General features: G+C 42.2%; 3 protein-coding genes across 6 annotated transcripts; 2 read left to right on the forward strand and 1 right to left on the reverse strand.

Moving 5' to 3' along the window:
* Nucleotides 1-10,939: 10,939 nt before the first annotated feature.
* Nucleotides 10,940-22,828, reverse strand: LOC137279195 (uncharacterized). Of its 2 annotated transcripts, XM_067811728.1 has the most exons (8): nt 22,739-22,828; nt 17,139-17,459; nt 16,204-16,332; nt 15,021-15,048; nt 14,438-14,472; nt 14,106-14,189; nt 13,463-13,546; nt 10,940-12,275 (listed from the first exon to the last, which is right to left on the reverse strand). In XM_067811728.1, exons 1-8 carry the CDS (start codon nt 22,809-22,811, stop codon nt 12,202-12,204), a joined length of 828 nt encoding a protein of 275 aa, XP_067667829.1. In that variant the 5' UTR covers nt 22,812-22,828; the 3' UTR covers nt 10,940-12,201. The 2 variants fall into 2 exon arrangements, with proteins under 2 accessions (XP_067667829.1, XP_067667905.1); XM_067811804.1 differs by lacking the exon at nt 13,463-13,546 and having other exon boundaries at nt 10,946-12,275; nt 22,739-22,820.
* Nucleotides 22,829-25,827: 2,999 nt separating this feature from the next.
* Nucleotides 25,828-48,093, forward strand: LOC137286546 (integrator complex subunit 10-like). Its single transcript, XM_067818472.1, has 17 exons — nt 25,828-26,081; nt 27,287-27,354; nt 27,687-27,790; nt 28,497-28,636; nt 30,776-30,857; nt 31,183-31,329; nt 31,525-31,693; nt 32,078-32,232; nt 33,264-33,342; nt 35,990-36,141; nt 36,504-36,586; nt 37,546-37,611; nt 38,989-39,042; nt 39,464-39,658; nt 45,202-45,361; nt 46,041-46,137; nt 47,888-48,093. The coding sequence occupies exons 1-17, from the start codon at nt 25,935-25,937 to the stop codon at nt 48,039-48,041; spliced, it is 2,052 nt and encodes a 683-aa protein (XP_067674573.1). The 5' UTR covers nt 25,828-25,934; the 3' UTR covers nt 48,042-48,093.
* Nucleotides 48,094-69,453: 21,360 nt separating this feature from the next.
* Nucleotides 69,454-116,119, forward strand: LOC137279396 (methyltransferase-like protein 27). 3 transcript variants are annotated; one of them, XM_067811830.1, is made up of 9 exons: nt 69,551-69,684; nt 70,078-70,142; nt 70,332-70,560; nt 96,446-96,590; nt 110,525-110,639; nt 112,565-112,696; nt 113,278-113,416; nt 113,834-113,926; nt 114,616-116,119. In XM_067811830.1, exons 5-9 carry the CDS (start codon nt 110,532-110,534, stop codon nt 114,852-114,854), a joined length of 711 nt encoding a protein of 236 aa, XP_067667931.1. In that variant the 5' UTR covers nt 69,551-69,684; nt 70,078-70,142; nt 70,332-70,560; nt 96,446-96,590; nt 110,525-110,531; the 3' UTR covers nt 114,855-116,119. The 3 variants fall into 3 exon arrangements, with proteins under 3 accessions (XP_067667914.1, XP_067667923.1, XP_067667931.1); XM_067811813.1 differs by lacking the exon at nt 96,446-96,590 and having other exon boundaries at nt 69,454-69,684; XM_067811822.1 differs by lacking the exons at nt 70,078-70,142; nt 70,332-70,560; nt 96,446-96,590 and having other exon boundaries at nt 69,531-69,684.
* The last annotated feature ends 28,060 nt before the right edge of the window (nt 116,120-144,179 follow it).

A 144,179-nucleotide genomic window follows, 5' to 3' on the forward strand; every position in this document is an offset into this window, starting at 1 on the left:
CCCAAAGACATTTATAGCCAGATTATTCTGTTTTTCTACTTTAGTGATCTGGGATATGGGGGTGGGTTCATCTATACCATCCCAGTTGAGCCCATCTTCCTGAGGATAATTAGAAGACCTGTTCGGATTAGTGTCAGCTGGAAATAAGGCTGACCTGATAGCTAACCTCAGGCAATCGTTTCCTCTATTCTTAACGTTTACTATGGCATGTTTGTTCTTATAGTAGGGGGGCAAGGCTAGGTATGACTCACCTCTGAATGGCACGTAGTTAGCTATGTCTAGATAGACATTATCGATTTTATCTACAGCCCACCCGGACCCCAAGTGTGTGTAGCGTTCTAGGTATTCTCGTATCTGCTGAAAACTGGTATCGATTGATGCGTCAATGGTCTCTGTATGTGTGACAACCTCTTGTTTACCTCGGAAGTAAGGCTGAACATATTCAGTGGTACTCCCAACCTGCTTATCAAGCGACATTTTCACTGTGATCTGAAACTTGATACTTCCTAGGTTATTTAGTTCCTGGTTGACCTTATCAGCTTATAACCTCTCAAATAGTTGCCTACAGCGCGCTCAGTGCGCACGAACTGTAGGTCAATAGCTCTATTCTGTCGTAATAATTCTACAAGCTGTGGTTTTCTCATACGGGAATACCCGCCTAAACCCAAATCGTGTGCCTCGCCTTTCAGTTGTTTTACAGTGGGAACGGGGGCATGTGATAACAATGCGGTTAACCCGGCTCTCCCCAGGTTTGAATAACCCGTGTATCCAAGCTGTTTTGCTTGAGCTTTTAATTGTTTTACTGTAGGAGGGGCTTCTAAACCTAGTAATCTCAACAATGCTGACTTCCGCATTCGAGAATACCCGATCACACCTCTCTGTTTTGCGACCCGCTTAAGCTCGCGTACAGTAGTCATAGTGTTTACACCTAACATAACCAATGTCTAATTGGAGTCTATCTTGAGCAGTCGCCTACGTTCTTTTATGTAGCCCTTTTTATTCTCGTAGATGAGTTGATGTCTGACTACGTTCGCTCCGTGAGCTTTACATAGACAGTAGTGCCCTTTAACCCCGATACCACACACAGAACACGTGTAGTTAGGACTTCCCATATGGAAACAACAGAACCCCTGATTCCTGCATTTCCTACCACAGGCCTCGGTCTTCCCCATAAGTATGTATTCGCATTGGTATGGAGCGGGTCTCATGTTTACTTATATAGGTATTTAATTTAATTGCTTCGCAACCAACGCAGTAGCTGCTATACCCAACACTATGAAGCCCAGTTCACGATTCATTTGTCCCTTGGATGGTGTGTAGTACTGAGCGAGTGTGGGTTTATTGAGCGGTTCCAATCGTTTACCAGTTAGTAGGTAGTATTCTTTCATTGCTTCATCGACATCGTTGAATGTTTGAACGGCATGGTTTTCACGCTGGAGTTGTTCGTTAATAAAATCGATCCTCTGGAGGCGTTTTTTAGCGTACTCGGTCTGTGCCTTTTGTAAGTTCTCAGTAGCGAGATCGTGCCGCTTCCTTTCTTCCTGTATTTCAGCCGCGTGATCATCTTGTAGTTTCGAGAAGAGGAAATTACTCCCGGAAAATGCCAGGGCATTCACTAACGCCCCACCGACCATCATAGCTATCGTGGCCATCCTATATTTATTTCATTATATTATCAGGTATTATCCCTTGTTTTACTAGGATGTCTTTTGTGGCCATCGCCATACCAAGGTTCATTATGAGCATACCCATATCCTGCAGGTTGAAATCTAGCTTGATAGTTGGTTGTTTAAGCACCATTTTAGTCAACCGAGCGTACCCTACTGCTAGACTGGCGACCACTGTGGCGTGGTATGCGTCGTTGACGAACGTTTTCCCCTCAGACATTATGTATATATAAAAATATTTTAAATTATAACATGATATGCGGGTCGACAGTGGGGGTTACCACCTCACTGTTGGGGGGTACCACCTCACTGTGGGAGGGTACTCCCACGTATAACCATGTTATAACCACGGCAGCACCTACAGCCAACAACAGTCGGGGGTTGATAATTTTATGTTGGTTACACCACCGTTTTTTACCGGCAGCTACTCTCTTAGGATTCTTCTGCCTGGTTACTGTTTCCCTGGTCTCCACCGTCACCTCGGGAGGGGTTTCCCTCACTGGTTCCTGTGTCACTTCCATCACCTCGGGAGCAGCATCCATCTATACTATTATTATTATTTTTCCTCTCAAATTGACAATGCTTTGCCGTGATAATCGCCGCCGTCACTGGAGCCAACAACATACCATATTTGTGGTACAGCCCGCAGCTGATAGAACTCACGGTGTGTTCGATAAAAGGGTCTTTCTCGAGGTCCTCCCACAGGTAAAGTCGGCGCTCTGGTGGAATGGGAAGGAAGTATGATACAATACCGGTGTATATCTGGGTCATAGCCGATCCTATTGTCTTTGTCATTTCTGCTCCGAGCCGGGACTCGTATCTAGCGTACAGCTTATCGATTTCTTCGGCTGACATTTTGTGAATTTTATCCGGAGTGTAGTCTCCAAAGTAATGTTTGGCTTTGCCGCCAACAGCCAACGCCACCAGTTTCTCTCGTTTATCATCAGTGGGGGATCCCTCCACCAACAATTGTTCGAGCAATTCCTCACACTCCATCTTTTAATATAACAAGTAAGATTTACAAGACAAAACACAGAGAAATGAAGGTTAAGTTGCACACGACAAACACTTCAAATATCATAGCTATACTTAGCATTTGCTTAGCTTTAGCTTAGCTTTGCTTAGCTTTGCTTAGCTTTGCTTAGCTTTGCTTAGCTTTGCTTAGCTTTAGCACACCCTATATGCTACTGGTTGGTCGGTCTTGAGCACGAGCTTAGCGTGTTTAGTTTCAGCGAGCTGTTTCTTCACCCGTTCCCGTTCTAATTTGCTCATCACATCGTTCTCTCTCAAACACTCCTCGAACGAATCCCTGTCCTTGCAGTGAAATAAGGCCACCCATCACGTCTGCTCCCTGAGGTCTTTCAACACCGAGTTGAACTTCTGCGTTAGCACCCAGACGCTGTGATTTGCATGCCGGCCGGAGAAGGCCAGGTACGATAGCATGTCTCTCTTTTTTGTTATCTCGCGATTAGCGCTGCAGTCGTCCAGTATAAACAGCGTCGGTTCCCCTTTAAATTTCTCGTGAAGAGCTTTCAACCAGTCCTGCAGGCGTGTTCCAGGGTCGATTTTGTGTACGTCCGGGTCCGTCATCACCCAAGGTCGCGCGTACGTTTTATTCATGCTCAGAGTAGGGCACATGATAACGATGTTATCGAACACATCCTTGTAGTAACCCTCCAACATATCCAACACGAAAACGGTCTTCCCACAGCCAGTCTGCCCGCACACTATCGTGCAGTGTGGGTCAGTGGGGAGGTCAATAGATGGCTTGCACGAATCTCCCATTGTCTATATTAAGTTGCGCGTCCATAATAACGTACAGATATAATTTCAACTTACCAGCGGGTTGAGCCTTCTTAGTAATCTGGATGGTTATCCCTTCGCTGCCGTTATCTATACGGCGCCCGCTACCGTGCAGTTTATCATCATCCGTGGATCGCATGTCCAACCATAGGGCGTACTTGGTGGTCAGGTATTCACCGATCTGCACGGAGCCTAGGTCCAGGTCCTTTGTTATGTAATCCCCCACTGGTAGCTTTTTTATCTCATCCCACTGCTGGTGTGGTCTCATACCATGACTGAACAGCTGGTTGGGCACGCCCTCGATGGTCACTTCCACCTTTTCAATCTCGGGGTTGAAAAACTTCTCGCTGTCCCTCCGGAATGGCTTGTAATCCTCCACGGGGACGACCAGGATACCTTTCATCGATCGCGCCGGCACGTTCAGGTTGATATTCCACACAGTGTCGCTCTTATCTCGCACGACTGATCTATGCCTCAGTACGCGATCGTACAGGATAGCCATCTTCCCAGAGTACTGGCTTCGAACCTGCCTGGCCAGCTGCGGGCTAGTGACCATGTCGAACTCCAGAGAGATGTTGTCTATGGCATAACTGGCCTCATCACCGTTCGGCGTACGCACTACTTTGCTATAGTCGTTAAACGTGAGCTCGTATTCGAGCCTATCACCCAGCGCGGCCTGGTAAAACGGCGCGTGTCCCGTGAGCAACTCGAAGTCGAGCGGCACGCAGAATCGATTCCCGTATGCTCGAGCGATGGCCTTTTCACCGTCCGATAGCTTGTCTAGCTGGTCTGTCGTGAAGGCATACCCTATGCGCGACCGGGTTGATTTGCTGATACCCTGGTACACATCATTGACTCGTTCTCCCTCGCTTTTCCAGAGATCCCCGTAGCAGTGAAACACGTCGCTGTCGTCGATGCTCAGCACCTCGTTACCGCTGATCTTGACGGTCGTTTTCTTGATGATAGCTCGACCCACGTTCCGCACTAGCTCGCGTTTGTCGTTGTCGGAGGTCAACGTGATATTGAACGCCAGTCGAACAGTGCCTGGTACAATGAGGTCATTCTCACCAAGGTTTGGAAATCTAACCAGCAGAGTTTGATTCTGGTCTATCTTGCTGGGATTGTTGGTGATGGTCACCGACTGGCGCACGGCTCTGGCGCCTAATGGCTCTCTCAATCTTCTGAAAGGATCTAATTTTCTGCCGTACATTGTTATATAAAGGAAATATGTTTTTAATACTAATGGATGAAGACATACCTATGGATGATATGTGGGACGATAGTGCCCAGGCATTCAATGATGACCAGGAGACCTCATTCTCGCAAGGTGGCTCACTCATGGAGGGCGCCGTCGACGATTATTACAACGCAGTTGAAAATAAATCCAAACTCAAGCCGTTGGGAAGGAACTATTCCAGGTTTACCCTCGATAGCAATGGCACGCTGCGTTTGAAGGCTCACCCGGAGATCGATCTCGTGAATAAACGCACGAGAGAACCGCTTGCTTTATCAACACTGAGCAGTCGACATGGGAGTAACTTTGTCCGCGATGAACTAGGCTTCATAGATTACGGTGGCGCGCGACCTAAGCAGTATCCTCCGAAGTTAGTTCAAAGTCTGGAAGGCATCAGGGACGCCACATCGGATCAAAACATGACTTATGATATTGAAAAGGTGTTGGCCGACTACAAGAACAAGCCCTTCCCGGGTCTCGAAATTACCTTTCGGGAACTGAAGGGGTTGGACCTGTTGATGCAAACCATTCGTGGTCAGCTCTGGAAAAGCACGGCCAAAATGAGTGAGATAGACGACCACATCGCCTATGAAAAGGAAAAACTCGGTGAAACTGAGGACGAGTCTATGAAAGCCACCATCGAGGAACGAATACGTAATTTGGAAGATGAAAGGCAGACCTGGTTGGAGACAGCGTCCGGCTACAAAGAAAAGCTTAGATCCCAGACCAACCGTGTGCGGGAAACCATCAATCAAGTCCTCCACCGAGACACCACGTTAGCAGACAGGATTCGGATATTGTTCCGGGAGCAAGGGATCACCATCGCCAGCATTCTGACTGCATTGGGTTTCATCATATCAACCCTGGTGGTGTCACTGACAGGGCCTGCCGGCGGCGGTGGGGTTAAAGACTGGATAAAAAAACTCGGGGAACGCCTAGCTAAACTAGCTGGTAAAGCCGCCGAAGCCCTTCCCGGCATCCTGGGTAGCATCGTCTCGTGGTTGTTGGGCGCTCTGGCTAAAACTGCCACGTGGCTCAGTCAAAACCTGTGGGCAGCCATTGTCGCCGTGGCGGGTCTGGTGTACGTAGCGGCTAAGAAATTTTTAACCAAATAAGTCCCAAAGCTACCCCACCAACCACCAGGGCCGTTTTATTATCAATATGATTGGAGGCCTGAATATGGGGGTGTGTGGGGGGTACCCCCACATGAACTTTAGACTCCGGGGGTGGCGCCACTATACCCGTTTCACGTGGTGGGATGTGTGGGATATAGGGGGTGTTAATATCGGGGTTGATACCCAACTTTTGATCCGCCGTGGCTATGACTATTTTGTTGTTATAACCCACCACTTTTTTTACTCTCAGTTGCATATCACTCGGAGCCATGTACAGCCCCACGCCGAACACGTAATTGACTTTCGATCTGGCGTATTGTAACACGTTTTGGTAACGGTCGATGGCCCGCGGGAGATCAACTGGAGAATTGATAGCATCCTCAACGTTGGCAACGAACTGTTTCTGAGCGTCGTAAGCAGTTCCCTTACCGAGGATGTTGGAATGCGTCATCGACTGCGCACCCAACAGCGCCCACACGTACGTTCGAATCGAGTCGTTCAAGCGTATTGTACCAGCACGAGTGAATTCTTTCGATGTTTTTGAGATCATTTTAGTCCAGGCTGTGGCTGCATGAGGATTGGTTTGCTTTATACAGCTGACATGGATCTTTTCATTCGTTGTGGGGCCTGTAAATGTATGACGGTTTGGGTTGTATGAACCATCTGCAGAACCGCCCATATATGTTCTGGACCTGTAGAAGTACATGAGAACTATACCGAGACCATGGTTCACACCAGGAAGGCGAAAGTCTTTATTCGTTGGAATCTCAAACTCCCCACAAACACGTTCATAAGCGCGTTTATCATAGGGGTTATTCGTCATACTCCACGCTTTATCTTGGGGAAGAGGAGCACTTATTTCCTTCAATATTCGTCTCGTTTGATAATAAATATGAAACAAAATGACTGCCTTACTCAGTTCGTCTATACCGTAGTCTAGTGTCACACCTGACCCTGTCGTCGCACACCACACAGCAAAGTTGAGTTGGTTCTGCCAAAACTGCATTGGGTTTTGATTCCAGTTTACCACCGCCTGCGCGTTATTAACGGTCACGATATAGTTTTCAAAGATATTAATAAAGGTTGCTTTAAACCCCGTACTACCTACCACCACGATTTTCAAGTGTGCTAAGTCCATATTATAATATATAATTTATATATTATAATATGTACATAACACTTCCAGGAATAACGAGCGGTGAGGCCGTTCAGCTGACGCACGCGATCGATAATACGTCAGGCCAACTCGAAGTCGCACTCTGCGATATCACCTACCTACCGCAATGGACTAACATCAACGCCAGCAACAATAAGCTGTTCGTCAGTGGAACTCGCAGTCAGATAACTGACGGCTACTACAGCGTGTGCTCTCTAAACGACGAGGTCTTCAAACCCCTGGGAGCCGAACTCAAGATGAACGACTCAAACGGCACAGTGGTGTTAATCAACAACGGAAGAACCTCCTTGAGGCTCGGCCGACCATTAGCGAGGATACTCGGTATGTCTCCTGACGAGATAAAACCAACAACAACCGTCACAGGCACGAAGTTACCCGACCTAGTACCGTACCGAGAGCTGTACATTCATCTCGGTCAGGTGAGCACAACGTACAACATTCAAGGAGGTCACCCTTCCACTATACTGAGAGCAGTGCCGGTGAAAACTGAGAAATACAACGACGGTAGAACCGAGTCGTTTTCACCACGGCAGTATAAGAGATTAACCCAGGGCAACATACCTGAGCTGATAATATCGGTGTTAGATATAAATCATAATCCTGTAAATATAGGATACCTCAGCTTAACGCTTCATGTAAAATGACCAGCGCACAAGGGCCCGGAGTGAAAAAATGCGTCAATATCGGGATCTCCGACCTCGGAGACACACGCGGTTTCGACGCTCCCGGAGTAGATGGTAAATCGTACGCCTTGCAACTGAAAAACAACATTTACAAACGCGTTGAAGTCCCCTCCGGTAGAACCCTAAGTGATATAGTAGATACCACAAGAGCAAAAATCAACACTAAGTACGCCCTTGTCAACACCGGTAATAACTGGATAATATACCCATCGTTCGGGGGTAAACTGTTCGACTTAGACGATGTTGAGAGCACTACCGTCGCCCGAAACAAGCCATATATGCTCGTCTTCACCGAAGATGATAAGTGGGTGTTGTTACCCGATAATGACTGGTTTCTCAATATTAGGCTCGGCTCCCCCTACGTGTTTACTGATAACAAAGACAACCACCTAAACAAAGTCGTGAACAATGGAACCCTGCTCGTGGCTTACGTCCCAACTCAGAGACGTAGCGTAGTCGTCAGCCCACTCAACACTATGGCAGCCCACATGCTATCGAGTAAACCGGCCATACAAAACGTGACATTACAGTTGGTGTCTGAATTCGAAGGCGTGGTCAGTATACTAGAGAGTCTAACGGCAAACTCAACACTGATCATCAAAGTCTACCTAGGGGAACCATCGGGGAATGATATCGAGATCGTGAAGGGGATCAAACTTGGGTGGGGGAAACGACACCAGTATCAAGTTTGCAACGTTTACGTGCGGGTGGGTGTCGGCTCCAACACCAGTCTGCAGGGGGTCAACGTGATCATGGAAAACAAGATATCACTAACCAAGATCTTCCTGCCTGACAACATACACTTCATGGGTATGAAGTTCACCCCTGAATTATTATCAGAAAACCAGTTGGAAATTATATCGTAATAGTATAATAATGACCAGTCATCATCCCAACACTACGCTTAACGACCTAGGAGATACGGAGGGATTCGATCAGCCTGGTGAGGAAGACACCTTATATATCCTGCACTTCAAAGACAACGTGTACAGACGGGTGTCGTTATCAGATTTTAAAGAGCCCAAATGGCTGATCAACTTAACATTCGCCTCACCTTATATCACATTAAAAGAGGGGGTGGGAGGATTGGAGTTGGTCTCTAAGATTAGGAATAACGGTATCTGGCCCGGGGATTTCATTCCGGAGAGTGAATTATACATGATAACTATTGGTATCGAAAAAAATAGGTTAAAGTCTGTAAAAAAAAATAAATTAACATTTAGCAATAGTACTTATAGCAGATATCTTGATAGAATATTAGTCCCTTTCACACTCATCATAGAAGTCTTCTTTTCCTATTTAGACAATGAAAACACCTCAAGAGTACACCAAATTTTACCCGGGGTGTCAATACACTGGTTTGACGAACACCTAGACCAATATTGTCGTATTGTTATACAACAGGATACCCACGCGGACCCTATAAACCGCTTAATAAGCCTCAGTGGGGTTTTTATTACAACAGGAAATTCTATTAGACTCTCACCTATTACCCTGACTAATAATCTAGATCTTGTAGACTTCAAATTCATTAATAGACTTTTAACTGAAACCCAATTAAAATATCTTTCATAATATATATTATAGGATGGGTCTGTACCCAGTCGTAGAGGAAGTAGCGAAGACGCTGGAAACCGTAGATGGGTTCCGCTTGAGGCAGTTATGTGATGTGAAACGCCAACTAGAACAAGACCGTGACACGCGGAAAGCACTATGTAAAAAGTACCATAGAGCTTTCAATATCGTGGACGGGGCTGACACTACCCTTATGGCAACCAGCATGGGAGTAGGGGCGGCAGGTGTTGGGTTGTTGGCTACCATCGTGGCTGCACCTATAGTGCTAGGTATTGAAATAACAGCTGGGGTGGCAGGGGTGTTAGGGTTGGCGCTTAAGTTAGTATCACGCAGACTGCATCGTAAGGCATTGAAACACGACGAGATCAGGGTTCTGGCCGAAGCAAAGCTCAACACAGTAAGTGGGCGTATTTCCACGGCACTCTCTGATAGTAAGATCTCAGAAGAGGAGTTTCGTTCAATCCTCTCTGAACTCACAAAATATAACGGAATGAAACAAGATATTCGGTCCAAATCTCGTAAGTCTGCTATCAGTGAGGACGAGAAAAAAAAGTACATAGAACAGGGGATACAAAAAGCCCAACAAGCCTTTATTATGAACACCAAAGAGATCATAGGCGGTTCACGTTAAACTGTTTCATTGATATAAACGTGACATAGGCACAGTGTTACCTCCAACACACGTTAAGTAGTAGAGGTAATAGTAGCAAGAGCTAAGGACCCAACCAAAGCCTTATTTAGTAAATAAGGCTTTGTAGAGACTTTTCTTGAAAGTGTTTTAAAACCCCCATTGTATATACTACTGTTGTTATTAAGATAATGCTTGGGTGAGAGAGATTAAGAGAACTCCCCGAGGAGGCGAGATTGTTTCAGATTTGACGGATATAATGGAAGAATGTGTACGACAGAAAAAAACAATCGAGTGACGTCAGTGTCGGTTTATAAGCCCATTTCTAGTGTTCTCTGCCATGCTATTGCTGGAATCCTGCTAAATACTGAAAAAGCCAAAAACCTACTCGCCTACATCCAGCAAAATTCCAGTATGTACAAAATGTGTACAACATCAAGTCAGTCTCAAAATCCAGTGATCGATATAATGATCCACGCAAGTGTTAAACAAAACAGTTCATCGATTCAACCTCCCCAGTCTTGAAAATATATCATATATACTATAGATACCTTGGACAAGACCATCGAAGATCGTTCGTACTGCGTGCGTAAGGGTATTTGTAACCTCAACTTTAATGCTTGGCTGGTGCTGTTTCTGGGTTGTTTAAAGCGAATGAGCATTTGACCAAAGGTATTTTTAAATCTGTCTAGCCATGTATATTTTGCCTAAACTTGGTTATCTTCACAACGCTGTCACATACACAATTTTATCTGGTACAAAACAAACGCTCATAAAGATTACGGCAGCATGAAAATCATAGTACCATCCACGTTTAAAAACCAGCAATAGCGTACAGTGCCCATTTATGACAACGTCGTACAGCTGTTATACTGCTGAAACCGATGCTGGCGTAATCTCATGATACATGTACAGTCACAATTGTATTAAACTCTTTTAGCACGGATTTCTGGAGGATGTGGGGGGAGCTTTGCTGCTTCTATCTAACGATTATCCCCTATGGTATACATGCCATAAATCTGACACTCAATATGACTAAACAATTACAAGGCAATTATGTTTTATTTATTTTATTCATAACCAAATGTTCATACAATTATCCTATTCGAATTGGCAATTCGGAAAGCGCGGTTTTAATACGTAATCGTACACATCAAACGAAATATTGCCACTCTGTTCTAACAGTGAAGAAAAATTCACGATGTCAAGGATATGTGATATTCTCTGCTCTAGTGTACATAGATGTCAAGTAAGGAGCTTGTATGAATGATTACGATATATTGGTTGGACAATGGCATTTTATCAAACCAGTGCTTCACATTTGGAGAAAGGAGAAGTACAATTTATATTTCTTTTTCACACCGATCCGTGTAGATCCGGGTTAGAATTTGGTCTTCAGCAAATTGTTCAGCAAATATGGGAGTTCACTTGTGATTATATTCCATTTGCCTAAATCGATGCTCATGTCGTGAATCACTGGACTGACTCGCCCAAACTCGAATAAAAATATATTGATATATCGCTGTCACATAGCTGGAGAGTGCGACAATGTTGCTAAGTATATGTTTCTTTGTATCACTTTTCATCATACATAATATTTTCCAAACATCCATGGTGGACAGGGATCTTTTTTTATTTTCTAGATTAGTTCAATTAAAACATATCTTATTTAAAAAATATCACATGTATGGAAGACGCGATGGTTGAGAGAATAAGACGAATGACAGTGCTGTTCGGTGTGAACAGTGAATGGATCTCAACCCTAAAGGGTTCCAGCATCTACACTTTAATGGACCGTTTAATGCCGATTAAACAGGTGACGATGATGACGATGGCGATTATAAACATGACGACGATGATGATCATGAAATTCGTACCTTGTAACTGGCACGTGAAACTAACATGTACCTAAACAGGCCCAGCACCTACACGTTAGTGGACCGTTTAATGCCAAATACAGCATATGTAATGTACAGGTGACGATGATACTCTCTCGTGTTCTTGTTAAACAGGGAGCACAGAGTTACACAGACAGGCCCAGCGTCAAGAGGAGGATGCACAAACACAGCCACCAAACACACTGCTCAACACGCCTGTGTCTTCTCCAGCGATGAACGAGAGATCACTGCACTATCGATGTGACTGAGGGGTATTTTTGCGCTGACATTCTATTTCACATGGACGGGGAAATTAAACCTTCCGCTATCGTGTATAAAACAGAACATGTTTAGAGTATCCAATGATCCAATGCTCGTTATGTTAGCGATCTGAACATTATTATATATCTTTAATAGGAAGGAGCCAAAGTCTTGATTTGGTTTAGAATCGCCCCATTCTTCCCACGCTGTACTGGTAGTCGTTGTACCTCGGCTTGATCACCTGATTGTATACGTCTAAAACAAAACAACAATTGCTGGGTTAGACGTTGGAAATCTGCTTTGGTATTACAAAGTTTAACCAAACTTAACCTAAAAAGAAACTGTTAAAAACGTCGAATTACTGCTTGGCAAGTGTTAGATGAGCCACGACCTGACAAATGGCCCAAATTTGCCTATATGGGAACGACCTTCAGAACATTGACCAACCACTTGAAACAAGAGGGAAACAGGTTGTCGTCTAGATATTGAAAAGATCAGTTTCCTCGTGCAAATCGTGTCGTGATGGTGTCTTGCTGAACTAAATCGTACAACGAGACACGTGTTAAACAGGAGCGGTATTGATTTCACGCCAAGGTCAGCATGTATTGCACGTTCTTGTACGTACTTGTATCAACCAAGTGTATTCGTCCAGATTACTTGCTCCGCCTGCTTGTCACATACGCGTTCACTGCGCTGGCTCATCTAATACTTGTCCAGCAGTAGTATAATATACTAACTGAATATATATATAGTAATTGAAGTAAAACTACAATGCAACTGATGTTGCGTAATCCCTGACCATATCGACCTACTGCAAGTGTATGCCATAGCTCCAATTATATAAGTTTAGGACGAGGAATTATTGAAAAGCTGAACTTGGGTTATTCCATAATTCCATAAATTTGCCATGGCTTAAAGTGATGATATATCACAAAAAATTCCAAACATGTTTAGGCAACATTTAGAACAAACATCGACTCTTGTGCTCGCGAATTTGACCGTCTACGTATGCGCATATTCCCTTCGCCTGGGGACATGCTAGACTCTGTTGACACATGCCATCTTATCTCAGTCGTGTAGATCGATATTCATGCTATTGATCACTGGATTGTCTGGTCCAGACTCTATTATTGAGAGACCGCAGCCATTTAGCTGAGATATTGCTGGATGTGGTGTTAAACAACCAGCCAAACAGAACAAAAACCATGCATTCACTCACTCGAGGCGTACATATGACACACACAAATATGCATAGTAAGAATTTTGACAAATGGCGGCATGACCCGCACTCGATCCCCACATGGAAGTGAGTCAGCTTAGTGTTACGCCGCACTAAGCACTATTCCAACCATGTGGCGGCGATCCCCACATGGGTACAATGTGGAATATTGCTGAAGGGGGTGTAAAACTATATTCATTCATTCACATATTGGTGTACTGACCAACAAAATTATCTTGCCATACTCGTGTTGCCGGTGTTGCTCTGTGGCCGAGGTAGGACCTGTACATATCGTTGTCCACCATGTCTGAGGTGAAACAAAACAAGAACACATTACTATGCATCTTCGGTAAATATTCAAAATGCCGGCGAAGTTTAACAGACAACATAAATAGTTTGTGGGATGCAAGATGAAATAGTTACCTCCCGTACCTTGTCGCCCTGCTGTGAGTTTGTTCACTGACAATATCCAGCAAACGGTAGGTACAAAACTTTAGGACAGCAGGGTTGTATGAACACTGACATGGGTATAATTGATGTTATTTAGTAAAATAAAACTTATAAACATTTTCGATACAACAATACATGCAAACAATATATATATATATTTAAAAAAGCAGCATGCGCAAGCTCTTTCGTACGCGCACACGTGCTAAATCGTGTCAACTTTAAGCACGCCTAAACACACTAAATATGCCATATCAATGTCTGCCTGACGTCATCATTAAAGCTTACTTTCACTAATGTGCTATAGATGATTGTGCCGATAATCCATTCATTGGTTCAAGTATTCATTCATATATGGGACGCACCCAAACATGTATGGACTAGGACTTTGAAGGACGATCACATGTTGGGATACTGACCGACAAAATTGTTGTGCCATCCTCGTGTTGTTGGTGTCACCCTGTGGCCTAAGTAGGGCCTGTACGTATCGTGGTGGACCATATCTCAGATGAAATAAAATAAAACCATGTTATTAAGTATCCTTCATACCTTAAACCTTTATCAACAGATACTTCTTAATCAGCACAACCCATCTAATTAAGATGGGTTTTAAGATGTACACATTTCTAGCAAACAAGAATGCTCGTGATTCGACATATAGTCTGAGACTGCATAAACGATTCAGGATGTTTGCAATATTTCGTTCTTCTTCCCATCAAGAGACTTAAAATTCACAGGTTGCTATAGTTACCTATAGATCGTCTGTCACTGACAAAGCTGCTGGCGCTGAAAATGTACGTGAAGAATGTTGTGGAGAAATGTTTGTATCAATATTTATGTCATACCGAATCTGACATCTAACTACATGACATACAGATGTGTAGCTTCATGTGTTTCTTTCTTTCTTTGCCGCAGCATACTGCTATATTTAGTCTAGCTGAAGCTGAGTCCTGTGAATAAGGGACCCTGAACCAGCCAGTCTGGTGATAATATTGTAACCGAAGATCCACATCGTATATTTAAAAGCACCAAACAAATCTAATCTGTCTGACCAGAAGGACAGTGAGTGAGTAACTTCTGCTTTCACGGTTTCCCAGATACTTCACTGGGTGTCAGCTTGATGGAGGACGGCCGAACGTCAGCTTACTAAACAGCAGTGTGCATGGAGACCACTCAAACAATATATTCCATATGATTCATGGAAACGTCATCCCCTTCTGCGGATCAAGCTACCCTAGCGCCACTAAGGGACTAAGCTGTTGCATCTTGTCTGTTTCTGCTTTCAGAACGGTAAATAGCTCCATCAAAGTGTTGCACTTCAATTAATGTTTTACCTTGATCGCCTACTTCGCTGTCTCTGATCTGAAAAAGTCAAATGTGCCAGTTAATCTGACACTGCTCCTGATAAGCTGTGTCACAGAACAGATAGATGACCATGAAACAACATCTTTTATTTTAGTGAGGGCTTACTTTACAACTGAATATAGTTTAAGACATGAACGCTATTTCCTTATTTTACTAATTGTACTTCCATAACTCGCCAAGTCTTGGTAAGGATTTTAGGGGTGGAAGAAGGTTAATTTCCCATTTTAGTTCTTTTTTCATACACTCACCCACTCTTAGCACACACACACACCCAGTCACTCTAGTCACACGCTACAAGTAGTATAGACGATGGCGGTATGGGACCACATAGGTGCACATGGCCTAAGAGCCTACAAACGGATACCTTGGCTCTCACAGCCAAGACTAGAGTTTTGTGCACATCTAGTTGAAAGAGCGTCACTACACATTCTCCTGGTGGAAGTGCAGTCCAGTTAGAGGTATTGCGGATGTGTAAATATGAAAAAAATGTCAGGAACCAAGTCTTCACGGAAGCCTATCTGATCAGGCCGTTTGTCCCTTTGGGAAGCGAAGAGGAACCACATGTTGCAAGACAGATACTTGTAGCCAGGCAATGGCAAACGAAATCGACAAACTTGCCATCTAAGAAGAAACTTGCCAAAGCACAAATAGAATTCGAGAAATTAGTGAGGAATCTGGTATCACTCATTGAAGGTGTGGCCCGCTCGCTCCAGGATTTGGTTCACTATTCAGAAAGCAAGATGCCGGAGCACTTCTCCAGCCTGGTCTCAAAGACTTCTGCCAAGTTGGAAGTTGTCTTTGTGGTTTGGGGTCTTTACTGCGTTAGATTATTCTCTTATATCTACCTTGCTATATGTGATATTTCCACTTGGCTTCCCGAAGACACAAATGACCTGATCAGATATTAACCTTGGCTTCATGCGGTAACTTCGTTCCTGACTTACTTTGTATATCCAATTGGATCTCTAATTGGAGTGCACTTCCACCAGTGGAATTTGTAGAGCCACACTTTGTCTTCCGGAACTAGATTTGCACAAAAGTCTGTTCTTTTTCATGGCTGTGGAAGCCAAGGTGGTCGTTTGGCGGTTCCGAAGCCCTGGTGCACCCATGCGATTCCCTTACCATCATTGTGTATACTACTCTACACATTACCCTTCTGGGCGCTCCTGCACGCAGCGATAATGACGATGAAGATGGTGACGAGGATAACTGCTACTCCGATGCCGGCGAGGGTGTAGATGGGTGACAGATCAGTTGTGGCTGTAGCGCTGGCCGCTGTAGCTACAGACAAACATCAGCACCATTCCTTATGCAACATATGTATACATAAATAAATAAAGCAAATGAAATCGAAATCGCAAACCAGTTTCTCCGTCTTTCTCAAACCAATGGAATGAATGGATCATTGAGTTTAGCTTAACGTCGTACATCTGGAGTTCCCGTAGTGACGTAGCTGGAATATTGCTAGACACCGGATAAAACCATACTCACTCACGACGTATAACAGTGAGTGAGTATGGTTCTACCCTGTGTCTAATAGGTTTCTCAGTACCGTCTGCCTGGGTCATCAGATTACAATGTGTATGTGCGCACGCATGTGTGAGTGGCAATTTGGACATTTTGTGCGTGTGCAGCATGGATATATTAATAAACAACAGGTTTCTTAGTATGCCTGGGTTTCAGCACAATGGTGTTGGCTTTACATCAAAGTTTTTACCCACAATGACTTACGAAAGGGACGCAACTCAGCGCATCAAATTAGAGTACTGTGACATTGGGTGATGGAAAGATTTGGCTAACACTGCTATATTCAGCAAGTGAGGTGTTGTCTATTCCAGGTTCTATTATTTACAGACCACCAAACAAAACTAAAACCATTCATTTATTCATTCATACATATGGCACACACAAATTTCCATTATGAGGACAATGACACATGGTTATATGAACGGTCGGATAGTCCAGTGGTTTATGCGCTCGCGTTCATCCCCAAGTGGATACAATATGTAAAGTCTGTTTCTGATATCCCTCGCTATGATACTGCTGGAATCTTGCTAAAGGCGATGATAGAATTTGGCTGTACTCACGCTCATTTTGAGTAATAGCTGTCGACACTGTGACGGTGTTGCTTGATTCGCCTCTGTGTTGGCACCTCCATTGAACATTTCTCTCCTGACTTATCAGGAAAAAGAAGGTCAGGTTGAATTGGTTGCTACTGACGGTGACGTTCAGGTCTTTTACGACGTTGCCGAAGATAATGGTTTTTGAAGTGGGACGGACATTCTTATCTGTGCCGTTTCTGTACCAAACGACCAGGTTTGGATCCAACCCTCCGTTCTCTGTGCATGTGAAGGTGAACGGTTTCCCATCTATCGGAGGGTCGGGAAAACTTGTGAGAACTGGAACCCCTGAAGAGAAGGTCGAGTACATTAGTAATTTCTGGACAAATCCAGTCTGTGTTATTCAATTCATGTCACAAACCTTCTAAATTATCGAGTTGGACGTAGTGATTTAAGCATGACGACCAACGTTCTGGTATACGGTGAGAGTAATATATTTGCTTGATGCAACTAGACGACATGATGTGCTATATGCCGTCCGAGGTGGTCATGTGCTTGTGTGTGTGGCTGTTTGATCTACCGCACAGATTATAATGTGCTGGCCTTCTGATGTCATATGGGGCGCTGGGGTTGTAGCCTAGTGGTTCGATTCCCACATGGGTAAAATGTGTGAAGCCCATTTCCCGTGTCCGTCGCCGTGATGCTATATAGATAGAATCAGGGTAGAACCATACTCACTCTGCTATGTCGTGAGTGAGTGTGGTTCTCCCTGCTTCTAACTACATTCCAGCAATGTCACTCTGAGGACACCAAATATGTGGTGGATTTGTCCATGCCCCACCTTTTTCAGCAGTGCGTGTGCGAAGTTATTGAGGCGTTGTGGGTGTTGCCGATGTGATCGTACCAGTAGACGTTATCAACAGCATCACGTAGTGGTTTAGATCTTGAGACCCCGGGGACCATTGAGGTTCATGGACGTTGCATTTTGTCAACAAAGAGTCGGCGTTAGTGTTACCGAGTACACAGTGCTGTGTTGTGAAATGGAGGTTGCATGTTACGTAAAGGGTAATGTCTATGTAACTTCCTATTGTTTTGAGGGTTACGAGGGTTTTGTTTTGAGAGTTACGAGGGTATTGCATCCTACTTAAATTGCATGCAAAGAATTTGTAATTTAATAAGCCACCCACGAACTAACAAGATTTCATATCTGAAACTGGTAACCATCGCTCCATTCCTGAAGAAATAATGGAGCGAGCAAGTGAATGACGTCACCAATGTGATTTATATAATGGTAATGGGAGTCTGAAGAATGTCATCTGTGTTACGATATGTCGTTACATTTCCCACACTATTGCATTACCGAAATCAAAACTGCATGTGAACACGAAGTCTTCCGTCTGTATAGAGATACAGAGAAGCGAAAAGTGTCCTTGACCCCACTGACGTGGAAGCTGGTGATAGTGAAATACTACGCAATTCTAGTACAGCTGTATCTGGCTCTGCGGCTGGTCGCTGTGTCAGACAACTGTTCTGTTGTCTTGCAATGGCAAAAAAATACTGGCTACGTTTGATGCAGTGAAGCCTGACTGCAGTCGGCCGACCTGCACTATCCACATGGTCCAGCCCCCGTACACCACGAGGTTCCCGCTACCCATATTGTTTATTGTCGAGTACACACTGAGTTTTGAGAGGTCCCCACTACACATATAGTCTATCATCGAGTACACTTCAACTCACGGGATGTCCCACTACCCATATGGTCTATCATCGAGTACACCCCATGTTAGGAAAGGCCCACACTACCCATACGGTCTATCACTGAGTACACCCCATGTTAGGAAAGGCCCACACTACCCATATGGTCTATCATCGAGTACACCCCATGTTAGGAAAGGCCCACACTACCCATATGGTCTATCATCGAGTACACCCCATGTTAGGAAAGGCCCACACTACCCATATGGTCTATCATCGAGTACACCCCATGTTAGGAAAGGCCCACACTACCCATATGGTCTATCATCGAGTACACCCCATGTTAGGAAAGGCCCACACTACCCTTGCTGTCTATCACTGACTACTCTTCGACTCACGGGAGGTTCCCACTCCCTATATGGTCTGTCAGTACACGTTCCCTACATCTATTGGGACGGCCCGGATCATGTGATTCCTCTTTTACCTATATAATGCACACTGTACAACCTGGGTGCTGGTAGTGGCTCTGACGTTAAGCAATAACTAGAAGATCAATGGATATGAAGCAATGATATTTCTCTGTGCAGTCGTGCAATGCTTAAAGTACTGTCGGAAACAGAAAACGCCTTGTTCTTTAGGCTGTTACACAACATCCCTAAATATTTCACAACTGCAAATAGCATGTGTCAAAATAACCCATATCGTCATAACAGGGCCTTCTGTGGGATGCGTTATCGTACATCCAGATAAACATGTCTACTCGCATCCTCGATATGTCCAGGGAATACGTTCCGATAAGTCTCCACACTACCCTGGATGCATCTATGGCTCAGCCCGATAAATGTATTACCTCCTTTGGCTGGCTTTTCATCCAGTCAGGTGTGTACGCTGGAAGATGAACGAACCAATCACAACTCACTTTCACTTATTAAAGTTGGCAAAACAAACCATGCAGACGTTCTCTGAAAGAGGTAGCAGCAGTTCTTGCGTATATTTTTTAAAGGTTTCGGACCTAGAAATTTGTCTGTATGATTTCCCAAAATCTATAGATAGCTGCATCCAGGGTATAGTGAAGACTTATCGGAACGTATTCCCTGGAGATATCGAGAATGGTCGACACGTAAAATGGAACAAAACTTAGAAAAATTAGCATCACTGTTAGGTCGCTCAGTAATGTATGACGACGGACTTCCGGCTCACCTGGCAAGAAATGCACGTGTTGTCTACAGGCATAAGGGGCCATCTAAAAAATGTTATGCTTTTTCCCGTGGATTGAATGTGCCTCGTCTGCTAATTAACATCTTACGTGTCTTTCTTTCGCAAAGGCTCTGCTGAGATATATAGAAGAGCATGGCACCTACAGAAGAACTTAATTCAGCCATCTTATTAAACGTCTCAAAATATGTATAGATAGCATGGCCACCCGAAGATCGACAGGACTAGATATTATATAAATTGTTATGACAATTTAAATTATCATGCTACTACCCCAGTTTAATTCCTTTATAGATTTATCTTATTTAAGCTGATTTCTCTATCCCCGATCCAAGCCATCGTCTGCTACACCTGTTCTGGTTGCGCTTTTGAGACGATCCCTCCTACCTGTTTGTTTTCATAGTGATAGTGAGACTCCATGGCAGCTACATCCTTTATACTTTGAATATTAAAGTTGTTATTTTTACGCCCGCAGACATTTATAATAAGGCTAAGTCTGTTTTCAAAATGGGCAATTAAAAAGTGGTATTTGAAACACAATATCATCACACATTAATTTGCATCAAGCCACGGTCTGTTTCAAATACGAAAAATAACATAATGCTCATTTGTGCAACAATATCTCCTCAGTAAAGTCCTTCTTTAACGTTTCCTTTCTCCCTACCAGACTGTAGCTTAGATTATCAGACATTTCACACTTACCCATATTAATTACATAATGTGTACATATAAATGTGAAAAAAAAACGGTTTGGGTGGGGGTTCTGGGGAGTTAGCTAAGTTCGTTGTACATTTATAGCTATGTGATTCAATGTAATTAGACCTCGAATATTACAAACATTCTTCATAGCACTCATACAGGATCATTATATATACCTCAGTAGGTAACCTCAGCACGAGTCACGTGAATCAATGTATACACGCCCATGCGCCTATTCAGTGGCTGACATGCTATCGGATATATATACACCAGCCGTGCAAAACTTTATGCTTCAAAGAGTATCTTTCAATTTGTGCTTTGATATGTTTTGTGGTTTGTTTCTCATTCTTCATTAACCCCCCGGTAACGTCACGATGGTGGAAATCATTGAACTTCATAATGTGGACGTTAAAAAGGGAGGAGTGCACATTCCAGCTGATTTATACTAATACCCACAAACAGATAGGCAGGCAGGCGGAAATACAGGCAAACAGTCACGTAGATATACATACTTACAAACAGAGAGACATTCAGACAGACACATACACGCCGGAACGTCTGGGCATGAGACAAGATGAATAGACATCCACACAATCACAGACACAGGTACACAGTGTGTATATATGGGGTATAGTACCCGAGTATTCAGTGGATCTTATTCACTCACTCACACAAATTAGTGGCATTAGCTTAATCTTTACAGTGTGCACAGGGTGACTATTTCACAGAAATGCGTGAGTACAGTCTGACGTTGGGAACGGGCCTCGATACCTGGGCTGTGACGTGCCACCTAGGCGACCTGTCTTAAGGTTGGTGGGTTGGTGGGTTGGTGGGTTGGTGGGTTGGTGGGTTGTTGGGTTGTTGGGGTGGTGGGTTGGTGGGGTGGTGGGTTGTTGGGTTGCTGGGTTGGTGGAGTGGTGGGTTGGTGGAGTGGTGGGTTGGTGGGTTGGTGGGTTGGTGGGTTGGTGGGTTGGTGAGTTGGTGGGTTGTTGGGTTGTTGGGTTGTTGGGTTGGTGGGTTGGTGGGTTGTTGGTTGTTGGGTTGTTGGGTTGTTGGGTTGGTGGGTTGGTGGGTTGTTGGGTAGGTGGGTTGGTGGGTTGGTGGGGTGGTGGGGTGGTGGGCTGGTGGGTTGGTGGGTTGGTGGGGTGGTGGGGTGGTGGGGTGGTGGGTTGGTGGGTTGGTGGGTTGTTGGGTAGGTGAGTTGGTGGGGTGGTGGGTTGTTGGGCTGGTGGGTTGGTGGGTTGGTGGGTTGGTGGTTAACGTCACAATCGGCAATATTCCAGTCATTTGGCGACATACTGTCAATGATCAAGTCATGACCAGACAAGCCAGTGATCAACAACATGAGCATCGATCTCCTCAACTGGAATACGATGACATTGTGTCAAGCAAGTCAGCAACCCTGACCACCCGAACTCGTTAGTGGCGTCTTGCGACAAACATATGTTACTGAAGGCCATTCTAACCCGATCTTCACGGGACCTGCCGTAAGAATGTGGAAAGAAACTCTCAGAAAGTAACAAGTAATTCCTGCTTCTGGCAACGTTGGCGAAATTTGACTGAGTCGTTAATGTTCAAGGAATTAATACATTCCAAACTTTGAGCGTGTGGGCGTGGGCTAGTCATATAACAGTAAATATATCTAAATTCACGGGAGGACAGAGCTTAAATTATGCATACACAGGTACCCCAATGACATGAACATGTGATTGTTGTATTGGTGGGGAGGGATGCCACTGGAGGGCTGATATTGTTTTACAACGAAGCCAGGAACATTAATTAAAAGTTTATCAGTTAGAGGGGTATTTTCTAATGTAGTTAAATCGACGAGAGTCCACATGAAACCATGTCAGTTGTATAGACTGTATGCAGGGATGGTGTCAGATGCCTGTACAATAGAAACCAGAATGCATTGCCTTGCTCAACCATTAAACTACTCCATAAGTGAGTTACACTATATTAGTTATTACTAGTAACACATTCTTCTCAGTCTTAGGTGGGTCAGATACATAACTTACCTTTGCTAGTAGAAATCCATGAACAGTACACAAGAACGCATAAGCAACCCGCGTGAATTTTGTAGAAATCCATCCTCTTCCTCCAAACTCTGACTCACTTTAACTCCTAGCCGCGTCAACCAGGTATACACGCCCCCAGCATGAAAGACCTTGGGCGGTGTCAAGTATTAAGTCTTTTTTGCGTGCTTTAAAATTCTTTCAAGAAACATACATCCTCTAACATTTACAAATATATCACAATCCCCCATCAACAACCACGAGACGAGCACCATTCATACATTCCAAAAGGCAACCCAGGTCGCACATAGATTCAATGGAATGTTTGAGACGCTAGTATACAGTATTCACAGTTACACAGTTACAACTCAAGCTATTCAGACCTGCTGGTGAACAACTTTGCTTGAAAGGATGACCGACGAATGGACAAAAGAGAATTCGTACATGCTCCTGAGAAGTAAACGACTGTGCAACATAGTGCCACTGGAATATAATTCAACCGCACACTTTACACAGACTAATGTGATTATTCACTGCAGTGGAAGAATCCTAAAAATCTTTGACTCTGCAGGCAAGTCCCCGAGTGACTTGTTCCAACAGTTACTACAGTTCCGTCACGTGTATTATACAGACATGATTGTAAACAACCCCATTACAATGTGGCGGTTACACATGGAGAACCATGCTTGAAAATTGGTACACATTCTGACATAATGGCTACTGGAAAATGCTGTATCAAACCGTGAGACCTTAAGGAAAGTGTGTCTGTGTGTCTGTGTGGGGGAATACAGGTGACTGGGGTGACACATGTATATATGGGTGCGGCGGGGTGAGACACATAATTATGTCAATGGTTTGGTGATACATGTATATATGGGCGTGGCAAGTTGAGAGGCATGTGTCGGAGTTGGGGTGACACATGATTATATGGGTGTCACGTGGTGAGACACATGGGTTTGGGTGGTACATGTATATATTGGTATAGCGGGTTGACACACATGTTGTCGGGGGTTTAGGAGGCGCATATATGTACATCGGTAAGGCGGGGTGGGGAAATACAAGCATGGGTGTGTCAGGTTGAGACATGTATGGTGTGGCAGGGATGGGGAGAAACATATGTTATCTAAGAAAGGAATAACTCTCAAGCACCACAAGTACACATATCTACACACACACATACACATTTGGCACCATCGTGTCTGAATACAATCGTGCTTGTAACCTAATTTGCTGGTGTAATAAAAACGTATGTATATCGAATGCGTATTTCAATTTTGTATCCAGTTATCTTGAAACATAAGCATATACAATACAAACACAGTCCTTCGTCTGTCTTAGAACTAAATAGTGAGGAGCATTAGTTCTGTCTCTTAACAGTTATTGGTACAGATACTGACATATATTTGAAACACACATTAAAGGTGTTGCCGTCGTTGCAATATATAGCGGTTGGTGTTAAACACACATTAACGCAAAAGCGTCTCCAATTTACGACATTTCGTGTGTTGTTTCGATGCTGGCTCCACCGACTCTCTAGCTGCTTGTGTAGTGTTTAAACCCCAGGACTCCTTCTTAACCAAGGGCAATAAATATTTATATGGGCCATGTTCCTATGCAGCTATCAGTGCGTGACAAATATGGCTTTTATTATCAAACGCAGTATCAAATGCGTTGCCGAATAATCAGAATACACATGAGTCGTCTCCTGACTCCAGTACCCGCTGGTGCGTGTATCGCTTAGAAACAATGTTAGAAAGACTTACAGGTGTATAGACCCTACCCAAGAGCCTTTATATAAACTAGCATCCAAAAGAAACGCCACCAAACATTTTTTCTGGTCTAAAACTCTTAAGCGAAATATGGTAACATTAAATGTCTTATTGTACAAATCAATCATTCAGCAACAGTATTTCATGGATAAATACGACGCAGCCCGTGATCTAAGATCACATGAATGACACGGGGTGCATTATCCAGTATTCGATCACCAATATAGGATCGACTGGGAGCTTTTACAACTTTCTGGGCGGCACATATTGTTCTGTGAATGCGTGGAGTCGTCTGCAGTGGCACTCTGTCTGCTGACTGGATGTCCAGTGCTGTTGGGGCTTGATGACGTCATATTTATGTATCGGTTCCTCAAGCGCTACACCCATGAATACCGGTCTCCATGTTCGATAGAGACCTTCAGTCTGTCAGTTTTTGGCCTGTCTGCAGTTCTGCCAGTTTGTCGTAGACGTGTGACAAGTCTTCCGATAGTATGTTTGCAGCATCCCATGATTCTAGTTATAATAGCGCCAGCTGGTTTAGTACCCATGTAACATGTCTTGACATGGGCTGGGCTAGGAGGTCTGATTTTAAGAGGTCCAGTAAAACTGAATCCGATTCTATTCACCTTCCACTTGTGGCCGGTCGACATCGTTAGTGACCCGCCTGTGTGTTATTCTCAACTTCTCGGGTATCATACAGTCCAAGCTACTTCATAAAGCGCTATGGGTCTGCTATCAGCGACTTTCCATAGTGACATGCAGCGAGTGAGTGAGTGAGTGAGTGAGTGAGTGAGTGAGTTTTACAGCAATATTCCACCTATACCGTAGTGAATGTTAACACAGCAGTCAGTAAAAAACACATACGCACACACACGCTCACAAGCACACAAACGCCACAGACACATACATACATACATACATACATACATACATACATACATACATACATACATACATACATACATACATACATACATACATACATACATACATACATACATACATACATACATACATACATACATACATACATACATTCATACATTACAGTTCAACGAAAGCAATACATGAACTTGGTCGAGTCTTGGCAATGAAATTTCTTCGGCAAACGATTTTCAGATTGACATAATAATTATTTGACCCGATGTGTCAGACAGCGCATTCGCCACATAACAGCATTTGGAAACCTTTCAGGGGCAAACAAAGGATGCTTTTCAATACTCTTTATATCCCAGCAGGGAGCCTATATATGTTATAGATTATCCCTGATCCCAGATGCAAAATGTTAAATCTTGACCCCATGTTCCCTAATGAGAGATACTCACTGATATGACATGTACGTGTAATATCGCACGTGATACCCATGTGAATTCTCCCGGATATAAACTCCCTTCTTAACACCGGATCGTCCGGATTTTAATAATTTCAAAATGGCTACCGTCGTGGAAAACGCGAAGTTAAGCGACGTTGAATGGCTTGTTATGCGAGCTCGTGGGTTTTCAAAGACTGACATTTTTGCTGCGAAGGCTTGGTTGATAACTGCCCGATCTCTTTTTCCAAGATGCTTTCTCATACAGGTTGGTAAACAAAATCATTTTGCTGGCAATTAATTCAGCGGTTCAGAATCACCGACTGCCTGGTCGGTATTGTTGGTATTGTTCGCCTGTTCTTCGTGTGGTAAGAGTTCCCTCCCGTTCCTCCACCCCAAGTAATATTTATACATTGATATATACTAAAATTATTAACTGAACCTACTCAGTTTACTCCAACTGTGCTAAACTTATGCCATTGGCATGGATCTCAGATGCAGGTGAAACCAATGAAACGAGAGGAGAGGACTGCTCCTGGTGGGAAGATATTTTTCCTAAGACATATCTAGCTTTGTTGATACCACAATCCAATGGGTATATACAAGGAATCAGTTTTGAGTCAGGAATGACAGCAAACATTTGGATTCTAGCATAATTACAAGTTCCTTGAAGACATAAACTAACTACTTAAAGAGATAACAGATTTAGATGAGAGATTTTTAACAGATTAGGATTACATTTTGAGGAAGATGACATCACTCTTTATAACGTGACAAATCACTGTCATTTCCTGTCTGGCTAACTCATAAAGTGCGGCTTGGAACTGGTCTTCAGCAAGTCATACATGTAGGTGACTTTAGGGGTCGGGTGGTGGTTGATCGCTGACTTGGTTGACATGTCATTGTATGGAATCCAGTTGCATTGACGAACACTTGTGCTGTTGATCACTGGAATGTCCACCCAGCTGTGAATGGGTACTTTGTTAGGATTAGAGAGCCTCAATAAACTCGGTGCGCCAAGTGGCAGCAAGAGTTGTATACTCCCCATGGAGTTGAGATATAAATACGATGTGCTGTTCAGATTGACATCCAGTGATCGAGGGAAAAATACCAGCGCCTTCAGCATGCACTAGTGCGTGGATATGTGCGCTGTATAAACATACATCCTAATATGAATAAATATCCTATCTATCTCTCTATCTATCTCTCTATCTATCTATCTATCTATCTATCTATCTATCTATCTATCTATCTATCTGTGTCTGTTCTTGACTCTACTATTTACCATGTTTACAGAATTCTGTCATTTAGCTGGAATGCTGCTGAGTGCACAGCATTTAGCAGGCGAGCAACCAACCAACCACCCAACCAACTATCAAATCGTGTGTGACCTGTTGTCATTTGCTGGGTGTGATATTAAACAAATAGATAAAATGGATGTTCTTGACCTACCTCTGTTTCATTCTGTTTCAGTTTGAGTCCTACCAGCTTGAAAAATCCTCCAAGAATGTGAAAGATGCTGCTAAACACCTTGAAGAAATGTGAGTGTCCCTTAACATGTCTAACCTTGAGTAACAAATCATTGACATGATGAACCAGTGGAACACCAGTTTCAAATACAATGTCAGATAACATATAGTTCATCAGGTTTCTCACCTCATTATCCATCCCAGTGTAACTGAAGTCACCATGGAGATCACATACATGTAATAATGCTAATTTATTAATATTATTGCATTCAGTGTTTTTTTAGCATGTTTAGAGTTTTGTATGAAATAAAACTATGTGTCTGGCAAAACATTTGACATGTCAAGTATACATTGGATCTGTAAATCCAGATGCAACCTCATACATGTCCTGTCCTGTGTTTCAGGTTGAAGAACTTTCCCAATGAGCAGCGTTTGTGGATAGAAGTGCACACAATCCTTGAAGCTTTACAAACAGAGTCCACCGATCAAAAGAGCAGTTTCCACACAGGTACAGTGTTAGTGGTCGGGACATCTCTACATCTCTTTAAAATCTGTGTTCCCGGATGAGACATTGCTGAAATGTTGCAAAAAGCAGTGTAAAACCATACTCACTCACTCACTGTTTTTTTTGCTTGACTCAAAAAATATTGCCTTTGTGTGGCAGTAGTGTGCATTTTGTTTACGTTTTTAGCACTATCTTATCATGCAAGATGAACTTATGTAAAGCTTAAGGACTTTGTGGTGAGTCACTGATCTGACAGAACTAAATACTTAGACAATGTCAAAGAAGGTAAGTTACTATTACAACAAAAATTTACTTCATTGGTGTATGAGGCCTGATGCTAAGCAAGTGCTGTCCTCTTTTCATAACCCAGTCCTTTGGCAGTGACTGAATTGTTCATAATCATATGTTTTTTGTATGATGATACTGATTTCCAGAGTGCATATTTTGCGACCTATTCCTGTGAACAAACTTGTTGCTGTTGTATGGCACACTACAGAATAATAGTCATCTGTCTACCATGTCTGTTTAAAGCTACTAATATACTGGAATCTGTGATGATTAACACAAGACATGCAACAAATTGAGGCTAAAAATTGTTACTGTTACTGAGGAAGCAGCTTGAACTTATTCCTTATCGATGTGGTTAAAGATATCCTGAGGTCTGTATTTTAGCCTAGCATAAATCCTCTGTCATTGAATGTCTTGACAGAGATATTTGCTGCATTCCCAACACACATCCAGTGTCAGATGCTGCTGAATGTTGCTGAGAAAATCTCAAATGTCTTGGAACGATGTCGCCTCCTGCTACTGGCCATGAGAAAATTCCCCAATCTGGTGGTAGAGCATGGGGTATGTACCTTTAGATATCTACCACGTCTACCATGAACCTGATGGTAGAGCTTTTGGTATATACATGTACTGGTAGATATCTACCATGAGGCTGATGGTAGGACCTCTGGTATATACATGTACCTGTAGATATCTACCATGTCTACAGTTAGCCTGATGGTAGAGCTCTTGGTATATACGTCTACCTTTAGATATCTACCATGAGGCAGATGGTAGAACTTTTGGTATACACATGTACCTGTAGATATCTATCATTAGACTGGTGGTAGAGCTTTTGGTGTACATGTACCTGCAGATGTATACTATGAGTCTGATAGTAGAGCTTTTGGTATATACAGGTACCTGCAGATATCTATCATTAGGCTGGTGGTGGAGTTTCTGGTATATTCATGTACCTGAAGATATCTGCCATGGTCTGATAGTAGAGCTTTTAGTATATACATGTACCTGCAGATATCTACCATGAGTCTGATGGTAGAGCTTTTGGTATGTACGTCTACATGTAAATATCTACCATGAGTCTGATGGTAGAGGTTTTGGTATATACATGTACCTGCAGATATCTACCATGAGTCTGATGGAAGAGCTTTTGGTATATGCGTATACCTGTAGATATCTATCATTAGACTGGTGGTAGAGCTTTTGGTATACATGTACCTGCAGATGTATACTATGAGTCTGATAGTAGAGCTTTTGGTATATACAGGTACCTGCAGATATCTACCATGAGTCTGATGGAAGAGCTTTTGGTATATGCATGTACCTGTAGATACCTATCATTAGGCTGGTGGTGGAGTTTCTGGTATATTCATGTACCTGAAGATATCTGCCATGGTCTGATAGTAGAGCTTTTAGTATATACATGTACCTGCAGATATCTACCATGAGTCTGATGGTAGAGCTTTTGGTATGTACGTCTACATGTAAATATCTACCATGAGTCTGATGGTAGAGGTTTTGGTATATACATGTACCTGCAGATATCTACCATGAGTCTGATGGAAGAGCTTTTGGTATATGCGTATACCTGTAGATATCTATCATTAGACTGGTGGTAGAGCTTTTGGTATACATGTACCTGCAGATGTATACTATGAGTCTGATAGTAGAGCTTTTGGTATATACAGGTACCTGCAGATATCTACCATGAGTCTGATGGAAGAGCTTTTGGTATATGCATGTACCTGTAGATACCTATCATTAGGCTGGTGGTGGAGTTTCTGGTATATTCATGTACCTGAAGATATCTGCCATGGTCTGATAGTAGAGCTTTTAGTATATACATGTACCTGCAGATATCTACCATGAGTCTGATGGTAGAGCTTTTGGTATGTACGTCTACATGTAAATATCTACCATGAGTCTGATGGTAGAGGTTTTGGTATATACATGTACCTGCAGATATCTACCATGAGTCTGATGGAAGAGCTTTTGGTATATGCGTATACCTGTAGATATCTATCATTAGACTGGTGGTAGAGCTTTTGGTATACATGTACCTGCAGATGTATACTATGAGTCTGATAGTAGAGCTTTTGGTATATACAGGTACCTGCAGATATCTACCATGAGTCTGATGGAAGAGCTTTTGGTATATGCATGTACCTGTAGATACCTATCATTAGGCTGGTGGTGGAGTTTCTGGTATATTCATGTACCTGAAGATATCTGCCATGGTCTGATAGTAGAGCTTTTAGTATATACATGTACCTGCAGATATCTACCATGAGTCTGATGGTAGAGCTTTTGGTATGTACGTCTACATGTAAATATCTACCATGAGTCTGATGGTAGAGGTTTTGGTATATACATGTACCTGCAGATATCTACCATGAGTCTGATGGAAGAGCTTTTGGTATATGCGTATACCTGTAGATATCTATCATTAGGCTGGTGGTAGAGTTTCTGGTATATTCATGTACTTGCAGATATCTACCATGAGTCTGATAGTAGAGTTTTTGGGGTATATATGTACCTGTAGATATGTTCAGTGTTCTTATATTTTTGGATATAAATGCGCAGTTCTTGACCTGCTGCTTGACGTGACAATTTATGACTGTTGGAAATGGTGGGGTCATTTTTATGGGCTGTGTTTCCTGGTGTGACTGTTGTCCCCAGTGTTTGCTGTGTGTGTTGCAGCTGAAGCTGGTGGAGTTGCTGATGTTGGAGGAGAGACAGAGTGGAGCCGTGTCCCCTGTCAACTGTTACAGAAAACTGTTAGGTGAGTGGACCTTTTGAGCCAAGAGAATGGTTGACTGTTTGGTGAGTGGACCTTTTGAGCCAAGACAATGGTTAACTGTTCTGTGAGTGGACCTATTGAACCAAGACAAGTGTTAACTGTTAGTGAGCTGTTTTTTGTGTTATGACGTCTGGACGTTGATCCTAAGAAGCTGTAAACCCAGTTATTTGTCAGGTGAGTCAGACGTAGCTGTGTCCCATCAGCTGTTAACTGACTGTTGTTTAGTTCTTGTGTTGTATGTTGTATGTTGTATGTTGTGTGTTTGTATGTTCTGGTTTTATGTGAGATAACTGATGCTCTGTTGCAGTGTGTGACACGCTGCCCCTGGTCCTGTTAAAAATCAGCCACCTCTCCATCTCAGACGTTGAGCTGTACACCTGGTTGCAGCGATCAGTAGAATTCTACATCAGCTATACCACACAGCCCGTCACACAGGATGTGTCACAGTCTCCAGGTGTGTTACAGACTGTCACACAGGACATGTAACTGTCTTCACGATTGGTATTTACAGTCATTGATAGTAAATGACTAGTCAAATACAAGTAAAATACACAAACTAGAGGATACTATGAAAGAATATCAACTCAAAAAGTCTTGTCAACTCACAGCCCTTGTTCTTTAGATGCCATTTCATTGTATTGTATTCCAGATTTATTGTCCCCAACAAAGACTTCAGCGAAGAAGTTCCCAGTGATTCCAGGGCTTCTGGACAGAGAGAGCCAGGTGACTGACCCCTGGGGCAGCCTCTTCAAGCTGCTGCAGTTGTTTGGGGGCCATCTTGGATGGGAGATGGAGGCAGACATTTTCATTAAATCTAGGTATGTCACCCTCAGGGATGTTATGGACAGGGCTTCTTATATTCTCAGCCGGAGATTCAGAACCAGCTGGTGGTTCAAGTACCTGTCTGTTTCATACCAAGAAGTGAGTAATGGTGCTACTTCCTGTTGCTCTGTCTTTTTCTGGGAATAAAGGAAGACTTGTCAGCTAAGACTAGATGCATTGTGTCATAGTGAAAACACAGCATGGTATTTCAGTAGGCTAGAAGTATAAGTCTTTTGTTATTGTGGACAAGAACAAACAGCCATGCACACATGTGCATGCTTTCTGCTATCTGAAGTGAAAACTTCTAACACTTTCAGTCCCATGTTGCCTCCTATCACCACCTAGTTCTGCTTATCAGGCAGTTCTGTTTCCTGTTTCAGAGACTACCAGTGGCAGTACTTGTTAGGTGTCTACAACAGCATTAAGCAAAACCCCTCTGAACGTGGACAGAAACATATCCTGTATGTCTCCACGGTGCTGTTTCTACAGTGTCTATATATGTATGTCAGTCACGTGGATACAGAAAACCTCTCAGGTAAGTAACCAAGGTAACACATCTTGCATGTCTCCATGGTGGTGTTTCTGCAGTGTCTGTATATGTGTGTCAATCATGTGAATACAGTAAACCTGTCAGGTGAGTAACCATGGTATCGCCACGGTGGTGATTCTGCAGTGTCTCTATGTGTATGTCAGCGATGTGGATGCAGAAAACCTCTCAGGTAAGTAACCATGGTATCGCCACGGTGGTGTTTCTGCTGTGTCTCTATATGTATGTCAGCCATGTGGATGCAGAAATCCCCTCAGGTAAGTAACCATGGTATCGCCACGGTGGTGTTTCTGCTGTGTCTCTATGTATGTCAGCCATGTGGATGCAGAAATCCCCTCAGGTAAGTAACCATAGTATCGCCACGGTGGTGTTTCTGCTGTGTCTCTATATGTATGTCAGCCATGTGGATGCAGAAATCCCCTCAGGTAACTAACCATGGTATCGCCACGGTGGTGTTTCTGCTGTGTCTCTGTATGTATGTCAGCCATGTGGATGCAGAAATCCCCTCAGGTAACTAACCATGGTGACATGTCCTGTATGTCGCCACAGTGCTGTTCCTGCAGTGTCTCATGGATTCAGAAAATATCTAAGGTAAGTAACCATGGTAACGTATTCAGTGTGTTAGCGAGTTTTATTTCAGATATACCCATGAAGACCCGGTAAGAGTCCATGGTAACTGCCTGTCTACAGAAACACAGTGGAGAGTGTCATCTCACATCAGGGGCAGTTGGGTAGCCATAGTGGTTAATACATTCACTCTTCACACCAAAGACCCGAGTTTGATTCCCCACATATGTACAGTGTGTGGAGTCCATGTCTGGTGTCCCCTTACGTGATAGTGCTGGAATATTCCTAAGAGCGGCATAAAACTAAACCTCACTTATCTCATACCAACCATGGGCCTCATGATATCAACCTCTAGTGTGTGTGTGCCCTATTATATACAGGCTGGTGTAATAGAAATGAATGTGCCTGATGACAACATTAAACAAACAGCCCTCTCTGTTCTGATGTTTCAGGGTCCAGTTTATCCTCTTCTCATGTTCCAGTCGTCATCCTGGAGAAGTTCCGCTCCGAGAACGGCGAGACGCAGATTCAGTAAGTGCAAACAACCATAGAATTCTCTCAGGTCTGGCTGTTCTCAGTCATTAGAGGTTGCACAGATGAGTCTAATGTGTTGAAGATGGACATGTTGTCATGTTGTCATGTTGTCATGTTGTCAGTCCCTTGTTGAAGGAAAAACGATTTCCAGGAAATTATTCTGACCTGGATCAGGAAATGTCCAAGCTTAAAAACTGTCTTGTGTACTGATTGCCATTGTCTAAGACTGCAGGATGCTATGTCTCATGTTTAGAGATGCTATTGCTCATCGTTTAGGTTTCTGGTTTGGAACAAGTCCGCATTAGCATGAGCAGGATGTGTTTGGTGACCCAGTGGGTCTCCGTGTCAGGATTGACGACTCATAGTATGAAGACTTTCACTGTAAAGGCCTTGAAATGTTACATCTGATTATGGCGCCAAGAATCACATGACTCGCAGTAGGGGGGTGAGGCGTGGTTTGTTCAGAATTTACATATCTGTAAGCCCGGGGCCCGCTTACACAGAGCAGTCTTAGTTACAATCAATCTTGGGCCCCTACAATCAACTTTACAATCACCATACAATTGCTCTAATCCACTTGCACAAGGATGATTTTCGACTCCTGTCTACATTTGTCTTCAAGTGTGCATAGCGTGCAGTGCCAATAATACATGGAACTGGTTACTGCAGGTAACTCACATTCCTTCCATAATCATACCTTGCAGATTTTTCATCAAAACAAAACAAAAAACCCAAGCCACAAATCCTTGAAGGAAATGATAACGTGGAAGGTAACATATATAATCACTTGTTCCTCGTCGGTTATTCTCTAATGTTTCTACATTCTAATTTGATTTAAGAACTAAGAATGTGATACTGCAACCACAGAAATATCATGTTTTATGAAAATAAGGAAATCTAAACAAATACATTAACAAATTTGGGTCTTGAGTTATTGACCTAACAATCATGAAATTAAAAGATAACACATAAATAAAATGTCCATTACTGCTGCCATTGGGGTGGTTCCGGAAAGCCAACGAGGTGGCTAGCCAGGTCACAGGGCAGATGTTGTCATCCCGAGGGTGGGCTCTATTATGGTGGCGGTATTTTTGGTCTGGACTGTTTCGAGACTTCACTAGCACCTTGGCCGGTGCCAGAGAGAGTGTTCTCTGAATTGTATCAGTCGCTTGTCCTGGCTCCCATTTTGTACCAGAAAAAGGGGGGTGGGGAGCCAGTTGGCACCCGATGTCAATATCTTGAGATATTATCAGGTTATTTAGACCATCTTATGTCCTGACCCTGGTCCGCACCCTGCCATGAGGCGAATATGGTCACGTGACCAGGTTAAGTGTGATTCCTTGGTACTTACTGTCTGTAGTAAAGGCTATCATCTTGTGTCAGGTTTACAAGCAGACAGAATGCCTCTCCCAAAGATCAGTCTTTAGGAGTCTGTCCTATGCTGATAAGTACCCCAAGGAGGATCCCTATGAAAAAGAATCGAACAAACCTGTAGAGGTTGCAGACTCTTTGAATAGAGTCCTCCTTGGGGTACGGCCACCTGCCTCTCCACATTCTCTCTGTATTTGTTACAGAACCGAAGTGTTTGGTTTGAGGTTATAGCTTTGGAGTTACCTGCTCTTGGCTGTCATGGGTCCAGGGGTGGTCTCTCAAGACAAGTTGTTTGTTGTTTTGTACATATTTTTTGTTCAAAATATGGTTACAACTGTTGCAAGAATTAAAAGAACATTTTAATGCTTATAAGTACCCCAAGGAGGACTCTATTCAAAGAATCTGCATCCTCTAGAGGTTTGTTCGAATTTTACACTAGCTACAATACGACATGAACTTTGGACTTAAACATAAGTTATCAACTTTCTCTAGTTTACAACATTACCATTTGTAACAAATTACCAAATAACATATATGATTTAATTAATTTAATGAAGTTATATAAAATCCAATGCGCTTGAACTTAACATTGTGTTAAAGTATTAAACTAACTAAACTAAATTGTGTGATGTAAGCTGCAAGGTCTGGGGACCTTGTTCCTTCTTGCTAAGCTCTGGGAATTTTTATCTTAGCCAATAGGGAGCTATAAATTAGGGCCAGGTGATAAACAATAATCCACAGTGAGACAATACTCTTGATCCAGCATTTGTTTGAACCACAAATGCAATAGAAATGTTTCATGCATCTGAAATACTTGCGAGACTTTACTAAATGTCAATATGATTGGCATGTGCATAAAACCACAAACTTTAGAACACTACCACCAACCTTCAATATTTTTAGTGACCTTTTTATGACTTTAATAATATTTTTATTCCTATTTTCCTTGTAAAGAATAAAACTGTCACAAAATTTTATAAAAGATAGTTATAAAATACTTGAAAACTAACAATCCATACTGATTTATGGAAAACATGAGAATGTCTGTCCTCAGGTTTCTTTATCAATGCCCATTAGTTGTATGATCTTCTGGTTTTCTGAATTTGAAACCAACAGCATAACCAAAACAATTATTTGTCAATCTTCAATAATAACTGACCGAAGTGACCAATCACCCACATACTAGATCAGCTGTGATGCAGTATTATCAGTATTAGCCAAATGGTAGTTGCGAAAAAATGATAAAAGACCTTTTGTTTGCTGAAACTTCCAGACCAAAGATCAAACGTCTCCGTCAGGACAACCCACATCTCCCGCAGATCATGTCATCCAGCAGCATCACCAACTCCCAGTTCATCACCCAGAACTTTATCACTGCCATGAAATGTTTTGAACTCCTGCACTCCTCTGAAGATCTGCGTCGAGGTTGGTAGCACCATCCGGGGTGTTCTGGGGCAGTGTTGGTCCGTAGCAACCTGACCATATTCTGGTCATTTTCTGGTCATTTTCTGGTCATTACAATGTCAGGCTTTCTGGTAATGGATATATCTGAGACCTGTGAAGATCCAGGTTAGAATTGATCTTCAGTAACCCATGCTTACCATAAGAGGTGATGTTTAATCCAATTTCTTCTCCCCACAGTGCAGATCAGGTATGCTAGGATACCTGGCAACTTTTGCTTTATACTGCAGAAAAATGTCTTCAGTTTTCTGACTTTTACTTATTATGTTGAAAAAAAACTGCTTTGTGCTGTTGAGACAGTAAATTCTGTATTGTTAACATTACAGAGTTCATTGTGATGTGTCAGACATGGAGAATGGAGCTGTGGTCCTGGATGGGAGTGTTCCAGACAGACATGTGTCTCTATCAGGTTTGTTTGTTGTCTAAAGCTGCATGTCTGCTGTAGGCTGACAGATCATGTAAAAAATCATGTGTGGACAAGGCTGACCTGATCAGAGGCCATCTTCTGTGCATTACATCTGCAACTTTGGAGGTTAATCATAAGTTTTTATCACCATGGGCCTCCGAATGATATCAGCCATTAGATTTCTGGTCCAACTGAGTCAACTGTTTGACAGGCTGCTGTCATTTAGTATCTACAGCTAACATACAGTGGAAGCTGTCAAAACCAGCAGTTGTCCAATCGGGCAAGTTGTCAACACTGGCATAAAATCTGAGTCATGTCTGTGACAAGTACATTCATCACAATATAATAGCTCTGCAATCCTGTGATTTTGGAAATGTGATTTCCAAATCTTGGCGTGAAATGAGCCACCCAAAAATGTGTGTATACAGTAATTAATGCTGTCTATTCAGCAAGTAGGGAGGAATCAGCTGGATGTGTGTTGTCACCAATTAATCATGTGAAACTCCACAGTTCCCGCAGACAACAATTTAATATTTTTTCAGTATGGGTATAGTTGTACATGTAACCAGTGAGCTGACATGTTTTTGTTGTGATACAACAAAGTATATGACAGTGACAAAACTGGTACACTTCTAGTCCAAGGTAACTGTGTAATCTATACAATCTGGCACGTTGCCTAAACCAGATTAATTCTTCAGTCCTGACATGTGCCAGTTTAGACAGCTTTGACTTTAGTTGTGTCGAAGATTAACAGACCTACATAAATTCTTTGAATCACCCAGGATTCCACACAACTGAAAAATAACAACTAAATAATAACTAATCAGGGACAAAGCTTAACCCTCCATGTCTATATTGGGCTCCTCATAACTCAAGAACAGTCTTTGTAACTGAAACAAATAAATGAGAGAAGTAAAGGTACTCCTACAAAGATGCTATGATTGGTTGGTTGTTGTCTGCAGGGAGCCTTCCAGGAGGCGGTTGCCCAGCTACAGAGCTACTGCATGGGAGCCAAAGGCAAGATGAAGGTAGGGATTAGTGTTGGAATTGTCTGAAATCTCTCATTTGATGACTGGTTCATTACCAACAAGCAGTCATCGAAAAAAATTGGTTTGCATCGTTATGCAGGTTTTCCTTTTCAGGTTGTTATCTAAGAATTTGTATACACTTATTTTCATGCCTGACAACTTCTAAGATATGTTTCATCTTGAAGTGTTCCAAGTTCAAAAACAGCAGCTCCCAAATCACTAATGCCTGATTATGACAACATGTGATTGCTTGGTTGTTTGGTCACTGTGACTAGTCTTTGATTATTTCAGTTAAATGGAACACTACTAGTGGGGATCACTTCACTCCATTGCACTGTATCTTCAGACAGGCAGACAGAGAGACAGGCAGACAGACATTTGTTTCAGTAGTTCTAGGCCAAGGGCCCACAAAACAAAATGCTATCACATCGGTATATAATGTTGTACATGCTGTAGATATAATGGTTGCAACATTGTGATATCCCCAAAAGACCTCCAAGACAGATGCAGTGTTTGTAGTTTCAATAAAATGTGGTCAACAAATGCAGTAACAAGGTTACCAATGCTGCGGTTACAAGTAAACGGGAAGGAAGGTCTTCTTATCTAATATCGACATCTCTCACATACTGATATACTGGTACAGAAATGTTTTCACAATGTTAACATCATATTGTAGATGCTTGAATAATGGTACTGTGAATAAAATGCATGGCATACTCCAATGTCAGATGTGTTTTTTAATTTCTTTATACAGAGGAAACATACATGGCAAACCAGTATGTATATATTGTTGCAGAGAAAACAAATGAGCCAAATTGAGTTATCCACACTGTAGATAACAGGTGTACATGATGGACTGCATACCGTGTTATACATGCCTATACCTCACATACTACCATACAAGTACAGAAACAGGCACAATGGTCACATCATATTGTGAATGCTTAACATTTGGTACTGTAAAACTGTAGTGAATAAAACATTTATACCTCAAACAAATTAGTGTGTATATGTTGTTAAAAACTAACCTGATAAAATTGTCCAGACTGTGATTGGCAAGTCAATATCTTGATATCTCTCACATATTAAGATAGAAGTACAGAAATGCATGCACAATGGTAACATCAGACTGTGACTGCTTAACATTAGGTACTGTGAAATTATAGTGAATAAAACATTTCAGCACTTGTGAGAATCCCACATTACTTTGTATGGAATAATGTGGAGCAGTGATTTTGCTTGTTTCAAACTATTTGCCACTGAGGAATAGGAGTGATGTAAAAATTTAAATGAAGATGCGGACATGACACTCAGGAGAAACAGTATACCAATACCTGAGAAATACTTCCCGTCTAGTGTTAGACTTGTATGTTTCAGATGAGACTCTCACTGCAGCTCGCCTCCAGCTTCTACTGCCTGAGAAACTTATCTGTGAGTAGCCACAGCACAAAACAGACAGAGCAGAATTTTGTGATGAATTTTGTTACATTCTATGATCTGAAATTGAGAAAAATGTGACAATCTATTGAAGCATCTCCATGCACTACTGTTCCTTTTAGCAATTCATAGAGATGTGGTGTGTCATCTCCTTCATTGATTCCAGACCAGTATCTCAAATGTGGCTGACATAATACTGATCTCATTTGATTATATTGATCACTATGATTATAATGATATTGTACCCAGTGATGTCACAATGGTCGCCAAGGCATTGTGATGCAATTTCTTTACAATATTTTTAACTGAACAGATTGTAATCTATATCTCCCTTGGAATCCAGATGCTTTCTTTGTTCTGTATGAAGATATTGTAGACATTATACAAGTCATATAAGACTACTTTGACTTTACAGAAAGCGTGCGAACTTGTCCTCGATGTTGTTGCTTCATTGCCGGAACATTCCCCGACATCAGTGTCCACCGAGGAGAGTCAGCCTGGGTTCAAGTCTCTGACAACTTCAGGCCCAGTCCGACATCTGATACTCATGCAGTGTTCCGAGTCTGAGATTGTGCCCTACTGTATTCAGTTGCTCATCACTTGCTTAAGGGTGAGTGTCACAGGGGAGACAACTCTTAACAAACTTTGTCAGTGTATGTATTGATGCAATTCTTGATGGCAGTTCTCTCTCATGTTCCTTAGCAGCCAAGAACCCTTCCTCCTCAGTGATTTCTTCCATTGTTCCCCTCCAAACACAAGCTGCTTCCTGACACAGTAATCTTCCTTCTTCAACCCACTTCAAGCTCTTTATCCACACAGTTATCTCCCTTGTTCCACCCTTTTCTGACTCCTCATCTTATGAACATCACTGCCGCGAGTGTGCAAGGGGCTGATGCACAAGTATCACTTCCCACAAACCCCAAGTGTAGTGATGTTTATAAATGTTTTTGTGTATGGCTTTAGGAATGCAGTGTTAGTGAATTTATTTTATAGATTATATGGAGATATCCAGTGGTAAACTTTAATCAGTAAGTATCAAATAGTAGAAATGAAAAAGTAGACATGGAAAGTCATGCATTATTTTGCCAATAACATGATGCCACAATCCATTATTGATCATCTGTAATCTTTTTTGGATGATAGCAGTGTGATACACATCTGTTTAGATTTTAGTGTACACACTACACCCATTGGAATTCAATTTAACCAGTGTCAGCTTTTCTGTTTGAATCATTGCCTCAAATACATAACATCAAATAATGTACATAAACAAGTAGAAATCAAATAGCATATATATATCATCTGGAGACTTCAAACAGTGACACCTGAACAACAAATGCTCCCGCTAACACCACACAATATTATGACAGCTTATATTGTACATATTACAGATAAGAGCATCAAGGTAAACAAATACCTAGAAACTGGGTTTAATAATAATTTAAATTTTTAACTTACCGTACCATAGGTCTTATGCATATTACCTCAAGCTTCGAGATCAAACAGTTGTTGATTAACCATTCCCCTGAATGGCTACCTCATGTATCGACAAATGTGTAGGCATGGAAGTGATATGATCTCTGTACACGCGCAAGCGCGGGCCATCCCAGAATCACTTTTACTTCAAGTGTCCTTTGATTCGGACATGGTTTGCTTACTTTCAGACCACGTATCGTTGTGATTTAAAGTTGTTAGCTTTCAGCAGTAGATATGGTTTTTATTCCCTATTTTATGTGTGTGTAAAGATGAAGTTTCTTCACTTACCTGGTTACCTTGTGTTGTTGTTGCGATGTGGATGTTTCAGTGTCATTTCTTGGTTGTACGGGTATTTGGGGAGTTTGCTAGTTCCTTGGCTTTCCTCTTCTTTGTACTCCATATTTCAGCTGTTTTTTTATCATTATGGCTGGTATATTTTGTTGTTTTTGTACCACGTTGTGCACGCATTGTGGGGGCAGCCATCTTGTTTGTCAGCTGCTTTGCATAGTGGGGCATGCTCATTGTAATTGCAGGGGTGTTTGCTACACTTTTTGTGTAGGGTTGTTTTTGTCAACATAATATCTTTACGTTTTTCCTTTTTTGCATGTTACAGTGTCTTTGCATGACTCGCCACTTTTGCACTGTTTGTAAAGTCCTGAAATCGGCCAAGGATCCACACCCCTGGTGTCCCGATTGTGTGACTGTTGCTTGCACCTTGGGCCAGCGTTGCCATCACTGTGTGCCTTTGTCAACTGCCGATTTCAAGACCGTCTTACCTGTCAAGAGGAAACGCTCGACACAATGTTGGAGATGCCCTTTCCAGCATCGTCTTTGGGATCGCGATCATAGGTGCTCGATACATTGGATCAACCCCCTCTCTCCCTGTGTCGTGGTCGCTGGACCATCAGCTAGGGGACCCCGTCGTTGACTTGTCAAGGCCTGATGCGCTCACTCATCCATAGGTGCAGAGACTGTTATGTTCCTTGCTTCTACCTTGCGTAAATCCAACGCCGACATCAGGGCCGATGACTACTTTGGCTTTTGACACCACTTTGCCGTATCCAGTGCCACTCCTGACCTGTCCTAGTGGCGACTCTGATAACTAAGCCGTCATGCACGCCAGCCCCGATACCTACGCTGGTGCCTACACTGATATGCTGACGCCAGCACCTATATTGAGCTCATCCGAATCCCTTGTGTCTCTCATACTACCTCTAGGGAGGAGGAACTGCAGCGCCAGTTAGTGGAGGAGAGAGTTTGTCGCTTTGAAGCTGAACGCTCACGGATGTCCAGAAGATCTCTGTCAAAGTCTCCACGATGTAGCCCCCATCGGAGCCGATGCCGGTGCTGTAGGTCAAGATCCCACTCTCAGCGTAGATATTCTGAAGAGGAAAGACGTTCAAGATCGCTAACTCAGGGCAAGTGTCATCACAGGTCGAGATCGCGTTGTCTTCAACGTCATTGTTCACATTCTCCAGACGTGGTTCTTGTCTGCAGAAAGGACTCTCATCTGTTGGCTACTACGCAGGGTGTTTCCCTATTTTCATCCGCCCAGTGCCTAGCTTCTCATGCCGTCTTGTGGGAGGATTCAGAGGAGTGGTTCTTCTCTCCTGACTGTGATGGGGAGATGTTAGATGATACTGACGATGGCGGGATCTATTTACAACCTTCAGCAATATATGAGTGGATTGCCGACAGACTTCTGGGTTGTCCATTACCATCGGCTCACAACAACAATCCGTCTGGTATTAGACTGTCTCCGAAACTTTTAATACCACCGCATCCTATGGTTGCTGTCGCTCTCCTAGATGCTGACAATCAAAGCTCCTAAGTCAAGGAAGGCGGATTATAAAATTCACAGCCTTGATTTTGCTGATACTGGTGCTATGTTGGATGAATCATGGAAATGTTTATCAAGTTCACCTCAGTCATAGTACCGGGTTCAAGACTCCAATTTGGCAGCTATTGACACGGATTAAAGGTGTATCTTGAAGCCTATATTAGTACTTTCTTTGGTCATGTCAGTGGCGGCATGTTATCTTGACGAAAGATAATGCTTCCAGGATTGAACATTTCTCAACGCTCTTTCACTGGCAGGGGAAAGTGCTACATGATTTGCTTGCCCACTTACGAGCATCATTAGCCATGATTTCGACTTTACACCGGATTTTTAGAACCTTGTTCCTTGCAGGAGGAGTTCAAGCGCCAACTGTTGAGAGCTCCGTTTACATCTACAGTTTTATTTGTTCCTGGAATTATATCAGCACCACGCGGAGCTCACCAACACTGAAGTGTCTCTATCCATGTTTGAGATGCTAGGCTCTGCTTTTCGTGGAAAACCAGTGACTAGAGGCAGGAGTAAATGCTGTTATGTCCCACGGAGAGAGACCATATAGAGTTCCTTTGCCAGTGGCTGTGGATGGAGTGATGCTAATGGTCAGAGATGACAACAGGAGCGTGCCCTTGAGCCTCCAGCGACACCCTGTAGGAGTAGGGGCAAGCACCCTTCCTCTGGCCGTTGAAGGTTCGGACTCCCACGACTGGGTCCTCCCGCCCCCAGTTGTGCCAGTTCACCTGACTCCTGTAGACGTTGTCTTCTGGCCCAATTGGAAAATCCTAGATGACCCCTTTGTTACCAACATCCTGAGGACCGGCTACAGACTGCCAATCACCGTGTCCCCTCCGCTGATGTTGATGCTAAAGTCACACATGGGGTACAACATGGTCTGTTATTTGGAAACATTCAAGTTTTATTAACAAAACAGTGGACGATCAATGTTGAGAAACTGCATCTAGTCCCATCGCAGGAGTTGACGTTTATAGGGTGTTATTTCTGACACATTCCAATCTTGTCAGAATCCCTCAGGATCAGTGGTCAAAGATTCTCAAGTTTGCAAGTCGAGGCCTTGCTCATCTTTTGACCCTTCAGGAGTGACAGTCTCTGTTAGGTCTTCTGATATTAGCACAAAACTTGACACTCGGAGGACCTTTTAATGCCTCGCCTGCTTCAACGATTTCTGCTGCCTCACATTCAAGCTGACAATCTGCAGGTCAGAATCCTTCTGCCTTTACATCTCCATCCATGTCTCCAGTTGTGGACAGTTGAGTCAAATGTCTGCGCTGGAGTCTCTTTGACCGACTGCCCTCATGACCACGAGTTATTCGTCGACAAATCTCTTCAAGGCTGGGGTGCCCATCTCGATAGCTAGACCACCTTAGGGCTGTGGTCAGGGACTGAACGGGACTGGCCTTTCAGTTGTTGTGCCTCAATCATGGTCGACACCTGATAGACATATTCGCAACCAGTCTCCATCGGCAATGGCCTCTGTTCATGTCTCCCATCCCAGAGCCAGAAGCGTATTGCTATGCTCAAGGCTTTCAAGCTGGAAGACCAGAAAGTCAGGCTCCACCTTCCAGCATGGGACTTAAATATCGTTCTACGGCATCTTAGAGGTTCTCCCTATGAGCCATTGGATAAGGCCTCCTTCGAGGACTTAGCTCTGGCCACAGCAGCAAGAGTTAGTAACCTTCATGCGCTGGATGTGACCCGTATTTGGTTCGAGCAATCTCGACATGGCTGTGTGCATCTAGGTTTATTGTGGGACTTTATTGCTAAGAATCAATTTCCTGGTGAGCTAGACAGGATGTTCTCTCTTCCTCCTCTTTTTGATCTTGGGGCCTCATGATGCGGAGGAAGAGGTTCTTTGCCCTGTCAGAGCACTGAGGTTGTATATTGTAAGATCGGCATCCAGGAGGCGCTCTAGGAAAAGGCTATTCATCCCTTTTTCTTCCTCTAATAAAGTCACCAAGAACACTGTGGTGCTTTGGCTTTGTCAGACCATTTTGTCTGCCTATGATGCTGTGATTCTCCCTCCCCCTTCAGCAAATAATCCGCATGAAATTAGAGTGCTAGCCTCCACCATGGCTTTACACAGGAATTGCACTGTCCTGACCATAATGGAAGGGTGCTTTTGGAAGTTGACTACAGTCTTCGCCAGTCATTATCTGAGGGACTTGGCTGTTGTGGATGTGGAGGGTTTACAGTCTTTCAGCCTGTTGGTAGTTGCCCAGCAACTCACTTGGCCAGCCGCCCATTAGGTAAGTACTTATATTTACCGTTTGGTCTCATGGATAAATCTCACCTATAAGGTGTTTTGGTTTTCTTTCGGGTTTCTTGAGTTACTTGCTGTTCATGATTCAGGATGATCCTGTGCCTGCATTTAGCATGCTTCTGGATCCTTTATGGCATGTGGACAGAGTTTTGGGGATGGTCCTTTTGGAGCCCGACACCAACATCCATATGCATAAGACTTATGGTAAAGTAAGTTAAAAATTTATTAAAATCTAAATATTTTAGATATTTAAATACTTACCTTGTCATAGGGCGGTAATTCCCTCCCAACGTTGGACGCTCCTCCCCTCTCTGGGCTCTAAGGACCAAGTTTTCATTAAAAGTGATTTTGGGATGGCCCGCTCATGCTCTGGTGCAGAGATCACGTCACTTCTGTGCCTATACATTCGTCGATACATGAGGAAGCCATTCAGGGGAATGGTTAATCAACGACTGTTTGATCTTGTTTAGCGAAGCTTGAGGTAATACGCATAAGACCTATGATAAGGTAAGTATTTTAATATCTAAAATATTTGGATTTTAGTAATTTCTTTTATAATTTCCAGGAGCGGATATCCAACCACAGCAATGACCTTAACCTTGGTCACCTGATTGTGTTGCTACAATACGATTGGCCAAAATATGAGAGTATATTCCTGGAGGTGATACAGAAGATCCAGAAGCAGGGCAGCTTCACCTACAACCTCTTCTTCTCCTATGTCTTCAGTATCCTCCTCCCACGCTACTCCCGACCACCACATTGGTCTGGAGGGTGGAACATAAGACATGAGGTTATTCCATCCCTTGACATGTCATGCCAATAGACATGTTAAACATGGTACATCTTGTGACCTGTCATGTGTATTGGTGTGATAAGACAAGAACTGGTCACCTTCTTTTCAGTGTGCTTGTCTGGGCTGAATATCCATTTTAAAATGTGTATGGGATCTCAGTGCACTTGCTCTCTAAAACATCAGGATCATTCTGAAAAAGGAAATCAGCTAAACAACCCTGTGCTACTGCTAGCAATATGTGCTATAATATTTAACTTAACATTGAAGCACATTTCATCTGACACATCTCACCTATGTCTGAAGAGCAGCTGCAGCAGGAATAAGATATTGAAGGATAAACTGTCCTAGTGGTCTGTAGCAGCAGTTTGTCTGTACACAATTGCCTCCCATAGCTGTGCCAGGATTTGCTTATTGTAACAGAAATTTTTGCTTGTACTTACTACACTCATACTCATGAATCTCGCAAAAGTGGTTAATGTTTCTTAGTTGAATTTCAAGGCTGGTGATTGAATTGTAACTCTGAAATATATCTGGAAATAGAATGTGAAGTCAGTAGTATGTAATGTTTTATGCCCATGGACCCTTGTCATAAAATCCTTAACCAGCCCCAGACATGGATATGCTTGAGGAATTAGCTTTCTTGGACACGCAGGAGGGAGGGCGAGTCAGCTTGGACATCATGCCAACAAGTACTCGTGCACTTGCTCAGTGAGTACATACATGTTTCACACATTTTCTCAGATGCAGTCAGTGTGGCTGCAACGTCATTGATAACAACAATAATGTCTCTACTACAGAAAAGTGACGACAGTGCTCACAAGAAGGTCTTACTGTATGACCTACAAAGTCATCAGGACTAGAACGGGTCCAAATTTTCTACCTTGGGTAACCCACCTACCGAGATACCTGTTATGTTAATTTCAGGCCTAAAATTTGCAAGGAATGGCAATACATTCTTCAGCTCAGAAGCTATACTTTGGATTTTTCTGTATCTTGACCTTGTATTATGTTCAAAAGAAGTGACTGTAAATTATGTCTAAATCTTCAAACACAGTACAGCCTTTTAATCATGAAAAACTAACATACTACATTGTTTAATCTCATAGTCCCAAGATTGTAATGGGTCTGGGTGTGAGACTGGTACCCAGGGCCAACTCATTACTTACCTGTCCTGGGTATCTGGGTTACTAGTCCCAGCCCTAAAAGGCATGTCAAGTCTAACCTCCATTCTGACGTACAAGGGGTTGCAAGGTCTCCCCTCTACTATGTGATCTACAAAGCCATAGTAGGTCCCATCTCTGCTATATAACCCACCAAGGTTGTTACACATGCCATTTGTTACACACTTTGATATAATAAGTTGTTCAATGGTCCCTAAGTATTTATCTTACCCAACTGTTTGAAGAATGGATATTGGATCATACACTTCAGCCAACATGTGTGAATCAATTAATTCCAATCTTGCATCGTGTATTTTTTCCCGTAGGAATTGTCTCAGTAAAGTTGTAGCAATGTAATTCCCCTTCTTAGTATTCACAGGGCCCATATTTTGTCAAAATATATTTATTGGAAAGAGAGTCAAATGTATTAGTAGCCATCACTAGATTCTGTGGACAATGTAAGAAAAACAGATTTCGAGTTAACACCCTTCCATCAATTTCCATTCGCAAAAAATCAGTTATTTCCGTGCATCATGCATCATTAATGTTATTTGAGAGAAAAAAGTAACTACCACAAAGTACTGAATGAGTTACTAGTGGCAGCGGGGTGTGCAATGCACCTTGCTTGTACATGGTATACATGGAAAATAATAGAAGCCAATCAGACAGCGACATTTATGTGTGAGGTAAGATAATGCCTGTTGGTACACAGTGAGACTGGGGGTTAATTACTACTATACTTACAACAATAATGGACTAGTCCAAACTGCTCAGGGACGGATTTATAGTTAAGCAGCTTAGCTGTCAGATGAATGTGAAGGCAATAAAAACAAGATGTTTTGATGTTTTTTTATCCCCCCCACATTACATGCTAGGGGGATATAGTCGACGCCTCGTCTGTCTGCCTGTCCATTCGTCCATCAGTAATCATTTTGTTTCCGGAACCGTTCAATGTTTTTAGGCCAAACTTGATAGATATAATAATCTGAACCTATGGTTGTGCCTTTTGAAACTCTTGTTGTGTGAAATCTATGTACTGAGCTGAAGCAATTTGCAAACAAATGCATAAAGTTTGTAATTAAAGGAAATGTAGTGCTAATCAATTGTGTTGTGTTCTCTTTGTGTGTCTGTAATGAGTATGGACTATCCCATTCTTCACCAATAGGTAATAGGTTTGTGCAGTGGTCTGAAACCTTATGTGTGTTGGGGTGTGTGACAACTGGCATGTGTAATGAATGGGAGGATACCCCATCAAAGGTCCTTACTGTTGAATCAGATGTAAGCGTCTTGTATTGCAGGCAGCGGACAGTCACTCGGGGTGTCAACAAGGGTGTGAAGGAGGACTTCCGGGCCAGTCTAGAAAAACAGGTGAAGACAGTCAGTGATCCCATCAACAAAGTCCTGCTGTGCTTCATGACAGAGGAGAGAGAGTTGATACTCCAGAACATTTAGCAGCAGAGTTGTAAATAAATGTACATAAACCTTCTGCTGAATGCTCTTAGAACCAAATGGTGTATCTTATTACTCTTCTCTGTAACTCTGATGCTGTTACAGGTCATTGGTTCTGCTGTATATTTTGTTGACAGCTACATGGACAGATTCTTTCATACAAATACATAAAATCGGTGATTTACAATGTGATTAGGTAGTCTGACAAAACATCCACTTGCAAAGTTTGAGATTGATTGGATCATTGAATGAAGAGGTATTACCATAAACCAGGTCAACATGCATTTCATGCCAAACTATAATAATGTAACCATATTGTACCTCATTGTCGAAAGGCACACACAAAGGTACAGTTTTCTCAGCTGCTGCTACTACTGCTGCTTCTACTGCAGCAACTGAGGTAGTGAGGCAATTCACTCGGATTACTACACAAGCATTCACTCATGCTGAAGGGCCCGTTCGATTCCCACATGGAGACAATATGTTGAAGCCATTTTGCATGGTTTCCCCTACGTTGCTAGTGCCGGAATGTTGCTAACTACTACTACTACTACTACTACTACTACTACTACTACTACTACTACTACATTGAGTGGGGTGTAAAACTCACTCACTACTATGTGTCGAATAGTAGTGAAGTAGTTATCGTCTTGCCTGGGAGAACTACACGTCAATAATCCACAAGAGGGTGTTATTTCGTCGTATATTGACCAGGTAATCCAAACACCTGTAGTACGGCGGGGGCGTCGCCAAGTGGTTAAAGCATTCGCTCGTCATGCCGAAGATCTGTGTTTGATTCTCACAAGGGAGGAACTGGGTTATATTGCCATTATGAGAACATGGTTTTACTTGCTGATACATATTTTTATGACATTAAATCATTTTCCAGTAATACCATCATCAACCATTTTCGTCTGAAGGCCTCAGCACTACCCAGTATCTAAGGCTTTACCAAAATCAACAAACACGCTGTATATCTTTATATTCTGACTAAGGTATATGTCACTCAATGCCTTTAAGACATGAATCTTATCAAAACTTGGAGTAGTTTTTCCTGAAACCTGCTTGCGCCGAGATTATGACAACAGCATTTTCGGAGTGGGCACTTAACCTTTACTGAATATGGATATGAATACTTTACCCAAGCAACTTAAAAAGTGACACCCCTTTATAATTATCCGGTGCCCCAACATCCCTTTGTTTTTGCAAATAGGCTTAATTATATGAAAAAGCGAGGACTCATGCATTACAACACCACCAGGTACTAAATTTAGCTTTCCGTGATATACAGGAAATATAACGTCAATAGATGACTTAATATACTCATTCTCTATATCATCTAACCCACAACCTTTGATGCTTTTCAGACAATGGACAGTAGCATAAAAAAATTCCTGTCAGTAATTACTGAATCTAAATTCGAAACATGTTTCTTTTTGGGGGGCTCTTTTTAGGAGCGATTATCAAAAGACTTTTAAATTTCCAGAACGGTCATTGGTACTTACTCTGTAAATTACATATGTTTTCAGTACAGTCACGTTTATAGTTATTAAAAAAAGTTTTCAAAATAAAATTTTACTGTAATTTTAACCAGCTTTCAAGAATTTTGAACTATTTAATTTACGTTCATTTAATCCAAACACACGTTTTGAAATAAGGTAATTACGCCTTAAAGCTTTACACAAGGTTCATGCGTTTCACAACTCATCAACAGAACATGGTGCACAATCATCAACGCTTCATCCACTGTCCACTAGAGTCTCGATGATACTGTAGCGGAAGCAGTGAAGACCCGGCTTGTCACGGCTAGATGTCTCTTGTTTATGACTCATAACTGATCATGTGTTTGGCATCGCAGAAACACTGCTTTAGTACAACCGAATATCTTGGAGCAAATACCGTTAGGTCGGAATTTGTTGATGACATGGACAACGGCACGTCAGTGACATCTCACAGGGGTTATTATTAGTGTTGGGAACTGGATTAAATCCCATTGTTGACAGTTCGTTCATTACAACCGATCAAGCTTCGAAAACTAATTGTTTAGTCAAATCTTCCTGGATATGTTTTGTTAATGGAAAATATATAAAGAAACAGCATGTAGTTCTTTCGTTTTTTCTTACAAATTGCCCAAAATGCATTAGCAAATTTCACGTCTTCAAAGGTTGATTAGTATGCTAGGAACATATAAATGTCCTGGGCCCACTCTTAGCGCTACGACTTTCTTAAGCCTGTGCTGGGGAATGGGACTTACAATCATTGTAAAGCTAAGATCGCTTTGTGCAAATGAGCCCTTGAATCTTTAAGGTAAATTCAATCATGACTAGGAACGAGCTTGTAGTGCTTTTTAAATGTAACAGACAAAATCAACCTTTTGAAAACTATTGTTAATGTAAACGAGTGTTCCAAAACTGTTTGTGTCCGAAAAGAGAAAACATGATCGATTGCTTGGTCGTTCACTCATTGCCACCGATATTCGAAATGCCCATGGCCTCATTGCCACCAATATTCGAAATGTCCGTGGCCTGAGACAAAGGCTACTCTACCCAGAACTACAAGAACTCATACATAATCATGATTAAATTTTCAAAGACGTCCAAGAAACTAAATAGTGATCAGCCTCACGATTTAGAAACAGAAGGATATATTCTCCCCACCCCTACCGTCGAAGGGTCCAAATATTGAGATGTACGAGTGTTTGAAGATGTTGAAGCAGATAACGCAGGTTATGTAATGTTAACCATTAGTACAAATGTTGTAGTTACTGACCAGCTCAGGAACTGTCATGGACTATTGTTGTATTGCTTCTTGATGAATTAGACATCGCTGAAAGTGCATTCTTTAACCCAAAGTATACTCTTGTGATCTTTATAAGCGTATGGAAAGAACAACACAAGATACATGAAAAGTTAAAAATTTTGGTAAGAAAGCTAAAGAGTTATATAAAATGTAAATCTACCGATACGTAATGGTCGAACTGATGAACGTTCCTCAGACTTGTTACAAATGAATTTACTCATGTGTTCACCAAAAGAAGCTTCTCACAATGCGGTGTCTAATAAATCTATATATAGGTTACAGTCTTGAGTGACAGTTCTCATAATTATGTGTGTGTGCGTGTGTGCGCGTGTGCGTGTGTGTGTGCGTGCGTGCGTGCGTGCGTGCGTGCGTGTGTGTGTGTGTGTGTGTGTGTGTGTGTGTGTGTGAATTAAAGAAAGATGTGTTTGTAAATCTGATTTAGAACACACTGACTTACGGTGCGACGTCACAACCCCTCGTCCAATCCCGCTCCTTCTCAGTCGTGCATGTGATGATGTAGTACCATAACATTAATTCTGTTTCAAGAACCGTTTACACAAATGCATTAATCTTAAAAAAATTGTTATTTCACAAGTGACACGCGTCAGCACAGCCACGCTGTCGGTGACTGTACTGGGTTTGTTTACAATCGGCGTGGTGGCCTTGATCCTTGCTATCCGATATGGCAAGATCCACTGTCTCAATAAATCAAACGACCTACTGGATATTGTTACACAGCGCCGTCGTGCACGGATCAGGCGGCTGAGGCAGGACGAGGACGGGGGCGAAATGCCCTCGCTTTCGCCACAACAAACAGCAAGCCTGTAATCATGTACCCCTCTGTACGCGGGGAGGGTGTGTGTGTGTGTGTGTGCGTGCGTGCGAATCCGAGCAATATACAAGAATATCATTCATGGCAACATACATAACCACGGTTCACATAAAGAACCCACGAATCCGTTGATATGTGACCAGATGGCGGTACATGAATACGCGCAAACACCTAGTTGCGGGTACAGCAACGTGCAGTAAAATTTGACAAGACATTGTGGCTACTATTCCCCATTCCACTCAACTGTGACTGAGTGCCTTGTAAGGACGATAAAGGTACAATAACTCGATGGCTGCAAGAGTTGTGAGTGAGTATAGTTTTACGCCACACTCAGCAATATTCCAGCAACATGGCGACGGTCTACATGTAAATAATCGAGTTTGGAACCAGACAGTCCAGTGATCAACAACATGAGCATCAATCTGCACAATTGGGAACCGATGACATGTGTCAATCAAGTCAGCGAACCTGACCACCCGAACCCGTTAGTCGACTCTTACGACAAGCATAGTCGCCTTTTATGACAAGCATAGGTTGCTGAAGGTCTATTCTACCCCGGGACTGGAAGAGTTGTATACTCTCCAGTGAGTTGAGATTGACAATACGATGTGACGTTGAGACTGACATCCAACAACAGTTGTCAAACGTGATAAATATTCGTGTTCCATCATTTTGAGAGATATAGGTGAAGGCAAAAATATTCCAATATACTGTTTATACAGAACAGTCGCGATAGGGTGGCATGATCAGCTGATACCCAGTGCACGGTGATGAAACTCAGCGGTAAAGTCTTTGAATAGTGCTATGTCATGATTAGTCATCCCTTTACATTCTTTTTGAAAACACATGATCCAGTACGTTTATAAATCTACCAATGAGCGATGATGATTATTCACCCACAGGCAGTTCACTGAGCGTGCTTACCGCATGTTCACCACACAACACAATAACACAAGCCCTTCCCACTTCGGTCCCTTTGTCTTCATAGCCAGCTTGGGCAATCAGCTAAGCTTTACACCTTCTACACATTACAAGTTTTGTGGTCACTCCACATTCAGTCGTCAGTGTGTTGATATGACATGTTGATTTGCTGGGACATATCTTTGGACAAAGTCTTTGGACCGCATTCTGAGGTAATTTGGCTATTTTATTTACTTATTGTTCATGCGATATCCTATTTGGACATATCTAGTAGTTGTATAAGTGTTTGCTATTCTCGAATGCATAGTACTGTGAATTTGATTTTGGGAACTGGATTAAATCCCATTGTTGACAGTTCGTTCATTACAACCGATCAAGCTTCGAAAAATAATTGTTTAGTCAAATATATGTTTTGTTAATGGAAAATATATAAAGAAACAGCATGTAGTTCTTTCGTTTTTTCTTACACATTGCCCAAAATGCATTAGCAAATTTCACGTCTTCAAAGGTTGATTAGTATGCTAGGAACATATAAATGTCCTGGGCCCACTCTTAGCGCTACGACTTTCTTAAGCCTGTGCTGGGGAATGGGACTTACAATCATTGTAAAGCTAAGATCGCTTTGTGCAAATGAGCCCTTGAATCTTTAAGGTAAATTAATCATGACTTGGAACGAGCTTGTAGTGCTTTTGAAATGTAACAGACAAAATCAACCTTTTGAAAACTGTTGTTAATGTAAACGAGTGTTCCAAAACTGTTTGTGTCCGAAAAGAGAAAACATGATTGATTGCTTGGTCGTTCACTCATTGCCACCAATATTCGAAATGTCCGTGGCCTCATTGCCACCAATATTCGAAATGTCCGTGGCCTCATTGCCACCAATATTCGAAATGTCCGTGGCCTGAGACAAAGGCTACTCTACCCAGAACTACAAGAACTCATACATAATCATGATTAAATTTTCAAAGACGTCCAAGAAACTAAATAGTGATCAGCCTCACGATTTAGAAACAGAAGGATATATTCTCCCCACCCCTACCGTCGAAGGGTCCAAATATTGAGATGTACGAGTGTTTGAAGATGTTGAAGCAGATAACGCAGGTTATGTAATGTTAACCATTAGTACAAATGTTGTAGTTACTGACCAGCTCAGGAACTGTCATGGACTATTGTTGTATTGCTTCTTGATGAATTAGACATCGCTGAAAGTGCATTCTTTAACCCAAAGTATACTCTTGTGATCTTTATAAGCGTATGGAAAGAACAACACAAGATACATGAAAAGTTAAAAATTTTGGTAAGAAAGCTAAAGAGTTATATAAAATGTAAATCTACCGATACGTAATGGTCGAACTGATGAACGTTCCTCAGACTTGTTACAAATGAATTTACTCATGTGTTCACCAAAAGAAGCTTCTCACAATGCGGTGTCTAATAAATCTATATATAGGTTACAGTCTTGAGTGACAGTTCTCATAATTGAAGTGACACGCGTCAGCACACCCACGCTGTCGCTGACTGTACTGGGTTTGTTTGCAATCGGCGTAGTGGCCTTGATCCTTGCTATCCCATATGGCAAGATCCACTGCCTCAATAAATCAAACGACCTACTCGATATTGTAACACAGCGCCGTCGTGCACGGATCAGGCGGTTGAGGCAAGTAGTATAGGTAATAGGGGTTCTGGACCACTTTCATAAAACCCCTCTACAAAGCCTTATTTAGTAAATAAGGCTTTGGTTGGACCATTAGATCTTGCTACTATTACCCCTACTACAAAAAAGTTGGCGGTAATTACTGTGCCTTGGTAGGAGGTAATACTGTGCCGTACGGTACGATCAATAATTCTTCTCTTACAAAACCCCTACCCGGCCCATCCCTCAAGTAGTACAAGTTAGGTTCGTCGGCTTTCATATCCACTTTATCTATGTTGTAAGTTTTGACTGACCATATAGGATCGGTGGCTCGCTTACGGCTATCGCCCTCGTGTTCCCCCGGCTGGTATAGATACCTCACTAGGGCCCTATCTGGTATCTGTTTCTCCTTCCCACGCAATGGAGCGGCCGACTCTGCAACTATTGATTTTAATTTGATAGCGTCTGCCGGTTTCTTACCGGTGAGACGGGTGACTTCATGGTTGATTGCCGACACCACCTTGGGTAACCTCGTGACCCATTCAGTCGATCGTTTTCCAGGGGTGGTCATCTCCCTAGCATACTGATAGCCGAACAAGCGCTCAGCCAAAGTCCTATTAAATCTCTCAACTATGGCTTGGCTGCGATGGGCTCCGGCCGTGCCACGCCTGACCTTTGTATCGTGTTTGGCTAGCAGTTGTGACACGGCACCCATGAACTCCCGTCCGGGGTCAACTTGCAGCTCTGTTGGCCACGTCAGCGGACTGCGTTTGTATATGCGTTCGAATCCTCTGGCTACCTGGGCCGAATCTTTCGTGGTCAAGGGTTCGGCTTCCTTGTAACGACTGGCTACGTCCACTACGGTTAAGGCATACTTGTACCTCTTGTCGTGGGGTAGGAACAGTAGGTCTGCCTGGTGAACGCTATTAGGTATGTTAATACCGAACCTCCTTCTAGGCACGTAGCGTGGTGCCGGCAAATAGATCTGCCACAGGGCTTGTTTTTCAAGCCACGCTTTGGCTTCCTCCGGGGGTACTCGCGCTAGTTTAGCTAGCTTATCTACTGCGCTAGCTCCTTTCCAGTACCCACGCGGGCTGTAGTAAATAGCCTCAAATTTTTTCATGTCCATACGCGTATGTGTTTATACCATCAATAGCTATCCAACGTTTCGTGTCCATAGGCGACAGGGACGTCTTGTTTATAGTCAGTCCGTATATCTTATGTCCATCACTTCTAAGTGTGTTCATTTTATGTCTAAAGGTACGGGTCTTGAACAGGGCTTCCTTGAATCTGGCGTGTTTGATGTGTTGTTTCACCACATACTTCTTAACCCCCTTAGCCTTCCGGATCTCACTATTGTCGGCTTTCAGTATGGAGTACATCTTAGGTCTCAAACCTATGTACTCGGCTATGGGCGTGCCAGCACACTCGTCCTTCATCTTACCTAGGACCTTTTTATTTACCGTACTGTGTAGGGTATGGGTCTTAGGGTAGTCGCTGGTGTCGTATAAATCGAGGTGTTTCTTCATGTCCTCGTACACGTCCTCGGTTCGAATCTCCATCAGCAGGGAATCCGTGTCAGTGTACAGCACTTCACACCTGTCGCCGTACTGTTTCTTGAGCTCGTTGTAGTAAAAGTCGTACATCAGGTGTTTGGATAAATCGAGGATGCTCATCCCCACGTAAACAGGCCGGTTGAATTTTATGTGGCTTTTCTTCATGTGTATGGCAACCAGGTTGTCTGTAAATATTTTATTACGGTTGAATGCCGGACTGGCTATCAATTTCCTGAGCTTGTCTTCCTCACTAGATCTAACCAGCTTCACGGTTACGCGTTTCCTCAGGTTCTCCATAGTCTTACCAAACACCGAGTTGTTCATGAGCTTGTAGAGATTTTTCTCAAAATCACTGGTGGCTTTTTTTCGTAGGTCTGTGTTCATTCTGATGTAGGGCTCCATCCATGGGCTCTGGTCGAACATGAGCACCCTGTGTATTTTGGTCAGCCTCATACCCAACGACAGGTACAGCTGTAGGTTGCGATAGTGAACGATGTACTTGGTCTTATTCATTAAGTTAGGCACGAGTTTTTCAACGTCTGTCACACGACCACCTGACAAGTTATGTTGGTACTCAGACATCCAGTCTGGGTTAACCCTCATACGTTCGGGTGCAAGGGGATAGCTGTTGTGCGATGCGTGTAGTGCCTTGGGATACTCTAAGTCAACCTCGAGGATATAACCTTTGTTCGAATCTGGTGCAATGCTCATAACATCAACGTGGGGTACCCATTCGAATCCCCCTGTAGGTAGATACTGGCTCATGGCCCAGTCGTACAGGTTGTTTGCGTCGAGGTATAGAATGTGATTGGTTGGTTTGTTAGGATCGTAACCTTTCACGTATTGATTATTTGCTTTCGCGTATCGTTTGGATGCCATGGAAATACCACCTCGCAAGCCTTTCTCAATGAATAGGTGCATGTCGTAATCTGTGAGCAATTCCAAATTAACTCCGGTCTTTTTAAGCAAGGCGTCCCACGACAAACCTGGGCTGGTGTAATACCATGCGGGGTCGAGTTTATACTGCTTTAAACATGCCTGCCGAAACGTTTCAAACACGTCGGCTAACAGCAGTACATCTGTCCTCAAGTACAGGTCGTGATAATCACCCAGGTTCTTACAACCCAGTTTATTCCATACGTTAGTCGCGTGCGAGTAATCATCTCGTGAGACGGACGCCTCATTCAGCTTGCTATAAAAGCAGTCAATAGGGGGTAGTCTGGTCTCGGTGAACTTGGCCCAACTATCCATGTACTCATAGGGGTACACACCCTTCCTCATAAGCAGGGGTCTAGTCTCGGCGTCTGTGTATCGATCGGTGATAGGGAAGGTATTGTTGGCCTTGACCAGACTGTCGAGTGACGACAGGAGGAACTGAAACGAGTCAATGAACCTAAGTCCGTTTAAGCTGAAGGAGATGTATCTCTCCATGTTGTTGGGGATGCACGTTATATTACCATCGATTTTCGCGATGGCCTGCATGATCAAATGTGAGTCGTACCCTCTCAAGTTGTGAAAGACAACGGGGATGTTTATTGTCTTAGGGTTGATTTTAAGCTTGAGGTTGCACGCGTTGTGAGCGGCGCCTCTATACTTACCAGTTATGTGGCAGTGATCTCTCACCGAATCACCGTTAAGTGGTGAGTCGCACACGTGACAGTTAGTGCTACTAGCGTGAGCTAGCCTGTCGGCTCGGGTCATACGCATGGGAGCGATTCTATACAATGCATTCCTAATAATTTTTTCTTCCTCCTGTAAACACGTTAGAAACCTTTCAGCCGCGTCAGGCCCCCTATACACTACCGGAGCTTTCGTTTCCCCGTCACAACGGACGACAATGTATCCAAACGAACAGGCTTTATGCTCTTGTGTCTTGTGGGTGAAGCTACCCCCACTGGGGGAATCCCCACCCACAACTAAGGCTTCGAAGTCGGCGTATATAATATAAGGTACAGACATTTGGTTCTTGTGGTTACTGAATTGTAGGATATTTTCACCTTCCTTAGGCATTTCGACTCGTATGGCCGTCTGCCCCACACCTTGACAATCATCCCGGTGGGATTCTAATAAATCAGCTCGACTGAAACCGTGTAGACATCGTTCACAGAAGTGGGTCTTTCCTTTGTATGCTGATTGGTCATACAACAGCTTGCTAAAGTGTTTTATCCATGTGTAGTGATACTTTTCACCTCGCTGTATCATGAATATATTGATAACTTGGCGATCCTTCACCGGGCTTACCCTGTGTACTATTGTTGTGTTACCTTCGTGCCCAAAGACATTTATAGCCAGATTATTCTGTTTTTCTACTTTAGTGATCTGGGATATGGGGGTGGGTTCATCTATACCATCCCAATTAAGCCCATCATCTTGGGGATAGCTAGAAAGCCTATCTGAATGAGTGCCAGCTGGAAATAAGGCTGACCTGATAGCTAACCTCAGGCAATCGTTTCCTCTATTCTTAACGTTTACTATGGCATGTTTGTTCCTATAGTAGGGAGGCAAGGCTAGGTATGACCCGCCTCTGAACGGCACGTAGTTAGCTATGTCTAGATAGACATTATCGATTTTATCTACAGCCCACCCGGACCCCAAGTGTGTGTAGCGTTCTAGGTATTCTCGTATCTGCTGAAAACTATTATCGATTGATGCGCCAATGGTCTCTGCATGTGTGACGACCTCTTGTTGGCCTCGGAAGTAAGGTTGAACATACTCAGTGGTACTCCCAACCTGCTTATCGAGCGACATTTTCACTGTGATCTGAAACTTGATACTTCCTAGATTATTTAGTTCCTGGTTGACCTTATCAGCTATCAGAGGCTTGATATCTGTAATGTCTATGTTTCTATCAACGTGCATGCGCCAACCTCTCAAATAGTTACCTACAGCGCGATCAGTGCGCACGAACTGTAGGTCAATAGCTCTATTCTGTCGTAATAATTCTAAAAGCTGTGGTTTTCTCATACGGGAATACCCGCCTAAACCCAAATCGTGTGCCTCGGCTTTCAGTTGTTTTACAGTGGGAGGTTTTGCTACGGGGGCATGTGATAACAATGCGGTTAACCCGGCTCTCCCCAGGTTTGAATAACCCGTGTGCCCAAGCTGTTTTGCTTGAGCTTTTAATTGTTTTACCGTAGGAGGGGCTTCTAAACCTAGTAATCTCAACAATGCTGACTTCCGCATTCTAGAATACCCGATAACACCTCTCTGTTTTGCGACCCTCTTGAGCTCGCGCACAGTAGACATCGTGTTTACACCTAAGAAAACTAATGTCTAATTGGTTCACAGTAAGGGGAGGTAACTCTTAAGTGGCTATTTTGAGCAGTCGCCTACGTTCTTTTATGTAGCCTTTTTTATTCTCGTAGATGAGTTGATGTCTGACTACGTTCGCTCCGTGAGCTTTACATAGACAGTAGTGCCCTTTAACCCCGATACCACACACAGAACACGTGTAGTTAGGACTTCCCATATGGAAACAACAGAACCCCTGATTCCTGCATTTCCTACCACAGGCCTCGGTCTTCCCCATAAGTATATATTCGCATCGGTATGGAGCGGGTCTCATGTTTACTTATATAGGTATTTTAGTTTAATTGCTTCGCAACCAACGCAGTAGCTGCTATACCCAAAACTATGAAGCCCAGTTCACGATTCATTTGTCCCTTGGATGGTGTGTAGTACTGAGCGAGTGTGGGTTTATTGAGCGGTTCCAATTGTTTACCAGTTAGTAGATAGTATTCTTTCATTGCTTCATCAACATCGTTGAATGTTTGAACGGCATGGTTTTCACGCGTGAGTTGTTCGTTAATAAAATCGATCCTCTGGAGGCGTTTTTTAGCGTACTCGGCCTGTGCTCTTTGTAATTTCTCAGTAGCGAGATCGTGTCGCTTCCTTTCTTCCTGTATTTCAGCCGCGTGATCATCTCGTAGTTTCGAGAAGAGGTAATTACTCCCGGAAAATGCCAGGGCATTCACTAACGCCCCACCGACCATCATAGCTATCGTGGCCATCCCTATATTTATTTCATTATATTATCAGGTATGATCCCTTGTTTTACTAGGATGTCTTTTGTGGCCATCGCCATACCAAGGTTCATTATGAGCATACCCATATCCTGCAGGTTGAAATCTAGCTTGATAGTTGGTTGTTTAAGCACCATTTTAGTCAACCGAGCGTACCCTACTGCTAGACTAGCTACCACTGTGGCGTGGTATGCGTCGTTGACGAACGTTTTCCCCTCAGACATTATGTATATGATATAAAATATTAAAATTATAACATGATATGCGGGTCAATAGTGGGGCCTGCCGGCGGCGTGGGGGTATCCACCTCACGGTTAGGGTTTCCCTCACGTGTATATAACCACGAGATAGCCAAGGCAGCAGTTACGCCTACAGCCAACAACAGTCGGGTTGGATTGGTCACTTTATGTTGGTTACACCACCGTTTTTTACCGGCAGCTACTCTCTTAGGATTCTTCTGTCTGGTTACTGTTGAAGTGGTCTCCACTGTTGGGGGTGGGGTCTCCTCCATCACTGTTGGGGGTACCACCACTGGGGTCTCCTCCTGTGCAGCATCCATCTATACTATTATTATTATTCTTTCTCTCAAATTGGCAATGTTTTGCCGTGATAATCGCCGCCGTCACTGGAGCCAACAACATACCATATTTGTGGTACAGCCCGCAGCTGATAGAGCTCACGGCGTGTTCGATAAAAGGGTCTTTCTCGAGGTCCTCCCACAGGTAAAGTCGGCGCTCTGGTGGAATGGGAAGGAAGTGTGATACAATACCGGTGTATATCTGGGTCATAGCCGATCCTATTGTCTTTGTCATTTCTGCTCCGAGCCGGGACTCGTATCTAGCGTACAGCTTATCGATTTCTTCGGCTGACATTTTGTGAATTTTATCCGGAGTGTAGTCTCCAAAGTAATGTTTGGCTTTGCCACCAACAGCCAATGCCACCAGTTTCTCTCGCTTGGGGGAATCCCCAGTGGGGGAACCCTCCAACTGTTCGAGCAATTCCTCACACTCCATCTTATAATATAACAAGTAAGATTTAGTTTTAACTATATAATACCCGATACAAACAAAACACAGAGAAATGAAGGTTAAGTTGCACACGACAAATACTTCAAATATCATAGCTATGCTTAGCATTTACTTAGCTTTGCTTAGCTTTGCTTAGCTTTTGCTTAGCAAACTATATATGCTACTGGTTGGTCGGTCTTTAGAACGAGCTTAGCGTGTTTAGTTTCAGCGAGCTGTTTCTTCACCCGTTCCCGTTCTAATTTACTCATCACATCGTTCTCTCTCAAACACTCCTCAAACGAATCCCTATCCTTGCAGTGAAATAAGGCCACCCATCGCGTCTGCTCCCTGAGGTCTTTCAACACCGAGTTGAACTTCTGCGTTAGCACCCAGACGCTGTGATTTGCATGCCGGCCGGAGAAGGCCAGGTACGATAGCATGTCTCTCTTTTTTGTTATCTCGCGATTAGCGCTGCAGTCGTCCAGTATGAACAGCGTCGGTTCCCCTTTAAATTTCTCGTGAAGAGCTTTCAACCAGTCCTGCAGGCGTGTTCCAGGGTCGATTTTGTGTACGTACGGGTCCGTCATCACCCAAGGTCGCGCGTACGTTTTATTCATGCTCAGAGTAGGGCACATGATAACGATGTTATCCTTGTAGTAACCCTCCAACATATCCAACACGAAAACGGTCTTCCCACAGCCAGTCTGCCCGCATATGATAGCGCAGTGTGGGTCAGTGGGTAGTTGTGGGTACCCCTGGGGGGTGTGGGGGTCTCCCCCACTAGTAGATGGCTTGCACGAATCTCCCATTGTCTATATTAAGTTGCGCGTCCATAATAACGTACAGATATAATTTCAACTTACCAGCGGTTTGAGCCTTCTTAGTAATCTGGATGGTTATCCCTTCGCTGCCGTTATCTATACGGCGCCCGCTACCGTGCAGTTTATCATCATCCGTGGATCGCATGTCCAACCATAGGGCGTACTTGGTGGTCAGGTATTCACCGATCTGCACGGAGCTTAGGTCCAGGTCCTTTGTTATATAATCCCCCACTGGTAGCTTTTTTATCTCATCCCACTGCTGGTGTGGCCTCATACCATGACTGAACAGCTGGTTGGGCACGCCCTCGATGGTCACTTCCACCTTTTCAATCTCGGGGTTGAAAAACTTCTCGCTGTCCCTCTGGAATGGCTCATAATCCTCCACGGGGACGACCAGGATACCTTTCATCGATCTCGCCGGCACGTTCAGGTTGATATTCCACACAGTGTCGCTCTTATCTCGCATGATTGATCTATGCCTCAGTACGCGATCGTACAGGATAGCCATCTTCCCAGAGTACTGGCTTCGAACCTGCCTGGCCAGCTCCGGGCTAGTGACCATGTCGAACTCCAGAGAGATGTTGTCTATGGCATAACTGGCCTCATCACCGTTCGGCGTACGCACTACTTTGCTATAGTCATTAAACGTGAGCTCGTATTCAAGCCTATCACCCAGCGCGGCCTGGTAAAACGGCGCGTGTCCCGTGAGCAACTCGAAGTCGAGCGGCACGCAGAATCGATTCCCGTATGCTAGAGCGATGGCCTTTTCACCGTCCGATAGCTTGTCTTGCTGGTCTGTCGTGAAGACGTACCCTATGCGCGCCCGGGTTGATTTGCTGATGCCCTGGTACACATCATTGACTCGTTCTCCATCGCTTTTCCAGAGATCCTTGTAGCAGTGAAACACGTCGCTGTCGTCGATACTCAACACCTCGTTACCGCTGATCTTGACGGTCGTTTTCTTGATGATAGCTCGACCCACGTTCCGCACTAGCTCGCGTTTGTCGTTGTCGGAGGTCAACGTGATATTGAACGCCAGTCGAACAGTGCCTGGTACAATGAGGTCATTCTCACCAAGGTTTGGAAATCTAACCAGCAGAGTTTGGTTCTGGTCTATCTTGCTGGGATTGTTGGTGATAGTCACCGACTGGCGCACGGCTCTGGCACCTAATGGCTCTCTCAATCTTCTGAAAGGATCTAATTTTCTACCGTACATTGTTATATAAAAGAAATATATTTTTAATACTAATGGATGAAGACATACCTATGGATGATATGTGGGACGATAGTGCCCAGGCATTCAATGATGACCAGGAGACCTCATTCTCGCAAGGTGACGAGCTCCTTAAAGGCGCCGTCGACGATTATTACAACGCAGTTGAAAATAAATCCAAACTCAAGCCGTTGGGAAGGAACTATTCCGATTTTACCCTCAGCAATGGCACGCTGCGTTTGAAGTCTCGCCCGGAGATCGATCTCATGAATAAACGCACTAGAGAACCGCTTGCTTTATCAACATTGGCCGGTAAACATGGAAGTCAGTTGGTCCAAGATGAACTAGGCTTCACAGATTACGGTGGCGCGCGACCTAAGCAGTATCCTCCGAAGTTAGTTCAAGGTCTGGAAGGCATCAGGGACGCCACATCAGATCAAAACATGACTTATGATATTAAAAAGATGTTGGCCGACTACGAGAACGAACCCTTCCCGGGGCTCGAATTTACCGTTCGGGAACTGAGGGGGTTGGACCTGTTGATGCAAACCATTCGTGGTCAGCTCTGGAAAAGCACAGCCAAAATGAGTGAGATAGACGACCACATCGCCTATGAAAAGAAAAAACTCGGTGAAACTGAGGACGAGTCTATGAAAGCCACCATTGAGGAACGAATACGTAATTTGGAAGATGAAAGGCAGACCTGGTTGGAGACAGCGTCCGGCTACAAAGAAAAGCTTAGATCCCAGGTCAGCCGTATACGGGAAACCATCAATCAAGTCCTCCACCGAGACACCACGTTAGCAGACAGGATTCGGATATTGTTCCGGGAGCAAGGGATCACCATCGCCAGCATTCTGACTGCATTGGGTTTTATCATATCAACCCTGGTGGTGTCACTAACAGGGGGTACTATGGGAGTTCCCTCCACACCTGGCGGCGGCGGAACTCCAAGTGGCGGTGGGGGTGTTAAAGACTGGATCAAAAAACTCGGGGAAGGCCTAGCTAAACTGGCTGGTAAAGCCGCCGAAGCCCTTCCCGGCATCCTGGGTAGCATCGTCTCGTGGTTGTTGGGCGCTCTGTCTAAAACTGCCATGTGGCTCAGTCAAAACCTGTGGGCAGCCATCGTCGCCGTGGCGGGTCTGGTGTATGTAGCGGCTAAGAAATCTTTAACCAAATAAGTCCCAAAGTTACCCCACCAACCACTAAGGCTGTTTTATTATCAATATGCTGCTGATAGGGGGGTACCCCCATATACATGTGGGGGTGTGTGGGGGGCACATGAACTTTAGACTCCGGGGGTGGCGCCACTATACCCTTTTCACGTGGTGGGATGTGTGGGATATGTGGGGTGTTAATATCGGGGTTGATACCCAACTTTTGGTCCGCCGTGGCTATGACTATTTTGTTGTTATAACCCACCACTTTTTTTATTCTCAGTTGCATATCACTCGGGGCCATGTACAACCCCACACCGAACACGTAATTGACTTTCGATCTGGCGTATTCTAACACGTTTTGGTAACGGTCGATGGCCCTCGGGAGATCAACTGGAGAATTGATAGCATCCTCAACGTTGGAAACGAACTGTGTCTGAGCGTCGTAAGCAGTTCCCTTACCGAGGATGTTGGAACGCGTCATCGACTGCGCACCCAACAGCGCCCACACGTACGTTCGAATCGAGTCGTTCAAGCGTATTGTACCAGCACGAGTGAATCCTTTCGATGTTTTTGAGATCATTTTAGTCCAGGCTGTGGCTGCATCAGGACTGGTTTGCTTTATACAGCTGACATGGATCTTTTCATTCGTTGTGGGGCCTGTAAATGTATGCCGGTTTGGGTTGTATGAACCATCTTTAGAACCGGCATAATATTTTCCGGACCTGTAGAAGTACACGAGAACTATACCGAGACCATGGTTCACACCAGGAAGGCGAAAGTCTTTATTCGTTGGAATCTCAAACTCCCCACAAACACGTTCATAAGCGCGTCTATCATAGGGGTTATTCGTCATACTCCACGCTTTATCTTGGGGAAGAGGAGCACTTATTTCCTTCAATATTCGTCTCGTTTGATAATAAATATGAAACAAAATAACCGCCTTACTCAGTTCGTCTATACCGTAGTCTGGTTTCACACCCGACCCTGTCGTCGCACACCACACAGCAAAGTTGAGTTGGTTCTGCCAAAACTGCATTGGGTTTTGATTCCAGTTTACCACCGCCTGCGCGTTATTAACGGACACGACATACTTTTCAAAGATATCAATAAAGGTTGTTTTAAACCCCGTACCATCTGCATTCACCACGATTTTCAAGTGTGCTAAATCCATATTATAATTTATAATTCATATATTATAATATGTACATAACACTTCCAGGAATAACGAGCGGTGAGGCCGTTCAGCTGACGCACGCGATCGATAACACGTCAGGTCAACTCGAAGTCGCACTCTGCGATATCACCTACCTACCGCAATGGACTAACATTAATATCAGCAACAATAAGCTGTTCGTCAGTGGAACTCGCAGCCAGATAACTGACGGCTACTACAGCGTGTGCTCTCTAAACGACGAGGTCTTCAAACCCCTGGGAGCCGAACTCAAGATGAACGACTCAAACGGTACAGTGGTGTTAATCAACAATGGAATAAACCCTTTGAGGCTCGGCCGACCATTAGCAAGGATGCTCGGTATGTCTCCTGACGAGATAAAACCAACAACAACCGTCACAGGTACGAAGTTACCCGACCTAGTACCGTACCGAGAGCTGTACATTCATCTCGGTCAGGTGAGCACAACGTATAACATTCAAGGAGGCCACCCTTCCACTATATTGAGAGCAGTGCCGGTGAAAACTGAGAAATTCAACGACGGTAGAACCGAGTCGTTTTCACCACGGCAGTATAAGAGATTAACCCAGGGCAACATACCTGAGCTGACAATATCGGTGTTAGATATAAATCATAATCCTGTAAATATAGGATACCTCAGCTTAACGCTTCACGTAACATGACCAGCGCACAAGGACCCGGAGTGAAAAAATGCGTCAATATCGGGATCTCCGACCTCGGAGACACACGCAGTTTCGACGCTCCCGGAGTAGATGGTAAATCGTATGCCTTGCAACTGAAAAACAACATTTACAAACGCGTTGAAATCCCCTCCGGTGGAACCCTAAGTGATATGATAGATACCACAAGAGCAACAGTAAACACTAAGTACTCCCTTGTCAACACCGGTGATAATAGTTGGGTAATATACCCATCGTTCGGAGGTAAACTGTTCGACTTAGACGATGTTGAGAGCACTACCGTCGTCAAAAACAAACCATATATGCTCGTCTTCACCGAAGATGACAAGTGGGTGTTGTTACCCGATAACAAATGGTTTCTCAATATTAGACTCGTCTCCCCTTACGTGTTCACGGATAACAAAGACAACCACCTAAACAAAGTCGTGAACAATGGAACCCTGCTCGTGGCTTACGTCCCAACTCAGAGACGTAGCATAGTCGTCAGCCCAGTCAACACTATAGCAGCCCACATGCTATCGAGTAAACCGGCCATACAAAACGTGAAATTGCAGTTGGTGTCTGAATTCGAAGGCGTGGTCAAGATACTAGAGAGTCTACCGGCAAACTCAACACTGTTCATCAAAGTCTACCTAGGGGAACCATCGGTGAATGATGTCGAGATCGTGAAGGGGATCAAACTCGGGTGGGTGAAACGACACCAGTATCAAGTTTGCAACGTTTACGTGCGGGTGGGTGTCGACTCCAAGACCAGTCTGCAGGGGGTCAACGTGATCGTGGAAAACAAGATATCACTAATCAATATCTTCCTGCCTGACAACATACACTTCATGGGTATTAAGTTAACCCCTGAATTATTATCAGAAAACCAGTTGGAAATTATATCGTAATAGTATAATAATGACCAGTCATCATCCCAACACTACACTTAACGACCTGGGAGATACAGAGGGGTTCGATCAGCCTGGTGAGGAAGATGAATTCTACATCCTACACTTCAAAGACAACGTGTACAGACGGGTGCCGTTACCAGATTTTAAAAAACCTAAATGGCTGATCAACTTAACACCCACCTCACCTAATATGATATTAAATAATGGGTATATCTCTAAGATTAGGAACAACGGTATCTGGCCCGGGGATTTCATTCCGGAGAATACATTAGTAAACACAGAATCTATTAGTTACGAAAAAAATGGGTTAAGGGCTCATCCAGACAATAAATTAAAATTTAGCAGTAGTTATTTACACGAAAGGCAGCTTGAGATATTCTCCCCTTCCACCCTCATCATAGAAGTCTTCTTTACGTCTTTCTATAGAACCATCCCAATATCACACCAAATTTTACCCGGGGTGTCAATACACTGGGCTAAAGAACACATAAACCAATATTGTCGTATTGTTATACAACAGGATACCCACGGGGGCCCTATAAACTACTTAATAAACCTCAGTGGGGTTTATATTACAACAAGAGATTTTATTTACCTCTCACCTATTTCCCTGACTAGTGGTCTAGAACTTGTAGACTTCAAATTCATTGATAGACTTTTAATTGAAACCCAATTAAAAAATCTTTCAAAATATATATTATAGGATGGGTCTGTACCCAGTCGTAGAGGAAGTAGCGAAGACGCTGGAAACCGTAGATGGGTTCCGTTTGAGGCAGTTATGTGATGTGAAACGCCAACTAGAACAAGACCGTGACACGCGGAAAGCACTATGTAAAAAATATAATAGAGCTTTCAATATCGTAGACGGGGCTGACACTATCCTTATTACAACCAGCATGGGACTAGGGGCGGCAGGCGTTGGGTTGTTAACCACCATCGTGGCTGCACCTATAGTGCTAGGTTTTGAAATAACAGCTGGGATAGCGGGGGTGTTAGGGTTGACGCTTAAGTTGGTATCACGCAGACTGCATCGTAAGGCATTGAAACACGACGAGATCAGGGTTCTGGCCGAAGCAAAGCTGAACACAGTTAGTGAGCGTATTTCCACGGCACTCTCTGACAGTAAAATCTCAGAAGAGGAGTTTCGTTCAATCCTATCTGAACTCAAAAAATATAACGAAATGAAACAAGATATTCGATCCAAGTCTCGTAAGTCTGCTATCAGCGAGGACGAGAAAAAAAAGTACATAGAACAGGGAATACAAAAAGCCCAGCAAGCCTTTATTATGAACACCAAAGAGATCGTAGGCGGTTCACGTTAAACTGTTTCATCGATATAAACGTGGCATAGGGCGCCAAAGTGAGGTATCTATACCAGCCGGGGGAACACGAGGGCGATAGCCGTAAGCGAGCCACCGATCCTATATGGTCAGTCAAAACTTACAACATAGATAAAGTGGATATGAAAGCCGACGAACCTAACTTGTACTACTTGAGGGATGGGCCGGGTAGGGGTTTTGTAAGAGAAGAATTATTGATCGTACCGTACGGCACAGTATTACCTCCTACCAAGGCACAGTAATTACCGCCAACTTTTTTGTAGTAGGGGTAATAGTAGCAAGATCTAATGGTCCAACCAAAGCCTTATTTACTAAATAAGGCTTTGTAGAGGGGTTTTATGAAAGTGGTCCAGAACCCCTATTACCTATACTACTAGGCAGGACGAGGACGGGGGCGAAATGCCCTCGCTTTCGCCACAACAAACAGCAAGCCTGTAATCATGTACCCCTCTGTACGCGGGGAGGGTGTGTGTGTGTGTGTGTGTGCGTGCGTGCGAATCCGAGCAATATACAAGAATATCATTCATGGCAACATACATAACCACGGTTCACATAAAGAACCCACGAATCCGTTGATATGTGACCAGATGGCGGTACATGAATACGCGCAAACACCTAGTTGCGGGTACAGCAACGTGCAGTAAAATTTGACAAGACATTGTGGCTACTATTCCCCATTCCACTCAACTGTGACTGAGTGCCTTGTAAGGACGATAAAGGTACAATAACTCGATGGCTGCAAGAGTTGTGAGTGAGTATAGTTTTACGCCACACTCAGCAATATTCCAGCAACATGGCGACGGTCTACATGTAAATAATCGAGTTTGGAACCAGACAGTCCAGTGATCAACAACATGAGCATCAATCTGCACAATTGGGAACCGATGACATGTGTCAATCAAGTCAGCGAACCTGACCACCCGAACCCGTTAGTCGACTCTTACGACAAGCATAGTCGCCTTTTATGACAAGCATAGGTTGCTGAAGGTCTATTCTACCCCGGGACTGGAAGAGTTGTATACTCTCCAGTGAGTTGAGATTGACAATACGATGTGACGTTGAGACTGACATCCAACAACAGTTGTCAAACGTGATAAATATTCGTGTTCCATCATTTTGAGAGATATAGGTGAAGGCAAAAATATTCCAATATACTGTTTATACAGAACAGTCGCGATAGGGTGGCATGATCAGCTGATACCCAGTGCACGGTGATGAAACTCAGCGGTAAAGTCTTTGAATAGTGCTATGTCATGATTAGTCATCCCTTTACATTCTTTTTGAAAACACATGATCCAGTACGTTTATAAATCTACCAATGAGCGATGATGATTATTCACCCACAGGCAGTTCACTGAGCGTGCTTACCGCATGTTCACCACACAACACAATAACACAAGCCCTTCCCACTTCGGTCCCTTTGTCTTCATAGCCAGCTTGGGCAATCAGCTAAGCTTTACACCTTCTACACATTACAAGTTTTGTGGTCACTCCACATTCAGTCGTCAGTGTGTTGATATGACATGTTGATTTGCTGGGACATATCTTTGGACAAAGTCTTTGGACCGCATTCTGAGGTAATTTGGCTATTTTATTTACTTATTGTTCATGCGATATCCTATTTGGACATATCTAGTAGTTGTATAAGTGTTTGCTATTCTCGAATGCATAGTACTGTGAATTTGATTTTGTTATTGTGTAAATGGCCGAATAAATACTCTGCATTCATTACAATGTAATATTAATAACATGGTTAATAAAAGGCAAGGTGTGTGATAAACACAAGTATAACTTTGTAACCATGAATGAATGATGAATGAATGAATGGGATCTTATTCCTGCATTGTTTTATATCTTGCTCAGCTACAGTCAAATTTGTATGTTTGAATTCTGTATCGTTGCTGAGAATTCTTAGTATATGTTCGTTATTAGCATGTCTGTACATATTAGTATTATTATTTTCTCAACAGACAAGCATTTGATACAGATACAACAACGTCCCCAGGTGTGAAATAAACCTAGGCCCACATACCTGGTAGGTTTATGTATTGTTTATATACCAGTATGATATAACTCAAATGGAAGACATTTTGTACAAAGTAATTGGTTACTGTAGCAACTATTTAATAACATTATAGCATATGTATGAATAATATGTGTATATCTGTCTAAATAGCATGTGTATATTGCTACATCTATTGTATTGAGCACCTGATTGTTTCAGGGTTACTGTTTTCACCAATACGCATCTCTAATAAAACGTCAGCCATTGAAGAACAACAAAAGCAGTTTCTGTTGTCTGTGCGTGACTGACACAGCCCTGCCACATTGGAGCCCCCTGTGAGGAATGGCCTAACCGGAGATCTGAGGACGAGTCTGTTGTCATCTACGCTTGAGATCCTACCCACATCTTTCACCTGAATCATGACGTCATCCATGGGAAACAACATGACGTGAGCTACGCTTTATCCTGCCATACACAAGTGGTATCTTATCTGTAGATACAGAGACACTTGAATGTAGATTCAGCTACACTTAACACATTGTACAGACTTGTACTCAAATTCCACTTGACCTTTGTACGGAACCATCACATACACATTCATGTACACATAATCATTCTTTTTATTTGCAAGCCAATGTTTGAACATGTTCGGAATTTTCACTTGTACATTTTTACTGAATAGCATGTACCTGGACTGTGCCTGTGTGAACAGTATTACTTGACCAATTTAGATTTTATTGCAAACATGTTTGGTGAATACTTAGACCTAGAATGAATGCCTATGCATTTCAGAACTGACTTCCATAAATGCAGCGGTTGTCCAGTGGTTTTCTTCACCCCAGCCTTGGTGATTGCGTGTGGGAATGAAAATACCTACTTGACTTCATGCAACAACCAAATAAAGTGCATTTTGACATTCACGTAAACAGATCAACATTTACCTTAGCATCAGATAGGTGTTGTGTTGTTAATCTGGTTATAGGTATTGCTTATGGTTGTGGTTTATTCTGCCTATGTTGAGGATTCCGGTTTCATGGATTAGGATTGATTGTGGGTTCATGGGAATGGGCAGATATTGTGTTACATTTAGTCGTCACACCTTATAGGCATCCCCCTTACCCTGCCACGCCAGTCAGTTTATGGCCATCCCCAGTACTCAATCACAAATAACACTTTCTTATGCATTTAGTCCTACTTGTTTTGGGGTTTGGGGGTTTCTTGTCTCGCGCCGAGGTACTTCTCATTTCTCATGAGGTCAACTGGACATTTTCTTATTCGGTTCTCACACCCGCTGTTCCTCGTTTGCATTTGATTGCTTCCCTCATTTCTTTCACTATGACTGAACCAACACCAGAGGAAGTAAAGAACCTGATTGGAGCTTTCAAGACATTAAAGAACTGGCCGATGACCCAGAGGACTTAGTACAGTGGATGAAGAGTTATATTCAGATTGTGGTAAAGACTGAAGATGAATCTCAAGGTGCATTTAGTTCAGGACAACCTCAGAACTAATCTCCCTCTATTGTTCCGTCACCAGTTACCTTGACATAAGCTCCAGGGTTACCGTCCTTCTCAGGCAAACAGAAGGCCGAGACTTCATCCGAAGTCTGGAAGTATCGAGTTGAATGTTTGCTACAGAACAAATCGTTGTCTCTGGAAGCTGCCACCAATACCATGCATCATTCTTTACATGGGAAGGTAGTCACAATCGCTATATGCCTAGGTTGAGAAGCTGATTTGAAACATCTCATTTCTAAGTTAGAAAGTATTTTCGGCAGTGTTGACAGGAATACACCATGGAATATGGCATTTCGCAAAATGCTCTTACAAGAGAGGGAACTTGCAAGACACAACTGCTCGTTAGGTGCGCGTAGGTGCAACCTCAGCTAAACTGCCTTGTATTATGCTAGTTGTCCCTGATACTCCGTATAATACCACAGTCCCACTGCTGATAGGCACAAATATTTATCTTGCTACATGGATGAATGCAAGAATCAGTATAGGAGCCGATTTCTTCAAAAGGCTGATATCCATACGCCATGGTATATGGCATTTCGCAACATGCTCTTACAAGAGAGGGAACTTGCAAGACACAACTACTCGTCAGGTAAGGTTCGCAGTGCAGAGCATGGTCGTGTTACCATTTCACTTAACACTGAGAGAGTTATACAGGGATACTTGTGCAAGCCTATAGTCTACAAAGACACCTGTGCTATTGTACAACCGACCAAGAACTCTGCCATCCCACCCGATCTAGACACCAACCATTGCTGATTTCCATTATGACGAGAAGATCATGGTTCAAGTTCATATTTCCAATGTCACCACAAGGACAGTATCTATTCCGACAAGAGCCCTGTTATGCGAGCTTCAAGTTGTCTCCATTGATGGTCTCCCAACCCAAACACCAACACAGGAGGAAGGTCAGCAGGCCTTCAATTTAATGGATTTCAGTGAGGCTGGAGTCACACCTGAATAACTCTAGCTTGGGAAGGAAACCATTTCACAGTTTCTTGATGTATTTTCTATGGGCGAACAAGACATTGGACATGTGACATCAGTGAAACACAGGATTGACCTTAAAGATGACCAACCTTTCAAGCAGAGGCACAGAAGGATTCCACCCGCCATGTACAAAGAAGTGAAGGAACATTTGCAACAACTTCTTAGAAGTGGGGTCATCCGTCATTCCTTTTCACCTCGGTCATCCAATGTTGTATTAGTCCACAAGAAAAGCGGAAAATTACGCCTATGTGTCGACGTCCGACAGCTTAACAGTCAGACCATAAAAGGGCTCCTGTGCTCTGCCGCGTATAGAAGAGATGTTTAACGCCCTTGCAGGATCAAAATTCTACAGCACTCTGGATATGAAAAGCGGGTATCAACAGGTGGAGATTGAGGAGTGCCATAAGGAGAGAACAGCTTTCGCCGTTGGTCCATTAGGTTTCTTCGAATGCATTTGTATGCCATTTGGACTTTGTAAGAGTCCTGCAACATATCAGGGGATCATGGCTGAGTGTTTTGATGGACTTCACCTCAAAATATGTCTGATTTATTTGGACGATATAATCGTGTTCTCCACAACATACAAAGAACATCTGGAGCGTCTGCAGCAGGTCCTTCAAAGAATCAGAGATACTGGATTGAAGCTCACTCTGGACAAGTGCTCCTTCTTCAAGACTAAGATTAAATTTGTTGGACATGTCGTCTTAGAGCATGGTATAGAATCTGATCCAGATAATGTGCAACGTATTAAGGATTGGCCCATTCCAAGGAATCCTGAGGAAGTTTTTGGGATTTACAGGATATTACAGTAAGTTTGTGCGAGACTTTGCGAAGATTGCCAAACCACTGACTTCCTTAATACCTGGTACAAGGCACAAGAAACGTGGAAACGCAAGAACTACAGATGCTGATATACCGTTTCTGTGGGGAACATCTCAACAATCAGCTTTTTGGCAGCTCAAAGATCTTCTCACTTCACCATCCATCCTCGGATATGCCGATTACAGCAAGTCATTCGAGGTGCACACTGATGCCAACACCTGTGGCCTTGGTGCAGTTTTGTACCAAGAACAGGATGGAGTAAAAAGAGCCATCAGCTACGCAAGTAGAGGACTTAGCAAGTCTGAGGGTAACTATTCAGCTCATCGCATTGAGTTTCTAGCACTCAAGTGGGCAGTGACTGAAAAATTCCATGATTATCTGTATGGTAATACCTTCACTGTTTACACAGATAATAACCCTCTTACGTACGTACTCACCACAGCCAAACTCGATGAAACGGGACACCGATGGCTGGCAGCCCTTGTTGCATACAACTTCAATATTGTCTACAGGCCAGGCCTCAGTAATGCCGATGCAGATGGCTATCAAGACTCCAAGGAATAGAGGATGGTCATCAACAGTCCCAGATGTCATCAGAGTCAGTCAGAGCAGTATGCAATACCCTGCAAGATCACTCAGCAATACAGTCATCATGCCTCTCCATGTCACCATAGGCCACTAGTTCGGATCCACCTGGACAGCATCTTCATGCAATGACACAGCGAGATTGGAGAATGGCTCAGTCTTCAGATGGCATCCTGAGACCATGGATAGCACTGGTGAAATCAAGGAAGAAACCAAGACGACAGGATTATCCACCATGCCAAGCAAATACTGCTTTTTATCGGCACTTTGACAGCTTGACATTGCTGAGCAGAGTTCTGTACAGGAAGGTTATACCAGATGGACAAGACAGACAACAGCTGGTACTGCCTTCTGCCTACATAGAGGATGCACTGAGAGCACTGCATGACGACGTTGGACATCTTGGCAGAGACCGCACATTATCGCTCCTACGTGACCGTTTCTTCTGGCCAGGAATGCACAAGGATGTAGAGGATTATATTCAAAGATGTGGCCGATGTCTAGACAGGAAGTCCCCAACCAATGCTCGTGCGCCTCTGATGAACATATCTACTACACAGCCCTTGGAATTAGTATGCCTTGACTTTTTGTCACTGGAAGCGTCTAAAGGTGTTCATCAGTATGTACTTGTCATAACTGACTATTTTACAAGATATGCACAGTGACCAGGGAGTTAATTTTGAGAGCCGTCTGATGAAGGAGCTATGTACCATCTTGGGAATGGAGAAGAGCAGGACTACTCCATATCATCCAATGGGCAACGGAATGGTTGAGCGATTCAACAGGACACTACTCAGTATGCTTGGAACTCTAGAGCCTGATAAGAAGACAGATTGGAAGAGCTATGTTGCTCCCCTTGTTCACGCATATAACAGTACCAGACATGAGTCCACCAACCAGTCTCCATTATACTTGATGTTTGGTCGAGAGCCCCGTTTGCCGATTGATCTGGCTTTTGGCATTGGAACCAACCACGGACATGAATCAGTTTCATCATATGGGGATTCTCTTCGTAAGAAAATTCAAGAGGCTTATAAGTTAGCAGCCAGAGCATCCGAGATAGCAAAGGATAGACGGAAGACTGGTTATGACTTGTGGAAAGCCAGAGTTTGAATGGATCATATGATAAGAATCCTTAAAACGTTCAATCCAGCATGCTCAAAACCGTCAGTCTCTACGTGAATGGTGTCACTGTACCTGGGTGTCCAACTCGAGCTGATGATGTGAACAGCTATGTGAACATGTTTGATGGCATGGGGCTTTGGAGAGAAAATGGAGGAAACTTCATAGCCAGAGGAGAATTTTTGTTAGGAAATGCACTGTTTGTCTTCGAGCTGGAAGAGGTGTGTGGCTAATCCGAGTACCTCAATCTGGTGAAGTCTGGAAATGTGCAGTTGGAAATCGAGTTCAAAGCTGCACTAAGCAAAATCCTCAGCCGTCCTCAACTCCATCATCGAAATCGATCAGACTCAAAACGTCTTCATCAAGTAAACACAGAGATGAAAGCTTTGCAGTTGATGTGCACTCTTCAGTGTGATTCGACCTTACAGGCTCATGTCTTGGGGGTGTACGCCAGAGATACGCTTCCTATAATCACGCCTTTCATGCAGAGACAAGGTGTTGGACCTATTGTGAATACTGAGACCAGACAAAACAGTGGACGTCATTGGGTTGCTATGTACTTTAAAAACAATACAGCATAATTCTTCAATAGTTTAGCAGATCCTGTTGATGTTACGTTTGATCGCTATTTAAAGGCTGATGCTGGTTCTTACTTACGCAGTAATCACCATTTACAATCTGTGGATTCAAATGTGTGTGGGTTCTATTGTTAGTGCTATGTCTTATGTAAATTTAAAGCACTTCAGAGTATAAACCATATACTCCAATAGTTTGATGTCCACAACTTCATGTGGAATGACACCTTTGTATCTGAATATATTTGTAATTATTTCAAATACTGCTCTGCTTCTTGTCTAGATCGTAATTGATTTATTATTATTATGTTTTACAGATTAGAACAGCAACAGAGAGAGTTTGGGTGATCCTGGCACAGTCAGGCTGGTAAAGCTCATCATCAACTCAGGGCCCTCACCCCCTCTACACGCAGCCCAGACAGCGAATGGGACTTCTCCCAGAAAACACTGCCTAGTCGAACCCACCAAGAACTTTTTGGAGGATATGGAGACTCCCCAACACTGCAGCCTTCTGCATTACCCAGATTGTCAGAAGGGCTGTGCTCCCGGTGGAGACCCAGGGCACTCTCCTGCACAAAGAGATCAGGAGGTACCAAACCAAGGGCACCGAGAACAATGGGGAGCCTGACGACAGTGTACTTGGGATGCAGGCGAGACATTTCAAAGGCGAGGTCCGCATATTTATCATGCTCTTCCTGAATCTTGTCAATCACATTACTGTCAAAAGGGACAGAAAATTCTATGATATAAATAATTTCATTGGTTTTATCAAAAAGAGCAAGATCAGGTTTGTTGGCTGGAATTCGTCTCAGGCTGTATATTGGCCTATTCCAGAGAAGTTTAAAAGCATCATTTTCCAGGACGCCCTGGACATGTTCAGGGTCGTACCATGGATGGACCTCGGGGTCAAAGCCACAGGCATGGCGGAGACGATAGTAAAAGCAGCGAGCCATGCCATCCTGTCTTTTAAGATAAGCTGTTTGTGAGAAGGAAGGGCATCCAATGACAAGATGTTGGTCAGTCTCCGTAAATTCATTGCAAAGACGACATTTCATATTGATATTTTCTTTAAGAATATCATTCTGGCGATTGCGAGTGGGAAGTGACTGGTCCTGAGCAGTAAAAAGGAAGCCCTCAGTTTCACATTTGAGACCAGCCGACTTCATCCAGGCGAAGGAGTCGGTTGGATTGCTGTTCTGTTCCACACACTGCATGTACACTCAGTGCAATGGCTTCTCAGACAGCTTCTCCACAAAGGACCGACTCTGAGCAGACTTGGTGAAAGACTTCACCTGGTTTACTCCCATCACTGTACCGTCCAGCAGTACATCGCCATCAACAAAATCAACTTCAAATTTCAAATTGTGTCCAACAACCTTGGCACGCTTAAAATAGCTTTGGAATTCCTTGCTTTCACCGTGAGTCTTGATATGCATCACCAGAGGATCATCCGATAAATATATATGTGCAAAAGTACACAATAACATTCTGTCATGAAGAGCTTCCACATTAATCAAACCCCGTCCTCCCGAACTGACTGGCATATATAAACGATTAAGAGAGGAACGAGGCTGGTGTGCTCTATTACCAGACATGATCCTTCTGGTCAGCCGGTCAAGACTCTGGATGTCTTGTTTTGTCCAATCAACTACTCCAAAGGAATAGCACAGGACTGGCACAGCAAAAGTATTGGTGGCTTTGGTCTTGTTTCGAGCATTTAGCTCTGAACTCCAGATTTTCTTTAAACGAGATTTAAACTTGGCCCGAAGTTTATCTTGAATCTAGGCATTCTGGAGCTTGTCTCGAACTTGCAGAAAAGATAGGTGTAGGCCTGATCTGACCACAAGATGCTCAATAACTCCTCCCCCTTGTAACCTGATCGATCCATCATTAGTTGGCCACGCTTCAAATGAAGAGTATTACATTCGTCGAGTCCAAATGTCATGCCAATATCCTTAGAGAAGGACTCGACAAGGAGAACATGTTCTTTCAAATTGGTCTCTCCTTTGGCAAGGAGCTCGAGGTCATTCATGTAGAGGAGATGAGTAAGAGGTGTTGGGGATCTGTGCTGAGGAGGTCCGGGATGGTAACCTTCCTCCCTGTTGATGTGAAAACTCAAAGGTTTTAGAGACAGACAAAAGAACAAAGGACTGAAGGAGTCCCCCTGAAATATTCCCCTTCTGATTGGAATAGATTCCGTAGTCTGCACCAGCCCTTGCGAGTACATCTCAAGTTGAGTCGACCAGCTTGAGTAAATCATTCATTCATTCATTCATTCATTCATTCATTCATTCATTCATTCATTCATTCATTCATTCTTATTATTGATTTATTTTATTGATTTTGTTTCTGATGCATAAAGGCGGAATCACGCAGGAATGTGTGTTGCCATTTCAAACTCCTACCACAATATCGGTTGTGGGGGGTATCTTCAAGTGGGAAAACCATTTGGGTTGCACAGCTCTTAAAACAATCTTGCCGCATGTTTGATCCACCCCCCAACCTGATTGTGTATTGCGATGCTGTGTGGCAGGATGTCTACACCGAACTTGAGAGGGCGATTCCCAACATTCCATTTAAAGATGCATTACCTATAGAAGAGGAGCTGAAATCATATTCGTTAGGATCTGATAAACAGTGTGTACTGGTAGTAGATGACTTCATGCAAGTCATTTGTAAGAGCCCTCTGTTTTTGCATCTTTATAACACACTTTCTCCTCATCTGGTGATTACTGTCATTAACATACAACAGTCAGCCTTCCCTAAAGGTGAATGTAACAGAACCATGTCTTTGTTCTGTTAGCTAACCCGTGTTCAGCGCATGACTACAAAATTTTGGCATCACAAATATTTCCAGGTCAAATTAAATGTTTTACGGAATCCTTCCAAGATGCAGGTGGGAGAAAACAATATGGGTATCTTGTTTTGGATGCTTCACCCTTTGCCATTGAAACTATGGACGTTTACGCACAAACATATTTCCTGATGATGAGGTATGTACAGTCTACTTACAGTAGTCACAGAAGTAGGACTAAAATGATACATTCGTCCCTATATGAGTGTTTTCATCAGTTCACTTTCATCGCTTAAGTTGAACAGAACCATGGATATGTGTGGAAGGTTCAGTGATGTGCTCCCACACTGTGTTGAAGTAGAGCGTTACACTGAGGAGTATGGTTATACTGCTAGACACATGTTAGATGATCCTGCGCACTAAACGCATTTGTGACAAGAGAGCCGGTACAACGAATTGGCCGAGTGCACTTGGCTGCTACAGGTAGCTTGACGATTATGCACGTGCAATACATGCTAACTGTGACATGAAATCAACACCGCTACTGATTAACACCTGTCTCGCTACTGTGTAACACCAGTCTCACTACTGTTTTACACCTGTCTCAATACTGTTGAACAGATTTCAGCTGTAGTAAAAAATATCCAACTTAGGAAAACATGGGCAAATAGTTCATTCTTAGGCAAGGGAGATAGCATACAATGTTATCATGTATATGGACATAAATTGTGCAACCAAAGCAGATTCTCCTTTACAAAGTAGCCTTGCTACTAGACTCTCAACGACAACTTTAAAGCGCCTTAAGGCAGAAGGTGGTAGGAGTGCGAGTGGACCTACATTTATCAGTCCCACCAAGTTGCGCACACCCAAAACTTGCAGTTACAAACTTGATGATTTCGACCGGTGTGCAGTCCGTCAATTTGTACAAAGTCGATATGGCGTAAAAAAACAACCACCCAATCTGGATACGATCTATGATATGACAAAGTGCCAGTTGAACTGCAAGGGTTCTAAGGAAAGTTTTGGAAAAATTCTCAAAGACATGGGGTTTAGGTGGCGAAAAACGCATTCAAACCGTAAACCTTTAATGGAGCGTAAAAACGTTGTTTCCAAGCGTTTGCAATACTTGCGTGTAATAAAGAAATACAGAGAAGAAAATCGAACATTCATCTTTATCGATGAAACATGGTTGCATGTACACCACATTGTCCCAAAGTGTTGGCAACTTGAGGGTGAAGTCGTAATAAATGGGGTTCAACCTCCGTCTGGTACTGGACCTCGGCTTATTGTGGTTCATGCAGGGGTGAAAACGGTTTTGTTCCAAATACTTTGCTTGTTTTTGATTCCAAACTCAAATCAGCAGACTATCATGACGAGATGAACTTTGATAATTTTTCCAAATGGCTCCAGGAAAAGTTGATCCCAAACCTTCCACTGCACTCTGTCATCGTTATGGATAATGCACCATATCATAGCAAGCAAGTGGACAAATGACCGACAACCGCCAACAGAAAAGATGACATAAAAGCGTGGCTACTAAGGCACAATATCTCATTTGATGAGAAAATGCTTAAAGCCGAACTATTGTTTCTTGCAAAATCCAACAAATCGGGCTCTGTCTACACATTACACACGGTCATGATGCTACGTCTCCCCCCATACCACGCAGAACTAAACCCGATTGAGTTAATTTGGGCAAATGTGAAAAATTATGTCGCTTCACAAATACTTGCAGTTCACAAAAAGTTCCTTAAGAGTTGCCATAAATGAAAGGATGTCTGCAATCGGTGCAAAAGAATGGTCGCAATGTCGTACACATGTTAAAACAATTGAAGATGGTTACTGGCAACGCGAAATCGCAGTATAAAGGGAAATTGACAGACTAGTGATTGACTTAGGACTTGCAAGTGATTCAGACACCGAGACTGATTCAGAGAGTGATAATTAAAGCATAAATCAGTAAGTCCGCCTAATTTTCCAGCATTGTTGTGTCTTGTATAATAATTGACACATACTATATCAGGTTTTTACTGTTCCCATACTTTGTCATAAAAAAAGAGTAATCTTTGGTGAGTTGTCTGTATTTTATTTGTTTTTAGTCACTGATAAATCTACTGAGTCTGGTGCTGAGTAATCCCCGAACCGACACATTTGTGTACAAAGATATTTCTCACTGACTTATCAATGTCAAAAGGTATTTTCAGTTTTCTGTACACAATTTTGGTGACCATAATAAAAATTTGACAGAAATTTGGAAATATTGTTTGAATACTAACCATTTCTCTGGAACCGGTTACATAAATTTCCAAGACATGTATTCCAGGTCGATCACCAGCGGAAATATGGACGAAAATGAGCCCGTACAGAGAAATAGGAACAAAATTATGGGATAAAAATATTTCCCCCTTGCTACTCTGATTTAGCCACCACCATGCAGTAACAAATAACTTTTAACATATTAAAAAGTTCAATGAAACACAATTAACTATATGTAGTTATTATCTATTTAATATTTAGCAGACGAAAAGTCAACTTTACCAATTAAAATACAGGCATAAGATACTGATATTCCACGCTAACCTTTAGTTAAGACGAAGACAAATAGATGATTGGGGCATTGACAAGCATTTTAGATATTTAGTATATTATGTTGATTCAATTCGTTGGGATTGTACCTGTTACCAGATCGAGTGTGCTATAACAATTCATGCGTGAAACGCACGGGGAAAATGAACATCTCGATATTTATCAGACAATCTGTCTCCCTCTTGTTTCAAGTGGATTGTTCTATGGGGCGTTCCCAAGTACTGTAAAATCATTATTATTCGCGGGGGTTTAATTTTCGCTCAAATAAAACCTCCGCGAATAATTATGATAAATTGTGGAAATAAAAACAAACAAAGAGCTTTGAGTTTTAGTTTTGTATTGCTAGTAATTTGACTACAAGTAAACGTCTTTCATTCATGACTCAGTGAAACAAAAAGATACATAAAAACAAATTAAATAGTTGATTCAACACGTCATTTTCAGTGTCTCTGATTGACAGTATGCAAATTGGGGTCATTTGTCAGGTTGTGGATCATCATATATGTGTTTACCAGTACGTTTAGTGACAGACTGAACTCATTCAACAACTGGCCTGTTCAAACGAAACAGTCACCAAAAGCCATGGCTGAAGCAGGATTTATTTGCACGGGGCAATCTGATAAAGTCTACTGCTTCAAATGTAAGCTTCGTGTACATCAATGGCTACCCAGTGATGATCCCATGACTGAACACTTCAGACTGTCTCCACACTGTAACTATATGTATATCGTGGATGCCAAGAAAGGATAAAAGGTTTTTGGGATGAGATAAAACCCTGTTGTCTATACTACACCTGTGCATTCGACGGTGGTACATCGAACATGAAACACCACATTATGAGTGAGCTACTAGAAAAACATTAAAATTTTCTGCTGATGTTGGAACAAGCTAGTGTCCGGCAAAGAAAGGCTTTGTTAATACATGCATCACGTGAACAGCTTATGTCAGTGATTACTCTTATATTTAACATTTTGAGAAGGAGCATACCCTTACCAGACAGTGATTAAATACGACTCTCACGCTACAAGAAGTGCATTCGAACTTTAGCCAGCAGGACAGTTAGTAGTTACAAGAAACGTAAGCCGATTCTGACACATCATTCGGTTCTACCCATTTGCATAAAATCCTTTCAAGCATACCTCTCATCGATTCACAATGAACAGGCCTATGGTTCTTCTGACAAGAGAGACCTACCAGCGGAAGAACAGATTCTTCCTCAGACAGCAAATCAGATACTGAATCAGAATCCTCTGACGAGACAAGATCTGAAGATGATGAATCATAATAAGGGTTCTAGTGATAGTAGTGATGCATCTGTCATGGAACATAACATGGACTTAATGCGTCGTATCCCCGAGCAGATCATTAGAGGTATTTCACCTACAAAGACCATCAGCACGTTAATGAGCTTGTGGATATTTGTGAAAGAAAATATTCTGAATGGACAAATAGGACTAACAGAAGATCTAAGACTTGTGTTACCTAATGGCGAGGTATTACATGGCCCAAATATAGTGGACTTCATCTGCTTTGTCATCATGAAAACAGGTGCTAAAAGACACAAACCAGTAAGATATAGAGACTTTTATACACTTTTAAGACATTTACATGTTCCTAAACATCTTATGAAAAGCAGACAAACGAAAGACAGAAAGAAGAAGCCTGTAAGTACTTCTTAATATCTAAAACGCAAAGCGTATCACGGTGTGCCTGGTGTGGCAAACGTATGGAAAACAATTGAACCATTTTCATGTACACCCATCCTTCTATACATATTATTTTTATGTACAAGGAAATGAAAATGGACTACTAAATGACTAGTTGGTCTTGTTTTATGGTAAACTCATGTTGAGTTTGGTTAGCATCTCCAGTCTCTCTTTTCCTGTGTTGGAAAGCAAGTCAGAGTGCAAATAGTGAATAGTGCATATTATAAAGACCCTGTCAACGAAGGACAGTAAAATCACTAGATTATCACAGTTAGTATTTAAAACTAGCGTTGAAGCTTAAAAAATAACATTATCACTATTTGGACAGTACAACATAAAAACAGGCCATAGATCGCCAAAAACCGAAGGTAGATCACCATACTAGGGAACATGGGGACCTACAGTGCCTTTGCTACCTGCATGATCTTTAGCTGGATTTACACCATCCCAACGGCTGATGGCGGGTGTATGCAAAATTAGCCATAATTTAAAATGACACATATTCTACGGCTAAAAACGTGGAATATTAAATCTGACTTCAGCTGATATGGGACTTACGTACCCCTTCAGGAGGACAATAATTTTACGGTACTTCAACCCCCTTCGAGGATACAGCCACTAACAATCTGAGTTGCTAATTCAACTTCCAATCATAAAATATTTTTCTATTTACAAGTCATGTAACAGGTCTAATTCTTTTAAAAACGCAATGAGTAAATGAGCACTAACATTACTAAAAAGATCTTTCATAGTTCTTGATTTAAAAAAATATCCCTCGTGATGGAATATTCAACACAGTCAAGCAAGACATGCTTGACTGTGATTCTTTCATCACAAGGGATACAAAACGGAGGATCTTCACCTTTAAGCAAATATTCATGTGTATATCGTGTGTGGCCAATACGACATCGTCGCATGATGACCTCTTCAAATCTGGACAGACAACCCAAGTAGGCGTAACCAATGTAGGGTTTTATTTCATGTAATTTGTTGATACCTACTTGAGTGTCCCACTTCTTCTGCATCAGATCAAGGATGTAAGATCTAATGGTGGCTTTGTAATCAGTGTATGGAATAAGAAGTGGCGTCACAGATTTATTGAGTGCTGCTTTAGCAGCAAGGTCAGCCAGTGTGTTCCCAGAAATGCCAACGTGACTGGGTAACCAACAAAAGACGATGTCGTATTGGCCAGTAGCAAGATCATTATACAATTCAATTATTTCTATTAAAAGCGGATGTTTACAGGAAATATTGTTTATGGCTTGAAGGCAAGAAAGAGAGTCGGAATAGATGATATAATGTTCATGTTGAGGGTGTCTTTGAATATATTTAAAAGCCGTTAGTATGGCATTAGCTTCTGCTGTAAAAATAGAACTGTTGTCTGGTAATCTAGAAGATATTGTTCTGGATCCAATGACAGTGGCACAAGCAACTGCACCATCGTCTTTTGACCAATCTGTAAATAAGGATTTGTAATTGCTATATTTATGTTTTATTTGATGATATTCTTGTTTGTACTGTAATTCATTAGTTTTTGATTTTTTAAATGAAGTTAATGTTAGGTCGACTTGTGGCCTAACAGTCTGCCAAGGAGGAGAAGAAAGAAGACGGGAGGGAGCTATGTTTTCCAGCTCAATGCCGGCCGAAGAAAGAAAGGGTTTAATTCTATGTCTTAGAGGAGGGACAAGTGAAGATGTTTTGTTGTATAGATCCTCATAAAGGGGATTGAAAACACAGTTATAGGCAGGGCTAGATTGATTTGAGTATAACTTAGTAATGTACTGTAAAGCTAACTTTATACGTCGCTGCTCAAGAGATGGTTCATCAGCCTCAACGTAGAGACTGTCAACAGGTGAAGTTCTGAAGGACCCAAGACAAAGTCTTAGACATTGGTGGTGGACAGAATCAAGAAGTTTAAGGTTGCTTTTGCAGACTCCACCATATACGATGGAACCATAATCAAGTTTTGAACGAACGAGTGATCGATAGAGGTGCACGAGGGTCGCTTGATCCCCTCCCCACTTTGAGTTGGAAACAACTTTCAACAAGTCAAGAGCCTTCAGGCATTTTGTTTTAAGGAACTTAATATGAGGCAGAAATGTTAAGTGGGAGTCAAAGATAAGGCCCAAGAACTTGGCTTCCTTTACAACCCTGATGGGAGTGCCATCTAAAGATAGTTCTGGGTCCTTATGTGGCTTATATTTTCGACAAAAATGTATACAATTAGTTTTGGACTTAGAAAACTTAAAGCCGTTTTCAAGACACCATTTATGTATTTTCTTTAAACACAGCTGCAGTTGCCGTTCAATAGTATGCATATTTTTCCCACGGCAAGAAATATTAAAATCGTCCACAAATAACGATCCATCAATTGAATCGTTTAAAACTTTTGATAACTATTTACCTGTATACTAAAAAGTGTAGCAGACAAAATACTGCCTTGTGGAACACCCTGATCCTGACTGTAATGATCAGACAGGGTAGAACCCACTCGGACTTGAAACTGTCTGTCATTTAAAAAATTGGCTATAAATTGAGGTAAACGACCTTGCAATCCGAAGCCTTGTAAATCTTTTAAAATGCCATATTTCCAGGTTGTGGCATATGCCTTTTCAAGATCAAAAAAGATAGACACAGCATGTTTTTTATTTACAAAGGAATTTTTTATAAACGATTCCAGACGCACAAGGTGATCAATAGTACTTCTATTTTTACGGAAACCACATTGAATATCAGTAATGAGGTGATTGGTTTCCAAGTACCACACTAAACGATTATTCACCATACGCTCCATATTTTTGCAAACACAGCTAGTGAGAGATATTGGACGGTAGTTAGATGGATCTGTATGATCTCGGCCAGGCATTGGAACAGGGATAACAACTGCGTTTCTCCACGAAGGAGGAAAACTGCCCGATGTCCAAATTTCATCAAATATGTTCAAAAGTGTCTGGAGACATGATTCAGGCAAATGTTTCAATAGTTGATAATGTGTATTATCCTCTCCAGTTGCAGTATCATGAGCTTGCTCAAGTGCAGTAGTGATCCCATGAAGTGAAAATACTTCATTGTAATCTTCACCATTGTCCGAACTGAAGTTGACTTTTTGACGTTCCTGGTTTTGTTGAAATTTCTGAAATTAGGATTATAATTTGATGATGAAGAGTGTTTGGCCAAAGTCTCACCTAATTTATTTGCGATGTCAGATTTATCTGTTAATATATCATCACCATCTTTGAGGTGGTGAATGCTTGCCTTCGAACCCTTGCCTTTAATTCTTTGAACCATATTCCACACCTTTGATAGTGGTGTGCGTGAATTACTTTTAGACACACAATGCCTCCAGGACTGACGTTTACACTGTTTAAATGTTCGTCTAGCCTTTGCACTGTTTATTTTCACAATATTAAAATTATGAACTGTAGGGTGTCGACGAAAATACTTTTCTACATTTTTTAGCTCGTTTGCAATCATCTGTAAACCATGGTTTACGTATGTGAGGGTGCATAGAGGACTTAGGAATAGTTTCATCTGCTATACCTTTCAGTTTCTCCGAGAATAGTTGAATAGGGTCTGGAATATTTTTGAAACTTTCATTTCGAGAACAGACTCGGACATCTGGCGATGGTATCTCAAGTCATGCACGCTCAAGAGACTGCCTTGTGGTGGTAATTTCACGCACTTCCACAGGATATATAGTGTTTGCAGGGATGACATCCTGCTCCATTAGTCGCTGCAGAACCCTCTGTGCTGCTTGATAAGCAGCCATTTATGTTCTTCTTAAGGTTTGTCCTTCACGCCGCGTTTCACCATTGGTATTGATCAGCCTGTACACGTATCTCTGGATATTCATTTTGACTCTGCAAATCTATGAATAATTACATAAATAGTTAGATAAAGGAACCAATATATGATGAATGAGTATAGGAACCAATATATGGTGAATGAGTAAAGGAAGCACATACCCGCTGACCACTGTTTTCTTGCGAAGAGATGTCATCACATACATAGTGAATGTATACAATTTTTTAGAGATCAGTGAATATCTATATGGGACGCTGTGAATAGCATCATCTAACAGATACCGCTTGTCATCAACTGCTGTCGATGCCACTTTGCTTTGTCTCTCAGTGTACAAAGTGTTATTGTGTGATCAAATCAAGTGAAAGGAACAACCGAACCTCTTCTGTTCAAATAATGATTGTGTATACATATCATCCCTGAGAAATTTCTTGATGACAGATTTTTTAATGCCTTTAGCTGTCTTTTTGGATGACGTTTTTAGATTTGTGCATCAGGAAAGAGTACATTTTGCTTTTTAACCCTACTAACCCTAATATGATGCTCCCACCTGCTTCATCCTTCATTTTACCAGTCACCTTACGATTTTTATCCGAATATAACCCTTTGGGTTCATCAGGTGCATAGTTGGAAGTGTCAAACAAATGTTGATTGTGTTTCATGAACACATAAGGATCCAAAAGGGTTTCATGTGGAGGGGCACGTCCATGCATGAACAAACTGTCCGTGTCCGTCATCAAAAGGTCAAATCTTTCTGGTCCATACTGTCTTTGCATGACATCATAATAGAAGGAGTAAATTTCATATTTTGCTAAATCCAAGATGGTGAAGCCAACTGCAATGGGTTGATCTAAATGCACGGATAACTTCAACTCTGCCACACTCACGTCTTCGGAAAACATTTTGACCTGCTTGAAGTTACTTTTAGCTGCACATTTTCGAAGTTTATACCTCTGTGTCACCAACTCAACAGTTTTATGCTTTCGTTTATTCTTGCAGAACCGTCCAAACACACAGTTGTTCATGGGTTTATAGCGATCTTTATCACAGTAATCCTTGGCATTTTTGCTGTTACTCAAATTAAGATCAATGTACAGTTTCACCATGCTTCTTGTCACAATTTCAACACTCTGTGTATTTTTGTACAAATCGATCCATGTCTCAGGTACAGCTGCAACGTTTTGAACTGAAGAACCACGTAGTGGGAACGATCTTTTAGAGTAGTGAAAAGTGTTTAGCCGGATTATTTCTTTGAACCTTTACGCCATGATTTTTTGAGTGGGTTGAAATGAGTTAACAGTTTCTGGTGAGCAGGTGAAAACTCATCATAGGGAATATCATCATGTGTAGGAGCCATGGGAAAAGCAGCATGAGCTTTGTGTAACCGTTTGGGGTACAACAAATCTACTTCAAGGATGTAACCTGTATCTCCTTCTGTATCGACAGTTGTCCAGTCAGTGTTGTTATACTCCTCAGAACTGATGAACCGATACGTTCCAATTGGGAGCGGTTGTAGCATCACTGTTACATAGAGAGAGTTAACATCAAAGTAGAGAAGAAAGGCGGTGTCTATCAGTGGATGAAAACCCGATAGGTGATAATTGTTAGAAACTGCATATTTCTTGCTAATCATGGACATCCCACCACAAGGTACATGTTCACTGGGTTGATTTCTGTAATGAGCAATGACTCAAAATCAGCTACGATAACAAACTTGGCTCTTTCTGTTTTGCTTTGGGAACGTAAACCAAACTGATACACAGCATCCTCCGGGTTAGGCATAGCGACTCTTTGTGCTTTGTCATAACAGTAGTCTTTATGCTTATCCAAGCATTGCTGTGATGTATAACACCAAAGACATTTGCAACAGATGAACTGAGTGCATGTTGCTTGTTTCTAAATAACCCACTTAAACTGGTAAACTGGTAATGAGACAGTAATGCGTCTTTGGTTTAACGTCTACGTCCATAGGCTCATGTTCTTCTAACCCTAAGATTCCTCCAAATTCATCCAACTCACTTTCTTGTGAAAGCAGCAATAAACAATCTTCCTGTTTTCATCTACATCTAGCGGATTGCTGATGTACATGGGATACACAGTATTATCTTCAAACCCATACACGTTGATACTCAACTAATTGACTTCTTCAAATCGTGGAATTTGTTTTAAAGTCATGGGAAGGGTAAATCATTCTAAATGCAAACGGTTTAAATAAGGACGATACTTTGCTTCGCTTTCTTTGTTTTGGGAAGCCGGAAACAGTTGCTGTAGACAAAACAAAGATTATCGTCATTTTTGATGTTGATAATACTTTTGGATTTCTTAACAAAAGTTTGTGGTTGTGGAATATAACTACCACCTTTAAAAGGTTGAAACTTTACCACGGTGATGGTGGAGATATTCATATCGGAATGAACCCCCTCGCAATCATCCAGCGTCTGAAGCATCTTGTGCATGGCTTTAAGATACTGTTCATTTAAGTCGCTACACTCAGTGGCTATAACCATGACGCTTCTGAAATAAACCTCATGGTAACTTGTGCTCTCATCTTTCCGACTAGGTTTGGCCATTCTAATGTTGAGACATAACTCCCATTTATGTCTCACGAATTTCATCCTCAATTACATCAATAACCCGGCTTAGTTCACCAATCATGAAATTCGGTGGGTCCGTGCTATTCCGTCCGTCAAAGTCACAGTCTGTAACATCTCCCTGTAAGGAGTGGTTTGGACATGGACGTGAGGCGATATTTGGGGGGGTGGAGCGTTAGGTGGGGGAGAAGTTGACGGAGGAACAGATGAAGTGTGTTTTTAGTCGCACATAATCCTATCATTTTATTTCACATAAGTGTGCTGTGTCATGACCAATTGCTTCTTCTCTGTAGGTTAGTGTGGTTGCTTGCTATTTCTCATTTCTTGGTAACGAAAGAGGGAGTGTCTGGACTCACCACGTTTTGAAAAAGTGATGTGTCACGATTAGTCGCTTCACTTTTGTAACAGCACAGTGAGGTAGATCGGTACACGCAGGGTGCTGATACATCGTGTTTTGGGAATGAAAGAGTTTGAACATCATTAGTCACCGCTTCTCATCTCACACGTTAGTGGGTAGCCTGATAATAGCATTGCTTACTGGACATGGTACTGCACATTTCATAATGTGATATAAATACAGCTGAAAGCAGAGAACAGTTACGAAGTCTGCTCACCTCTGTCGTTGCAGTTCATTCGACTTACCGAGCTGAAATCATGACTGATTTTGTTAACATACAGTTTGCCGAAAAAACATTTTTGTCTATCAATGTGTTTAACGGAACAGTTTACATACATGTTACGAACTGAAATGCTCGACAACAGAGAAAGAGCATATCTAACATTAGATGTGTTCAAACAACTTTTGGCTGATGGAGCTCAGTATGTGCAACAGGCTGAAAATAACGACGGATGAACTGCCAGACGTCCGTCCCATTCCGGAAACTGAAACAGACGAGATTCAGTGTGTACCAGCACCGCTACTGATGCCACCGCCTCCAGCCCCACCGTCAACAACAACAACAACACCAGATGCGGGAATGACCAACATGCCCACGACTCCAATGAAGCAAACTGGGAGAGTTACACCAATGTTTGGGAAAGCAGCCACCACCAGGAGCATGCCATATGTTCGCGGTAAGTGATGTATCAGTTTTGATAATATATACAAACTAAAATGATTCTTTTCCACCAGCTGTCACCACTATGGGAAGTGAGGTAAAGTATTTTATGCGTAAGTCACCAACTCAACGAAGTGTTGTAAAATATATAAGTGTAAGCAATCGACTCAATTAAGTGATCTGTAACTGTACAGCAAGCTATCAACAGAGTGAAGTGTCGTAAAATATTATATTTCATAAACTAACAACTCAGTGAAATGACGTAAATTATTAAGCGTCATCGTAATCAATGATGGCATGTAACTCTGTCTCAGTATATCAGTTCAATGATGTCATATTCTATACTTGGAAGGTTCTTATTGTGTGTTAGCGCAATTTTTCATAGACGTTATAAAAATCACTGTTAACTTTAAAACGCTATTTAAGGTTCTGTCTTGTTATATCTCGATATCATCGTTTTCCCTCTAGTTTCTACGTATTTACTCTCATTGATGTGAGGTGCTATTCCTCTCTCACAATCTACTATTCACTTATTTTATTTTGTTTACAGATAACAACAGTGTGTGAAAGTAAATCAGAAGTGACAGATACAACCTGCAAAGATTTTCCAGAGATCATATAATGTCAATGAATATATGCAAGTAACATCCGTATGCTTTTTGTTATCCTTTCACCATGCTTTTGAATAGCCAACATTCCAATCGTTTTGTGACAAATAACCGTCATTTCAGCTATAGCGTGACGCATCCATTGATAATCAATAATTTCCCTATTAAAATCACTAACTTCTTCATAATGGTGATATTATGTATCACTACAGTTAATGAAGCTGAGATTATTAGGTAATGACTGCCGTGTCTGGCTATTTTGGGGGATGAAAAGTGGGATGTGGATAAGGGATCAAATGTATGATGTGGGATTTACGGTCATTGGTTCCATGCTTTTTGCTAATTGGAGCATGAGATATGGGATTTTTTGGAGGTGTGGAGTGGGATGTGGGATATTGTGTTCCCATTGTTTTCACACAGTTTCTATTGTCTGTGCTGTGGAATGAAATTTATATCTACTAAAGCTATGTCTTGTCTCTTAAATAGGCAAGAAACACCCCTTGTAGTACAAACCTGTAATAACGATGTGAACTATGATCGTTTGTCTAACAACTTCTATCCTAAGTTGAATAAAATTCTGAGATTCAAATGTGCAAATGGCAAGGTAAAATTTTGAGGATTCGCTGTCTTAATTTCACTTTATCTTCATCTTATCTTTTTGTTCAGAGTGAAATTCGCCGGTGCGTTTTCACTGTAAATAGACTATATCTGCCCCAGTTTTTATGGTCTAACAAAAAAACAAAAACAAAAAAAACAAAACGGGAATTCCCTCTGAGAATTCACACTTGCTGTACCTAAAATATTTAAGAAATACAGTTCATTCTACCGCCATGTATAGTGTAATAAAGCACACTTTCGTCCTGAACTATTATATTTAAAGCATGAGGACGCTTGTGTCCGAGTGCTTTAACGATATTCTTGTCTGTATTGCAATTCATTAGTTTTTTTTAATATAGTTAATGGTAGGCCCACTTTTGGACTAACCAACTGCCAAAGAAGTAAAGGAAGTAGACGTGGAGATATATTTTCTAGCTCAATGCCAGCAGCTGAAAGGACGGATATGACCCTTAGTCCCAGAGGCGGAACGAGAGAAGACTTTTTATACGTATCCTCATAACGAGGATTAAAACACATTTAAAGGCTGGGTTTGACTCTTTAGAATGTAGTTGAATGTAGAATGTGACGTATTTTAAGGATAATTTAACACGGCGCTGTGGGAGAGATGGTTTATCTGCGTTGACGTAGAGACTATCACCAGGAGAAGTTCTAAAAGACCCAAGACAAAGTCTTACACTTTGGTGGTGAACAGAATCAGGTAGTTTTACGTTACTTTTACAGGCCCCCACGTATACAAGGGAGCCACAGTGAAGGTTAGACCTCGCCAGTGATCGGTATAAGTGAAGGCGGGTAGTTTGTTCCCCTCCCCGCATTGAATTGGAAACATCCTTTTACAAACTGAGTGACTTCAGGCATTTAGTTTTAAGGGATTTAATATGCAACGGGAAGGTTAGATGTGAATCGAAAATGAGACCCAAGAATTTGGCCTCCTTTACGACTTACCATTCTGGATCCTTATGTGGTTTGTATTTGCGGCAGAAATACATACCAGATGTCCACATTACAGAGAAAGTATTCAATAGTGTCTCTAAACAAGATTCCGGTAAGTGTTTAGAGTTGATAGTGTATACCATCACTTCCTGTAGCAGTATTATGGGATTGTTCAAGAGCAGTATGAAGCATGAATAGAAAAGATTTCGGTATAATCTTCCGCATTATCTGAATGAAAATTGATAATTTTCTTCGCTCGCTGCTTTTTTGTTATGTTTGAAATTCAGGAATATAGTTAGCTGAGGACGAATGATTCGCAAGTGCCTCACCCAGATTATTTGCGATATCAGATTTATCAGTTAGCAGTTGGTCTCCGGATTTGAGATGGTGTATGCTTGGTCTGCTACCCTTACCTTTATTTTTCTGGATCATGTTCCATACCTTTGACATTGGCGTTCATGAAACATAATTTCGCCACAATTGGCGTTTGTTTTCTTTAAAAGTACGCCGGGATTTTGCATTTAGTATTTTATATTTTATTTATATTATGGACCATCGGACGGCGACGGAAATATTGCTCAGCATTCCTAGCTTGTTTGCAGTCTGCAGTAAACCAAGGTTTACGTAAGTTAGGAATAATGGAGGATTTCGGAATACATTTTGTGAAGCCTGTCGGAAAAGAGCTGTACAGAGTCGAGAACATCAATGAAAACATATAGTGTTTTGGAATGGTGTAACTGACTTTAGTAGGAAAATTATCGCTACCGCAGAGGTCATCACGGACTGACCATTCAAATTCATTTAGTAAATTGGAATCAACATGGTTTGTATTTACGGCAGAAATGTATACAGTTAGTTTTAGACTTAGAAAATTTAAAGCCGTTTTCCAAACACCATTTATTTATCTTGTTCAGACACAACTGCATTTGCCGTTCAATAGTATGCATGTTTTTACCTCGACATAAAATGTTAAAATCATCCACAAAAAGTGATCCATCAATTGAATCGTTTAAAACCTTTGATAAACTGTTTATCTTGATGCTGTAGTGTAACAGACAAAACACTGCCTTGTGGTACACCCTGATCCTGACTGTAATGATCAGACGGGGTAGAACCCACACGGACTTGAAATTGTCTATCATTTAAAAAGTTGGCTATAAATTGAGGCAATCGGCCTCGCAATCCGAAGTCATGTAAATCTTTTAAAATCCCATGTTTCTAAGTGGTGTCATATGCTTTTTCTAGATAAAAAAAGATCGACACTGCATGTTGTTTATTAATTATGGCATTCTTAACAAAAGATTCTAAACGCACTAAGTGATCGACTGTACTTCTGTTTTTGCGGAAACCACACTGAATATCTGTTATTAGGTTATTTGTTTCCAAGTACCAGACAAGTCGATTATTTATCATGCGTTCCATGGTCTTGCAAACACAGCTAGTAAGTGAAATTGGCCTATAATTGGAAGGGTCCGTATGATCACGTCCAGGTTTAGGATGGGGAACAACGATAGCATCACGCCACGACGAAGGAAATTGTCCAAATATTATCAAAAATATGTAACAGCGTCTCTAAGCATGTATCTGGCAAGTGCTTCAGGAGTTGATAATGTATGTTATCAGCTCCTGAAGCAGTATCATGAGCCTGATCAAGAGCAGTATGAACCCAGAACAAGTAGCAAAGAACGTATCATGTCAATCCCCATGGCTACTGTTGCAGGATTTGTCAACACACCCAGCACCCATGCTTCTACTCTGAGTAGTGTAGAAGACATCAAAAATCTTTTCTACTATGAGCTTGCCACACAGGTTGGCAGAAACGGTTGTTCCTTCTTGTCGACTTCACCGCCCAACTTGGATCATATTGCCATCTTGCATCGGTCACCATAGTCTTGAAGATGAACGACAATGGACAGAAGTCTCTGGAGCTGTGTTCATATCGCAGCCTTTATGTACTTTCCAAACCCCAACACAAAGTCTCCTGGAAACGCTCAAGGTCTCATTGCAGGCAGCAACTGGACCTCGTCGTCACAAGATGCTCAGCTGTGAACACTGTCCTGGAAACAAGAAACTACCACAGCGTTATCTCGACACCGATCATGCCCTCATGTACAGCAATGCCAAGACACAGTCGCGGTAACTGCACCATTTGAAAGCAAAAGGTCATCCCCGCGTTAACGTTGCAAGAACAGAACACCGACATCACAGACAGGAATTTGTAGCTGCCGCCAAAGAGGCACTCCCATACTTGCCAGAATAGGATGCCACAGCAAGGTAAAACACCGTCAGAGATATTGTATATATGCCACCATCTCAACCTTCGGCAAAAGGGAAAGGAAAAACAAGGACTGGTTTAACCCCAACTTTTCAGAAACGGATCCAGCCATGGAAGCAAAGTCTAACGCTCCTTTGCCCACGTATGATAAGAATGCCCAAAAAGGCATAAATTTCACCAACATCTGTAACTTTCCATGCAGTTTCTGACCTTCCTTTAACACTAGCAATTATCTTTCCTTCAGCTTTTGTAAATGTAACAATGTCCTTTACCATTTCCTCTGAAACATACAGTTGAAACATACCCACTTCTTTTGTCACATGATCCACGTGGACAGCTTACAAAGTGGCTCTTACAAAGTGCTTGTTGCGCAAAACGTCTATGTTATGGTGCATTTAAGGACTAGATACTTTGCTAGTTTGAAAGGCCTCATGATCCACTGTTGTTTCATCAGACACGGAATCTTTATTGTCAGAAGGCGTTGATTCAAGATCAGCATTATTTTGCTGCAAGTAACTGTCGGAACAACTGTCTTCAGATATTTGCATATGAGCATCTTCATCTTCTTGCAGCTTTTCCTCGCCTGACGCTTCATAGTGACAGCCTCAATGTATATGTTACCATACCCACATGGACAGTTTTATAGCTAACTGATACTGGTATGATATTATGGGGTATGAGGCCCAAGGTAACAGTTAGTATATGTAGATTCAAAATTAATAACCTTTATTCATTTTTTATAAAGGGTTGTTAATCATTTGGTATGTTAAAGGGGTTAAGTGGTAGGATTACATGGAAACAGCCATATCCGACGTAAAGTTACGTTTTTATGTGTAATGAAAGTTACTTTCGGACCTCTGAGGTCCCCGGTAGTAGGATCAGGGATATTTGATTGCAGCCATTGTGGAAAATTCATTTGCTTTAAATCATAATGTACAGGGCAAAGAAATAAGCAGTGTAATTGATTGTCTACTGTACTGTCATTTTGCAATAGATGAACATATTCTTTGATTGATAGATAAATCGTGTAAGCCAAATCTTACAATACAATACAAAGTTTTTTTGGTACGTAAGCTGTATAGATACGATTTAGCTTCACGTAAAGATTTAAACTAAGTATAATTATCATAAAATGAACTTTCACCTAAAGTTGAATGCCAGTCTTGCTTAAAGATATCGATAATCCTGGTAGAAGCATGGTTGATAAATGTATTAACATCACCAACTGTTTAGCATAACCAAACAAACACAGAGGATTACGACTACGTGTTGTCCATGTATTTTTACCCCCACTTATGAAGATGAACATTCACATTGTCGGCTTCTTTGGGCAGATGATGCTCTGGCATATTCATGTTTACACCAGTAAAAATGTTGCTTTAAAAACCGAAGGAAAGAAATTGTGTACAAAGGAAACTGCCCGCATTCACCGTACACGATAATGCTTGGGGTACAAATACCATCAATAAAAAAACCTTTTACAAGCCAGGCGGTGAACCTTTTCAAAAATCCTCCCAGCTCCAAATTTCAGACCCATAAAAAATAGGCTGTACTTGCTAATTGCTCTAAATGCCAAACTGATAATGTTCAAAGGCGCGTGACGAGTGAAGCTTTGCACTACAACTACAACTACAAATCCCCCCATACACCACTAACCAACGAAGCAGAATAGTAAAACTGCTTGTATAGTCACTGATCCTGATCCAGGACGTGCATAAATAATTAACAAACGTTGGCTTTGGCTTTCTGCCTCAACAGTGTAGTATTGCCATGATGAAAAAGACGGGTCGTATGTCACGGATCACTACACATTCCATTACGAAAAGACCTTACCACCATCCAAACCTGGACCACTGTCAGCTCGGATAGATTCAGTCAAAGCAAGACCAAGCCCACAGACGAGGTACGTCCAGAAAACGTCAATGCTATGTTTTTGTAACATGAGAAGATGATATATTTTAATGCGGGCACTAAGTGTTGGGTATTCTCGATTATATGACTGCATGAACACAACAGGTACGACACGATGATATCTATGTCTATCAAAGTTTGGAAGATGAATTTCCTGATATCTTAAATCTGTTGACATTGGGACAGATGTTTAATCATGCTATACATTTGGAGTGCATGGATTCATACGAAATTAATCATTACCTGTTCCATTTGAAGTTGAAATGGATCAGACTTGACACTTAAGCCGGTTTTGTATGGTGGCGCTAACACTGAGGTTGGGATCGTCTGATATTGCCCCTGAAGGTGCGCTGACTAAAACTGTTTCACGCCTACATTTCCAAGTCACATTTTGTGTACAGATGAGGGTATAGCCAAAGTTACAGGGAATCAAAACTGATAGTAAAACAGGTTTGACTGTTGAACTATGTAGACGTTCGGGCACTAAACTGGACTCTGTGTGGGCCCTTCGATGCTACGCTGACCATTCAAAAGACCAAATACAGATCCATAACTTGTGTGTACAACTTGTGTACGTTGAATGTCGTACACAATCTGTAATTATTTCCTCAGGCCATTTGTTATGTTTCAACATCAGTTCGCTTGATAATCCATTGGTGTAGACTGGCAATAAAACGTGGGCCTGATATAGTCACAAATCACACGTGTGTTAATTAATTGGCCACCGTGATACTGCAGACAGGGTGTATGACGATAAAATACAAAAGTTATAACAGTGTAACGTTAGAGTTGAAGAAACCCTAGTCACGATTTGTCTATCAGCGAGCTGCTTAAAAACCTGTACATCTGAAGAATATGCCGGGTTGTAATGGTGATGTCAGAAACCTTCATAAATGTCAGTATTGTGGTGTTCCGCAAGCTCATAGTGGACAAATTCTGACATGTTGTACAAGTGGCGTTCGAAAATTCTGACAATTCTGACAATACTACTTCCAAAGACCAAGTTGCCATGACTCAATAATGCTCGCGCTCATCTCACAGCAGAAATAAAGCTGCGGTGGGTAAATAGGTTTGGTGACTGACGCGTGTGCTGGCGATTGGTTGTCTCACTCAAGATGGCTTGAAGTCCGGATGCGATTCGATCTACTACAAGTACTAGAATCTGCACTTTACTGAGAGAGTGTAATCCCAAATATACCATGTGTTACAAGAGTTTCTTGTTCAGTGGTAGCGTGATGTCTCTGATGTTTACCCCAAACAAACCAAACAGTCTGAAAGGCTTGATAGAATTTCTATGTAGCAGGAATGGCAAGTCTTCACGGACGATAAACTTCGTTGTTGTACAATAGCGACGTTTCGATATATACAGCTTGTTCAGCTTGACTTGATCAAGTGAATATTAATGTATTGCGTGACCTTGTCACGGCTGGTTGGGTCTCATGATTATGCTGGGGTGGGCATTTGTTAGTTGATTGTCAACATGGCCGAACAAAGTTGCAGTTTGACATCTCAGTGTCGAGAAATTTTCGGCAGTGTCCTGATTTTCTTTAAAAGGGAAGCTACTCATGAATGCAACATTAATAACACAGTTTCTGCTTCCCTATGTGGTGAAGTTAACTCCAGCCGCCGTTTGTGCCGTCCACGTACGTTCACGCTTCAACACGTCATTTGGCCATGCTTCGATTGTCAGAACACAGTCTCGACGTTTTCTAACTTCCAGTAAGGTAACACACCTATGTTCCCGCATTGACCTTTCACAGTCACTGTCACTATAGCTGTATTGTCACAACTGGCACGTGCATTAATTGCTGTGTAAAGCAACCGACTTGTGCGCTTGTCCATAGCACCACCTTTCAGATAAAAAGACCCTCAGCATTCCAATCGACATCTATTTTGCGTATCTACTATTGGCACAGAATACAGAAGCAGAGTAGGTGGTGTGCTCGTTCAGGTTTATACAGGTTACGAAACAGCAGGTGACGGTGGGGTGACGTTGTATTCAATTCAGTCTCATGTCACAACGTGGGTTCGATTCCCAACACAGCTACATTGTAAATTGTATGATGTCTCGAGGACGGACTAAGTTTTTGTTTCGGAGAAGGAGGGCGAGTGTGTGTGCGTGTGTGCGCACAGTTCATTTTCACCCGTTTTCACGATAGTTTCAATAACAATCCAGGACAAAGACGATGAGGGGACGCACACCCCTGCATCCAGTCTCTGGGTCAGCCTGTGTCCCGAGGATACAGGAGTTACAGCTCTGGTTAAACGTTTATGTATTGTATGAATACGCGAATTTCGGTTCTAAACATTAGCTAATCTACCTTTCCCTGAGTAGGATAAGTCAACAGGAGAGTAGAATGGTTGTGTGTATAATTGCACTTCAATAAATGTACTTGTGCCTTGTGGCCATACCCAATACTGATTCGTCAGCTAAAATAATATGACTTCACAGCGTTTCATTGTTGGTAGAAATATTACTAGTAACAATAGGCCAGGACACACTCGTTCCTCAACACTATCGTAGCGTTGAGGTTATCGTAACTCCAATACTTTAACATAGACTCACGACTGGCGTAGCTCAACGATCGCTTTGAGAAACTGGGCCCTAGGGACCTTTCAAACAGATCGACTGATAAGCTCTTGTCACGTTCATACTGTCACGCTCCACTCATGCTTAGACAACCTTGTCATGCTGGTGTGTGTATGACAGAGATGAAAGTTAATATACATTCACCGAACCATTCAGCCATTCACCGAGGCAGCTGGCATTCTGCTGTGATGTAGTGACAGTACTTTACATTGTATTGTATTGCGTTGTGTGTTCGTATAAGGTTATGGGACAAAATCGTTTGAGCAGTGTTTGGCTCGGTAAGCTTTTCTTTATTACAAATAGGGACTGACATCGAGGAAACAATTCAACATTATTATTTTGATTTTTTTCTTGTTCTTTTTTTCATTTTTATTTCGGTACACCAGGGTTACATGTCCGCACAGCAGTATATGAAGCAATATATTGTATAATTCTATCGTTACATGTTCGAACAGAAGCATACAAGTTTATATAGGGTAATTATAGTGATGAACAGAGTGTAGTGTTTGCTTTCATACGGAACATGTTCATGCAACAGTATATAAATCAAATATTGCACATGTTTACATGTTTGCACATTTGCAGTTAATGTGTTTGCTTTAATAGAGAAGAAGGTGACATATGTTGATGTTATAGTTTTCTGCCTTTCCAGAACAGAGGGAGAAAGCATTCAGGTGTCAGGTAGTGAGGTATCAATGTGTAGGCAAGTTGATATCGTTGTGACATTATGTGGTGCATTCATGATTCTGATATCTTTGTTCCTGGAAAAGAATGCTTGAATGATTTGCCGTTCCCTTTTTCTAAATACTTTTTTCTCTTCTTCGCTGAGCCTTGGTTCGAATCTCTTCTTTCATGTCGTAGTATTTGGAAAGTCCCTACATCACCACCTGAAACTCTTTTTCGGATATCTTACTATCGGAGGACGCTGTCGAGATATGATCCACCTATCAACTTTGATTCGGCCAGAACGCGAATGCTGTCGTGTTGTAATGCCTTCCTTTGCAATCGGCGTGAAATAATTTTAAGAGCTATTCCCACTACCCCCGAGGCTTCAGTCGCTATTTCCATGCCGAGTACGATGGATAATAAAACGACCCCCGCCACACCAAGCTTTCAGCTGATGACATGCATTTTTAGAGGTTGTAAAATCTTTGTGAGAGTGATCTTTTTCTTCAGGCTAATCGTGACTTCCTCGAGACTTGCGTAAGCTTTCACTTCTTTCTGTATGTAAATCACGCAAAACTGATGTTGATGTTTTTCACCCGTTATGATTTCAACATCATCACTGGTGATGCCTCCCGAATAAGACTTCGATGTAAAGACGTCTGACACAGATTACCCAGTCGTATTGCTGGCAAGGAGACCTGCTTTTCTCGGGATGGAGCTCACAAGCACACTCCTCCTTTGCAATGGAACGTAGGCCGTGACTAGAATTCCATTACTGAAGGAGAGAGTAGGGTGATCGTGATTAGCCAGGCGATTCTGGGTGAGATTATGTCCATCAGTCATCCTCAGTAGGGATGAACTAGTACAGCGTGTGTTTTGAGACATCTCTCATCTCGGCATCATCTAAATTGCTTAGATCGTCATCGATTGCTCGAGCGAACCACCACCCTCTTATTATTGTTTCGGACGGGATTGTACGGAGTGTTTTCAACGAATCACCCAGTTTTGACGTCATTGACGTCATCGAAACCTCCGAGGTTACCACCTCTACCAATGAAGGTTACTTCTGCTCATCTGCAAATATCCAAATATGACATTATAACACTAAGAAAATAAACTAGCCAAATTACCTCAGAATGTGACCCAAAGACTTTATCCAAAGATAGTCCCAGGGCAGCAACATGACGTAACAACACACGGACGACTGAATGTGGAGTGACCACAAACCTTGCAATGTGTAAAAGTGTAAATCTTAGCTGATTGCCCAAGCTTGCTATGACGACAAGATGATCTAAGTGGGAAAGGGCTTATGTTATTGTGTTGTGTGGGGAACAAGCGGTAAGCATGCTCAGTGAACTGGCTGTGAGTGATAGTTAAGGCAGAATAATAGGATAAATGATATGACTAAAACTATGCAATGAATTTTCAAGCATTTATTTACATGAATTCTAATCAATACATCACATGTTAAAATCTACAAAATCTGCCACTGTCACAAACACATTCCAGTATTACAGGTGAGTACACAAACGTCGGAGATGCCACTGTGACCTATCTCCCAACAGCCATCGATTATTATGAAAATACACCGGAACATGCCAGTTGAAAAGTCGACTATGTTTTGGAATGGGATTGTGCATGGTCCTGAGTCACATGAACTGGAGTGAGTGAGTTAATATTTAACGTCACATCGGCAATATTGCAGTCATATGACGAGAACGAGTAATTATGAAAATACAAATGCACATACATTGTAAAACCCTGTCGACAAAGGACAGTAAAACTAACTAGGATATCACAGAGTAGAATGTAAAACTAGTGAATAGACCTAAAACAATGTATCTATACAGGACAGTACAATATAAAAATGAGCTGTAGGTTGCCAACAACAGAAGGCAGATCACCATACCAAGGACCATGGGGACTTACAGTACATTTGCTTCCTGCATGGACCCTTGTTGGATTTACATCATCCCTTCAGCTGTTAGCAATTTAGACAAATCTAGCCATAAACTAAAAACACACTTATTCCACGATTAAAAAGCTGGAAAACTTAGATTTACTTCAGATGTTTTTGGACTTATGTACCCTCTCAGGAGGACAATTATTTTACGGTACTTCAACCCCCTTCAAGGGTACAGCCACTAACGGTTTTTATCTATTTACAGTTCAGTTAATAAATCTAATTCCTTTAAAAATGCAATAATTAAATGAGGGCTAACATTGCTAAAAAGATCCTTCATAGTTTGTGAATTAAAATACCGATCCCTTGTGATGGCATACTCAACACAGTCAAGCAAGACATGCTTGACTGTGATTCTTTCATCACAAGGGATGCAGAACGGAGGATCCTCACCTTTCCAAAGGTATTCATGAGTATATCTCGTATGGCCAATACGACATCGCCGCATAATGACCTCCTGAAATCTGGATTGACAACCCAAGTGGGTATAACCAATATGAGGTTTTATTGCATGTAATTTATTTATAGCCACTTGGGTGTCCTACCTCTTTTGCATCAGATCTCGGATATACGATCTAATTGTAGCTTTATAATCAGAGTATGGGACAAGAAGTGGGGTCACGGATTTTTTGAGTGCTGCCTTGGCAGCAAGATCGGCCATTGTGTTGCCAGAAATGCCTACATGGCTGGGTAACCAACAAAAGACGATGTCGTATTGGCCAGTAGCAAGATTAATATACAATTCAATTATTTCTATTAAAAGTGGATGTTTACATGGCATGTTTTTAATTGCCTGGAGGCAAGAAAGAGAATCAGAATAGATAAAATACTGTTTATGTCTGGGGTGTCTTTCAATATATTTAAGAGCAGTTAATATAGCGTTTGCTTCTGCTGTGAAAATAGAACTATTATCTGGTAATCTGAAAGATATTGTTCTGGCACAAGCCACTGCGCCACCATCCTTGGACCCATCTGTAAATAAAGATTTGTATGTATTATACTTACTTTTTAATTGATGATATTCTTGTTTATATTGTAATTCATTTGTATCTGATTTTTTAAAACTTGTCAGTGTTAGGTCAACTTCGGGTCTAACTAACTGCCAAGGGGGAGACGAAAGTAGACGGGAAGGAGATATATTGGCTAGCTCAATGCCGCACACAGACAGAAAAGGTTTCACTCTAAGTCCCAGAGGCGGAACAAGAGAAGACTTTTTATTGTACAGATCCTCATAAAGAGGATTAAAAACACAGTTAAATGCAGGATTGGCTTCATTAGAATATAGTTTTGTTATATACTGTAAGGAGAGAGTTTTATACGTCGTTGAGTAAGAGATGGCTCATCGGCCTCGACGTAAAGACTGTCAATAGGAGAAGTTCTAAATGACCCAAGACATAGTCTTAGACCTTGATGGTGATAGAATCAAGTATTTTGAGGTTGCTTTTACAGGCTCCACCATAAACGATGGAGCCGTAATCAAGTTTCGAACGGATGAGAGATCTGTATAAGTGGACTAGGGTAGTTTGGTCTCCTCCCCACTTTGAATTGGAAACAACTTTTAACAGATCAAGTGCCTTCAGGCATTTAGTTTTAAGGGATTTAATGTGGGGTAGAAAAGTTATATGTGAGTCGAAAATAAGACCCAAGAACTTGGCCTCCTTTACTACTTTGATGGGGGTGCCATTTAAAAATAGTTCTGGATCTTTATGCGGTTTATACTTTCGGCAGAAATGCAAACAATTTGTTTTTGTTATAGAAAATTTAAACCCGTTTTCAAGTGACCATTTTTCAAATTTATTGAGACAAATTTGTAATTGCCTCTCTATTGTATGTGTAGCAGCCACAAAATTTCCGTGTCGGGTGCTGGGATTCGAACGACAGACCCTCCGATCCGAGGTCGGATGCCTTGTCCACATGACCAAAGCGGTTAACCCCGTCAGCAAGCTGACAAGGTAAGGATGTCATCTGTGGGATGACTCCACGCCCTGCTACATATGCATATTTCTACCTCTACAAGAAACATTAAAATCATCCACAAATAGTGATCCATCTACTGAATCACTTAAAACCTTAGAAAGACTATTGATGTTAATACTAAATAAAGTCACAGACAAAATACTGCCTTGTGGAACAACCTGATCTTGAGGAAAATAGTCAGTGAGGGTTGATCCCACACGTACTTGAAACTGTCTGTCATTTAACAAATTGGATATAAACTGAGGCAAGCGACCCCTCAACCCAAAAGAATATAAATCTTTCAAAATACCATGCTTCCAAGTAGTATCATATGCTTTTTCGAGATCACAAAAGATTGATACTGCATGTTGTTTTTTAATGAAAGATTTTTTTACAAATGATTCCAACCGAACCAAGCGGTCAATTGTGCTTCGGTTTTTACGAAAACCACATTGTATATCAGTAATCACATTGTTGGTTTCCAAAAACCAAACAAAGCGATTATTTACCATTCTCTCCATGGTTTTGCAAGGACAGCTAGTTAAGGAAATAGGTCGGTAATTTGATGGATCTGTATGATCCCTCCCAGGCTTTGGAATAGGAACAACTATGGCTTTTCGCCATGAAGGGGGAAAATGTTGTGTTATCCAAATATGGTCAACAATGTCAAGTAACGTTTTGAGACATGATTCACGCAAGTGTTTTAAGAGTTGGTAGTGCATGTCATGCGGTCCTGTTGCAGTATCGTGAGCCTGTGATAGCGCAGTATGAAGTTCATGTAATGCAAATACCTCATTATAATCTTCACCATTATCAGATTTAAAATTTACTGGTTTCTTGTCTTGGTGTGTTTGATAAGTCTGGAATTTTGGATGATAATTTGAGGAGGATAAATGTTTAGCCAAAGTTTCACCCAACTTGTTTGCAATATCAGATTTTTCAGTTAGTATGTTATTATCATTTTTGAGATGCTGAATACTACTGGATTTGGAACCCTTGCCTTTAATTTTTTGGATCATATTCCATACCCTTGACATAGAAGTACGGGAATTTATTTTGGAAACGTAATTTTTCCAAGTATGACGTTTAATGTGTTTAAACGTTCGTCGAGCTTTAGCGTGACTGACTTTTACATTATTTAAGTTATGAAGAGTGGGATGAAGACGAAAATATTTCTCTGCTTTATTCCTCTTTTTCCTAGCCTGTTTGCATTCATCATTAAACCATGGTTTACGGATGTGCGGATTTACAGAGGACTTAGGAATAGTTTCATCAGCTACATGTTTTAGTTTGTCTGAGAACATTTTAATTGGATCAGGGACATCCATAAAAAGGTTTGGTTTAAGTTCCATAAGGCAGGTGGCCTGAAATAATGGCCAATTGGCCTTTGAAAAACTCCATCTTGTTACAGGCGGATCATCGGAAGGGTTAATTGCTGTAAGTACTGTAGGGAAATGGTCACTACCACAAAGATCATTATGGACTGACCATTCAAACTCATTATAAACGTTTGAATGAGAGAGTGACAGGTCTAAAGACGAATATGTTCCCGTTGCAGGATGCAAATACGTGTCAGAGCCATCATTGAATATACATAAATTATTTTCAGATATAAACTCTTCAAGAACTTTCACTTTACTGTTGGTATCAGGACTTCCCCATAATGGGTTATGCCCATTGAGATCACCCATTATGATACAGGGTTTTGGTAATTGGTCATACAAACCTTGAAGATCATTCTGATGGAGAATGGAAGAAGGGGAGATATACAAGGAACAAAGAGTAAGAATTATATGTAAAGTAAGACGAACAGCAACAGCCTGAAGATTGGTTTTAATAGGAACAGGGCTATGAATAGTACCATGTCTCACCAATATGGAAGATCCACCAGTGGCTTTGTCACCAGGGGGTGAAAAAGAATGATAAGAATGGTATTTACGCAATTCGAACTTATCAGTATGTTTCAAGTACGTTTCTTGAAAACTAAATGCTGATGGTTTATAATCCTGTGCTAGTAATTGTACTTCATTGAAATTGGTCCTAAGTCCTCTGCAATTCCATTGGATCAAGGAATTATTGTTCATTTAATAGCAGGTGGTAGTACTGGGGAACGACTTTTCCCCTTCCGAGGCGAACTGCTTCTATTTCGCGCATGGGGATGAGGAGAGACGTCCATGTCTTCTAAAAGTTGAAACTTGTTATAGACTTGTACAGGATCACGTGATCCCTTTTGTACTCGATCAGATTTTTGTCTATAATCTACTTTATGACAAGTATTTTTCACTGCAGGAGATATTGTTTATGATTCAGTCTGGCAAGCTGATGCGGCATGATTCTTATCACCAGCAGAATCTGATGTACTTGAAGTTTGTTTGTCAGCTTTAACCCAGGTGATATCTGTCTGACATGAAACAGACAGCACAGATTTAGCATGAGGGCGAGCAACGACAGCAGAGTATGTTATACTTGATGACTGAGGCGAGGCTGCATTTACTGAACGTTTTCACTCTATGAGGAGAAACCCAGATCTAATTTTTGTAACAGCTTAGACATCCCCAACAAGTCCATAAATTGCTTTTGATGTGGCAAATTGATTGAGTTTTAGAGGTTCACCGTCAGTAGAAGATACAACCAAAAATCTACTCCATGTATCCGGTAATCTGTCTGTAGCACTGTCCTCGTCCGAGGACAAACACTCATCTAGTGCTCGTTTATGTTTTTTGGTTGAGCCATGGTTAATAATAGAAAGTTCACCATCCCAGCTCCCCACCCTCCACCGAGTATCACATGGACAATGCTATATACCAGTGGCTCTCCGACTGGCAGCACCAAGGATACTGGAATGGTATACTCCAGCAGAAGGCTAATTCAAAATTAATCGATCCACCAGATTGGCCCATGAACCACCGCCTTCTGGGCATAAGACTCTAGGCAAAGTTCATAACATCAGTTTTCAAATCTAAATGTTTTATATGAATGAAAAAGCCAAGGCCAAAATTGAAACAGTACAAAATCAAATCTGTGCAATTACATAAATAATCCACGCACAGGACTTGGCATGACCAGTCGATTGGTCGAACCGGGCCGATTCGCCCCGTCTAGGCAAAGTCAGGGCCAAAGTGGTGTATTGAGCAACAGGAACACGGTTATAGGTCCCTATTGCCCTCAACCACCAGGATCCCCTCCTCCGCCGACACAGGGCCGCAACCCACGGCAAACGGGTTGGTGGACCAAATATCCCCCCGGGTCCACTACGGGGGTGTCGGCGACCTCTTAGCGTTCCCCTGCACCCACCACGAGGAGGTGGCTCGCCACGGGTGCCCACATGAACTGGAGGATGAATCGTATGGTAGGATGTAATGACGAAATAGTCATTGCTACCAGCAATCAAAGGCTAGGCGTGAACCAATATATTAACATCAATCACGTGAAACGGGAATAGTGAAACTACCACCACCGGAGCTAACTGTTCAACCCACACCTACATTGGCACGTTAGCCACAAATTACAATTACAATAATATTACGGCTAAAAGGTGACAGATTTAATTTGACTTGGCATCGTTTGGAAGTTACGTACCCTCTTAGGAGTACAACAATTTTACGGTACTTCAACCTCCCTTAAAGATACAGCCACATAAGTGGCTAACGTAACTACCAGTAATAAAATACATATCTATATGCAAAACATATCCATCAAAATTTATCAAGTAGTTCAATTTCTTTTAAAAATTTAAAAATTAAATGTAATTAACATTGCTAAAAATTCCCTAAACTGTTTTTGCACTGACATATTTGTCCCTTGTGGTGACAAAAAGAACATCTTTGGACGTGAAGTTAATAGAACCATCGTGTACAGAATAAGGGATGTCCCCCGAACACATTCCCAAGATCGATACATTCATGGTAAAAAAAGAGGGTAAGTTTGATTATACATCAACTGAATGTCAGATCAGGCTGATGTACGATCAATCAAGGTACAAAGAGAAAAACACTCCTGCAAAGAGTGTCTTCATGACTACAAGGGATGCAGAAATATATGTCGAGTTCGAGGCCCTCATCAGACAGGTCGAGCACGTCCAATACGATGGGAAAACGATGGCTCCTGTGAACTATAGAGGAAAGGATGCGGCCGATTAGTCTCTTACCTGCCTACAACGCAACGACAACCAGTCAGGGAAACTTTATCCAATACTGAGTCCATTCATATGGCGATGGATGACTGGATAAGTCTATTCAGTGCTACATGTGTAACCAACGGCGATTCCATGAGAAATCATGTTACGTCACGGGCTTGGAACAGAGGCACTGCGTACAAAGCTCTACCTAGAGACTTCAAATCGATCCCCAAAACCGTACTCACCCCATGGTGTTTTTAAACCTTCGCGGGTACGATGTCCACCCCATCATGCTGGTCATCGATGAAGATCACCAGATCAGCAGACTCCTGAACGACCCCGACTGACCAATTACATCAACAACGAAAAAGTAAGCCCAAAGGCTGTGGTTTACAAAATTGACTGCAAAGATGGACAATGTCTGTCTGTCTGTCTGTCTGTCTGTCCCAAAACAGAAACGCATACGCGATTTGCATTTTAAAAATCTGTTAATATAATATTGAGTTTAAACAATCGTCAAAACATATAACACAAGTGGTAACATGATTTTATACAACTGCACATTTTACTTGAACATAAGATTTTGATGGGACTTCTTACGAGGGTTAGACAATTTCATGCACTAAAGTCTATTTGTTGACGAGTTGTACGTGATTGAAAATACATCATTTTCGCAACAACTCATCTATGGGTTTATTTTTTTCGACACTGTATATATATATTTATATATATATATATATTTCTAATACCGTGGTTGACTACTCAATGGTGACCAAAGTTCAAGATATGAGTTCATTACTTGTGTCCTGTACAGCTGCTGCTTTCACGATTGTACAATGAAACACATATAGACTAAATATAACACGAATGTAGGTATTTTATAATTTCTTTTATTTAAACTGTTGATTCTAGTCATGTATTCTGAACGGTTCGAACAATCAGTGATACCCGTGTAAACAGCTATGTGAAAATTGCCGTTAGAGGTAAAACCAGGGATTCTCTTCGAATACGTAAAATGTACGACACTGGTACTTTTACTGGAGAGATGCCACAGGTATCATGTGTATCGTCTGTGCAAAAATACCTGACGCCATAACGCCAGTGTCTGTCCACTGGGATATCGACTATCGAGGTGCATACTGCAGTTTCAATAGTCAGATAACAATAGTCATGTAACAATAGTCATGTAACAATAGTCATGTAACAATAGTCATGCCCCTCTGTATCCGCACATGCATGTTTCACTGATAGACATGGTGATTCTTTCGATAAAGATCCACTCCCCCCCCCCCCCTCCTCCGAGCTGCTACGGTATTCCGGTGTTATCAAATTCACTAGGGCAGTGAGAAGCAAACACACACCCCACCACCCTGTGAAACACTGTGCAACATGGTACGTTAGCAAGGGCTCATAAGTGCAAATGACGACTCTTTCTATTCAATCAAAAATGTGCAGGGACGGTTAATTTACACACGTCATTTTAAGATATTCCTTCGACGTTTAGTAATGCGAAATTCATGTCTTCACAACATACAGGTCAACTCACATTTCATACTGACAACTGCTTAAATTCCTGAAAATTCCAAGTGGCAGTTTCTGGCTGAAGAAAACGAGAAAGATGCAGCCGGTTGAAGAGTAGTCCCCCACTGATAGTGAACATCACACACAAAGCACACAGGTTACCTAATCACACAGAATCAATAGTATTGGCTCCCGTAGATGGGATAACGTTGAACGTAAATTGGTACACAAATCCAGATTCCCAATGTGAGGAGATATCCGACACAGTTTTCCGATGACGACAATCACCAAACGATAACGATGACGCCAAGCGCTCAAATATTTTATGCTTGCAAGAATTAAAAGCAGCGATATATATAAGGTAACATCATTGTTTTAGAGTGTTTAATTAATCTTCTGTGATCTTACCTATTTGACATACAATAGGAATGAATGAGGAATAATTCAACTCTGACAACAGCCATGCACATACATTTGTAACTATCTGCTTAGGTAGATATTTCCTATGGGTGTGTAACAAGGTTTTCTTCTTTTTAGAAACGTTAATTTTCACATAACTATCATATAATGCTTGCTGTGTATTTGTATTTGTGTACGTTTAGTGTTGAAAATGTATGGAATCCCACTTTACGTGCAGACGAGCAGTTGTGTGAGGATCACCTTCAGCTTCGAACACTTTATCCCTGTTTAGCGAGGCGGAGATTATTTATTCATTGTATGGTGCTGAATTTATTAACTCCATGAGATTACTGATCGCACGTCCTTTTAACTAGCTGCCTTTCCGCCCACGGACTGTCAGTGATGCTTCATCAGTTTTCATATTATAGCTGGTATGTTATTGTCTGTGGTATCACCGTGTCTGTCGTTAATAAGTTAACAATTTAGACGTTGATTAAAAAATAAAGATAACAATTAGATATTAATGTCATTAGGTATTATTAGATCCTCACAATGACTTTGGTGTTCAGAAACCTGTATGAGCTGGTCTTTTTTCGCACAGGTTACACCTATACAAGCTGTAAGTGCCTGTATTTCGTTCTTATGGTATTTGCTATGAATACCTAGCCGTATATTGTATGTTGTTTCCAATAATACAACTTTCTCAACCTTTAGTTTCAAAATGGCAAGTACAGGCAAAAACGCCTTTGAGGACTTCGACAAGAGAGGTGGCATGACGCCAGGTCAAGTCGCCGACGTCTTCACGAACGCCGCTAGCACCTACGACACGGTGAGGTTAATGATCCTTAAAATGTAACTTTCAGCACAGTATGTTCATGATCACGCACCATCATAACATGCGAGGGAATCCCATCGGGCACCAGAGAGTCTCATAACATAGTTTTGGTTCTAGGTGAGTCATATATTTATGTTCTTGGACCCAAATGTTATCACAACACAATCCCTGTCTGTCATACCCCGCCAAACTGCACAGGTTAGCGCCAGTTCAGCTTAAGAGCCTACGGTTAAATGGAACTTCAATATAGATGTAAATCAAAACAGGTTCCGCAGTAGAAGTGATGCATGCTTGAAGGAAATACATTGAACTGTGCGAAATATTAACAATGTCAGTATCTGAAATGTCAGTCATACAGCAAACGTTATTGGCATGACAATTGCAAGAAATGGAATAACGCAGGTAAACAAGTTTTGTTAAGTCATGGGCAATGGTCACACACAAATATAATCGCTCAGGCGCAACTGTACGTCACACAAGATGCTGACGCTGTTCATTGCAAGGATGTCTAGTAATACTTGGCTTTTCGGTGTCATCCATTGCCGCCTGTTGTGTTGAGGATACCGCACGGCTGCTGTTATACTGAGCGAATTAATGTTTAACATTGGCAATATCGCAGTCATATCGTGACAAAAACAATTTATAAGATAACGATTAAAATCACTTTAAAGATACAAAACTGGAAATGCAAGTAAAATATTTCAACCAGATAATACTATATAAAACGCGGGATACAGATCGCCAACAGCGGAAAGTAGGTCAGTAGATTATTTTATTACTTTTGATGTGTTGGGACTGATGTACCCCAACAGAAGGACAAAAGTTTATCTTACGTCAGCTCCCTGTGAGGATACCAATATTTATGGACCTGTGAAGGCCCCCTGCTTGCCATGAAAAGGCTTCTATGTTTGTCGTAAGAGGGGACTAACGGGATCGGGTGGTCGCTGACTTGGTTGACACATGTCACTGGTTCCCAATTACGCAGATGGCTGCCCATGTTGTTGATCACTGGATTGTCTGGTCCAGACTTGAATATTTACAGACAGCCGACATATAGCTGGAATAATGCTGAGTGTGGAGTGAAACTAAACTCACTCACTCACTCAAAATTGATATATCAGTTCTATTTCTTTTACGACTGCAATTAGTAAATGATAAGAGGCGTTGAAAAGATCAATTGCTGTTTTGACATGACAATTCTGATCTCTTGTGACGGAAAATTACCGTCATGCAGGACATCCCTGAACATGATTCTTGTATCACAAGGGATGCAAAACGGATGAGCTTCACTTGCCAATAAATATTCATGTGGAAATATGGTATAGCCAATGCGACATCGCGGCATTCTGACCATGTTATAGAAAGGGTAGGACAGACATTGACAAACTGTGATTCCACCTTCTAAACGCAACCTGTCGCTGTTCGGTCTCTGCTTGGTCGGCACACACGTTGGTTTTCATCAGACAAACGTAGGAACCCCCTGCCACTTACGTTGTTCCCAACAACATACACTCCTAATGGATGAGTCAGGTGACAAAGGACAAAGGATAGTGAAATAGCTAGATTATCACAGTTAGAGATAACAGCTGTCCTATTTGAGGCCTGTAAGGTAAGAAGCTCGCGACACTGTTCAGTAATCCCAAAGGTATTTGTTGATCATGATGCCACAGCTTCATCTGGATATGTTGAATTAAAAGACATATATGGAAAACAAGTTATTTTACATTTTCTTTTGGCCTTCAATGTAATACTGATGATGATTACAACATACCCTTAACAGAATATAATTTATATTCAGAATATAAGTTATTGCATAGCTTCACCCGCAGGGCCAAATAACCTGACAAGACAATGAACAGACCCAAATCATATCAATACCAGTATTATAATCAATGAGTATGACAGGTGTACTTTTACAGGTGTGGACGATGAGGAATTACAAGGATCACATATATGTAGCCGAGGGTGTAGCGGACTACTTTCAGGAAAATCAAAGGGCTTCTGTCAGGATTCTGGATGTTGCTGCTGGCACAGGGATGTTGGCAGAACAGGTGCGCCCATGGTGGACAATACCGAGGGAAAAAACTGTTGTATTTATGTGTCACATGTTATAAATAAATAAAATATACATAGATAATTTAAAACACTGATAGCATATAACATTCGTCCGTGTGACCTACGAGACACAAGACACTACAGAACGTATAGTAGTGCATGAAGTGAATAGTCTATCACAGTATATACTAATACTGCTTCTTATTAGGGGCTGGTCGTGGGGAATTACCCCCGTGTTTAAGTGAGTGAGTTAAAATGTAACGTCACCACGGCAACATGTCAGCCATATAGTGACGAGACAGTGTTTGCATTCACAATAAATATTAGTTGCTAAACAATCAGGCATCGAAGGACAGTAAAATAACTAAAGTCTCACAGACGAGCATGTAAATCTAAAACTATGTTATTTACTAAGACAGTTCAATACGACACAAGCTATAGTTCGCCAACACCTTTGTCATGTGTTTGAAACTTCACAGATTCAGATCAAGTACGTTGTTGACAAACAGATTTTATGAGAGAATATGAGGTGAATGAAGACTGACGGGAATAGTTCAAGGTAATTCTTATGTTTCAGTTGTGGAAAATGGGATTTAGGCAACTAGACGGTCTTGATCCATCTGCTGGTATGATGGCTGAGGCAATGAAGAAACGTGTATACTCTAATTACTACCTGGAGTTTATGGATGGACACACCATCACCGAACTGGATACAGGTTATATGTTGAAATATTTCTTTACGTTATGTAACTTTAATATGAGTGGGTGCGATTACTGAAAACAATCAGGTCACATCGGCAATATATCAGCCATATCAGCCAGATATAAGTTGCAAATACATGATAAATACTGATTTGAATTATAAACGCTTGTCAGCAGAAGACAGTAAAACCACTACACAGATCACGGGTATGAATATATAATTACTTTAACCTTAACACAAACAACCTTGCAAACCAATCATCTGTTGCAAGTTGGGAATGATGTACCGTGTGTTAATTCAAGTGTGACTGAATGGATATCTTTATTCATTATGTTCGCTCGTCAATTATTGGTAACTGCTGTATTTCATCAATGCACGCATATTTATGAACCAGTCACATAGTATCAATACATATTTCAACCCATTGCAGACACATACGATTGTTTGGTGGTAGCCGCTGGTTTCAACACAGGTTTAATTCCTTGTGCGGCTTTATCGGAGATGGTGCGACTCGTGAAGCCAGGTATTGTGGTTTATTTTTTCCTCGTCCGAGTTAGTAACAGGAACCGTTACTAAGCCCAGGATGACCTTTCTGATATGACCTGATAAAGTCTGATATCTCTGTGTCTATCTATCTATCTATCTATCTATCTATCTATCTATCTATCTATCTATCTATCTATCAAAACGTTATCTGTTTCTCAGACGTAAACACATATATAATTTGCTTTCGAAACTTTCAACGTGATAATTCCTAGTTACCTGGGGACAGATATTACGTTGACACCTATTTCATCAGAATGTAAACTTCGTAATTTATCATTTGAAACAAAGTGACTCCTCTACTTATCACGAATTTATGAGCATGAGTGGGTGAGCAATATTCCAGCTATATGAAGTCGGTCAGTAGATAACCGAATCTGGACCAGACAATACAGAGGTCAGCTGCATGAACATTGGGATACGATGACACGTGTCAGCCAAGTCAGAACCTGAACACCCGATCAGTCTACTCTGACGACAAGCATGGGTTGCTGAAGACCAGTGCTAACCTGGATCTTCATGGGTTATGAAATGTGTAACTTCATGACGACCATGTGCTCATTTATGTTTAGATCTTCAGCTGATGTCGTGCCAGGTCAAGACAAACTGAACGCACACAGACGTGACAGAAAAACAGACTGACATGACCATCGTTGTTGTCCGTTGCAGGAGGTCTCATGTGTTTTGGCGTTCCCGACGCTCGATTCACTGAGGTAAAGGAATACATTAACAGACTGGAACCTCTGATGGGGTGGATGGAGCAGGATGGGGCATGGCAGCTGCTGGACAGGAAACACTACGATGACTTTTATGACGGTGCCAATCCAGGAGTTGTGTTCAGATACATAGTTAGTGCATCTAATGTTAGTGGAAACCAATACATGGAAAAGCTCTGTCAAAACCAATGACCATTTCACTGATGCTTTTAACCGGTGCTTAAGAAATACACCTTTTAATAATACTACCAGCTGAAGTAATGTTTCTTGTAGTTGTAATCCAATTATTGCTGTAACAATGTGTGCCCAGTCTCTGTTAAATACATGCTGATATTTGTCAACTGCCCCTGTTTCTCGGTGTTAGCTTTTACTTTCTGAGTACCAACCTTAGGCCGAGGATAGATACCTATTGATACACGAGCAATTGATCTCACGGTAGCAGAGCAGTGTGTCATCTCAAAAAAACATGGTTTTATGGTTAATTATTCGTTAATTTTCAATGCCACGGCTGTCAAACATTCAGCGTGAACGTGCCATTGGCATGCTGAATACGGGAACGTCCGTCACTGATGTTGCTAGGGTTATGGGATGCAGTCGACAGACCATCCACAATCTCCAGACACGTGTCCATCAAACTGGGACAACAGCTGACCGCCCCCTTCCTGGTCGACCACGTGTGACGTCACACGCAGAAGACCGACAGATTGCCTTACGTCATTTGCGTAATCGGTTTGTCACTGCCACATCCACTGGGAATGTATAGTTTGGAGGTCGAGTGACTGCCCAAACCATTCGAAATCGCCTGCGCTCTGCTTGTCTGCATGCACGGCGACCATATCGTGGACCAATTCTATCCCGTTTCCATCGACGCCAACGTCTTCTCTGTGCACCTAAGATGTACCCAGCGAGACTGGAAGAGGGTTGTGCTTAGTGATGAATGAAGGTTCACATTAACCTTTGCTGATGAAAGGGTTAGAGTTTTGAGAAGACGAGGAGAACGCAATGCCCTGTGTTGCGTAAAGGGTGTTGATCGATTTGGGGGAGTAGTATAGGGAATGACAGTTCTGGCTCACTTTCAAGAAATGTCTCTACAAAGCCTTATTTACTAAATAAGGCTTTGGTTGGGTCATTAGCTCTTGCTACTATTACCCCTACTATAAAAAAGTTGGCGGTAATTACTGTGCCTTGGTAGGAGGTAACACTGTGCCGTACGGTACGATCAATAATTCTTCTCTTACAAATCCCCTACCCGGCCCATCCCTCAAGTAGTACAAGTTAGGTTCGTCGGCTTTCATATCCACTTTATCTATGTTGTAAGTTTTGACTGACCATATAGGATCGGTGGCTCGCTTACGGCTATCGCCCCCTATGTTATGTTTATATCGATGAAACAGTTTAACGTGAACCGCCTATGATCTCTTTGGTGTTCGTAATAAAGGCTTGTTGGGCTTTTTGTATCCCCTGTTCTATGTACTTTTTTTTCTCATCCTCGCTGATAGCAGACTTACGAGACTTGGACCGAATATCTTGTTTCATTCCGTTATATTTTGTGAGTTCAGATAGGATTGAACGAAACTCCTCTTCTGAGATCTTACTGTCAGAGAGTGCCGTGGAAATTCGCTCACTCACTGTGTTCAGCTTTGCTTCGGCCAGAACCCTGATCTCGTCGTGTTTCAATGCCTTACGATTAAGTCTGCGTGATACTAACTTAAGAGCCAACCCTACCAACCCTGTCACCCCAGCCGTTATTTCAATACCTAGCACTATAGGTGCAGCCACGATGGTGGTTAACAACCCAACGCCTGCCGCCCCTAGTCCCATGCTGGTTGCCATAAGGGTAGTGTCAGCCCCATCCACGATATTGAAAGCTCTATTATATTTTTTACATAGTGCTTTCCGCGTGTCACGGTCTTGTTCTAGTTGACGTTTCACATCACATAACTGCCTCAAGCGGAACCCATCTACGGTTTCCAACGTCTTCGCTACTTCCTCTACGACTGGGTACAGACCCATCCTATAATATATATTTTGAAAGATATTTTAATTGGGTTTCAGTTAATTGTCTATTAATATATTTGAAGCCTACAAGATCTAGACCATCAATCAGGGTAATAGGTGAGAGGCTAATAGACTTTTCTGTTGTAATAAAAACCCCACTGAGGCTTATTAAGCGGTTTATAGGGGCCCCGTGGGTATCCTGTTGTATAACAATACGACAATATTGGCTTGTGTGTTCATCAAACCAGTGTATTGACACCCCGGGTAAAATTTGTTGTACTTTTGAGGTGTTTTCATTACCTAAATAGAAAAAGAAGACTTCTATGATGAGTGTGAAAGGGGAGGATATATCAAGATATACGTTATAATGATTATTGCGAAATGGTAATTTATTTTTTACTATAGTCCTTAACCTATTTTTCCCGGGGCCAGTAGTTATCATGATTAATGCCCTCTCCGGAATGAAATCCCCGACCCAACTACCGTTGTTCTTAATCTTAGAGATCACCCCATTTTCACCTATTGTGATATAAGGTGAGGCTGGTGTTAAGTTGATCAGCCATTTGGGTTCTTTAAAATCTGATAACGGCACCCGTTTGTACACGTTGTCTTTGAAGTGCAGGATGTATAATTCATCTTCCTCACCAGGCTGATCGAATCCCTCCGTATCTCCCAGGTCGTTAAGCGTAGTGTTGGGATGATGACTGGTCATTATTATACTATTATGATATAATTTCCAACTGGTTTTCTGATAATAATTCAGGGGTTAACTTAATACCCATGAAGTGTATGTTGTCAGGCAGGAATATATTGATTAATGATATCTTGTTTTCCACGATCACGTTGACCCCCTGCAGACTGGTCTTGGAGTCGACACCCACCCGCACGTAAACGTTGCAAACTTGAAACTGGTGTCGTTTCACCCACCCGAGTTTGATCCCCTTCACGATCTCGACATCATTCCCCGATGGTTCCCCTAGGTAGACTTTGATGAACAATGTTGAGTTTGCCGGTAGATCCTCTAGTATCTTGACCACGCCTTCGAATTCAGACACCAACTGCAATTTCACGTTTTGCATGGCCGGTTTACTCGATAGCATGTGGGCTGCTATAGTGTTGACTGGGCTGACGACTATACTACGTCTCTGAGTTGGGACGTAAGCCACGAGCAGGGTTCCATTGTTCACGACTTTGTTTAGGTGGTTGTCTTTGTTATCCGTGAACACGTAAGGGGAGACGAGTTTAATATTGAGAAACCATTTGTTATCGGGTAACAACACCCACTTGTCATCTTCGGTGAAGACGAGCATATATGGTTTGTTTTTGGCGACGGTAGTGCTCTCAACATCGTCTAAGTCGAACAGTTTACCTCCGAACGATGGGTATATTACCCAATTATTATCACCGGTGTTGACAAGGGAGTACTTAGTGTTTACTGTTGCTCTTGTGGTATCTATCATATCACTTAGGGTTCCACCGGAGGGGATTTCAACGCGTTTGTAAATGTTGTTTTTCAGTTGCAAGGCATACGATTTACCATCTACTCCGGGAGCGTCGAAACCGCGTGTGTCTCCGAGGTCGGAGATCCCGATATTGACGCATTTTTTCACTCCGGGCCCTTGTGCGCTGGTCATGTTACATGAAGTGTTAAGCTGAGGTATCCTATATTTACAGGATTATGATTTATATCTAACACCGATATTGTCAGCTCAGGTATGTTGCCCTGGGTTAATCTCTTATACTGCCGTGGTGAAAATGACTCGGTTCTACCGTCGTTGAATTTCTCAGTTTTCACCGGCACTGCTCTCAGTATAGTGGAAGGGTGGCCTCCTTGAATGTTATACGTTGTGCTCACCTGACCGAGATGAATGTATAGCTCTCGGTACGGTACTAGATCGGGTAACTTCGTGCCTGTGACGGTTGTTGTTGGTTTTATCTCGTCAGGAGACATACCGAGCATCCTTGCTAATGGTCGGCCGAGCCTCAAAGGGTTTATTCCATTGTTGATTAACACCACTGTACCGTTTGAGTCGTTCATCTTGAGTTCGGCTCCCAGGGGTTTGAAGACCTCGTCGTTTAGAGAGCACACGCTGTAGTAGCCGTCAGTTATCTGGCTGCGAGTTCCACTGACGAACAGCTTATTGTTGCTGATATTAATGTTAGTCCATTGCGGTAGGTAGGTGATATCGCAGAGTGCGACTTCGAGTTGACCTGACGTGTTATCGATCGCGTGCGTCAGCTGAACGGCCTCACCGCTCGTTATTCCTGGAAGTGTTATGTACATATTATAATATATGAATTATAAATTATAATATGGATTTAGCACACTTGAAAATCGTGGTGAATGCAGATGGTACGGGGTTTAAAACAACCTTTATTGATATCTTTGAAAAGTATGTCGTGTCCGTTAATAACGCGCAGGCGGTGGTAAACTGGAATCAAAACCCAATGCAGTTTTGGCAGAACCAACTCAACTTTGCTGTGTGGTGTGCGACGACAGGGTCGGGTGTGAAACCAGACTACGGTATAGACGAACTGAGTAAGGCGGTTATTTTGTTTCATATTTATTATCAAACGAGACGAATATTGAAGGAAATAAGTGCTCCTCTTCCCCAAGATAAAGCGTGGAGTATGACGAATAACCCCTATGATAGACGCGCTTATGAACGTGTTTGTGGGGAGTTTGAGATTCCAACGAATAAAGACTTTCGCCTTCCTGGTGTGAACCATGGTCTCGGTATAGTTCTCGTGTACTTCTACAGGTCCGGAAAATATTATGCCGGTTCTAAAGATGGTTCATACAACCCAAACCGGCATACATTTACAGGCCCCACAACGAATGAAAAGATCCATGTCAGCTGTATAAAGCAAACCAGTCCTGATGCAGCCACAGCCTGGACTAAAATGATCTCAAAAACATCGAAAGGATTCACTCGTGCTGGTACAATACGCTTGAACGACTCGATTCGAACGTACGTGTGGGCGCTGTTGGGTGCGCAGTCGATGACGCGTTCTAACATCCTCGGTAAGGGAACTGCTTACGACGCTCAGACACAATTCGTTTCCAACGTTGAGGATGCTATCAATTCTCCAGTTGATCTCCCGAGGGCTATCGACCGTTACCAAAACGTGTTAGAATACGCCAGATCGAAAGTCAATTACGTGTTCGGCGTGGGGTTGTACATGGCTCCGAGTGATATGCAACTGAGAATAAAAAAAGTGGTGGGTTATAACAACAAAATAGTCATAGCCACGGCGGACCAAAAGTTGGGTATCAACCCCGATATTAACACCCCACATATCCCACACACCCAACCACGTGAAACGGGTATAGTTGCGCCGCCCCCGGAGCCTAAAGTTCATGTGTCCCCCACACACCCTCATGTGCATGTGGGGGTACCCCCCTATCAGCAGCATATCGATAATAAAACGGCCCTGGTGGTTGGTGGGGTAACTTTGGGACTTATTTGGTTAAAGATTTCTTAGCCTCTACGTACACCAGACCCGCCACGGCGACGATGGCTGCCCACATGTTTTGACTGAGCCACATGGCAGTTTTAGCCAAAGCACCCAACAACCACGAGACGATGCTACCCAGGATGCCGGGAAGGGCTTCGGCGGCTTTACCAGCCAGTTTAGCTAGGCCTTCCCCGAGTTTTTTAATCCAGTCTTTAACACCCCCACCGCCACTTGGAGTTCCGCCGCCTCCTGTAGGCCTAACAGGGGTACCCCCTGTTAGTGACACCACCAGGGTTGATATAATGAAACCCAATGCAGTCAGAATGCTGGCGATGGTGATCCCTTGCTCCCGGAACAATATCCTAATCCTGTCTGCTAACGTGGTGTCTCGGTGGAGGACTTGATTGATGGTTTCCCGTATACGGCTGACCTGGGATCTAAGCTTTTCTTTGTAGCCGGACGCTGTCTCCAACCAGGTCTGCCTTTCATCTTCCAAATTACGTATTCGTTCCTCGATGGTGGTTTTCATAGACTCGTCCTCAGTTTCACCGAGTTTTTTCTTTTCATAGGCGATGTGGTCGTCTATCTCACTTATTTTGGCTGTGCTTTTCCAGAGCTGACCACGAATGGTTTGCATCAACAGGTCCAACCCCCTCAGTTCCCGAACGGTAAATTCGAGCCCAGGGAAGGGCTCGTTCTCGTAGTCGGCCAACATCTTTTTAATATCATAAGTCATGTTTTGATCTGATGTGGCGTCCCTGATGCCTTCCAGACCTTGAACTAACTTCGGAGGATACTGCTTAGGTCGCGCGCCACCGTAATCTATGAAACCTAGTTCATCTTGGACCAACTGACTTCCATGTTTACCGGCTAATGTTGATAAAGCAAGCGGTTCTCTAGTGCGTTTATTCATGAGATCGATCTCCGGGCGAGACTTCAAACGCAGCGTGCCATTGCTGAGGGTAAAATCGGAATAGTTCCTTCCCAACGGCTTGAGTTTGGATTTATTTTCAACTGCGTTGAAGGAGCTCGTCACCTTGCGAGAATGAGGTCTCCTGGTCATCATTGAATGCCTGGGCACTATCGTCCCACATATCATCCATAGGTATGTCTTCATCCATTAGTATTAAAAATATATTTCATTTATATAACAATGTACGGTAGAAAATTAGATCCTTTCAGAAAATTGAGAGAGCCATTAGGAGCCAGAGCCGTGCGACAGTCGGTGACCATCACCAACAATCCCAGCAAGATAGACCAGAACCAAACTCTGCTGGTTAGATTTCCAAACCTTGGTGAGAATGACCTCATTGTACCAGGCACTGTTCGACTGGCGTTCAATATCACGTTGACCTCCGACAACGACAAACGCGAGCTAGTGCGGAACGTGGGTCGAGCTATCATCAAGAAAACGACCGTCAAGATCAGCGGTAACGAGGTGCTGAGCATCGACGACAGCGACGTGTTTCACTGCTACAAGGATCTCTGGAAAAGCGATGGAGAACGAGTCAATGATGTGTACCAGGGTATCAGCAAATCAACCCGGGCGCGCATAGGGTATGTCTTCACGCAAGACCAACAAGACAAGCTATCGGCCGGTGAAAAGGCCATCGCTCTAGCATACGGGAATCGATTCTGCGTGCCGCTCGACTTCGAGTTGCTCACGGGACACGCGCCGTTTTACCAGGCCGCGCTGGGTGATAGGCTCGAATACGAGCTCACGTTTAACGACTATAGCAAAGTAGTGCGTACGCCGAACGGTGATGAGGCCAGTTATGCCATAGACAACATCTCTCTGGAGTTCGACATGGTCACTAGCCCGGAGCTGGCCAGGCAGGTTCGAAGTCAGTACTCTGGGAAGATGGCTATCCTATACGATCGCGTACTGAGACATAGATCAGTCGTGCGAGATAAGAGCGACACTGTGTGGAATATCAACCTGAACGTGCCGGCGAGATCGATGAAAGGTATCCTGGTCGTCCCCGTGGAGGATTACGAGCCATTCCAGAGGGACAGCGAGAAGTTTTTCAACCCCGAGATTGAAAAGGTGGAAGTGACCATCGAGGGCGTGCCCAACCAGCTGTTCAGTCATGGTATGAGACCACACCAGCAGTGGGATGAGATAAAAAAGCTACCAGTGGGGGATTACATAATAAAGGACCTGGACCTAAGCTCCGTGCAGATCGGTGAATACCTGACCACCAAGTACGCCCTATGGTTGGACATGCGATCCACGGATGATGATAAACTGCACGGTAGCGGGCGCCGTATAGATAACGGCAGCGAAGGGATAACCATCCAGATTACTAAGAAGGCTCAAACCGCTGGTAAGTTGAAATTATATCTGTACGTTATTATGGACGCGCAACTTAATATAGACAATGGGAGATTCGTGCAAGCCATCTACTGATGGGGGGTACCCCCCCACACCCCCCAACAATAAACAAGACCCCCACACCCCCCAGGGGTACCCACAACTACCCACTGACCCACACTGCGCTATCATATGCGGGCAGACTGGCTGTGGGAAGACCGTTTTCGTGTTGGATATGTGGGAGGGTTACTACAAGGATGTGTTCGATAACATCGTTATCATGTGCCCTACTCTGGGCATGAATAAAACGTACGCGCGACCTTGGGTAATGACGGACCCTGACGTACACAAAATCGACCCTGGAACACGCCTGCAGGACTGGTTGAAAGCTCTTCACGAGAAATTTAAAGGGGAACCGACGCTGTTTATACTGGACGACTGCAGCGCTAATCGCGAGATAACAAAAAAGAGAGACATGCTATCGTACCTGGCCTTCTCCGGCCGGCATGCAAATCACAGCGTCTGGGTGCTAACGCAGAAGTTCAACTCGGTGTTGAAAGACCTCAGGGAGCAGACGCGATGGGTGGCCTTATTTCACTGCAAGGACAGGGATTCGTTTGAGGAGTGTTTGAGAGAGAACGATGTGATGAGTAAATTAGAACGGGAACGGGTGAAGAAACAGCTCGCTGAAACTAAACACGCTAAGCTCGTTCTAAAGACCGACCAACCAGTAGCATATATAGTATGCTAAAGCTAAGCAAAGCTAAGCAAAAGCTAAGCAAAGCTAAGCAAAGCTAAGGAAAGCTAAGCAAAGCTATGATATTTGAAGTATTTGTCGTGTGCAACTTAACTTTCATTTCTCTGTGTTTTGTCTGCATCGGGTATTATATAGTTAAAACTAAATCTTACTTGTTATATTATAAGATGGAGTGTGAGGAATTGCTCGAACAGTTGGGGGGTACACCCACTGGGGATTCCCCCAAGCGAGAGAAACTGGTGGCGTTGGCTGTTGGCGGCAAAGCCAAACATTACTTTGGAGACTACACCCCGGATAAAATTCACAAAATGTCAGCCGAAGAAATCGATAAGCTGTACGCTAGATACGAGTCCCGGCTCGGAGCAGAAATGACAAAGACAATAGGATCGGCTATGACCCAGATATACACCGGTATTGTATCACACTTCCTTCCCATTCCACCAGAGCGCCGACTTTACCTGTGGGAGGACCTAGATAAAGACCCTTTTATCGAACACGCCGTGAGCTCTATCAGCTGCGGGCTGTACCACAAATATGGTATGTTGTTGGCTCCAGTGACGGCGGCGATTATCACGGCAAAACATTGTCAATTTGAGAGAAAGAATAATAATAATAGTATAGATGGATGCTGCACAGGAAACCCCAGTGAGTCCCGAGGTGACGGAACCAGTGAGTCCCGAGGTGATACCCCCAACAGTGGAGACCACTTCAACAGTAACCAGACAGAAGAATCCTAAGAGAGTAGCTGCCGGTAAAAAACGGTGGTGTAACCAACATAAAGTGACCAACCCAACCCGACTGTTGTTGGCTGTAGGTGTAACTGCTGCCGTGGTTATAACATGGTTATACGTGGGGGTACCCTCCCACAGTGAGCCACCACCCACCCACAACAGTGGGGGTATGGGGGTATCCCCCAACAGTGGGGGTGTGGGGGTATCCCCCACGGTAGATCCGCATATCATGTTATAATTTTAATATTTTATATCATATACATAATGTCTGAGGGGAAAACGTTCGTCAACGACGCATACCACGCCACAGTGGTCGCTAGTCTAGCCGTAGGGTACGCTCGGTTGACTAAAATGGTGCTTAAACAACCAACTATCAAGCTAGATTTCAACCTGCAGGATATGGGTATGCTCATAATGAACCTTGGTATGGCGATGGCCACAAAAGACATCCTAGTAAAACAAGGAATAATACCTGATAATATAATGAAATAAATATAGGGATGGCCACGATAGCTATGATGGTCGGTGGGGCGTTAGTGAATGCCCTGGCATTTTCCGGGAGTAATTTCCTCTTCTCGAAACTACGAGATGATCACGCGGCTGAAATACAGGAAGAAAGGAAGCGACACGATCTCGCTACTGAGAAATTACAAAGAGCACAGGACGAGTACGTTAAAAAACGCCTCCAGAGGATCGATTTTATTAACGAACAACTCAAGCGTGGAAACCATGCCATTAAAACATTCTACGATGTCGATGAAGCAATGAAAGAATACTACCTACTAACTGGTAAACAATTGGAACCGCTCAATAAACCCACACTCGCTCAGTACTACACACCATCCAAGGGACAAATGAATCGTGAACTGGGCTTCATAGTGTTGGGTATAGCAGCTACTGCGTTGGTTGCAAAGCAATTAAACTAAAATACCTATATAAGTAAACATGAGACCCGCTCCATACCGATGCAAATACATACTTATGGGGAAGACCGAGGCCTGTGGTAGGAAATGCAGGAATCAGGGGTTCTGTTGTTTCCATATGGGAAGTCCTAACTACACGTGTTCTGTGTGTGGTATCGGGGTTAAAGGGCACTACTGTTTATGTAAAGCTCACGGAGCGAACGTAGTCAGACATCAACTCATATACGAGAATAAAAAAGGCTACATAAAAGAACGTAGGCGACTGCTCAAGATAGCCACTTAAGGGTTACCTCCCCTTACTGTGAACCAATTAGACATTAGTTCTCTTAGGTGTAAACACGATGTCTACTGTAAGCGAGCTCAAGAGGGTCGCAAAACAGAGAGGTGTTATCGGGTATTCTAGAATGCGGAAGTCAGCATTGTTGAGATTACTAGGTTTAGAAGCCCCTCCTACGGTAAAACAATTAAAAGCTCAAGCGAAACAGCTTGGGCACACGGGTTATTCAAACCTGGGGAGAGCCGGGTTAACCGCATTGTTATCACATGCCCCCGTAGCAAAACCTCCCACTGTAAAACAACTGAAAGCCGAGGCACACGATTTGGGTTTAGGCGGGTATTCCCGTATGAGAAAACCACAGCTTGTAGAATTATTACGACAGAATAGAGCTATTGACCTACAGTTCGTGCGCACTGAGCGCGCTGTAGGTAACTATTTGAGAGGTTGGCGCATGCACGTTGATAGAAACATAGACATTACAGATATCAAGCCTCTGATAGCTGATAAGGTCAACCAGGAACTAAATAACCTAGGAAGTATCAAGTTTCAGATTACAGTGAAAATGTCGCTCGATAAGCAGGTTGGGAGTACCACTGAGTATGTTCAGCCTTACTTCCGAGGTCAACAAGAGGTCGTCACACATGCAGAGACCATTGACGCATCAATCGATACAAGTTTTCAGCAGATACGAGAATACCTAGAACGCTACACACACTTGGGGTCCGGGTGGGCTGTAGATAAAATCGATAATGTCTATCTAGACATAGCTAACTACGTGCCGTTCAGAGGCGGGTCATACCTAGCCTTGCCTCCCTACTATAGGAACAAACATGCTATAGTAAACGTTAAGAATAGAGGAAACGATTGCCTGAGGTTAGCTATCAGGTCAGCCTTATTTCCAGCTGGCAAGAATTCAGATAGGCTTTCTAGCTATCCCCAAGACGATGGGCTTAATTGGGATGGTATAGATGAACCCACCCCCATATCCCAGATCACTAAAGTAGAAAAACAGAATAATATGGCTATAAATGTCTTTGGGCACGAAGGTAACAAAACAATAGTACACAGGGTCAGCCCGGTGAAGGATCGCCAAGTTATCAATATATTCATGATCCAGCGAGGTGAAAAGTATCACTATACATGGATAAAACATCTCAGCCGGTTGTTGCACGACCAGTCGAAACACGATGGGGAAAAACACTTTTGTGTACGATGCCTACACGGTTTCAGTCGAGCTGATTTATTAGAATCCCACCGGGATGATTGCCAAGGTGTGGGGCAGACGGCCATACGAGTCGACATGCCTAAGGAAGGTGAAAATATCCTAAAATTCAGTAACCACAAGAACCAAATGTCTGTGCCTTATATCATATACGCCGACTTCGAAGCCTTAGTGGTTGGGGAATCCCCCACACCCCCTAGTGGGGGTAGCTTCACCCACAAAACCCAGGAACATAAGGCCTGCGGTTTTGGATACATTGTCGTCCGTTGTGACGGGGAAACGAAAGCCCCGGTAGTGTATAGGGGGCCTGACGCGGCTGAAAGGTTTCTAAAGTGTTTGCAGGAGGAAGAAAAAATTATTAGGAATACATTGTATAGAATCGCTCCCATGCGTATGACCCGAGCCGACAGGCTAGCTCACGCTAGTAGCACTAACTGTCACGTGTGCGACTCACCACTTAACGGTGATTCGGTGAGAGATCACTGTCACATAACTGGTAAGTATAGAGGCGCCGCTCACAACGCGTGCAACCTCAAGCTTAAAATCAACCCTAAGACAATAAACATCCCCGTTGTCTTTCACAACTTGAGAGGGTACGACTCACACTTGATCATGCAGGCCATCGCGAAAATCGATGGTAATATAACGTGTATCCCCAACAACATGGAAAGATACATCTCCTTCAGCTTAAACGGACTTAGGTTCATTGACTCGTTTCAGTTCCTCCTGTCGTCACTCGACAGTCTGGTCAAGGCCAACAATACCTTCCCTATCACCGATCGATACACAGACGCCGAGACTAGACCCCTGCTTATGAGGAAGGGTGTGTACCCCTATGAGTACATGGATAGTTGGGCCAAGTTCACCGAGACCAGACTACCCCCTATTGACTGCTTTTATAGCAAGCTGAATGAGGCGTCCGTCTCACGAGATGATTACTCGCACGCGACTAACGTATGGAATAAACTGGGTTGTAAGAACCTGGGTGATTATCACGACCTGTACTTGAGGACAGATGTACTGCTGTTAGCCGACGTGTTTGAAACGTTTCGGCAGACATGTTTAAAGCAGTATAAACTCGACCCCGCATGGTATTACACCAGCCCAGGTTTGTCGTGGGACGCCTTGCTTAAAAAGACCGGAGTTAATTTGGAATTGCTCACAGATTACGACATGCACCTATTCATTGAGAAAGGCTTGCGAGGTGGTATTTCCATGGCATCCAAACGATACGCGAAAGCAAATAATCAATACGTGAAAGGTTACGATCCTAACAAACCAACCAATCACATTCTATACCTCGACGCAAACAACCTGTACGGCTGGGCCATGAGCCAGTATCTACCTACAGGGGGATTCGAATGGGTACCCCACGTTGATGTTATGGGGGTCGCACCAGATTCGAACAAAGGGTATATCCTCGAAGTTGACTTAGAGTATCCCAAGGAATTACACACATCGCACAACAGCTACCCCCTGGCCCCCGAACGTATGAGGGTTAACACAGACTGGATGTCTGAGTACCAACATAACTTGTCAGGTGGTCGTGTGACAGACGTTGAAAAACTCGTGCCTAACTTAATGAATAAGACCAAGTACATCGTTCACTATCGCAACCTACAGCTGTACCTGTCGTTGGGTATGAGGCTGACCAAAATACACAGGGTGCTCATGTTCGACCAGAGCCCATGGGTGGAGCCCTACATCAGAATGAACACAGACCTACGAAAAAAAGCAACCAGTGATTTTGAGAAAAATCTCTACAAGCTCATGAACAACTCGGTGTTTGGTAAGACTATGGAAAACCTGAGGAAACGCGTAACCGTGAAGCTGGTTAGATCTAGTGAGGAAGACAAGCTCAGGAAATTGATAGCCAGTCCGGCATTCAACCGTAATAAAATATTTACAGACAACCTGGTTGCCATACACATGAAGAAAAGCCACATAAAATTCAACCGGCCTGTTTACGTGGGGATGAGCATCCTCGATTTATCCAAACACCTGATGTACGACTTTTACTACAACGAGCTCAAGAAACAGTACGGCGACAGGTGTGAAGTGCTGTACACTGACACGGATTCCCTGCTGTTAGAAATTCGAACCGAGGACGTGTACGAGGACATGAAAAAACACCTCGATTTATACGACACCAGCGATTATCCTAAGACCCATACCCTACACAGTACGGTAAATAAAAAGGTCCTAGGTAAGATGAAGGACGAGTGTGCTGGCACGCCCATAGCCGAGTACATAGGTTTGAGACCTAAGATGTACTCCATACTGAAAGCCGACAATAGTGAGATCCGGAAGGCTAAGGGGGTTAAGAAGTATGTGGTGAAACAACACATCAAACACGCCAGATTCAAGGAAGCCCTGTTCAAGACCCGTACCTTTAGACATAAAATGAACACACTTAGAAGTGATGGGCATAAGATATACGGACTGACTATAAACAAGACGTCACTATCGCCTATGGACACGAAACGTTGGATAGCTATTGATGGAATAAACACATACGCGTATGGACATGAAAAAATTTGAGGCTATTTACTACAGCCCGCGTGGGTACTGGAAAGGAGCTAGCGCAGTAGATAAGCTAGCTAAACTAGCGCGAGTACCCCCGGAGGAAGCCAAAGCGTGGCTTGAAAAACAAGCCCTGTGGCAGATCTATTTACCGGCACCACGCTACGTGCCTAGAAGGAGGTTCGGTATTAACATACCTAATAGCATTCACCAGGCAGACCTATTGTTCCTACCCCACGATAAGAGGTACAAGTATGCCTTAACCGTAGTGGACGTAGCCAGTCGTTACAAGGAAGCCGAACCCTTGACCACGAAAGATTCGGCCCAGGTAGCCAGAGGATTCGAACACATATACAAACGCAGCCCGCTGACGTGGCCAACAGAGCTGCAAGTTGACCCCGGACGGGAGTTCATGGGTGCCGTGTCACAACTGCTAGCCAAACACGATACAAAGGTCAGGCGTGGCACGGCCGGAGCCCATCGCAGCCAAGCCATAGTTGAGAGATTTAATAGGACTTTGGCTGAGCGCTTGTTCGGCTATCAGTATGCTAGGGAGATGGTCACCCCTGGAAAACGATCGACTGAATGGGTCACGAGGTTACCCAAGGTGGTGTCGGCAATCAACCATGAAGTCACCCGTCTCACCGGTAAGAAACCGGCAGACGCTATCAAACTAAAATCAATAGTTGCAGAGTCGGCCGCTCCATTGCGTGGGAAGGAGAAACAGATACCAGATAGGGCCCTAGTGAGGTATCTATACCAGCCGGGGGAACACGAGGGCGATAGCCGTAAGCGAGCCACCGATCCTATATGGTCAGTCAAAACTTACAACATAGATAAAGTGGATATGAAAGCCGACGAACCTAACTTGTACTACTTGAGGGATGGGCCGGGTAGGGGATTTGTAAGAGAAGAATTATTGATCGTACCGTACGGCACAGTGTTACCTCCTACCAAGGCACAGTAATTACCGCCAACTTTTTTATAGTAGGGGTAATAGTAGCAAGAGCTAATGACCCAACCAAAGCCTTATTTAGTAAATAAGGCTTTGTAGAGACATTTCTTGAAAGTGAGCCAGAACTGTCATTCCCTATACTACTGGGGGCGATAGCGTTATGGTTTGGGGTACTAACAACGGTCCTAATTATCAGTCTAGTTACCCAAATACACTCGAAACTGTAACATTTAAGGTCCACAATAGACATTTTGTCCAAGTTTGTTGTTCAAAACATGAGTTATTAATAGCATTGCTCAGGAGGTGGACTATTCCTAGATCGGAAAGATGACCATTCTCTATTGTTCCAAATATGGAATCCGAGTATCATGTTTGTTAAAAGTGCCCATTTTGTGATAACTTAAGACATCACACTTCTTCCAAAATATATCTGTGAATCTCCAACTTTGGCCAAGGGGCCATTTCAAGCTCTCTGTACCCAATTAATATTTGTACTATAATACCTGCATCATGGGCCTGTGCCCCCCTTGCGAAATACACACTATCGATGACAGGTTTCTCATATTTAGTATATATATTCTAATTGTCGTGACGATATGGTAAAGTATTGCCCATAGGGTGTTAACAATTAGCTCACTCACTCACTAACGTTCCCCTGATAGTTAACTTTGGATCCGATGTCTTATAGTATACGATATATTCCCGTTGATACACGGTAATACGTATGTGTATTGTGTCGTTGGTGTTGTCACTGCGTCGCCCTTGCGAAAATTCTTACATACACCCAGGTTCGGAAATATAAAATACGTTTTTAATATTTTAAAGTGAACATTATTTTCATATCGTGTCATTATTGCACGAAAGGCCACAATCACACATACAAACAAATGGAATATTACTAACGTATACTGGACAAAGATAGTTAGGGATATACGGAAATTTTGACATTTTGAATACTGATCTATTTATTTATTAACACACATAAAATATCAATCATAAAATACCAATATCCCTAAATTATTTGATGTGATTCAAGCCTATCCTATTCACATGTGTTAATGTGATTGGAGACAACTTATCCAATTTAAAATACCGGCTCCCTAATATTTACATACATGCATTTTCAATTTTATACATCTTAAGAAGGAATAGAGAGAAAGCATATGAAAGTTAAAGAGAGAACAAAGCATGTCAACAGGGGACAACAAATATACTGGAGTATCACGAATTTGATGGTAGAACTAGCATATAAAGCTAAACCATTTGAATTAATGAAGACAATGCAACGTAAAACTCGGGTCGTATGCTGCCAACGACTGAACACCATACTAGGGGCATATAAAATAGCCAAAGCTTCTTTTTCTTTGTTCTGGTCTTCCCCACCCTGTCTCATTTACAATGACGTATATCCATACTGAACAGTAAAAGAATCGATGTGATCAACATCATAAACATCAATGTACCAACTGGGACACAATGGCATGTGTCTACATAGTGGCCTCTTGCAACAAGTATGGGCAGCTGAGAACAAATTCTTACCCGGATCTTTACTGGTAACACTTATCTCTGCTTTACTCCACTGTCATCGACCAAGGCTCATGTACAGGGATTGTGTAAATGCGTATGATGAAAGAAGAACATTTCATTTAAGTAGTAACTTTCTTGAGTTTTCAGGAAGGGATGATAAATGTTCAAGATAGCAACTTGATTTAGTGAGAAACTGGATCTTGGGGTTCCTTTAGTCTGAGATTGGATGCTGGGATTCCATAACTGAGAAACTGGATGGTTGGATTCCATTAGTAAGAAACTCGATGGTGGAATCCCTTATGTCTGAGACTGGATGGTGGGATTCCTTTACTGTGGGACTGGATAGTGGGATTCCTTTGCTGTGAGACTGGATGGTGGGATTCCTTTACTGTGAGACTGGATGGTGGGATTCCTTTACTGTGATACTGGATGGTGGGATTTCTTTACTGTGAGACTGGATGGTGGGATACTTATGTTTTGCCAATACTTGCCCTAGATTATCATCTTATATACGTCATACAAGAGAAACGTGAATTCATCTTCAACAACGTTTATGGGAGACTGTCTACATTTTCAGTCATGACTTGCAAATGTAAACTATGTACATGTGTGAACTGCTTCTAGATTATGCTCAAAGTATTCAGCATTGACCTATAATTGCATCGGTTAAAATGCACTGTGCATATTTAATTTCATTATATCAATGATGATCACGCATCGAAACATTGCTGGAAGTATCCTATCATCGAACAGTAAAACGCCTAGATTGTCACATATGAAACGCATGCTGGAGACATTACTTTAAACATCTGAAAGATATCTCGATGTTTGAATGTTGTTGACGAAAAGAAAACAGAGGTTGTCCCAAATATACACGTGGAACTTTAATTAAGCACCCCCTGTTTTAGACCTGTGACATGAAGGTGTCAGAAGTTTCATACATCTAGGCACTGATCCCAAAATACGTCATTTGATACATCGTGGAGTAGTTGGCTAATCATAACAGAATGTAGGCAATATGTTAAACTGCAAGCTCTATGCATAAAAATGCCAACATTGTGATGATGGGGTAGACTTAGAGTGGTGTAGAATACCGGAAAAAGTGCGGAGGCCAGTTATACAAAATAGAATACAAAAAGAGGGGAGGAAGATAGGAAGATTTCCTCAAGAACAAGGACCACACCATCAAATGGGAAGCCATCCAAGTCCTGTCCACCATCAACAACAACTGGTGCCAGGAGGAAGCTTCAGGAAGCCATAGACGTACGGAGACAACAGCCAGCCATCAACCGTGATCAAGGAATCCATCTACCATGTGCTTGGGACCCACTCATATAACACACTTCATATCCTATGTTCTTCCCTTTGGTACTGCCTACTATTCACCTGATGAAGGAGCAAGCATTCGCTCCAAAACGTCGTGTTATTCACAATAAAGAAGTTGACATCCATAAATCTGGCTTTACATATTGTTTTTGGTTGGGGTAATATATCTGTAATCAGCATTGCTCAAAGGTCACTTAGTTGGGTTGCAAACATTCCGGACCTGCTTGGGGATTTCAAACATTTCGTATAGGAAGTGATTACTACATCCCTAGACGTGATCAACCACTTAGTATTAAAAGCATGAAGGCCCACCCAATTTCATTTTCTTATTATACAAAAGAGTCCCCGTGAATATCTTTTCGGTGAAACAACTGTCTTGCCGTGTAATAAGCTTGTGTGTCGCGCCGGTTGGGTGAGGTGAGCTAGTTCTTCTCGAATACCGTTTCTGCATGTTTTTGTTCGCCTGAGAGGTCGATTGACTGCACTCCACAGGGCAGGCATTTAATATATTCAATGTTGTATGTCGCTTTTGTTAAAGGTCACATGCAACGTAAAAAACAACTTTGCAGATTCTGGTACCTTTCGGTATGCACTTACCGAAACAAATCATAAAAAATGCCAATTCAACCTATAAAGTTGAAAAAAACGCGATGAAAAAAAAGCCCGCGAAATCGGAGTTCAAACGTTTCACTAAATTCCCCCCAGCGCTGGGGGGAAAACTGGTTTCAACAGCTGTGCTGCGCTGCGTCCATAACGCATGCGCAGTGAATAGGTTCGCGGAGCTTGCAACAGTATGCATGCGCAGCGTCTGAGGTAGTGAGCAGTAGTCTAATCTTGGTTGTGTACACAAACAAGTAAATAATCTACTCGTTACGTAAAATAAACTTGTTGATTGTGGTAAGCAGTCTCTGCCACAGAGAAAGCTCAGTGTCTGGTTTATTCACACATATATGTCTGTCTGCCTGTCTGCTAAAGACAGCATGCAGTACACAGCTTCAATCATTGACCACGTGCAATTTGAACTTAACACCTATCAGACTATACGACATAAAGAAAATAAGTTGATTTATGACTCGTGCAACCGAGTCCCGTCTCTGCCACATTATGTAATTAGGCACGTGTGATACACATGACATGTTTTTATGTCTGTGGGTTGCAAACAAACTACATTCACTTTTTTCGGATGACTGGATCTGACGGAAACTGGTGCAAACTCTTGTCAGTTTCAAGTCCTGCTTTGTACTTGAACGAATGGCAGATTCCAGCCACACAGTAGTTTACCATATCTCCTGACATGATTTTTGATTGGATCGAGCGCAAATTCAGAGAACATGCGTTTTCAAAACCCAACATCTCTATATACATTCTTCACGAATAACGACTTCTTTTAGTGTGTATGATTTTGTTTGATAACTGTGTATGAATCCATACTGAAACGACGAAACGACGAAAGTACACAAAAAGAAGTTGTTATCCATAAAGAATCTTACTTTCTTGTGACTGGCTATACTTCTAACATGCCCATCAAACAGATCATCTTTCTGTACACACAATGAACCCTCAGCATATCAGCAAATGAACCAGCCAATCGGAAGCCGTTGTTACACTTGAGTACATATCCACCCGCTATGACTTGGTTCGGTCTCCCGATGACTTCGTTTCGGGGGAAGTAAGCCCAAGTACAAAATATTGAACATTTGAATCGCGATTGTACGCTTATAATTTTGTCTATTTGTTTTTTTTAAAGCAGCAATGTATATTATATGTCATGAATAAGTGATAAATGTGTTTTAATTATGTTTGATGTTTTGGTTGCATGTGACCTTTAACTGTTAAGTATGACAGACAGTTGTTATCAATTTTTGTCACGCGAACAAAAAACACGTCATTATACATTTTTTCAGGTCTTATCATGACATTTTCATGTCCAACCAATCGTATCGTGTATGAAACAACTGGACCTTGACGGTTAGGGTTATACGTACAGCAGAGACAAACTACATCATTTTCGTTTGTGACTGTTGTGGCGATATGATTCATTACGATTAAATTTCAGGGCCATGAAAGCGACAGAAAGATCCAATCTCGGATGTTATATAAATACAAAAATATTCGCATCTTGCATGGATGGATATGAGAATTGGCATTAGAAATAGCCCAACATGTCAGTTCACCTAAAATTGCTAGCAAGGAATTTATAACATGATAGCTATTGATTAAGAAATTTACTTGCTTCAAAACTCCAGCACCAAGGTCTCATTGGGTGATGTTTAAAGCAACAGATAAAGTCTGCACACATACAATTCATGATTGAAAGATTAAGGTGAATGACTTGATAATATTACATGTTTTGTGGCCTGTGGTCTTGTGCGAAGTGACAAGGGCACATTTCAATTGAGGCTAAGCGACGTTGGTCTTGGATGGGTGACCGTGCGTGGCAGCTTTACTCCTGAGAGTTTCTAGGACTTCAGTCCTGCCCTCCAACCAAGCACAGGTGAAGTACATGTAGTCTCACCTTAGTCAAGTCTGTTCAAGACTGGTGGGATAAGTCATGTGACTATTAACCTCATTGCGCCTCACGGACGGCTTGGGCTATCCGGGGTAATAATAATATTGAGATTGTGATTTCAGCCTGATAGTGTTATGATCATTTACATTAAAAGAATGTCGATAAAAGACCATCAGCATATCACAGAAGCAGAATATGAATGTCGATAAAAGACCATCAGCATATCACAGAAGCAGAATATGAATGTCGATAAAAGACCATCAGCATATCACAGAAGCAGAATATGAATGTCGATGAAAGACCATCAGCATATCACAGAAGCAGAATATGAATGTCGATGAAAGACCATCAGCATATCACAGAAGCAGAATATGAATGTCGATAAAAGACCATCAGCATATCACAGAAGCAGAATATGAATGTCGATGAAAGACCATCAGCATATCACAGAAGCAGAATATGAATGTCGATAAAAGACCATCAGCATATCACAGAGTCGCAGTATGAAATAGGCGAATGGGGTTTAACGCATTATAAATCCACAAAAATGAATTTGCAAATGAGGTTATTCAAGCGAAATCCACTTATTGTCGCATAGTGGCGCACGGGAATTATAAATATCTGACCTGCACATTATATCAAAGTATCGATTCTTTTGGTTAGAACCAACAGATAACCGATATGGTACAGCTAACTTTCAATGTATTCGCTAGGCACACTTGTGTATTCCTTGCTGTGTGCTGTTTTATAGTTCCAGCTGACGTAAAACTGCGAACACCCTGATGCTGATAACACTGCCATGACAGGGTGGGTGTGTGCCTTTGTAGGGTGACACCGACCTAAACCACTTTCTCATTCCTTCATGAATATGTATGTGACACATGGCGGATCCAGGGGTGAGTGGGTGTGTGTGTCTGCATGTAAAGCTACCTCACCACATCTTATAACGGTGAGAAATCATATCTTGACTCGATCTTTATCATCATCCCCGATGATTATTGGCAGTATAATATCATCTGTATCTTTGTGTTAGACACTTGCACCTTCTGTCTCTGGATGATGTCTAACATCAAACACATCTTAATGCCTGAAATGTTTGATGATAAACTGAAATTGAAAAACGTTTGAAACTAAGTGTATCACACTGTATTCTCATATTCAAGTACATTTTAAGTCTAAATGTGTTTGTGTTGGGTAATTTAATACGATTTCGTTTCGGTGATTAAGTTCCCCCAAGTGGTAACATTTGGTATCCCGACAGCAGACATGCTAGAAAAGTATCTGAATCTTATTAACGTTCGATGGTAAGCGGTTACCTAACAGTTGCCGCCATTAACTATATTTCACAGCTTTTATAAATAATGTTTATGTTCAATACATGCTAAAACTTGAGATGTTAGTTTGGGATTCACATAATTGCGATTGTATTTTCACTAAAACTTATTCCATATGCTTTATGATACTTTGATTCATACATTAGAGCCACATGTTGGATAGATGCTCATGCTGTCGATCGCTGAAGTGTCTGGTCCAGCGGCGTCAAACACCAAATTAACAAATCTAACCTAGGAATGATATTTTCTTCTTTCGTTTCTTTGAGCCGTGTTTCAAAATCACTACCGTGTAAAACTGTCTATCACTCCTCCTTCAATAGCTGAATAAGTGCTGACTTACCGCCTTCTAAATCTGTGATTACACGGCTATCATAGTTTTATTCCAAACTGAAGCAAAAGAGGTGAGATTATACTTCAATATAGGGAAGTTCATCCTGGTGTCATAGATACTCAAATTAGATCAGCTGTGTTGGCAATTTTTATTGTGAGTAAGGCAAAGAGGGCTCAACAATGTGTGTAGTAACTTCTAACTGTACTCCCATCACATACTTGCTTACAGTCAAAACACCCTGTGTGATCGGAATTTAATAACGAAAACTGATAATAAGCATTCCCCACATCACATTACAGTATACTCTATTATTCTATACCGATCACATTATGCTATGTACGTGTCATATGTTGACATATATACATCCAAACTATTGCTGAATACTGATGATACGAGCGTAGTACCCAGACACTGACACTGGCGCATTACTATCACTGCACAGTACACTTTTAACTAAATATGCTCAATTAACGTTCTGTGAAAACGGTAACATCGCATGAGTGATAATGATATCGACCTGATGAAAGTAATAAATTCGCAAGAACGTTTACCGTTCATATCATAGTGCACGAAAACTGAGTACACTGTGTGAAACAAACACCGCTACATTATTTTACAGTTGATGTTCATAACTTGTTACTAATCTACCATATTTAACTCATTTCTTGACATACAATTAACAACGTTTACCTGAAGAATGGTTATTAAAGTTCAAACTTCTATCTGAAACAAAGTTGCAATAAACTTTAAAAAAAGTAATTGAATTAATTTGCTAATGCCTCTTAATATATACCATGATAGCGATGATGTTATCCATGCTGGCAATGGCAATGATTCCATCGTTTGACAACACAAAGGTACTAAAAACAACGTTTCGGTTTGGAAGTGTTCGTCACAACAGAGTCCAAGTTCGTACATTTATCACACACATATTTACCGAGTATAAGTTTTTCCACCATATTTTATGTATGGAAATGAAAATATGTTTCACTTTTAAACGGTTAAAACAAGGATCATGCGCTTAGCTGTAGGAGATACATATGTGTTGAAAGAGGAAAGAAGGAAACATGGTTTACATGTTCTAACTGTGGAAAAGGGTTTATTCACCTACACAACCTTGAATCATCGCCATGCATGATATTTAAAACAAAAAAGATGGATACATGGATACAAAAACAAAACACCCACAAAACACACACTAGTACACTAGGGGCAGGTGAGAGAGAGAGAGCGAGCGAGCGATATAGACCAAACCGATGAATGAGACTCCATATTTAAATAGTTACCTATACCAACTATAGGCATATAGTCTGAGATTGCGCTAATGATTTCGGATAATAGATAACTGTTTACATTAAAACCCAGCTTAGCTAAGGTACTCAGTGGCCAAGGATGTGTAGATAACTGTGGAAAACGAAATATGTTGAATTTTCAATGAGTCATATCGTCAAATATAACAATATTATACACTGAACTCTGCAATACAAATGCACCAATGATACACCTCTAGAACACTCAACATTAAATATCTGCAATCAGTCGTAATTAACATTTACTAAATGCTATTCATCACACAGATACTGTTACAGGTGCTAGGTGAACATCACCAGCAATTATAATTTACAAATACATTCTGAGCTAGGAGAATTGATTGATTTCCATACCCGACTGCTATTACCATGAATCGTTATCTGAAAACACATCGGTAGAGCCAAAGTCCTAATTAGCTCATAGCTCATACTAATAGTATATATTCCGTTTTGAGGTGATATTATTCACGAACATGTCACTGCGTCCGAAATACATTTTACACACTTTGATTGGCATACACCTTCCTTTTCATTTCATGAGCTTCCTTTTGTTTTGTGGGTGGTATGTATATCGATTGTTTCACTTTCAGACACATACGGCTGCGTGGTGGAGCTTTGAACACCGGCCTGCTATCTTGTGCCGCGTTAACGGAGTGCGATTTGTGAAGCCGGTTACCGTTATTTTACTGCCTCTTCACGTGTTTGTTTTTACGTTATGTTTACGAATATTACCCCAGTAGTACAGTGCAGGGAACTTCATAATACAGAAGTACAGTGTTGCTTTCATTATGTAAAATGGTCAAATAAGCATGTATATGACGTGTTGCATGTTTACAGACTTTACCTCAGTAACACAGTACAGGCAGTTTCATAATACAGTACAGTGTTGCTTTCATTATGTAAAATGGTCAAATAAGCATGTATATGACGTGTTGAATGTTTACAGACTTTACCTCAGTAACACAGTACAGGCAGTTTCATAATACAGTACAGTGTTGCTTTCATTATGTAAAATGGTCAAATAAGCATGTATATGACGTGTTGCATGTTTACAGACTTTACCTCAGTAACACAGTACAGGCAGTTTCATAATACAGTACAGTGTTGCTTTCATTATGTAAAATGGTCAAATAAGCATGTATATGACGTGTTGAATGTTTACAGACTTTACCTCAGTAACACAGTACAGGCAGTTTCATAATACAGTACAGTGTTGCTTTCATTATGTAAAATGGTCAAATAAGCATGTATATGACGTGTTGCATGTTTACAGACTTTACCTCAGTAACACAGTACAGGCAGTTTCATAATACAGTACAGTGTTGCTTTCATTATGTAAAATGGTCAAATAAGCATGTATATGACGTGTTGAATGTTTACAGACTTTACCTCAGTAACACAGTACAGGCAGTTTCATAATACAGTACAGTGTTGCTTTCATTATGTAAAATGGTCAAATAAGCATGTATATGACGTGTTGCATGTTTACAGACTTTACCTCAGTAACACAGTACAGGCAGTTTCATAATACAGTACAGTGTTGCTTTCATTATGTAAAATGGTCAAATAAGCATGTATATGACGTGTTGAATGTTTACAGACTTTACCTCAGTAACACAGTACAGGCAGTTTCATAATACAGTACAGTGTTGCTTTCATTATGTAAAATGGTCAAATAAGCATGTATATGACGTGTTGCATGTTTACAGACTTTACCTCAGTAGCACAGTACAGGCAGTTTCATAATACAGTACAGTGTTGCTTTCATTATGTAAAATGGTCAAATAAGCATGTATATGACGTGTTGAATGTTTACAGACTTTACCTCAGTAACACAGTACAGGCAGTTTCATAATACAGTACAGTGTTGCTTTCATTATGTAAAATGGTCAAATAAGCATGTATATGACGTGTTGAATGTTTACAGACTTTACCTCAGTAGCACAGTACAGGCAGTTTCATAATACAGTACAGTGTTGCTTTCATTATGTAAAATGGTCAAATAAGCATGTATATGACGTGTTGAATGTTTACAGACTTTACCTCAGTAACACAGTACAGGCAGTTTCATAATACAGTACAGTGTTGCTTTCATTATGTAAAATGGTCAAATAAGCATGTATATGACGTGTTGAATGTTTACAGACTTTACCTCAGTAGCACAGTACAGGCAGTTTCATAATACAGTACAGTGTTGCTTTCATTATGTAAAATGGTCAAATAAGCATGTATATGACGTGTTGAATGTTTACAGACTTTACCTCAGTAGCACAGTACAGGCAGTTTCATAATACAGTACAGTGTTGCTTTCATTATGTAAAATGGTCAAATAAGCATGTATATGACGTGTTGCATATTTACAGACTTTACCTCTGTAGCGCAGTACAGGCAGTTTCATAATACAGTACAGTGTTGCTTTCATTATGTAAAATGGTCAAATAAGCATGTATATGACGTGTTGAATGTTTACAGACTTTACCTCAGTAACACAGTACAGGCAGTTTCATAATACAGTACAGTGTTGCTTTCATTATGTAAAATGGTCAAATAAGCATGTATATGACGTGTTGCATATTTACAGACTTTACCTCTGTAGCGCAGTACAGGCAGTTTCATAATACAGTACAGTGTTGCTTTCATTATGTAAAATGGTCAAATAAGCATGTATATGACGTGTTGCATATTTACAGACTTTACCTCTGTAGCGCAGTACAGGCAGTTTCATAATACAGTACAGTGTTGCTTTCATTATGTAAAATGGTCAAATAAGCATGTATATGACGTGTTCCATGTTTACAGACTTTACCTCAGTAGCGCAGTACAGCCTCTTCCGGTGTTACATCTGAAGTGATGTACCTGAATCGTGTGTATTTCAAATTCGGCCAATCCCACTGTTGTACTACTTTTTAAAAATTGCTGTGTTTTACATATCACTACACATTTAGCACTACCACAAATCATACATAAAGCAAACTTAAACGTATTGATGAAACATGTATGAACCTTACGAAATGCCCATACAATTTTTCTAAGAAATGAGTGAGTAAATTTATTTTTACGTCGCACTTGAAATGAAAGTTAGGTCGCGTGTAAGTCTAAAATAGTTTGACAAGCCAATAAACAGTACATGATGTAACATATACATGTCAACAAAAGACAGTGAATTTCCTAATTTAGTACAGACTTAATCTTAAACCTTGTTTCTAAACATAAAAACACATTACCCAAAACAACACAATGATTTAGAAACGGCTATTGAACCAACTGAAGTTAGATCACCATACTAGAGACAGTGGTGACTTACAGTAAATTATCTTACCTCCATGGACCTAGCTGGATATCCAGACTTACAGTAAATTATCTTACCTCCATGGACCTAGCTGGATATCCAGACTTACAGTAAATTATCTTACCTCCATGGACCTAGCTGGATATCCAGACTTACAGTAAATTATCTTACCTCCATGGACCTAGCTGCATATCCAGACTTACAGTAAATTATCTTACCTCCATGGACCTAGCTGGATATCCAGAATTAGTGTCTTGAAAGAGTTCACAAAAGATAATATTAACGACATGAAGAGTCACCAAGCGCAGCATTGATCAATGCTACTCAACAAAGTTATTGATACTGTGATCACATATTTCCAAGCAACCCAAATTACCCCGACAATTTAGGACGGGTGAGAAAATGCCTTTAAAATATACTTCCCAAGTTTAGACTCACTCACTAGTGGAAATGTAGGTACTCACTTCAGGCAACATTTTAAAACTAAGCATTGCCAAATATCTCATACGGCTTATACGTACTGTTTACACATGAACTGATGTATTGTAAAACCAGTTCGAAACTTTGAAAAGAATATTCTCATGAGTTGAAGATTAGTGAAAATTGGCAAAGTCTTAACAGTAAGTAGCTGTTCACATGCAAGATACTTGTGCATGCTCTCCGACAATTTGGTGCATGATCTTTGTGCAACACATCTGCAAAAGGTTTGTAGTTGGTTCCCTGAGTTAGAGAACTCCATGTAACCAGATATATACTTAACATACCGTGCGTGTTTTGAGTGAATCTAAACTTTTGAAACTAAGTATAGTGTAATTCTAGCTAGTGTGTCCAGTAGAAAGTGACCTGTGCACATATCTACTGAGTTGATTGTCGTCGTTGTCTGTTGCAGGAGGTCTCATGTGTTTCGTGATCCCCGACGCTCGATTCACTGAGTTATATTAAAGGAATACATCAACTGACTGGAACCTCTGATGGGGTGAATGGAGCAGGATGAGGCATGGCAACTGCTTTGCAACTACGACGACGTTTATGACGGCGCCAATCTAAGAGTTGTCTTCTTCACACCAATCAAGATATTCCCTTCTTGACAAGTTTCAATCGGCGTATCGACCAGGCTACAGTACTGAAACAGCACTTCTGAGAGTCCCCAATGAGCTACTTACTGTGGTAATGTCGGCCTGTTGGTGTTGTTGGACTTGTCCTCTGCCTTCGACACAATCGACCACGAGAGACGCCTAACAACTTTGAAGAACTCTATTGGCATTGACGGAGTTGCTTTAGACTGGTTCACATCTTACCTCACTGACAGGTTTCAAACCGTTGTTATCCAGGGCGTTTCCTGTAGCAAGAGTCATTTGAAATATGGTGTTCCTCAAGGATCTGTTTTAGGTCCAGTTTTCTTTACCATCTACACCTCTGATCTGGGAAAACTTATCTCATCCATGAACATTGGTCACCATTTCTACGTTGATGACACTCAGTTACTTGATTCCTTCCTGCCCCAGAATGCCCAGACTGCTGTCTCTCATATGGGTATCTGCACCAGCCAAACTTCAGAGTTGGATAAACACGAATATGTTCAAATTAAACACAGACAAGACAGAAGCCATATTGATTGGTACACGTGATAAGCGAAACAAGGCAAACGTCTTCTCTCTGAGTGTTGGACAGGCCCATGTTCTTCTCACTGACAGTGTTAGAAATCTCGGAGTTATCCTGGACAACGACCTGTCGATGGATCAGCACATCACTATGACCTGCAGAGCTTGTCACTATCATCTCAGGAACATCGGCAGCATCCGGCACCTGTTGTCTACTGCTCACATGCGTGTCAGGAGTTTAGTGCTATCCAAGCTGGACTACTGTAATAGTCTTTTATGCAACATCACCAAAGAACAGATGTCCAGGCTTCAACGCATTCAGAATTCTGCCGCAAAGATAGCTACACGACGAAAGAAATCCGTGCACATAACACCCATACTGATCAAACTGCACTGGCTACCTGTTGAAGCACGTGTTCAGTATAAAGTGCCGTCATTGGCCTATCAGTATTATTATCAGTCAGCTCCTTCCTACCTGTCAGAACTCACACCAGTCTACCACCCATCTAGAGTCCTCCGATCTGCCCAACAACATTTATTCTCAGTTCCAACCTCACGTCTGAAACGATTTGGTCAGAGATCTTTTACTTACAATGCCACCACTTTCTGGAACAAACTCCCAGATCATCTTAAAGGAATCCAAACTTTCCAAATATTTAAAGACAGTCTCAAGACACTTCTCTTCACCCACTTCTATAGACTTTAATCTTTCTAGTTGCAATCTCTTAACCTGGTGATGTCCGTATCTCTCATGCAGCGCTATGAGTATACACTTTTTGTATCTGGATTCAGCGCATTATAAATGTACTTATTATTATTATTACATAGTTCATGCATCTGATATTCAAGTGAAACAATATATACTGAAGCTTCGTTGATTGCTAATTGATTGGTCTCCAGGTAATTACGATATCAGCTGTAGTACAGTGAGTTTTATAATGTCGCACAATCATTGCGGATGCTAATATTAGGTATGTTATAGTGTCTACGTCAGGACAGCCATGTCCAAATATTTCTAGGGACCAAAAACTATGTAGCCAGGATATATGATATTTAGTTATTATTATTCAATCTGCAATCTTGATATTTATCACTATCGCAGAGTACATTGTTTTGTCAGCTACCTTGTTC

Source organism: Haliotis asinina, chromosome 1, assembly GCF_037392515.1.
Source record: "Haliotis asinina isolate JCU_RB_2024 chromosome 1, JCU_Hal_asi_v2, whole genome shotgun sequence".
In the NCBI taxonomy this organism is placed as follows: domain Eukaryota; kingdom Metazoa; phylum Mollusca; class Gastropoda; order Lepetellida; family Haliotidae; genus Haliotis; species Haliotis asinina.

Excerpts from the sequence above, each read along its gene's own strand:
- LOC137286546 (XM_067818472.1), top strand. The coding sequence starts at position 25,935 with ATGGCTACCGTCGTGGAAAACGCGAAGTTAAGCGACGTTGAATGGCTT. Across the intron at positions 31,694-32,077 it reads GACATTTTCATTAAATCTAG|AGACTACCAGTGGCAGTACT; the intron begins GTATGTCACCCT and ends TTCCTGTTTCAG. Across the intron at positions 36,587-37,545 it reads CAGACATGTGTCTCTATCAG|GGAGCCTTCCAGGAGGCGGT; the intron begins GTTTGTTTGTTG and ends TGTTGTCTGCAG.
- LOC137279195 (XM_067811728.1), bottom strand. The coding sequence starts at position 22,811 with ATGGATTTCTACAAAATTCACGCGGGTTGCTTATGCGTTCTTGTGTAC. Across the intron at positions 17,460-22,738 it reads ATGGATTTCTACTAGCAAAG|GGGTTCCAGTTCTCACAAGT; the intron begins GTAAGTTATGTA and ends CCTTCTCTTCAG. Across the intron at positions 13,547-14,105 it reads ATGGCACAACAATTTTGTCG|ACATGGTGGACAACGATATG; the intron begins GTCAGTATCCCA and ends GTTTCACCTCAG.
- LOC137279396 (XM_067811813.1), top strand. The coding sequence starts at position 70,532 with ATGACGTCATCCATGGGAAACAACATGAC. Across the intron at positions 70,561-110,524 it reads TCCATGGGAAACAACATGAC|TTTCAAAATGGCAAGTACAG; the intron begins GTGAGCTACGCT and ends CTCAACCTTTAG. Across the intron at positions 112,697-113,277 it reads CAGGGATGTTGGCAGAACAG|TTGTGGAAAATGGGATTTAG; the intron begins GTGCGCCCATGG and ends CTTATGTTTCAG.